This window comes from Melopsittacus undulatus, chromosome 6 (assembly GCF_012275295.1).
Source record: "Melopsittacus undulatus isolate bMelUnd1 chromosome 6, bMelUnd1.mat.Z, whole genome shotgun sequence".
Taxonomy (NCBI): Eukaryota; Metazoa; Chordata; class Aves; order Psittaciformes; family Psittaculidae; genus Melopsittacus; species Melopsittacus undulatus.
In genome coordinates, this window is record NC_047532.1 from 66,923,777 (window position 1) to 67,045,672 (window position 121,896).

The following is a 121,896-nucleotide window of genomic DNA, read 5'->3' on the forward strand; positions in this document are numbered from 1 at the left end:
TTGCCATTGTCATATTCCAAAGTGAGTGTAAATTGTTTTATTATAAACTCCCTGTTGGTCCCTGTTTAACTGAGAAATCATTCAATCTAAATTTATCCTTTCTCTCCATGGCATTGCTGTGTTGGCATCACTAAACTCTGCCTCAGTAACAAAACCCCTATTCCCTTAAAAGACAGACTGCACTCCTGATCTTCAGAAACCTTGCCATACATTAAGTCTTGGTTTGCCCCCATTTACTTTGAGTAGTAATCCAAGGCTCTCAGTTTCACAAAGTCAAGGCTTCATTGTTACTGATTCACAAGAGAATCCCTACAAATTTCCACTCGGCTTCACAATTAGATATGAAACACATTTACATAACTTCCTGTAGCTTCAATAGAGAAAACCCTAGTCCAGATGAGCAATGATAGCTATTCCTATTCCTGCCATCCTCCATTCAAATCCCTATTGCATTTGATTTCTGAGTAAGCTGACCTGTTCAAATAATCACACAAAATAACAAAATCAAAATTATGTACACAAAACAAGTACACGACCTTTGCATTTTTCACCTTCTCTCACATTTTTAGCATCTGATGGGAACAGGGTAAGTGATAAAGACCCAAAGAGAACCACAAAACAACCACTCAGCCATCACAGAGGCTCTAGTTAGCTTGAGAAGGTCTTACTGTTTCCAAGAGCTCCACCAAGGAAAGCTTTGTTGAAGATGTAATCTTTCACACGTAATGACACGAACTGTCAACCTGAACAAAATCAAACCCACCATACATAGTGTCACAAACACCTCTATTATATCAACAAAAGCACAGCTGGGGAAGTGAACGAATTTGGGTCTGCTGTAAATATTTATCTGTTAAAGATTAAAAGTGTGATACTTGCATTTATTTGTATTGGCAATATTATAGGTTTGATTTTCATATGTAAACACTTGGCCACAATCATAAGGGGACAGAGCTGTTGAAAACAAAACAGGAGGATTTCTTTCCTTTTCCTTAGCTGGTCATTACAAAGGAGAAAGGCATCACACAATACTTCCTCATTTAACCTCTGGGGAATAGGAATATACTTTGTAACTTACCACACTTCACTGGAAATGTGGGGCAATTTGTATACTTTCTTTAAGAAAGGAGATTGAAAGGCAGGATGTTACTAGGATATAAGGTGATCCAGTTTTTCCTGAATCCAGCTTGTCCACGTTCTCACCACCCAAAGTGTGATGTGCAAAGGCAGGCCAAGACAGGTGATAGGTGCTGTCTCAGAAGAAAGCAGGAAGGCTTCTCTAATGATGCTAATCAGTGAATCCTTACAGCATATCATTCATTCCTCTTTGATATGGTTTTCAAGAAGAGGGAAACTAAGGAAGGGCACAGCAGAAGAGCAACTCCTTTTGTTCCCTTTTTTTATAAGTAAAAAAAAAAAAACAATCCATGATTTACTGGGTGTGAAAAACAGCATTCCTGACAAATCTCTTTAGAGTGGGACTCTTCCAGTTCTTCTGCACCAGGATTTTTATCAGGAGAAAGTAGAAGACACAAGTGGTGAAAAACAACAGATTACTTCCAGATGACTATGGGATCTTCTTCCAAACTAAAAAGAGTTTGCCCATTATTATATGTAAAAATGTAGGTGTTTCTTTGCAAAGTGAGTGTTACACCATAGCTTTCATTCAGCTGAAAATGAGTAAGGGTTACTTTCCTGGGAGAGGAAAGAGAACCTGAGTTTGCCACCGCTCTTCTCTTGCCTGAGTGCTGGTTTCCAGTTCAGCAGCATGTGATGGAGGAGCTGTGACTGTTCCTGATGCAGCCTGCTGCTTTCCACCGGCAGCCAGTAGGTCCCAGATAGCCCAGCTGGGGCTAATTTAAGAAGTCTCAGGTGCAGCAATAATCTAGCAGCAGGAACTGTCATTGTGGATGTTCTGGATGCAGAACTGCAGCTACGGGCTGAGACCTGTCTTGAGGATGAACTTCCATCAGATCCTGGAAGAGAGTGAAAGTAAATCTTCAGCAGGAATCTCAGAAGTTAAGAGAGGGACAGGTGATTTAGTTGTACCCTGAATTTTGGGTGTGTGCTGTATACTGTTTTATCCTGAAGTTCCCCTAACCTAAAGTGATATAAAAATTAAGACAATTTGTAATGAAAAGCAGTGAGAAGTATTCCTCCTGCTACTAGCTTGTCTTTCCTATTGGGAAAAGCAGTATGTGAAATATTACCAGATAGTTTGCTGTAGCTGCATGATATCTGTTTATTAGAACCCACTGATGTAACTAGGGAGCATAAACACTTCATTTGCCAATAAAACTATTGCTACAGAAAGGCACACATCATCACAGTTATAGCCTTCACGTGGGTATGTTCCAGAGAGATTCACACTGGACTAATCAATAATTTGTGGGTTTTCTGTCAAAAAAATCAGAGTCTCATAATATTCAAATATAACTTTAATCTTCCTTTGGACAAGCATCTAAAAATGAAAGAAGAAATGATGCATTTGAATCTAAGAGCCTTACAGGAAAAAATGATTTTCTATTAATCCAAGGCAAGAGCACACCAGAAATGCATCCAAAATGCATTATGCTTGGTGGTAGGATCTCACTCATTCCAAAGCTACCAAAATCAGAAATCTCTTCGTGAAATATAACTGCATAATTCAGATGCAGAAAGGAAGAAGGTGTTCATCTTGTGAGAAAAGCAGCATAGACACCCCATTAAAGGAAAGATTAGAGCTGGAAGATGTGAGTTAGGACACCAATACAGGTCAAATAGGAATAAAAAAGAAACAGCACATGTTTTATTTCTGCAAACTTTGGGAAAAGTACTACTTGTGAAAAACAAAGGGGAAGAAATCAAAACAAACCTTGTTTTCTAAGATTTCACTGCCAGGACCAAAAACACGCACACAGAATAAAGAAAAGCAATATCTGAGGATGATGTAAATCCACTAACTGGCAGGCTGCAGAGTGAGCAACTAAAGCAACTTAAAGGTGAAGAACATTCCGAGTGCCAGGACAAATTACTTGTATATTAATCATTTACAATCTGGAAAAGAATTAAAATGCCACCCACTCTGCAGTGAGCAGCATTTCTGGGGCTTACTGTGGTGGAATTATTACTTAAATGGCAAAACATGCAGAAGTTTAAAGAAATATATTCTGCTTCACCATATATTTCAGTGTGATCATAGATCAAGTCCTAACAAGAAAAAGTCTTTTTGTACCTGAATCTCTTGCTCATTTCAAAATTTAGCCAGGCAATGTATTCATTTCTAGCTGCGCATTTTAAAACACATGTTTTGAATTAAAACTATCCATAAAGGTAAGTTTAATGCCACGTTTTCCAAGGCATCTCTCCTATCTCCAGTTCTGTCAATTCTAGCTGTTTGTTACTGCATCAGCTGTTGTGCACTATGAACACTGTGGGTGTGAAGGGGTTTGGAAAGGGCATCTGGTTCAAGGTTAGGCTGAGATAAAGCCATAAGTTGCTTTAGACATATCTATGTCTCATCTCAACTGTGTGATATGCCAGTATCTTCTTGCTGAACTGAATTATCTGATTCTGATACTGGGTATCAGCTGACAGACTTCTTGTTGAGCTTTACTCTTGCCACTGTGGTTTCATAATGAAGTATGGAGAAATGCCTATCAAATCTAAGGAAATTTGGGAAGAATTTCACTAGACAGTTGTAAACTATTTGATAATAATCACTATTTTTCAAACACAAGACTCAGCTAAATATGTTTTTTGTAATAAAATAAGTACAATTATTCTCAGTGAAATTCGTGTTTCATTAATTTCCTGTTCATTCTTAATAGTGGCTTGCTATTTTTATGTTAATCCAGGCTACCTATATAGATTCTACTGTTTGATGTGTCCTATGCAACATTTGCAAAAGTAACCAACTGGAGAAACAATAGGAACACAAGTTTACACAGGAAAAATCAGTAAGAGAATAAAAGGCTTTAGGGCTTCTATTTAAGAGAGCAAAACACCGGTTTTGAGATGGCTGGGTTTTGAGAAGGTTTCAGCTGAAGTCTGGAACTAATAGGTAGGAATAGGAACTAATGTCATCCAAGCCACCCAACTCCAAGAGGCTTTCCTATGTTTCAGCTCTGACCCACTTCAGAGCAAAAGCAATTATGTTGACTGAAGAATAGTTTTGACTTCCTGCATTACCAAAACAGCTAACAGTGCTCTACCATTAAAGACTGATCGGAGCTCCATGCTTCAGCTGCAACAGGTCCAGAGATGCTTACATCTGTTTATACACTTCAGTGACCACTGAGTCACAGTAAAGGAAGGAAACTGGCTGGATTTTGATCATGTTCTACTCTCATGCCATAATTGTTAAAGAGAAATCCATGTCTTCGGTCTCCGACCAACCATCCTAAAATGTCTTCTCCTAAGCCCATGTGTTTATTTATGAGAGCAGCTTCAAAGGGTTTAAATGCTGCGTTCAGAACAAAGGACACTGTATTTACCAGTAGACATCATTTATGTTGTTTCTCCAGCTCCCATACATGACAGGCTTTGTCAGACCTTCTGATTTATAGAACTTGAAGTTATATCAGAGGACAGCCAACGGCCCAGAAATACCCTGCAAATACCTCCTTCTGACTGATTTGGTTTATTCAGTTTCTTCGATTAAACCTTATTAAAGGATAGTTAGGCCTTCATTATAAATGTTACACACCATGCAAAACCTGTAGGTTTTGTTATTCCACCACTGTTATGAGGGCAAAAAGAAACTTCCCTAAAACAAGACTAAAAATTCTTGGTGGCCTATCCTCTGCTCTGTTTTTCATTCACCATTGAAATATTTAAGGTAATCCAAAGCTTAACCCCACACATTATGAAAACTAACATTTAAAATTAATTTATGCTTTAAATGACCTATAAACCCTTTCTTCTGAACCTGGGTTGAGATATCAGTTGCTTCAATATATTAAACACATTTAGCAGAATCCTATCACCTTATTTAATTAAGAATTACCTTTGCCAGCCACAGGAGAAACAGAAGAGCTTTCTTTTGAGTTATTCACGCAGTAGTAAAATAACACATGCAGATAGAGCAGCTGACAACATTAGCAGGGTCAGTATTAGGACAAACTGGCCAAAAAGAGCAGCTTTTGGCATAATTTTAATCAGTCCTTGGGTGCATGAAATGTCATGGAGTTTCATATGAAATGAAATGATCCCTTTCTCTTAGCTTATTTCTGTTCCAACTAATCCTCTAACTCTTTATTAAACATTATCTTCACCATCTGCTCTGGATGAATGTTCAACACCTTGCAGAAAAACTCTGGGCTGATTGGTTTTTATGGGCAACATGATCAGAGTTTTATGCACATACTTAGGATTATGTCAAGGACAAAAAGGATGAATAATCCATTAACCGTAATAAGCAAGAACCCATATCAGTGCAGCTAGAACATGTGTTACATTTCAAAAACAAAAGATTAATTAGAGATATGTGGATCATAAAATACCCATAACCTAGGACCCTCTCTATACTAGGGCATCATTTCATACATATACACTCCACTAAACAGCATTTCTGGAAGTGATGTTTCAGTTGTGATGAATCAGACTTTTTAATGCTGAAATGGCATTTCCAAACCTACAACATGCAAAGAAATAATTCCACTGACTTGGACATTTCCTTTAACACAGAACAGATGGTAGCAAAATATCTGCCCCCCTACACAGGACTTTCAACCACATCTATATGGCCAATAACAGTACATTCCTCTATCTTCATACTTTTTGTAAGCCTCTAAAATACATCAAGGAACTGCTACTGTTTAAAGTCACAGTCTAAAAATTTACATTTCAAAAAGTAATTGTCAAAGGTTAGGCAAATGTTGCTATCAATTAGATCCACTTATTGCTTCCACTAGTTGATAACCACAAACATTAAAATAGCATTACTATTAATCATAATATTTAGTGTATGTGCATCATCCTACCAAGACCTCACTTGCCACAAAACACATAATTGTAAGGGTTTGGTTCCTTGCTCACAACGCTGCATGCAGTTTCTCACCTCTCACCTTTATGCATCTGTTGCAGTAATCTGTCTTCCTTTGGCTAACATTTCAGACCAAGTATTTACCCTCCCTTCCACTATAAAGGTTTATGATCCCATAATGAACAACAGTTATGATGGTATTTGATCACTTGGTGTATACTAATGGCAGAAAGTATCTGGACAGTATGTCTTCACTTGTATCCTCACAGGTCTGCACTAGATGTCCTCACAGTATGCTCTAGGCTGTAACAACAGACTGCCCTTGTAAACCTTTTCAGCAATTTGCAGATAATTATTTGACCCAGAGTGAGTAGTATACTTCACTGCTATATCATTCTATAAATACAGGGAAAGATCAAGGTTTTTTATTGCTGTAAATCATACGGACTTTCTTGATTTCAGAAGAACTATCCTAACTTAAGGCAACAGTGTGATCTGTACTGAAAGACCCAAAATAGCATTATATAAATTGACAAATGATCATCTAGTATCTTCACTTCCAAGTCCTTTAGCCACAGGCAGCATTCAGTGGTAGTAATAGGTAGGCAAAGAAAGTTATGAATGCTCCATCCCTGGCAGTGTTCAAGGCCAGGCTGGACAGAGCCTTGGGTGATACGGTTTAGTGTGAGGTGTCCCTGCACATGGCAGGGGGCTTGGAACTCGATGGTCCTTTCCAACCCTAATTATTCAATGATTCTCTGTCTTACAATCCTTCCATTTCATGGGAATATGTATGTAACAGTGGAATAAATATGACATAATATGGCAGATATTCTGAATGTTGTCTACATTTCTGTAGTTAAATATGCTTATGTCACAGAATTTCTCATGTAAATAACTGACTCCTTAACACACGCACGCACACACACACAGAGTTCCTAAACTACTAGTTTTTGTGAATCCCTCAATTCAGCATACAAACACCATTACTAAATCAAAGTCTTCCAAATAAAGGTACACTTAATATTCAGAGTAAATCCCATTTAAGACAGGATACTTCTGTTCCTGAATAGACAGAAAAATGGATTATAAACACTTAAGTCTGTTCAGAGGCCTAGGCCACTCACCAGAAGGCACTCCTATCAGCTCCCATCCTAACTGCTGAACTTCAAAGACTCTTCAAAAGTAAGGAATAGAATTAATTTTTTCCTACTAATACTTCCACTGAACTCCCTCATATGAAAGAAAATCAATTTACTTTTCAGACTGCCAATGGTCAAGCCAATAGGAATTTTAAAACAAAAGATAAACTTAGTACTCATTCTTATCTAGCAAATGTCTCTCCCCTCCTCAAATCTTGTTTATGGACATACATACATGTATGATTTATCTAAGGTAGGACAGTGGGAGATGGAGAAGAACCCTCTCCAAAATAAAAATCTTTAAAGTATAACAACAGGAAAGCAGAGTTATGTAAAGCATTAAAGGGAAATAAAGATTTTATACATCTCTTGACTGTTAGCATGAGTAATACACAAAATGGATTTGGTTTAGGTTACCAGCTTTTATCCAGATTATCCAGACTATCAGCATCTGGTTTAAGTCTCCTATGTAACCATCTGTAGTAATGTCATATGAAGGATTAGCTTTATCTGACATTTGTAATGAATATATGGATGGAAGAAGAGGAATGAGTGTGAAATGGAGTACAATTGTTAAAACTTAAAATCAGTTGAAACCATATCTGTATTTGCTGATTCTGATAATAACTATGGGGGTGGGTTGACTTTTCAAATATTAGCATATGTATTACAAACACAACATACTCTCATTGATTTTTTTAATAGTAAAGCAGGCAAATTGAGAAAAAATGATCTAATATATTTTTATATCTGACCTTTTAAATATAAGTAGAATATTAAATAAAAATAAAGCCTATTTCCCCATGTTCAGTTATGACAGATGGGTGTGATCACAAAAACATCAAAGGCAGGCTTATCCTAATCCTCTAAAGTGGTAAGTGCCTCCTGAAAGGTCCTGAGTGCCTTCTAATCCTACTGAGGATAGGCTTCAAGTGCATCAAGAGGTAAGGGGAGTTGGAACAAGGGTAATAGCAGGCCTTCCTGTCCATGGGAGGCACAATATGCATCAAAAAGATCTGCTATGTTAGGAAACAACCTGATTTATCAAAACATAAAGATCAGAAAGTAGATGTACGTTTGTTTCCCACCCTCCATGAGCTTATATTTTATGTATAGCATGGCCTCAGGCACAAAGCATGCAGCTCTTAACTCAGGAAATCTGGCTTCTCTTCCAGGCTCTGTTATTTGCACAATATTGTACAGTGCTCCAGGCCAGTATCTTTACCTCTTGGCATCAACGTCTTCTTTCCACAAATAGTGAAACTGAAATGACCTTGACAGTTCACAAAGTTGTGCAAAAGTGACAAGACATAAGAATCTATGGCTGTAAATAGTTCTAATGCATCAGAATGTATGATGAAAGCTGAATTTCTGAAGCAGAAAGAGAAATTCAAATTAAATCCCAAGAAATATTTTGATTTTGGGGGTTTCTCTTTGGTGCAATCAAATATTCAGGATAGAGAAAATGAGAATAAAGGATCCTATAGACAGGTAGCCCTGCATCTGGAAGAACAACTGAATTGGAATGACTATCAGTCAGGTCAAATTCACCAAGAACAATCTTTTCATTGTAAGATAGTCAGGTGAGAAGTCTAAACAAAGACTAGCCTGAGCGTTTTGAGGATAGGTGGTATGAGAACACAGTAAATAGTGCTGCAGTAGAAGTAGCAGCTAATCAAACAACGTATATTGTGACAATGTCAACCACTCCTCCCCAGCTTAAAACAAGTCTGCTAAGTCATGAAGCAAAAATTCCTTGTGCAGAGTCACAGACGGTATCTAAGGCAGCTTAAGAACTAAGCCTCAGACAGTTTTCTCTCTTCTCAATGAAACTCTGGGATGATTCCTAACGGCCATATAACACATGGGTATCTCATTTCCTTTGGTGAAATGGCCACAATTAATAGCCAATATTAAACAAAGGCTTCTTCATATACGTATTATTAGATGTCATATGTCCATGAGGTAGGTTGGGTTGGGATTTTTTTTGCTGTTACCAGGCAGAATGTCACTAATGACTACCTTTACTAAGTCCGTGTGAGACATTTTTATAGCACATGCTGTACTGGCACCATTGCCCATACTGCATGCAATTACTTTGTGGTTGCTGCTCTTGCTGAGGGCCAGGCTCTAACAAATTAAATTTAGAGAAGGGAAATAGGCTTATATGCAAATGGAATTAAATGCTGACACAAGGATAAAACAGCACTGGATTTAGACCGGGCTCTCCCCCCAACTTTTTAGCCAATCATTAGATTTAAATTGAGCAGACAGATTCATCTTTGATTTAACTCCACTGTAATCAATGGAACTGAAGCAGGGATGAAGCCAGAGCAATATGGTTATGACAGGTTTTATGCAATGGCTATCCAGAATGAAGCAGATGAAACAGATTTTTTTTGCTTATAATTTATGAAAGTATTTCCCCATCCCCAAATCCCTACATCAAGGAAATTAGTGCAGAAAAATGGATAAAGTAGGCAGCTGCATCCCAAATACCAACTGCTGACCACAGGCTCCATACCCGTAAGCCCAAAGTCAAAGTATTTATCTGACTTACCTGTGATCCAGAAAGAATTCCCTGATGTTATCTGGGTAATTGCACGATTTCTCTTCAGTATCACTTGCACTGTGTAAAAACAACAAAGTACATTTTGTGTTTCTATAACATTAGTGTCACATATAAATAATATTCTTTGGTGATCTATAGAAGACCTAGGAAGAATGACTGTTGGTCTGATCATTGCATTAGACAACATCTGTATTGCAGTAAACTTTTAGAACCCCTACTTGCCTTTTGTGCCTTTCTTACATGACTGCTCCTATACGTGGCTTCCTCCTTTATCTGTCTTCACCGGCACTTCTTGTGGAAAGAATAAACTGTTTATCACAGTACTTTGTAAATTAATGTAGGACCAAAGGACTCTGGCAACATTCACTGTATATGGAACTAACGAACTAGGGATCATTGCTCATTCCAATCTGTCAGAACCTGATTTTTTTTTTGGCACTTTATTCTTTGGCACCTAAACCTCTTAATTTTTCTCTCTCTTTCTAGTTTTTCACTGCTTCTTTTCAGCTGACAGTTCATTGCTTATTCAGTTATTCATAGGTCTTAGTTTTTTGGGGGGTGGGGTGATGATTCTTTATTCAGTGGTGAGTTCAGAGGAATTACGGTTTGTTATTCCACACAGCCACTTCTCTGTATTAAAGCCATCAAGTGATAGAGAACTTCTGTACAGTCATGAAGTTTTACCCTTACTGTGTCACAGTTTTCACTCTTACATTACTTTCCCCCACACAGATTTCTAGCTTCTTCTTCACTGGAGACTATAATGCTATTTCAGGCAACTACTAATGGTTAACTACTCATATGTGAGGGAAGAATAACTTGGAAAGACTTCCTAAGGCTCTTATGACATGATCACCATCAGCCAGAGTTTCCAGATGATCTGGATGAAGTACGAGAATAGTACAGTGCTTTTTACCTTGATGACCATGGAGCCCTGGTCCACAATAGGAAATCAAGAGAGGTCTACTGTCAAGAAATAAGTCCATGCATTGAAAACATTTGTTAACTGGTACAGTAGAGTTATCCTTAGCTGGTAGAATAACCCTGGGACTATAGGTTCTCTAGGCAGACAGCAAGGCAGACACATTGCAAAAAGGAAACTAATTTCAAAGCAAGCCTCACTTCAGATCAAATAGCCTTAACAAAGCATGTTTACTTTCCACACCTTGGCTCTCATACATATAAACAAGAGGTAAGAATCAAATAAGACAAATACCTAGCATTACACTTCAATTGGTGGGATTACAGGTCTTTGTTTACATTTGCTGTTCTGTAGCACATCACTGAGAACATAGCATAAGAGTGCTTATCCCTACTATTATACTAAACAAAGGTGCTAGAATCAGGTCTGAAGAACATTCTAACTCTTCTCCATTGCCTCTAAGCATAGGTATTTCCTTCTTCCCCACCCATCAAAACAAAACTCAAATAGATATTTGCTACCAATGCATTTTGCTTACTGGAGATTTCTGGAAGCATAATCAGAATTACTTTGGCAACATGCAGCCCTATCAAACTATGAATAACCAAGAGAATTACTGGGGTACCATGTATTTTAATGAAAAGCCATTTTCAAAAAAGCCCACTTTAACTAAGTTATGAAGACATAAGCCAATAAAAAGTGAGGAAACCAACTGCTTTTATAATACACATCCAGCTTTACAGAGAAACAGAAAATACTTTTGCAAGTACTTAACTGTATTGCTTACAGGAAAATTTAAGATTTTGTGGTTCCTATTTATTACTACCTTCCCATCATTTATATTTCATTGATTTCAAACACAGAAAGTGGTCCATCAAAATAAAACCTTTTAGATGTTACAAACTGTATTACAATCCTTCTGAATTTTCACCATAGAAACTACAGTAATTTTCAAACAATACAACTTTATGCTTACTTTCTGGAGTTCTAGTTCTAAACATTTTTTTCCATTCAATGATTCAGTGTGATCTGGTAGTAGCATACTCTAGGAGTATTAATTCTTTAGAGAATTCATTCTTACGAGAAGAAAGCAGAGTTATGGATTGTAACTAAGATTAGCATGAATTCAAGGTTCTAAGCAAAACTAAGATACAGGACATCTGTTACTGAAGAAGTCAAAACTACATTAAGCTGTCCCTTTGAATATTACTAATATCAGTAAGTTTTGAACTCAAGCATTACAAGCATTTCCTTTTCTTTTTCTAGTCTTTCAACAGATGAAGAAGAAAGAGCATTTTAAGGAGAGAAACTTGCACTGGGTCTTATATCCGGGAAAAAAACAATTGCTGGATTAGTGTCAGCTTTATAGAGTAACATTAAGAGCTTGAAACTCCACTAATTTTTAGATCTTTCTTCTACTGAAGCTTTGAACTTCTCTTTTGTCTACCAAATACCCAAATTGATTTGTAGTTGCAAGAATGTTATTCTCCATGTGCTTCTTAAGTTTGCAAAGAATCAGTTTCAAAACCAGTTAGGGCATTCAAACTCGAAAGAGTTAATCAATTAATGAGTTAAATAAATAAATAATGAGTTAATCAATTCACACACATATTATAGGGTTTTACACTGAAATAATAGGTGAAATGAATCCGTATAGTACTCTAAGATGCCTTTCAGCTCTGTGGGGTGACTGGCTGCTGCTCAGCAGAAGCTCTCCGCTGCTCTGGAGCCCCCTGCCGTAACGGGAACACAAACCTTGCCGGTGCCAAGGCGACAAGGGCGGCTGCCATCGCCTGGCCCCTTCATCTGGAAGAGCTACCTAATTAAATCCACAGCTGCCAATGGTGCACAGCTCCCAGTCATGGCAATAACATCTTGTACTCTGAATATTCCCTCTTCATTTTATCCCAGTTCTAGAATCTTATCTCATTCTCTCACCCAAACTAAATGATATTCCTAAAGAAAGTTTTATATTGCTTTGGGAATAAAGTAGTAAGTAAAGAAAAAGAAAAAAAGATTCAAAATATTCAAGAGTTCAATAATTGTAAGAATCAAATAAATATCCAAAATAGAATCCAAAAATGGGTTCACGGTGAGAAACCACCCCATTAACAGATGAGCAGCCACAACATAGATAGGAAAAACAAATACAAGTCAAAGAAATCATCCAGACACAGAATCTGAATATTCAGTGAAAGGCTTTTACCACCTCTAATACAATGAAACATCCAGCTTATAAATACACAGTCGGAACAGCAGAGGATGGGAAAAGTTACATTTTCAACTCAAGTTAAAAAGAACCATTGGATGGCACTGAACTGTGAAACCTGAGAATCTGGATCCTGTTTGCAGTCTTGTTATGAAACCTAACGGGGTCACCTCCTGATTCACTGCCTCGATATCCTTCATTTCCATTCTCAGAGCTACAGAACGTATGGACCAGTTCTCACCAGTTCTCTGGCACATCTATGCCAAATCCAAAGAGGGGTATGAGTGCAAACACTCCCTGACTTACTTTGCTGGCCCATTCTATCATCCTAGTAAGATTTTAGTTGCCCAAGTAAGCACTCAGGATATCTGGCAGGATTCTGCATCCTGTGCTGTAGTCCATGCTTCCGGTTCAAGTCCCTTGCTAAAGTTTCTTTCAGCTGTGCTTACCAGTCCTTCGCTACTACCATTTAATTACAGCATGCAATAGTCACTTAGTATAGGTGGCACCAATCAACTGGAAGTACCACTTTACAATGCATAAAATTGGGTGCTCCTGAAATATAAGCAACTTTGTTGCACTGGTGGTTTGTTGTTGATAAACTAACCCACCTTTCCTTCAAATTTGGTATTTAGAAGCATTCCCTGCAATTCTGAGCAATTCACCCCCAGCTGCCCAGTGTGCAGATCCTGCAGTCAATGTATTGAGCAGCCAAAGAGCCAGTCCATGCCCTCCACACCAGTCCCTGCAGAACAGAACAGACGCATACCCACACCCTGCCAGGTAGCAGATGTACTGCCTCCTTGTGCAAGCACTGCAACCGCCACTGCACAGGTGGTTGGTTAATGCCAACAATATGATGCATATTTCCTGTGCTGAGGAGAACTACATCTTTCAGGAATTGTATCAGGCTCTGGCAAAAAAAAAAATAATACAGCTAGGGAGAACATATTTCAATATGAGTGAGCTAATTATAATTTTGGCTCCTAAAGCTTTCTAACAGCCAAAATATAAAGTCCAGCTGGCATGTCCTTCCGCCTGCCTGAAGGAAATAACCCCAATTTATAGCATAATCAAAAATCATGTTTCCATATTTTGGGGGGTTTATAAGTTACTGCCAATACATCAGCCTATGGAAAAGCCTCAGCTTGCTTTCTAAGTGATCAAGTGCCAGGAAGAAAAAGTTTCAATGTATACACATTTTACTGCCTCTGCAGTGGTATAAAAAGCACATGGGATTGCCTGGCTGGAAGTGAGGGGAAGAGAAATACCAGTCAAGTCAGGACTCTGTGAATCACACAGTCCTGTGCAATTAAGGGGCCATTGTTAATTTTCAGATTGTTATAAATCCATTGGAGAATTTGAGATAATCCAAAACCCAATTACAATAGAATGAAGACGAGATTGGGCAATCAGCTGAAATGAAATCCATCCCACAGAAATAAAATGCTGCAAGAAACCAGCCCTGAAATATGCTGAAGAATAAAAAGCATATGGAACTGTGCAACTATGCACATATAGTCCCTAAAAGATCATGGTTATCTGATGTGAAGGCAGAGGGTGTTGCTGAACCCTGTTTTGCTCAGGTCTTGTTTCAGTCAGTTATATGCTAAGAATATTGAAAGTACCACAGATGTAGAAAGAAGCAGCTGTATTGTTTTCACTCACTATACCTGTAGTAAGAAATAAAAGAAATCTCTCTCAGAAATACACTACAGCACTACTTGCCCTGAAACAGCATTCTAAGTACATACCTGCATGGGCAGACACATTTTTCTACGTCTCATAACCAAACCAGTGTACCACAAATAGCAGTTTGCAATGATCAAAACAGCATTCATATGCCTATTTTTAAGTGATGTTTCTTTAGAGATATGATTTTGATTACTTGTGCATCGGTGTAAACTAAATGAAACATATTCTAGGGTTTACTGAAAAACAATGTAAGGCACCAATCCTCCAAACTTTACTAAAATGAGCAAATCAAAGCGTAGATTTCAGCATGGCTCTTTTACGTTCGTGGAAAGTGTGTGTAGTAACCCTAAATGACTTAAAGCCCAAACATGCAATCTTGATTATTAACCTTGCAAACTAAGGATAGGAAACCACATTTACTCTTCATCTGATAGTCTTCTTGTGGGATCTGTAGCACCTCAAGTGTTGTAAAGCTTCAGGTTAGCTCAGGTTCCGAGACTGGAAGTGGAATAGGGTACGCCTCCTGCCTTCTGTGGTGCATTGTAATTTGAATACAGTTTTCTTTGCTACATTCATCATTTGTATGCTCAGGTATTCAAATCCTTCCCATTTTAAGCCAATGCTTATCCAAGCTATCCTGTCTACTATCAGAATCTAGATGGAGAGGGCCTTGCTAGCTGAGTGCCTGAAGAAACTGCTAGCTTCAGCAAAATTCCATGACATTGTTGCAGTAGTTCTAAAACATACCAACTTAAAGCATGCTTTGGATGGCAGTGAAGACAGAATAGAAACCTGCCTCTGCACGTTGCCTGCTGCTTCAGCCTTTGGCCTTTCTAACACCAAACCCTTTGATTGTTCCCTGTGCCTTTACACTATACAGGCTGTACTTTGAAGTACCAGTATTTTTTGACCTCCTTGTTCAACCTACCGCTACATTATCACAACATATGTATCTGTTTAAGCAGTGAAGTATCAGTCTCCCAGTAGTAATACCTAGTTACTTACTAGCAACTACAGCCAGAACCTTGAATTTTTCTCAGGATCCCTGAGGATTTTCTCTCTTATCAGTTAAATACAAAACTCTATACATCTTTATACCTTGACTGTCTGGGTATCTTAACTACGTGTCCTTTTGAGATAACATTTCCTTGGTAAGGATCAAGTCTGTATCCAACCAAAGCTGAGGAATAGCAAGTATTCAGGGACAGCAAATACAGCAAATTTACTGGTAACAGCATACAAGTGAAGGCTGTGTAGCGTTGAAAACAGCCTCCTGCATGCAGAGACAGAAAATACAAGGTCACTGACCCACTTGTTTGGGGGTAGTGATGAGGACAGGGGAAGACAGAATATTCAGAAAGCCATCATTGTCACATAGTGGGAAGGAATGAGCTGGCTTCAACATGGACAACAGCATCAATTGGAGCAACCACCCCTAGTGTATCAAAGGTCTTTACTCAGAGAGGCTCCTGAGGGTGGATGCAGCTCTCCAGGTCTGGGGTTGCAGGGATTGCCATGGTCCTCTCCTTGGGGCTGAGGCAGGCGGAGGCAGTGTGCCTGCCTGCAGAAGTGAGCTAGCAGTGTCTGGCACTGAAGAAAGCCCACATCATCCTGGACTGGATTAACAGCATAATCAGCAGGCTGAGAGAAGGGAGTAGAGACTCATCACTTGTTAGACCACATCCATGGTTTGGGATCTCTACCACTAGAAAGACACTGACAAGCTGGTGAGACACCAATATCAACAGGGATAGAAATATATATGCATATATATATGCACACACACATAGATTTTTATATATATATTCCATGGAGGGCAACTAACTGCATAGACACCACCATAAACATTTCTTGACTCACAAGTGGCTGTAGGCTAGAGAAATATATAGGTGATATATTTGATGTATATTTTCAGCTTTTTCTATAGGTGGGGTTTTGTTAATGGGGTTTATTGATACTGTTAGAAACAGGATACTGGGCTAGACAGACCTTAAATGTGATACGAAAGGCTTTATCATATTATTCTCAACCGTGTCAGTAACATGCTAAGTTTACTATGACAAATATCCACATATCATAATCAAAAAGCATCCCAATAATCTAAAAGGTTTGGATTACCTCCTGTTTTCCATAAGGAAAGCACGAGGCTCAAGAGACTGGACGACAAGATGTGCCATAAGAGAATCAGTCTGCAGACGTAGTCCATGAAAGTCTGAGAACTACCAAATCACTCAGTACTCAAAATTGTGTGCAAAATATGAATAAAATATTGATTTCATTAAAAATGTTAAGGACTACTTAATTCAACAACATTTTATATGTTTGCATATTTATTTCCAAATTTGCATATCTGTTTGCATATATCTTGTAAAGCCGAATGTTAATTATACTTTAAAATCATGTATAAATTGTAACCAAGGCTGTTGTATGAATTTTTGAAAGAAGAGACACCCTCAAGTACCATTAATTATAAGCTGCCATTTAAAGCACACTGAAGCAGACCTCGTATTGAAAAAATATTGAGCCCTTGACAAATAAAAAAAAGGCAGCAAGAGTTATTAACTGGTCTGGCTGATTAAATGGTGCCTCCTACAAGCACAGCATAGATTTGTTTCCCCTTCTCCCTCCAGAGCATGGCTTAGTTTCACTCAGAAGAGACACATGGCAATTTGCTGGCCAAGATAAATCCCGCTCCATCTTGCAAGTGTAGTACACTGGTTGATAACTTCTGGTTAGGGCCATTCTCTTTTGGAAGTTTTCTTCTTATAGGAATGACAGTAATAGGTAACAACAGACAAAACTTCATGCATTACTTGACTGGACTAATGTTAAATGAGGTGAGTTGAAGTGATTTTAGCACAATTAAATTAGATTTGTGAAATTCTTATGAGTAATTTAAAAAGTATTTGCACAAGGTTAAATCTCAAGCAGCTTCCAAAAACCTAGAGTTGCTAAATATACAAGATATGATTATCTGACTATCACTTCAAGTGGCAATGACAGACAGCCAAATTTAAAACAGTTTAAGATATAAATCCAAGGCCAGGTCAGGTATTCCTGTAATCATTAAGAGCCAGGAGTTCCTAAAAAACTATTCCTTAAGAATATCGCAAAAGTATTATTTGCTTTTCTCAATTTTGAGAAGATGTGTAGAAGATCCATTAAGAGTGAAAGAGCAAAATACAAACCTACAGCTTGAATAGAGGAGACTCGACAAATCAATATTGCTGCCTTTAATACTTTAGCTACCTCTGCAAAAGTTTATCCCCTTAAGCAGGGACAGCACAAAGGTAAAAAACAACAACTCTCTCTCCTCACTCCAAACCTGACATCTTAATCTAAATGAACAATGAAGCCAAGTTTGCATTAATCCATCAGGTTGGAAAGTATATGAGTAGAGATACAAACTCATGGATCTTTTTCTGTCAGCTTTGCCTCAGGGGTGGTAACTTACGTGAAAGGAGCAGAATGGCAGCCTGGAGCAGCTGAGTTTCAGACTTCTGCAAGTGAAAAGGACAGCATCCATCAGCTTTAGTGATGTTGCACACAGAGATTCAATGTGGCCTGCATAGGTCTGGCCTAACACTGGCATGTTATCAGCCATTCACAGACACAATCAAGCAAAGGAACTTTCTTCACAACAACAGAAACTTCTTTGTGTGATTTGTATTTCCCATCAGAAGTAACAGATCACTACAGCAAGAAGGAGAGCCAAGAGATGCACCACGAAAACACAATTCTGTGGTGACCACTGTGCCTCGTTACAGGAAAATTGCCAGACATCAACCATCTTACACACACAGACCTCTCACTTAACTCTGTATTCTGTAAGGCACCAGTTCTCTCTGCACATCCTTTCTTCTTCAGCCTACACTTGAGATTAAGCAAGTGGTTCCCTTAGAGGCCAGACATTCTCTAGTACAGAGGACTATGGTTAACATTTAACCTTGCTTCTACCACCACACAACTGCTGTTCACATTTGCAGAGTTGAGTTAGATTTGCACTGCATTTTAGTAGCTCTGGATTTATGGTCTAATACATCAGTGGTTAAAAACCAGGGCCAATTTTCTCTGCAGGAACACAACATGAAAACCCCATGGGTTTGGACTTCCAGTTTTTCAAGATTTTCTCATTTTATTGACTTTTCTTTCCCTTTTCCCTTCTGCAGAAGGAAATACCTTAACTCCTGTGCCCTTTCATAAAATCACATGCCCACACTTCTAACAGTAACCAATCTTGGCTGTGATTCTTTCTCCTGTATCAGCCACATAAGTATTTAAAACAAAAAAGGCACAAATGAACAAAGTGTACTTTTATCAACACAGTTCTGAGTTGTTAGTGAACATTAATTAACCTGTTTAGATCCTGAGGTCAAGTATATTCGTATGTTAAATGCGTGTGCAAAGTGAAGCAAGATAGTAAAGTATAGAGCTTAGAAAACATAGTCCTTAAAATCAGCAACCAACACAGCATTAAGCATGCCTGTATAGAGCAAAAACCTTCCACCATGGTTGAAAATGCAATGAGTAAGTTACCTGCCATGGGATGAATGCTTTTCTGCCAATGCCATGCCCTTCACCTATAACCATGGAACATCTATTTTGAAAACAGAAAAAAGGAAAAGGGTGATTCTGCTTCTTGAAACTAAAGTCATTCCTGTAGGATAAGATAGGAGAGAAGAACCTGACAGGATCCTGTAAATTTCCCAGCTGTAATTTTCCATTCTAATGAGGATTTATAGAGGATGAATAACTACAGTGCTGGACAGGCAACAAATAGTTCTTCCTGATAGATTACACTCTAACAGCAACAAAATGTCATGGCTGAGGCACTAATGAGTATCAAATAACCCATCTGTTTGCAATAGCAGCATCCTCTAGCTCCTGTAATAGAAGGACATCATATTGATATTTTGTTACAGCAAGGTCTAGAACCAGACTGCTTGAAGAACTGGGATCCAAATGCAGGTCTCTGTTGTAAGAGTGCCAATTGCAGGGATAAGCCAAAAACCTGATTCAGTGCTGATTCAGAGCTCAAGCTCTGGTACAACTTTCAATATCTAAGTATAGAATCCATTTCTTTCATTGAGCTTTCATGATTATAATTATCTATTTAGGTAAACAGGAAAGTAATATGGCAGAATGATTTTAAAAGATTGCAACACATGGTAAACTAACACAGCTCAAACTTTAATTTCCTCTGTTCTTTTATCATGGTTTGCTACTCTGACTCAAAAAGAGCAATTGTATCAAATTTTTGACTCAATAACTAAGGAGTAGGTGTTAGTGATATTAGTTAATAATTGTTCAGAAACGTTACTCTAGTAATTCACAGTTCGTGTTATCTTTGATTAATTTTCATGTAGTTAGGTAATTCTTTATGGTCTGATAATAATAGCTGTAGTTTGGCATATCCAAGACTTACGAGACTAACAGGGGTAAGAGAATGGCTAACTAAAATCTTTCTTGATTTTTCAAGACAATTATCTTCTCCAGTGTTTTAGCTGAAAATACTTTACCTGCAGCCATCACTTCTTCGTTTATGCAAATAGTACAAAAACTAGTGTAGCTGTTGGGGATTTTCATTTGCAGCATGCTTTAGATGACTGCTTTGAAGTATGAAGCAAAAAGTGAGAGACCTGATAAGTGTACTAACTCATTACTGCTCAGCAGTCTAATTTTCAGTTTGATTCCAAATCATTGAAAGTAGTGGATGGAGAGAAGAGAGAAATGGCATCTTCTCCTTTTTCAAACTAGAATAAAGAATAATTAATTCAGAGAGATTCCTCTGAGAAAGTAGAGAAAAATTTTAGGATGACTGTTGTACCTTGTCATTGTAGTCTTAGCAACAGACCATATTCTGAACCCATTTCATGAAGAACTGTGCAAAAGTAATGAAGTACTATCCTGCACTTTCAGATACTCTACAATGTGTATCCTCTGTCTTGGTTCCTCTTGGCCTTAAAACATAGCCTACCAACCTCTGGACTAGCCTGCTGACTGCAGTTGTTGCCATGATTAAAAGAGATCTCAGGCAGAGTTTTCTCCATTGCTTTCATTTTACAGAAAGCAATCTGATCATAACAGTGACCCACAAAGGAAAACACAGGGCTCCTGCTCATTTTTTACTGTTTTACAGAATGCCAAGATAATGTTGTACTACAGGATGCTTAAAAACTTATTTTTCCTTTTTGAAATACAAGGGAAACCAGGCTTTATTCAACAATAACTGGAAGGGGATGGAAGTGCTGAATGTTTGTCGTTTTCTTTCACAACTGTTGTTGCTCAGTGTTTGAGGCATACTGAATATACTTTTGTTATGCTTGTTAGAAACTTGAAGACAGCATTTTATGTAGTGTATCATCAATTGCTCAGCAATGAGAATTCTGACTGGGAAAATACAAGGCTATAATATATGGACAGTTTGTGGTGGCATTCCACCTTTTCATGTACTCTCACATGCACAGAAGGCACTAAACCAACAAAAACTCAATTGATAATGTCAGGAAAGAGAGTTTCTAGTCTTAAATAGCTTGAGTTCTGCAACTGCTAAGCTAAGTGCAATAATACTACTTCATCTCTGAACAGCCTGCTCTGTAATATGTAAGCAGTGATGTCAGCATTGCCAAAGGAAGGTCTGTATCACAGACTCACAGAATCCCAAGGGTTGGAAGGAAACTCGAAAGATCATCTAGTCCAACCCCCCGTATGTCCCTTTCAATGATCCTTTGACCTGTTTTCTAAGTATCACTTTTTCAACAGTAGTAGAAATTCTCACAGCAGAGCCTGTCGAACACTCAGTAGCCATCACTTCATATATTTACCTTTGTGTAGCCTTGGGGTTTTTAAACTAACCATATATTTCACTCTAACATGAAATTAAAATGAGGCTTATGGACAGAGAAAGAATATGGGCCTGAGGAACCATTCACAAGGTGTGCGCTCGCAGCCCAGAAAGCCAACCGTATCCTGGGCTGCATCAAAAGAAACACAACCACCAGGTCAAAGGAGGTGATCCTGCCCCTCTACTCTGATCTCATGCGACCTCACTTGGAGTATTGTGTGCAGTTCTGGTGTCCTCAACATAAAAAGGACATGGTACTGTTAGAACAAGTCCAGAGGAGGGCCATGAGGATGATCAGGGGACTGGATCACCTCCCGTATGAAGACAGGCTGAGAAAGTTGGGGCTGTTCAGCCTGGAGAAGAGAAGGCTACATGGAGACCTCATAAGCCGCCTTTAGATACTGGAAGGTTGCTATAGGGATACTGGGGAGGGACTCTTCATTAGGGTCTGTAGTGACAGGACAAGGGGTAATGGCTTAAAACCTATAAGGAAGTTCTTCACTGTAAGGGTGGTGAGGCACTGGAATGGGTTGCCCAAGGAAGTTGTGAATGCTCCATCCCTGGCAGTGTTCACGGCCAGGCTGGACAGAGCCTTGGGTGATATGGTTTAGTGTGAGGTGTCCCTGCCCATGGCAGGGGGGTTGGAACTGGACGACCTTAAGGTCCTTTCCAACCTTAACTATTCTATGATTCTATGAATACAGTGATATTTTTTCTGGATGCATACAGGGTTGGCAGACTCCAAGAAATTCCTGTGCACAGATCTACACTGAGCCATCTGATCAAGAAAGGGGAGGATCAATGCCACTGTGTGTATAACAAACTTTCAACTACACAGAAAGAGATTTTCCTTCTTTTCTTTCCCAGTAGTGAAATGGCCAGTTTGATGAAGATAAAACCTATGCTGCTGGCTTATTTGAAGGTCAGTCTGTTCTACTTATGGAAAAGGCAGTTCTCTAGCTTTGAGAAGTGCCTGTGCAATGCATGATGCCAGAGACAGCACAGAGCAAAATGATACTTGCACTTGTAGGACCACTTAATTTGTCTCTGAAAGCATTTATGACTTGTAATCTAGTCTTCAGATGAGTTTTGCAAGCTTATACATATAGCCTCACACTTTCAAATGTTGTACCAACCTAATTAAAAGGAACAGAAAATTGAGACTGCTTCCTTAATGCAAGGTACTTTTCTAAAACTATCAGTATATGACCATATATCCATAGACATACATATACCCAAAGGTATCCAGCCTTAGAGTGACTGCCTAGCTGAGTTGAAACCATCAAACAGGGAATCCTGGAAGTGAGATTCCCCTCAGCTGTATACTGGAATCCCCTGGAAACTTTTGTCTTAGTCATGCTTTGCAAATCGTTTCAGCTAGGGGGCGTCCAGACAACAGTTTCACATTGCTGCACATGAACCTGACAGCAGCAAACGTGAAAGCAGCCTCCTAATGAGACCTGTAAGAGAAAAAACCCTCAGATTCTGTGCTGATTTTAAAACTTCCCCATTACTCTGCATCCAAGGACCCAAATATTCACTATGAAGTTGTAACAACACAGGTAAATACGTATTAGTATCTCATACAGAAATGTGCTTCCCATTTGTTGTTTCAATAGCCATACCGTCAGAACTCCCATACCAGGCTATCCCCGAGAGTTTTCTAATTGTGAACGCGACAGTGACGTGCATTATAACAATACAATGAAGCCAAAATCCACAGAACACGTTACAGCAGCAACAATTCTGCCAGTGTAACTTCACATACATACTGGCACACACAGGACAGAGAACATGATGTTACCCCAGCTTTCCTACTTGTTACAAGTGACAGCAGGAGCATAACTTTAACCTTAAATATTACCAATGCAACTATTTTTTATTTGGGGTATTACATTTGAGTTATTTACTGGGGCAAAAGCTTCATATAGTTAAAGCTTGGCTTCCCTGACCATGTGGCTTCTGGGCACCAACATCTCCAACTTCCTGCTCACGTTTCTTTGGTGGACAAAGTCAGAAGCAGTTTCAACACCATGTCCAGAAACTGGGTTCTGCAGGAACAAAACGTTTATTCCTGCCTCTTCAATGAAGGCAAGATGAGTGCATCTGCATCTTTTAACTGGCTGAAGTAAGGGACCCAGAGTTCAAAGAGTTGGATACTTCCTAAGCATGTAGAACCTGGATGATCAACAAAACCCACAACTATAGGTGGGCCTGTAAGCATGGGTTAGATAAAGGTAGGTAAGGCTGAGGTAAGGCTAGTTAATCACTAAAACCTGCCTACAGAATCTGTAAACTCATCAATAGTGGTAATTCTCTGCCTTAGTTGACCACATTGGGGAACAGGGTCTGGTTCGGACACTGCCACAATACCTCTTCAATCCATTTTGTAGATTTCTTTTGCTGCCACCTCCCCTTCTGCGAATGAAAACCACAGGAAAATACACATTGCAGCAGGTGACTCATTATATCAGTAGATGCCCTGTATTAAATTTTATATATGAGAAATCACATCATTTCATGGATGCCACTTTAAGAAACAAAATACACTGAACTTTCATTGTGCTGTGGGAAGCAAAGCCGAACAGCCCATCAGCAGTTATGGTATTACATACAGACTTCTGCTTCCTCCTGGGAGTTGTTTTCCTTAGAAACAAAGCTGATTTCTGTTTTCCACTCTGCTGATAGCTCTGTTCCTGCATAGTCTGTGCTGTGGTAGGAGCTATTGTGCACCCTTCCCTCTCCCTCCCACCCCTGCATACCCACACACTTCCTCCTTTCCAGAACAAAAGCCATTTCCAATTATTTAAGGAACTTGGAAAAAAAATATCCCTATCCTTATATAGTGATAAAAATTATGAAATAATTAGTTCTAGAACACATGTTCAATAGGAAAGGTGTAACTGGTACCCAAAAGCTATGTCCCTACCAATCTTAGAACAGTCTTGACAGAAAAGCTTTTCGGAAAGATGGGCTCCTATATCCGCTTCTAGTTGCAACTACCTGGCATGAAAACAATCGATATCAGAGGATTACATATGCAAGGATTCCATGATCAAAACTTACTATAAATTACTGTTATCTTCAGATATTCCCAGTTACTGTCTTATGGAACTACCATTTGGGATTTGGTTCACAGCCTGCAAGCTGTGAACAACAAAAAAAAAATGACAAAAAAAAATCAAGATAGGGCAGGTTAGTAGAGCTTAGCTATCAGACTCCTTGAAAATGCACCCTATAACCTTTAAAAAACAAGCTTCCAATAAACACAAAAAGCAGTTTCCAGTCTATGATCAGGAATTCTCTTATCTCTTAACCCTGGTTCACAGGCTAATGAGTCTGCTTTGAGAAAACTGTCTGTCAGTGTCTCCCCTTTCTGCTTTCCAGAATTCTGCAGGCTGTACGGCTCATCACAAGTTTCTCATAACACTGACTAGCCCCTGCCATAACCTGTCTCCTTGCTGCCCAAGTGCAGAAACTCCTCACATCACATTAAAGGGTCAGAAGCACAGGACATTTCAAGGACAAGGAGGTGGCAAAGACTGGTGACTCTACAGGGAGCAACTGTTATATATTAAGGGAAGTATTTCATCTACTCAGGAAGCCTGGAAGACGTACTTTAGATGTGCTTCACATTAGGAATTCTTTTCTATTACCTTGTTTAAAACAGCCAGCCACAAACAGAGAACAGGAGAGGACTACTTTAGATAAGGCAGCTGTGGGGCACAGTACTACAGAAAACACAGAGCCACAAACTGATATGTAACTAGCACAAAGCAGTGGAATAGCTCTTGATAATCAAGCCTCAGGACGGGATAGTCTAAGAGCACAGCTCTTCTTGCCTTATTAGAAAAAGCACCACCATTCCCATATTTCTAAATGAATAAATAAATGTTTTATTTGATTATGCATTTCTTTTTGAAAGTAAGTTTTCAAGCAGCATGGTGGAGCTCCAACAGTTCTCACTGTAAGCCTAGTTCAGCTGCCAGTGAATTCAGCAAAAGGATTTTCTTTTACATTACTGGAGATATAGTAGGCTTCACTGGCTCAGGTTTATAGAGTCCTTCCCTGTAAATGTAGTCAAGTTGAAAACAGTGACACTGCTCATTCAAGTAATGATAATTACGTGCTAGAAATGCTCATAGAAAGGAAGGTGCTCAAGATACTGCTTGACTGATAGCTTTTGTGGCACAAAAATCATCCAACAAAAAAGAATAAGACTGCATATACTGAAGTTTAAAAACAGAGGAAAATTTACTTTGCTATATAACAGACAAAACTGGAGTGTCTTTGGATACTTCCTTATCACACAAACCCCAAAATATCACAGAAAAACTAAGTGAGCAGTTTCAATCATCCATCCAGCAAGAACCTAAATGTTTTCTAACAATTTTATAACAATCTGTGATGGCTCTGAAACAATAAAGAAAACATGTCAATTACACCAATACAATAAAGACATGATTATGCAACTACTTTGCCCATTTCACTGCAGCAATAAGCAAGCAAATAAGAGACTGAATGGAACAGAATTTAGCAATCTTATACTGCAAAAGAATATTCAGTTGTGGTACTGGTCCAGCTACTCAAAATAAGTAATTTTAGTAAATCATTACCATCAGGGGACCTTATTTAATGACTTCTCAAAAGCTACATCACTATAATCCTGAGAAATGTTTCACTGTGTTTGAGTTCCACTCCAAGATTTTCGAGAGCGATGGTTTGCTTTCAAAAGATGGCACCATACTTTTTATATAACTTTTAGGTGCCCAGCGTTCCATTTTTCAGAATTAATAAACTCATTTATTTCTTTTTTCCTACTTTGGCAAGAAAAGACAATAATAATGTTGTTTATGTGAGTGATAGGAGGAAAATGGTACCTTCTATTCACCTACATGACATCTACATTTAAGAGAAGGCTTCTCTTCCCTGGTTGCTTCTCCTCAGAGCCATGGACCTTCCCACATCACTGTGGGAGAGATTCAACATTTAAAATGTGATTAATTAATGCTGCTTGAAGCATCATCAGGTCAGCCTTCATGACCTATAAGCTGTGAGAGAAGGGGTCACAGAGTATTAGTGCTGGCCAGCAGCCAGTGACAGCATGGCGAGCAGCCAGCCATTCTACTAGGGACTGGAGGGGGTTCTGTAGACAATTTTACTGTTCTTCCCTATTTCCAACTCTACTACAGCCCAAGATCTCCTGCAGAGCTTCATGTACAGCCTAGAGATACACAAGGCTATGCTCCTCTTGTTGGATTTTTCTGCTGTTGGCTAGCAGTTATTTGTTCACTGAATGCTTTCATAAGGGAGCCAAATCAGCAGTAAGTTTTTTATGCAGTTTCATGCAGCTTAAGTGTATTTTTTTGACCAAATCATATCCACGAGTCCACAGATTTGGTAACTTAAGTTTACCAAAGGTTAAGTTCGGTAACTTAAGGGTTCAGTAACTTAAGGCTGTTTTCCTTGCAAGCTGAGGAAAAATAAATATTGGAATTAATGATACTATCTTGTCCGAGTTTCCTTTTTAGGAGGAAAATAATCTTCTTTGTTACAGTTTCCTGTACTTTAACCTTCTTACCAATGAATCACCGGATTTGATCCTGAAGCACTCTGTGGCAAGATTTGGAAAATCTGTAAGTACATTATGGAATGAAACCAAGTTATACACGGCCTCCAAGAAAATAAATTCATCAGAGCTTGTATACAAGGGAAACAGGCAGTATGGGTCATGGGGTGGAGGGAGGGGGGGAAATGCATTTTGGCGTGGTATGACAGATGCAAGCAGTATCATCAATACATCATTCTCTCCTGCATATTTATAAAGATCCATATGTAAAAGCTTCCCCCCACAAGTGCACAACACACAAAAATGCATAGTTCTTTGGGAAATGGGCTTTGTATAATCTGATAGAAAAACTTTACTGCAGCATACTTGAAAAGAGATTGAAAATTATTGCCCCACTTTGACCATTTCCTGAAATGCACCATAATATCAGTACAGAGCTGACAGCATCAATCAGGAATCTTCAGAGATGCTTCTTTTGATTTTTCAGAGAGATGAGAAAGCAACAAAGCGACTGGACCAAGCAATTCCAGATACTTAGAGGACATTAATCAATTTGAAATGAACTCCTTTTGTCTGCAGCTGTAATGGTTTAGAAGACATTTCCTAATCAGATAATATTTTCTCTTCTATTACAACTGATCAAACTCTGAGACTTCTATGAGAATTGGGTTTTTTTAAAACCACCAAACAATAGCAGTGCTTTTTTTATTAAAGAGCATGCTTACAAATATGAAATCATGGTAACAGAAGTTCAAATAAAGCTTATTTTTTACATTCTATCTGACCTTGTAGCTGACAAAACGTTATATGGGTCAAGATTATGAAAGAGCTTCCATTACGTGAAGTTATCTAAGTATTGTTCAGACTGGTTTTCATGATGAAATACTAGCTGAAGTTTGTATTTACTTCATGCACAATCACTTTAACCTTGCTATTTGCACAGCAGATGTCTTCTTCACAAGACTACAGAAGCTATTGACTATAAATCTTGATAAGCTGTTCATTCCTTGCTTGTCAGAGCGCTCTAAAAAGTCGCATAAAAGAAAACAATTACTGAACTGAGGGAAATACTAAATGCTGATCCTAGAGTTCTTATGGGGACTTCTATAGGTCTCTGTCCAAGTATAACCAGCAGAATTAGAACCATTGCAAGAAAGTCATTATACAGAATTCAATTCACTTGTGAAATTTAATTCATATGAATGCCAAAACTGCAGTTACAATTTATTCTAACTGGCACCATTTCTGAAACCTCGATAGTTAACAGGAAGATTAAATGAGCTGAATTACTATGCTACCTCCTTTATCCTTCCATCTACCCAGTCAGCCATCAGTGATACAGTATGTGGCTAAAGCAGGAGTGAAAAAGTTTGTATTTCACATCCCATGGGGAAAAAAGAGTGGCCAAAACTGCTAACTCAATAGTTTAAATTAACAAAAGCCTCAACTGAGGGCTTTCCACTATCTCTGGAAATAGTTTTGAAAAGCAGGTTCCATCCAGCTTTCTGCTTTACTTAGTTGATTACGGAAGTTTGTTCCACTTATAAAAATTACACCGAATCAACACAGGAAGAAGGACTGAGGGCTCAGATCTCCTGTTAACAAGAGAAAGGTTCAAAAAATACACAGCAGGTGGTATTTTGGGCATGCATGTCTTTCCAACAATGGCTGAAAAAACCGTAGATGAGGTGGAGTACCCTGCAGAGATGGGAAGAGTGTTCCTTCATCTGGAGAGTTATTAGCGCGCTCAGGGCAGTTTCTAACAGAGCCAAAAAAAGCTTGGCATTTTTGAATCTAAATTAGTTGCTTTCAAAGAACTCACTGTAAGGGGAAAAGTTTCATCTTCTTAATCCCTGTCCACAAGGCAGAACAGAAAACCACCGTTCCTGTTATTTCAGTTGTCTTCTACAAATGAACTTTCCAGAAATACAAACCTGATTCTGCTTTTATTTATGTGATGCTAATGAGCTGCTCCTGAGCTTTCTGAAGTAGATAACCAGTCGGGCTTTTTTCTAGTGCAAAATTGACTTTCTGTGGGATAGCAATTCACTAATGCTAAGATGCATCAAAAGATGCATTGTGATTGAAGTTTTTTTTTATAGGATACCATATACAATACTCTACAGACTTAGACACCTGGGAATCTTAGAACAAACAGAAATGTTATCTACAGCCCTACCTGAAGACTTAATGGATGAAATAACCAAATAATTGGCCAATCACTCAAAAATGCCATATTACAGTACCACCTTTAAAGCATATGTACATAGGGACAGGCCTCAGGAAACAATATTGGAATTACTGTGTGCATGCTGTTCAGATAATCTGTGTATACTCAGTTCAATCAAGTGGATTTTTTCAATTCATACAGGGGATTCAGCACTAGCAAGACTGCAGTCAACATTTGTATGCTGCAGTTCAGTCTCCTTTGCTTGCATGCTGCTCTCAAAGCCTTCTGAAAAGCAGAGATTACATATTGTATTTTCTGAATGTTAAGAAACAGAAATTATAGAAGTATGCAATCTCTACTACATCCCCTTTAATACTTTATTAGCTATCCAGTCAAAGAGTGAAACCAAGCCAGATAATATCTGACTGAACTGACCCATTTGGATTATTTATCACACTGTTCTTCTCCAAGTGACCACAGAGACTTAACACAAGTCATGAAGGGAACCATTCTTCAGTTTCTTAGAATCAAAGTGTAACAGATTTGCTGGTAATTTTCCTAGCTCCCCTTCTCAGCCTTCCCAAATTTCTTTTCAGCAAACTAATGCCACTGATTTTTGCCAATTCTTCAAGTTTTTACTAAATTTAAAAAGCATGATATATCTGTTATATATATATATATATATATATATATACATACATATACACACAGTTCTGTTTTCAGGTATATCTGTCCATAATTTTCAAATCTTCATATGAGTGGTAGGCCCTACTATCTGAGTACCATGACTCAAGTGTTCTTTCATTCCTGCTGCACACAGCAAAGCCATTGTTTTGAGGCCATTTCCAAGTTATCTCTTCAGTGGAAAAGAAGAAAATAGTCATAAGATCAGATATGTAACCTTCTGAGGGCAGGAAGTTACATGGTGACAATGATGTGGGTGAGCCTTTGAGTGAGGTTTGTAACTGAGAGCATTCCTAACAGGCCTAAACCCAGCAGACTGAGTAAATGTGATGGTGCACATGAAATTCATTATGCAGACCTATTTGCAGGAGAAAATGTGCAGAAGTGATTATTGTCTTAGAGCAAATAAATATGACATAACGTTATCCTTAAAGGAGACAAACTTCAAAGTAAGTTAAACATGATCTATCGCCCTTTGTGGCAAAGTGCCTTAGGTAACAAATAATCTCATAGCTAGAAAGCCACAGGCATTGTTTTTATTTCTCAGTAAGTTAGGTGCACTTCCTTTAGCCATGCTGGACTGCTATACTGCCTCCTTGTACATTTTCGTGATGTTTCTGCTACCTGTTAACAAGTACAAGATTATATAATCCAGAAGCATCAGCCTCCCAGACTCCCACATTGTTGAACTACAATAGTTAACAACTTTTAACTTAGGTTTGCACAAGACATATTGATACATATACAGCTGTATCTGCATGTATTTCTCTGCCTTGGTTCCCACAAGGGCTTTTGGGGGCCTTTAATCAGAGGTTAAATCCCATCTTTTGCATGTTGTAGGCCCCAAATACGGACTTTTTCCAGAAAACTGTTACTAAATAGATCTGTGCACTTCAGAAGCAAATCCTTTCCTTATGTGGGAGCTTCACTTGATAAGGTTGGTGACAAACCTTTCTAAGTACCATCTTCTCCCCCTCTAGCGCATACTTGTTACAACATAAACAGTCAATGATTTTCATGCAAGCTGATACCTTTTTTCCAGATTTGGCTACTTTTTCCAGCATGTGGAGTTCACTGACTTAATTCAAATGTTTATGCTTCCAGACAGCACTTCTCCAAACCAGATACACTTCCACGATCTTCATGCTTAGTGCATACTCAGCTCACAGATTTGCTCTTTGAAAGAGCTTCCAAGTAAATTCAGACTTCAGGCTAATAAGCAGAAGAAGTTTCAAAGGAAAAACTAAACAAACACCAACATTGCTACATTTCCTATGAAACTGAATTTCCCCAGATACACTAGGATCCGAACACACCTCTACAGCCCACAAGAAACCACCCACAAAGTCCAGTTCTAACTCACAAATCTAATGCTAAACCTGGAAAGAAGACCAAAATACGCTACTGCTAGCAGATGTTTGTCTCTATTTCAATCCCCTCCTCTCTTCTACTCCAAAACAGCTTGCATAGTATAAACCACCTCCTACTCACAAGAAAGGAGGGAAAACTTAAAGCCCACATTTCTACTTTGAGAGAATAACAGGACAAAATTCAGTTCCAAGAAAAAAGAAAAGGGAAGCAATTGAAAAAAGAAAGAGTCCTGAAAGAGTCCTTAACCACCTCGGTTTTCTCCTACTATGCCTGGTTCGTATCTCCAGCCGCCAGTCTGTCAAGTCTGACAATAACTGCTGTGACAGAAATCTGCTAAAGAAAATAGGATGCCACAAAAAGCCTGGTTAATGAAACAGTGGAAAGCTCACATTAGCAATAAACACAGAAGTGTGAAAAGTCTTAATCAACAGACAAGTAAAAAGATGCTTTTTTGCTCTGTACTTGAGCAGTCCTTTTCGTTGGTTATCTTTACAATGGAGTGGAGAAATTCAGGACTTTACACATGGATTCATAGGTATGTTAATACAATACTATATATAATACTACTCCTCCTGTCCAGAATAAGAATGTTTTATTCGGATCCAGATGCTCTGCTTCTAAAGTTTCAATTCATGGGAACATGAATGTGGACATGGAGAGCTTGCTGGACTGGAAATATACCTTTTAATATGGACTTTTGATTTGGTAGCAGTAAATCTGGAAAGGAGCAACAAAATAGCTCATGATCTGTTCTACAGTCACAGGAGAGATAAAATGAAAATCATTTCAGATGATCTACAATATTGGGACTGAAATTATTCCTGAAGACCACAAGATATCAGAGGTTAAAAAGCCAAAACAAACAAAATTATTAGAACTATTGAGTTGAATGCTTTTTATCTGTCAGTATGAAAATGTGTGTAAGACCAAGTCACGTGCTTGTTTTCTTTGTTCCCAGTAGACATCAGTGAAAAGGCCATTGTTTGTGTATGATTAGAGGTGGATCTGAAAGCCAGTCATTCCCAGTTAGCTTAGAGAAGGCCAACTATAGAGACACCACAGCAGCTGGAATATTATACTCAGTAAGGAATGTATGAAGGAAGGTTTGGGAGGGGGTTAAACCTGACTGAACCATAAAAATGCATCTATGGTAAGAATACACTGGAACCAAACAAACAAATCCCCAAAATATTTACATTTGTTTCTTTGGGAGACGAAGCACCGACCTGATGAAAAAGGATTGAATGATCAGAAGGATTAGATTTTACTACAGTCCAAAAGGACAGCCTTTCGAGGTTAGCCATGCTGGGATCTAGAATCACTTTCTGATGAAATAGTTAGATATTTGCCGAGTTGATTCATACAATCCAGCATTAAGCTTGTGAAATAAGCAACCTGATAGCGTAAACAAGTTAAAACGTAAAATGCCAGAGGACAGACTGACAACATCAAAACTTCATAGCCTCAGTCTCATTAAGATAGTGCATGAGACCAAAGCCCTTAGAAATTTGGGAGAAAAGCAAACTCTTCAAGTCCAGAATAAAGCTGAAATGACCCAACCACGCTGCAAGTCATGAACTGTCCTGTGGCAGCTGTTGAGAGAACAGGTTCAGATGTCTATGCAAAAGCAGAAGAATATACATTAAATATGCTCTCCCTTAATGCACAGTTTGAGATACTACTTACCGAGACTGCTGTTGTTTGGTTCAGGCTTGAAACAAGTATCTCTCATCAGAAAAATAACACATTTTGGATAGGACAAGAAGTACAAGGGTTTATGTGTTTTTCAAGATCAAAATAAGTAGAAAACCACAAGGCAACTCTAGACAAGAGCAGAACTGCACCAGTACAAGCCATCCTAAGGCATACTCTGACAATGTATCTGTCTCAGGAAACAAGAAAGTGTGCAAAGACTCTGTATGCATATTTTGAATTAATTCAAAGGAAGTTACTAATGTTTTAAGATAAAACAACCCCCAAACCTTGGAGTGTTTAGTACCACAGTAAACACTTCAAAACTTGGAAATCTAACTAACTGAAAAACATCCCCCACAGCTGAGGACCTCACTGACAGAAAAAAGCCATGTTGTCCTTGGCTACCTCCGAGAAGATAACTCAGCATGCAACAAATTCAACCAATCCCAGATATTCAGAGTTCTTTCCTAGCAAGAAATGTGTGCCAAGCTGAGAAAACTGGCATCAATTAGCTGAACCATTAGGCACTTCCTACAACTGCCTAACATTGCCTAACGATTCCCACCAGGGAATACTGATCTAGGTTTCTAGCACAGAGAGACAAAAACTTGCCAATTGAATCTTGATAACAGATTAAAGATGGGTACTTCTTAAAATGAGATGCAGATAAAATGAAGTCATCTATGGCTTGAAAATATTATGAAAACCCCTTCTTTCAAAACAAATACAGTCCAATTACCAAAGCAATCAGGTTAAGAACCTACCCTTCTCAAAATTAAAATAGCCATTAACTTGTTTCCAACTAGAAAAGATTAGGCTCAGTTCTCAATGAAAAGTTTGTTCAGAAATACTAAAAGCATATCAATTGTGTACATCACATGATTTTTCAACAGGATACATATCTGAATTAGCAACATTTATCAAATTTGTGTCATGTTAGTGTAATAACTTCAAGTGACAAACTGGATGAAAGACACTACTTCAGGCTGAAGTGTCCTTGTGATATGTATTCCAAAGTATAACCAGGGAACTATTCAAGCAGCAGTCTTTCTTTCCTCACTTTTGCAAACCCTTTAATAGCCACTCACCTGGCTTGAACCTTGAAAGTCACCAGTTAAAAAAAGAGAGTTACTGACACCTCTCAGCTTCCAACAGAAGGAGGTGCAAAGGCCAAGGCTTTTTGTTCAGTTTTCTGGCAGTACTGTGGAGACCTCCGAGCAGCCTTCCAGTATCTGAAGGGGGCCTACAGGGATGCTGGGGGAGGGACTATTCATTAGGGACTGTAGTGATAGGACAAAGGGTAACGGGCTGAAACTTAAACAGCAGAGGTTTAGACTGGATATAAGGAAGATATTCTTTACTGTTAGGGTGGTGAGGCACTGGAATGGGTTGCCCAGGGAGGTTGTGAATGCTCCATCCCAGGCAGTGTTCAAGGCCAGGTTGGATGAAGCCTTGGGTGATATGGTTTAGTGTGAGGTGTCCCTGCCCATGGCAGGGGGGTTGGAAATAGATGATCTTGAGGTCCTTTCCAATCCTAACTATTCTATGATTCTACTGCTGTAGGTGCCAGTACCAGGGAAGGAACTCAGCCACAGCAACAGTGATGAAGATTATCTGCAGGAACTACACTTTCAGAAAGAAGAGCCCAAAATCCACCAGGCCTTAGAAAAAGAAAGAGGTGGAATACACCTAAATGGCTTTATTGCCTGAGAAAGCCTCAGCTATGTAAGATGAAAAGCACCATTCCAATTCACAGCAATGTTAATAATTTGCTCATGCACTGTTTTCAGGATGTGTTACCTTGTATTTCAAAGACTGTAAGTTCAGCCAAAAGTGGAACAACTGAGGTTAAAATGCATGCTGCAAGGAAACTTTAGTTAGCATGTAGGGAAGTTATACAATTGTGATATTTAATGGGTTCATTTGCCTGGGAAAGGAAGATAGGAACAGTGATCTGCAATTTTAAGTGACCAGCCTAATTGGGGAGAGGAAGTCTGGAAAAGTGCACTACCAGGTTTATGTTGTTATTATTCACTTGAATAATGGAACAGTCTTGGAATAAATTGCAACTTTTCTAGTCTTACAGAGCAGTTTCTTAATACAAAAGTATTCAGACATGGTCTGAGAAGTGAGAACTAATCTACCAGGAAATTAAATGTGCACAATTTTTATGTAGCAGATTAACCAAAAGTGAAAAATGAATTCCAGAAGTAAAAGACAAGGAGTCAGCAAGCTCAACGCATCCATCACATTCTCAAGAACAGCCATCTTTTTAATTTAATACTTAAATTTTATTTTTAAACCATTTTAGTACTTTTTCTTGCTTTTCACTTTCAAATATTCTTGGTTTTCTGCAGGACTTCAGCTGGTGGCAGCACAGTCTGGAGATCCATTCAGAAAGAAGACATCAATAGCGCTCAACCACTCTGAAATCAATTCACTATTCTATGATCTTTCATTCTTAAATTCATTCCCTGCACAAGGGATCACAACAGTGGGCAGAGGAAAATGTGCAAGCTCAGGAGCTCCCTTCTTTTCATCTTTTCAAGGTGTGCAAAGGAAAAAAGTAACAGATGTCTGAATTAAACCTTTCCAGAACTCTGTCCTTTTTACTTTTCTCCCTGTTTTCATATGACTGAGAAACATGGTTGGTTTTGCCTTGATTGGCATAAGAACTCCAACTGCTTTTAAAGTATGCTGACAGTAACAAATTATTCAATTAATCCAATCTTATTATGAAAAGTACAATATCAATGCCAGTTAAGGTTTGAATGAACCTGCAACAGAAATTTACCTCATGTCAGAACATGAGATGCATCTCAGTATGCTGTACTCAGTACATGATTCACTGCGTATCTTAACTCTTTGCCAAAGACACTCAGACTTCACCTTTATTGTATTAATCATTTATGCAATCCATCTTCTTCATATTACCTCTCAGCCCCAAAGAGAACTTGAACCAAAGATATCGTGGCACTAAGAACAAGTTCTCAAAAGCAGTTCAGACACATGGACACAGGAGGCTTGCTTCCACTAAAGTAAACAGTTACAATCCTCAGAACTAACCGGAAGGAAAATCAAGGTTTGTAACTGGTCACATATGGAGTCCCCTTGCAGATAATTTACCACAGAAAAGAATAATTCAGTCTTAAATTCTTAAAAGTAATAATCATTACTAAAAGATAATAATCACTAAAAGAAAAAAAATATTCATTTTAGCAGTTTGCCACTAGATGGAGCAATTTAATATTAAAATTTCCATTTATACAGACAATGCTCTTGACGTTTTAGATCTTTCACTAATACACCTTTCCCATTACCCAGTTTGTGGCGTTTTTAGGAATACTGTGTTCTTGCAGATTTTCCATGTCAAAAGTTGCATATGAGTAAACACAAATGTTCTCTATTTTATCTGTTTTAAAGCAGAGACTGGAAACAGTGTGAGGTAAACTACCATTCTAATGCACTTCAGCTAAACTATTAATTTCATTTAACCATCAATCTACACCACAAAATCTTCAGAAAACTTAAGAAATATTAAGCTGTTGTCCACAGTATTATGCTTTCTAATCGTCACAGACACGAGAAAGACTTTCTGCCAGTTTATTCCAGACTAGAAGCCTTAAATCTACCCTGAACTTCAGCCTAACTATTAGATATTTAGAATTCTTCTATATTTTAAAATCAAACCTGAGAATTAAAGATTTTGTACTGGTGCATGAGAAAAAGAGACTCAAAATTTACACCAGTTTAACCTAAGGTCTCTGTAGAACTATGGGGTCTGTGTTAGTACAAGACCAAACGTTGAACCTATGGCTGGCTAAATTTCAAATGTTAACTTCAATCAACAATTTACAGTTGTTGCTATCCAAAATATTTCCTGGTAACATCCCTCTGTACCTTCTAAAAGGGACATGTATGTTTAAAAAACAAATAAAACAACAGTGTTGTTGCTGAACGCAGTTCTGAGGCATCAAGGGAAGTAAATCCTCAATGATTACATGGGTTTTACAATCCTTCTTAAACACTGGATTTGCTGGGAAAAAGGGAAGCAATAAGCAGAGCTAAGGATGCTGTGTGAATTGCAACCCTGGACTGACCTCAGCTTCATTTTTTTCTTTTAAATTACTTCTCTTACGTTGTACTTACGAAATATTAATGGTTTTAAAGTATTATTTGATAATCTGAATATTATGAAAACAAGTTATAATATACTGTCTACTGTATCTGAAGTCTGGATGCCTCATAAGACAGTACAGAATTTTATTATCCTGCCTACTATTGCACTTTTCTTATGTTAAATTAACTTCTACTTGCATAGCAGGTATTTATAACAACTGGATTACTCTTATATTTAGCTTCATGGTGAGAATACATGCTTTTAATGTCTAGATATGGTGCTTTCTTCTAAGAATTGTTACTATTATCTATCATGATTAATAAAAAAACCATTAGGCTGCTTATGCAACTCTTGAGGTAACTGTGCATCTCTGTCCTAAAAATTCAGCCATCATTCCAAAGATACTGAGGATATATAATTGATATGTCCCATTCACCTCCACAATAATTATGACCACAGTCAGTTCAGGTCCAGTTCTCTCCTACCTCAATCAAATAGTCTTTAAGGACCATGACAAGTACAAGGTCCTACATCTGGGTCGGAGCAATCCCAGGCACAGCTACAAGTTGGGCAAAGAAGAGATTCAGTGCAGCCCTGCGGAGAAGGACTTGGGGGTGTTAGTCAATGAGAAAATGAATATGAGCCGGCAGTGTGCGCTTGCAGCCCAGAAAGCCAACCATATTCTGGGCTGCATCAAAAGAAACACAACCAGCAGGTCGAAGGAGGTGATCCTGCCCCTCTACTCTGCTCTCCTGAGACCTCACCTGCAGTACTGTGTGCAGTTCTGGTGTCCTCAACATAAAAAGGACATGGAACTGTTAGAACAAGTCCAGAGGAGGCCACGAGGATGATCAGGGGACTGGATCACCTCCCGTATGAAGACAGGCTGAGAAAGTTGGGGCTGTTCAGCCTGGAGAAGAGAAGGCTGCATGGAGACCTCATAGCAGTCTTCCAGTGTCTGAAATGGGCCTACAGAGATGCTGAGGAGGGACTATTCATTAGGGACTGTAGTGACAGGACAAGGGGTAACGGGCTGAAACTTAAACAGCAGAGGTTTAGACTGGATATAAGGAAGATATTCTTTACTGTGAGGGTGGTGAGGCACTGGAATGGGTTGCCCAGGGAGGTTGTGAATGCTCCATCCCAGGCAGTGTTCAAGGCCAGGTTGGATGAAGCCTTGGGTGATATGGTTTAGTGTGAGGTGTCCCTGCCCATGGCAGGGGGGTTGGAACTAGACGATCTTAAGGTCCTTTCCAACCCTAACTGTTCTATGATTCTATGACACTGCAGTTCAAGACTGGCCTACTAGATGGACCTCAGTATGGAGAGGAAGAATATAGGACAGGAGGAGGAAAAACATTATTATTATTATTGTTATTATATTATTTATATATTATTATTTTTATATTATTACATTTGGTTTTCATGCTTTGCTCCATCACTGCACTAATTCCAGTAAGGGGGTCTGTATGAAATGTGTGGTTTGTGTAGGGAACAGACAGAAGAAAGCAAAGAACAAGTCAAGAGGGAAAAAATGAGAACACACTGAATAAGACCTTCCATTAGCTTGAGACATTTCTAACACTTATGTAAAAACTGCCTTCATTAAAGCTAACTTGTCAACACTGCAGCAAGCAAAGAGGTAAATGAATGTAAAGAAAATCCAGGTTATCACATTTCAAATACCAACCCAGTACACTTCAGCCTTCTCCTCCATTAACTCCACCTCTGCATTTGCCTCTGGCTGACTGCTCCTTGACAGAGTAGATAAGAAAACAGATTAAGGCTTCAAAACATTTTTCCACATGTTCTTCAGTAGCTTCTAGCCTCATTTTTCTTACTAAGAAGAAACAAGTTTACTAGCTGCAAACTACATACTATGCAGCAAACCAACCTGAAAGTGTTTTATATTTCTAATACAACATTTCATTATGTGATTATAATAAATGGTTCTGATCAGAGGCCATACTGACAGCATGGGATTTCAGTGAATGCATTTCAAGATAATTTGAAGCTACTTAACCCAAACTGATTCAGCTTAGTCCTTTAGACATCAGGGGTTTGCCCTAAAATATAAAATCTGGCTGAACCACAACATTGTTTACAATAAAACATATTACACTTAAAAAAATCACTGGCATCTATGTATCTAAGCAAATTAGAGAAGCACAAGAATTTAATTGCTGTAGCTCTTTCAGATACATCATCATTTCACTTCTCAGCCAAAAGAGCCACTCCACGATTAACTTCCCAACTCATGTCCAGTACAGGAATCCCACTTAAGCCTTTCTAAGTTGTGTGTACTTTCAGGCAACATGAGAAGGATGCAGATTTACTCATGCAAGAGAGATACTATTCTTACTTCCTCACTTGTGCTTAAATAACAGTTTATTAAGTGGAATATATACTGTAACAAGGCATGTCTGAACCACGGGGTTCAACAGCAGTAGGACATGAATCAAAGCACTCTGAAGCTGCACTATATTACATAAGAGCAAGTTTCTTTGCTACAGCATGAGAATAAAAGAATTGGGAGTGTGAGAAGACAAGGAGTGAAGATAAGGAAGAGAGAAGGGAAAGCAGTAATGTATTTGGTATCAGCACTAACATTCTTTGAATGTGTATTTCTCTTGGTGCAGTTTGATTGTCAACTGTCATTTTCTCTGAAAATTGTTAAGCTCTCTTCTCTCCTGGGGATGTCAGTCTCAGCAGAGCAAGGAAAATGCAATTAGAGCTAGCTATAAACCTGCCTGGTAACTCTCTTCTTCTAAGTGCTCATTAGACGAAGATAGATCTGCCCTTTTAATTCAGAGACATTGCATACTAAGTACAAGTTAATAACTACTTAGGACTTCAACCCCTGACAGGGATACATATGTAGGCTACTGTCTCTGAGAGAAGATAAAGACATACAGAGAAAAAACAGACATCAAGGTAATCATGACCAGAAATCATTATCATCTAAGACTGAGTGTCTGATTTAGTCTGTTTCAGGATCATTTAGCATGTCTTTTTATAATGTCCACCAACATACTAGAGTTAAAGAAAACTTTAATGTAGGGACACTACAGTACCAGACATTGCATTGCAGCTGTACATGTTTTAATGCAAAGGACTTCCTATTCCTGTCTGTCTTTGCTGTAGATTTCAAAACATCAAATTAAAATGGGTTGAGGACAACCAAAAGTTCATGAGTCACACACACCAACTTCCACAACACAGGGTGAAATTAGTCTGTCAGTACCAGGATGCAGAGGAAAATGGATGCAACCTCATACCTTTTGCACACCCTGCTGGGAGCTGCTAGCAAATCTGAAGTCTGGTGTCACTGGCAGTAACAGACTTTCCAAAGGCAGGTCAAATCCCACCTGAGGAGCATGCAAGAGACATTTCTGCAGCAGCCTTTCAAGCACACATCTCCTATTTAGCAAAGATTTCTCTGGGGATATCCATATCTGACTCATTCTTTGCAATGCATTTTCCATTCCTCCAAATGCACACTAGCATTTCAGCTATGCCGTGACTCCCAAACTATTTGTTTTATATTTGCAAAGCCTTTTGTAGGAATTTTTCCTAGAATCACAGAAAATTGCATACCTTAAATCTGCACGTGAAAATTCTTGCATTATCTCCAGAGCTCCAATTTGTTAGTGTCTATTCATAGCAACTTTAGGTCACAGCCACCTGTATTTCTTCAAAAAAGTCAGTCTTCCTCATAATAGGATAACACATTTTGAACCATTCCTTGAACACATCTTGCCTTGTTTTTGTAATGAACTAAGGTTCTTTAGATTAGTCACCATCTGAATTCCTGTGCTAGCAATTGACAAAGATAAAGCAATGAGACCAGGAACAATACGAAGTTATAGTTACTTTGCTTGTACTCATCTACATTCTTAGAAAATAAGGCCCTGATGTTACCAATGCTGCACTAGCCCCTATTCACTTCACTACATTCAATGAAAGCACAAGAATCCATCTGTGCAGAGGACATTACAGAAACACCACAAAGTATGTTAAGCTTGATCCTATAATCAAGTTTAATTAGAATCACTGGGACTTAGCATAGGTGTAAAGATCCATCATGCTGATCCACTTGTAGGATCACAGCCTTACTGTAAAGCCATAAAGCATTTTGTTATTACTTCAAATAATCCAAGTTGATCTCCTTTAGAGAAATGAGGTCTGATCTTACAGCTGGTTCTGCACAGGTAGTGCACTTCCTCTCCACAGAATTCCACTGACATTAACTGGCATAAAGTAGATTTTCCTCTGTAAGAGGAGGGAAAAGAAAAGGAAGCAGCAATAAGAATGAACCTCCTTCCCCTGGAACACTTTTCACACTGACAGCAAGTCTTCCAAAGGTCCAGAATTAATAAAAGAGATGGTAAGGTATGGCTTGTTGCACTCCACTAATAGCATCTCCCTACCAGGCTAGGTTATGATAGAGCCATATGTAACCCTGGGTAGTAATATGTAAATACAGAAGAGAAATTCTAACTAGAAAGTGCATGGCAAACTTGCAAGGTTATGATTACATCACAGTAATCCACTCACAGTTGTAAGATAGCTGTGTAATTGAAACAGTAATAAAGGAATAGCTTAAGAATATGCAAAATTTGCACGCATCACAAGAGCTAAATAAACTTCCATATTCATTTTAGTTTTTTGTTGCCATATCATCTCCTCTTCGCTAGCAGTGGTACGTCAGTAAGAATCTCGGACAGTTCTCATATTCTTTCTCAGGAGCCTTTTCTTACATGGAATTCTCTTTAAGAAATCTGAGTGAAAGGTGGGGCATTAACTTCTAACAAATACTACAGAAGAAGTGAGTTTTCAAGAAAGGAACCAACACCGTCAAGCTAAACACTAAAATTTGAATTTTGGTCCTCCTGTTCAGCATTTTCTTTATTTATTAAACAGCAGCAAGTTGCTGCTCTAAGAAAATACTAACTTCTTTCTTATCTGAAAGTTTAACCTGATCTAGACACGTTTCTTCCTAAATCTATTGCAAGACTTATTATTGGCAGCTTTTGAAAGCAAAGCCTTCTCTTATTCCCACAATGATTTGACAAACAAATCATACAATTCTTCATTAATATGCTATTTTTTAACAACTCCAAGCTGAAGTAAACAAAGACATATGCATTCTCTCATCTCCTTTTTCCTGTGCCTCATAGCTCCAAGGACTTGATTGGGTTTTCAGGGGATCCAACCTAGAAGGACAACTGTGGGAATACAAGAGTAATGATACGTCCGGAAGTCAGGGAGAACAAATGGGTACATTATTAAAAATCTGCTTGTGTTCTTTCCTAAAGAACATTCCTCTGACTTTGTCTAAAGACTATTTTGCCTTTATTCCTAAGCAAAAGGACTTGAAGAAAATGCTATCCTAAAGTAGATTTGAACAGTGAATATTAGCATTCCCACGCTGGTGTGTGGTGTGTCTGTCATTTAACGGGTATCAAGATTACTGGTAAAATTAGACCTTTATCCCACCCCATCAAAATGGTCACTACCTCCTAGAGCTTGATCTGTGCCTAGAAAGGCAGTGGGGTGGCCTAGTACTGCTCTGCCCACACTCACCTACTAGCACTGTGCATGTAGAATGCTAGCTGACTTCTTCCTTCCCAAGAGTGTCACTCACCCCCTCCCCAGGCATGTCTCTACAGTGTTGTCCTTCCAGAATACATCACTAATTTAAACATGTGAGATTAACCAGAAGCTTAAACTAAAACTTAATTTTCCCTAGTAGTGTCTTGCTGGTAAGTATAATAATTAACACCTTCTTCACATGTCCTTAATCCTCATTTCTATGTGCATCACCATGTGAAAGCAAGCTCTTCCATAGATGGCATATAGGATTAGCTAGAACTATTCTAAAGTATACCCTAGATTTTGCTTACAGGATATTTTTCTAAGAGGTTCTGTATCATGCTCAAGAGTTCACAAGGGATGCTTTGCACCACCTGGAACACTGGAATTCTCAGCTTTTCCAGGTCTTTAGGACAAAGACCTTAATAACGCAACTAGAAGAAAAGAACTAATTAAATAAATTAAAATTAGCAAATGGTAGTGATGTCCTTTCCATTCAGTTTAATTTTCAAGTTAATTGAGTGTTGGGAATGTGTAACAGAATAACTGCTGAAGAAATAGCATCCAGATATTTTAAGTCACGGGCTGAACTCAGGATTCCATATAATGCTAAATTCTCGGACTTACGTACTTAACTGCCTTCTATTTTGGAACTCACTCAGAATGTTCTTTCTTGCTTAGTAATTCACTGTCACAATACTTAGATGTGGAGCTACAGCAATCCAGCACCATCTTGTGCTGAAGGAACAATGATTAAGGAATAATTCCTCTTGAGGAAGAATGGTTAGGTATCAGAGATTTAACTAAGCTAATGTTTTTTCAAACCAGTTCCTCTTTTGATTCCTGTACTGCTACACTTCTATCAAACAATCTAGGACTTTGTCCTTCCAAGTTGTGGGAACAGGAAAAGATTACAGGCTCTGTCTTGACAGGGATAACAATATATTTTAGGCTATGCTCAATAGGGAGGCTAGGTTAAGCATGCACTGAAATCAGCTGCCTGTTTCAGAGAAGAATCACAAAGCTTCATTAACTTTGTTCAAGCATCCACTCATGTAACTATCATTTTGGAGAGGGGGCACAATCTGTGTTTCTTTCTGACCACATCTTGTAAAATATAGATGCACGCTGACTTCTCCTTCTTTGCAATGGGAGCAGGAGAGCAGATGAGCTGCAGGACCAGTCCACATACACACTAACGAGTATACGATGTCATCAAGTCACAATAATCCAGTCATTTCTGATTACACATACATATATACATATATATATATATCCTTAAAAATCTGTTCTCGAAAGCAGTTCAAATGAATTTTAAGTACAGTTTAGCATCATTCTGTCATGGTCAAAACAGGAAAATATTGTATCAATGTCTTTCTTTGCTACTCCCCTTGTTCCACAATGTGCCCAAACCATACCATGCTCCACAAGTAAAGCCAATTCATAACTTTTGATATGTGACTGCTAAACTAAGAGTACTTCATATATGTAACAGTAAGTCTGTGCTAGCCCAAATTTTACTGGATAATGTGAAACTTTGGCTACTGGAAAAATTGAGGCAGGAAATCTGGTGAAGAATAACCAGGATTTTCTCCCACAGCCTTCTTCACAACTGAGTCACATTAATTACTTCTGAAATTCTTCTTTATAACAAAGATATGAGTTATGCATATTTTGGCTCCTGATCCCACAAAGATGATGCCCAGACTCGGAAAAGTGACCTGCATGACCTCCCAAGTTAACGTTATTCAGGTAGCTTAAAATCACACTGCCACTCAAAAACACAAATGGCCTTTGAGGAATTTGCATTCACCATAGAAGGTGAATGCACTTCAAATCTTTTATCCAACTGCTAAGCCAGTTTCAGTGCAATTTAACACAACTGACAATTTAGCCTCAGATGTTTTATCTTCCTTTATGACAGCTACGATATGGTTCCTGGCATATACTAAGGCAGCAATGAACAGTAACGAAGATCTTACATTAGAAATGTTAACCCCAGATTTATGAACTTTCAATATTCTCTAGAAAAGAGTGGCTGTTGGATAACTGGCAGGTAAAGTCTTCCTCTTCTTGACTTTATCCTTGTCCTCCCAGCCTGCAATTGTCTGGCCAGAGAGACCAGAAACAGAGCCATTGGCTTCAACTGGACTAAGTCTACATGTAGATTTGTGTATGTGCAGGACTACTAACTACACCAACACAGCTACTCAGGCGTAAATCACTGGAAAAGCCCAATTTCTGTTAAGATGTGCATTGTTGCTGTAATACTACCTTAGTATTTCTCTTATGTGAAGTCAACTGTGTGCATATGTTCATAAGCTTCTTTTATACCACATGATAGCACTTCAGACTGTCTGGCTTGTTTGGTGCTCAACAGTGGAAGTATAAGGCAACTTAAATACTTCGGTTTTACTAGGAATAGTAGTAGTAAATTAATATCTACTTCTCCTACTCCCTTTTTATCAATAAATAAGTAACACCCAACCTTCAAAACTAAAAGCGCAGTTCTAGAACATTCTACTACAGGCCTGTAGCCATACAGAGAGACACAAGCATAAACAGAACGAATGCTATCTGCATGAAAATTGATCTGTCAAAAATGCCTCATCTTCCATAACTTTGATATGAACTGCACAAATTAAAAACAGGAGTTGTAATTGCTTCCAGACAGCACTTCGCATTAGTTCAATTAGCCTAATGCAACACGCAGTATTAAGGTGGAATGAGAAGGCACACGGGTACAGATGAACCAACAGACACTTGTCTTACGGGCAAGTGACAATGAAAAAAGGGGACACAGGCAGGAAAGAGAATAAATGCCAATGTCACATGCTGCCAAGAGGGAAGAGAAACCACTTCCTCCCAGACACTCAGACCAAAGCTCTCAGAAGCTTATTACTTTTTGAACTAACTGAACAGTGTGACCCACCCCAAATCCCCTCACCAGTCACCCCAAGGACACCCTTTTAACTCATAAGAATGGCATTAACAGTACCCACTCACCACAACCTCCCAGGCCACGGCTCCTGGTCCCCGGGCGCTTGGGGTAAGCATGACCTCTCTTTGCTTCCTGAGTTAGCTGCTTTGGCTACAAACCGGCCACGAGATTCTCACCGTAGACCTGGCAGAGCCGAGCCCCGGCGACCCTTCAACACCGGGGAAGCGGCAGAAGCCTCCTTCCCCCGCCACCACCAGAGGGAAGGACGGCAGCGAGGGGCCGAAGGATCTGAGGAGCCTAAGGGAGCCGAGTGGGCTCTGAAGGCGAAGAGGGAACCGAAGATGCTCTGCAGGGACTGAGTGACCTGAAGGGGCTGAGAGGGCACGAGAAGGCTCTGAGAGGGCTGAAGGGGTTCTGAGGGGCCGAGGGAGTTCTGAGGATACTGATTCGGGCCTGAGGAAAAGATGGGGGCCGAGGGAGCTCTGAGGAGACCGAGCCGGGGCCGAGGGGCTCTGAGGGGTGCCAAGAAGGTTTTGAGGGAGCCGAGCACGGACCTGAAGGGACCGAGAGGGGGCTGAGAGGGGCTGGGAGGCCCGAGGGGGCACCGAGGGAGGACCGAGGGGGCGCCGAGACAGCTCGCGCCATCGCAGCTTTCCCACCCTAAGGCGCCTCGCGCCGCTGATGCCCGCGGGAGGGCGCGGGCCACCGCCCCACACACATACGCCCAGCATCACGTGCTCCGGGAGCCGCAAAGCAGCAACGCTTTTTTTGCGACAGGGTGACAGCCAAATGGTGCGACATCCGCGGCGGCCTGAGGAGGAGCAGCAGCAGCGCCCGCCGCTAAGCGCTGCCGGGTAGCCGAGCGCCGCGCCTGGGCGGGGGAGCGCACCGCGGCCCGGCGGGCACCGCACTGCGCCCGGAGCGACCCCCATGAGAGCAGGGGGAGCTGCCCCCTGCCTGCCCGATCACGGAGCGCTCCCCCCGCCCCTCATGCGCCCTTAGTCCCGGCCGCGGGCCCGCCTCCCTCGCTCCCCTCCCCGCCGGCGGCGGCGGCAGCGGTAGCGTCCAGGTGCGGACTTCAAACCCCAGCGCGATGGCGTCTAACGCGGCCGAGAGGGAGATCCTGTTCACCGAGCTACAGGTAAGCGGCAGCGGCCTCGTCCCTCCGGGCGCCGCCCCGTTCCTCGCGGGGAAGGATGGAGCCGCCGCCGCGCCCCGCCGCCCCCTGCCCGCCGCTCGGCGCCCACCCCAGCCCCGCGGCCGGGCAGGGGAGGAGACGGCGGCCAAAGCCCGTGCCCACCGCAGGCCTCTTCTCGCTGCTCTCCCCTTGGGAGCGGAGGCGCCGCCGCCCGGTCACGGCCCCACCCCGCTGCCGGCCGCGACCCGCTTTTGTCTGCTGTCGGCTCCCTCCTTCCCCTGCCGAGCCGCCGCGTCCCTCCGGCGGGGCCTGCCCCGGACCGCCCCCCCCGCGGCTGCCCTCTCCCCCGGCGCGGCGAGGTCGCTGAGGTGGCCGGGGTTCTCCCCGCTGCCCCGGGCACGGCGCTCGGCGGGGTCATGCAGAGAGCTTCCCCCGGGTGCAATGCACCGCGCAAGACCGGGGCCAGTTTCCTTTATGTAGGCCGTGAACCGGGAGCCCGTGCAGGGAGAAAATGGTGCGGGCAGCGTTATTTGTACCCGGCGAGTGTTTTTGTCTCCTTAAAACCCACCCCAAACAGCCCCCAACGCTGTAAAAGGTGCTGAAAACTCGGGGTCTGTTGTTTCCATCTCTGTAGTTTGAGTAGTTCGTGTTGCCTGTGGAACTGTTACTTTACTGTTTGTCAGCTGCAGGGTTAGATGCAATTCGGGAGCTTCGCTTTTGTGCTCTTATCTGTAAATGTCAGCTCAACCTGCTGGCTCTTCCGTTTCCTTGTCCAGAAGAAAGCGTGCCTTTTTCCCTTCTCTTTATAAATATACCCCACTAAATCTATGCGTGTTGTTATGGTTAACCAGGCAAAGAATGCGTCCCTGAATTTATTAGTCGGACAATTAGCCAAAGTAAGGAATCCATAAATGGAAAGCCTCGAGTTTAATGCTCGAATTCAAATTAGAAAGGCATGCATTAAAAAGCAGAAATTCTCTTTCCTAAATTCTTCTGTCATGTTAAACATTAGCAACGCGCTCACTTGAGTAACAAAGAAGAAGGCACCACAGAGGTGTAGCAGTCTGCTTACTGTTGTAGCACATGAGATGGCTGAAGGCTAGGAATCCATCTAAAATTATGAACTTTAATCAGTGGCTCATAAGTGTCTAGGAAGAATCGCTATGTTAATACAAACTTGATACGATGATATATAAGCTGGTAAACCTGTTTGAAGTGGTGAACTGTGTGAATAAGTAACTGTGGTAGTGTCACAGGTGAGCTAAATAGAAGCAGAATTTCTGTACAAGTACTAAGAGTGGGGTTTGGATCAATTTAAACAGAAATGAATGGGTGTTTTATTTAAACAGAAACACATGGGGGTTTATTGCTTGGGAGGGCTGTTTTGTTGTTGGGAGTGGGGAGGGTTGTTTGGTTTGTATTATTTCCTGTATCAATACGTAGACTTCTTTGTGCAAGACAGAAAGGTGGCAAGGTTAAGATGGAAATCACATTGGGGTTTAAGCTTTGTGAATTGCTAACTTTTGGATATATTCAAGAGGAACTTCCCCACCAGGAAGAAATACTGTGAAGTTGGTGTTCTGTTTGCGGTGGCACATATTAGCAGTGGAGTGTGAAGGCATCAGTATTATTTCTCTTGTGACTTCTTCAAAGCAAATTGTTCTCCATATACTTGTGCATAAAAGCTAGTTCAGTGGCGTGTTCCCAAGGAAAGGGGGCTACAGTGAAGCGTGAGATATGCCGTTTCACTCGTGTTGCTTCAGGAGGAAACTTCCTCAATCTAAAGAACTCTAACCTAAAAAGTGCTTATATGTAAAATGGGCTTTTACTTGCTTAGTGCAGTCTTGCGCAGGAAGATGAGGAAGTTGTTGAATGCATGGCTACAGCAAAGAGCGCAAGTGTCACGTCCTTGGGTTGCTCTAGATCATGAAGGATGTGTGGTTTGGGTGGTTTGTTCGTTCTCAGGAAAGCCTGTTGAAAACAAGCTAAACCCAGTGTTTATCCCAAGCTTGATCCTGATGTGGAATCTGAAGTGAGTATCAGTGGGTGATCAATGCAACACTTTGTTTATTGATATGTTCTCCTTATGATAGCCCTGTGTACTCCAGCATGCTGTTAAGTAGGTAACTGTTAACTTTGGAGGAAGTAAGTAAAAGTGGGTCAGTTATCACGTATCCATTGAACATTCCTGATATAACAACTACAACAGGGTGTAAAAGAGCAAAATAACCAACTGCTAAGAAGAAACCAGTAGATGTGACGTGGTGTTAGTCCTTGTCTGAAGTGTACTGGGTTTAATTAAACAGGCCTTAAGTAGGCCTTAGGTACCACTTCTCACAGACGGAGTTCTATATGTGTAAAGAAGTGACATAGAAGTTCCTTAAAATTCTCTGCTAACAAATACCCACTGAGCATTTCTGTTCTGCTTCTTCTACATAATATTTCATCAATTCTTCTGTATCTTGAACCATTTCATAGGCAGTTAATAGGACGTGGAAAGTGTATCTTGCTCCTAAGCAAGTTCTCATGTATGTTCGTTCCTTCAAAGTGAAAACTGCAGCACTTCCTCTTCAGTAGTCAGCAAATGCACAGTATGAAATAAACCTGACAGTAATCAAATCCTCTTGTTAATTTGTTCTATTTAGCAGCTTCACCAGAAACTTCCCTTGTTACCAATGACTGAAAGATTACTTTACCTTTTCACCTCCTTTTATCTCTAGTACAGGTCCTTTTGTTGGAGGAGGAAGGAGCTTGGGTAAGAACCAGTATTGCTGATGAAAACTCCCAAAACTGTTATCCTTCTCTGGGCTTGCATCCTTTTAGAACTCGGTCTAGCAGGTAAACCAGTGCTTGCTTTAGGTTAGCTGCACAGCTTTTAACTCGTTGCTTCCTGGTGGAAGGGGCAATTGTTTCCTCATGAAATTAAACTGTAACTTGGGACGCTTTAGGCTGTTAAAACAAGGCATCCACGGACTAAAATATTTTAAGTTCTACATTATAAAGGCCTTTTTTTTAATCATTATTTAAAAATAAATGTTTTATGAGCTCATGTGTATTTCCAAAGACGTGTGCTTTCTTGGCAGTGATCAGAGATGTCAGCATAATAAGCTGGTATGGCTCGGGTAACAGAGTTATTACTTAGAGGATTTAAATGCAGCTATTGTGTATGCAAAGTGATTGCACTTTCGAACTTCTAGGTGTCCTCAACCACTTCTTCTCTAGGCAATAATGGCAATGTTTTAAACTTCAGACTTTCCGTGTTAACGTTATGGGATTTAAGAAAATTAGGTTCATTCAAAACTGTGCTTCAGGACCAATAGCTGTTTAATGGCAGCAAAACCCAACATATTACTTGGTTCTATTTATTCAAATGAAATTGTTTGGTCAAGGTAGAGAACTTGGGCTGTGCCCTAAAGTAAACAAGAAGGTAACAGACCCTCATTTGCTTCAAGTAGAAGTGTTAAAGGTCTACTTGGAATGAGTTTTTCTAACTTGGCCATAATCCATATTTCTAAAACTACAAAACATTGGCAAAAATGTCTTTATTTCTGTATTAGTTGGAATAAAGGGGTTATTTTAGTGGCTGTTCTGTTTTAATGCAGGTATTATGTTGCATAATGCATGCCTATTTGTGTAATTTGCTAAAATGCTGTATTTGGGAGCCTGAAGTATGAATTTCAAGACAATTGTGTTGAAAGGCCATTGGTGACTTTGTTTCCTTTAAAAGTAGCAATGAAACAGTACCACGACTGAAATGCATGTAAATTATGCTTACACAGTGGCACATCCGGTACAGTTCTTGGTTTGTGTTTTTTCCGTTCCATTAAATGAGTCTGATTGAGAAATACTCAATGTTTTGTTAGTTTGCATGGTATAAATCAGAAAAGTTGAGTTTTAGGCTACACAACTATGTTTTGTATAGAAAATTAAGCACTTGTACCTGGGTTAAACTACTAGGTGGGACTCTGAAGACCTGCATTTCATTCCTGGCAGCTCTGCTCTCAGTAGGTGACATTAGGCAAGATGACTTTGCTTACTCATGTCTCAGTTTCCTCATCTTTAGAATAGAGATAATGATGCTTGCTTTTTTAGAGATAAAAAGTACTGGATATTTATTATTAGCTGTCACCAGGTGCCTAAGGACACCTTAAAAAGGTTCAGGTAACCCAATTAATCTGTTTTGAACCGACACTGTAATTAGGCTGAACATTCCAAAGTAAGACTGCCTTCCAATACCGTTCAGCTAGGACAGATTAGCCTCAAATCTTTTGGAGTTCCTCTTGTTTCTTCAGAACAAGAAAATGTCCCATTCAAGTAAATATATCCTGAGCTGGTTTACTGCTTGTGGTGTGTTTGGGACTTGTCAGGTCCCTACAAATGCTTCCAGAAGTGGTGGATTTAAGGAAGCACTTCAGGTTTTTCTTTGTTTTGTGGATATATATTCCTCTTTAAACACTGCTCTGTTCAAAACTTGTGTTAGTAAAATATACATCCTGTTCTCAGTGGAACATCAGCAGCCCTTAAAATACTTTTAGGTAGGTGCATGGGTGGGGGTTTTGGTTTTGGCTCGTTTTGGGGGTTTTTCCATCTTCTTAATTTGGTCAGTCTGCCTGTTAACATAGGAACTTAGGTACGATAGATGCTTGGATACATTGGACTTCATCAGAGCAGATGCCTTTCTAAGACCCAGATCTGTTATTTTAACTTGAGATAAATTATTAGTGCTGGCAAGTAGAAAAGTGTATTTAGTTACAGCATAGCATGCATAATAGTTCTGCTGGAACAGTTTTATATGTTGTGGATGCTCATTCATTACAGTGTAACCTAAAATCTGTGGTAGAGTAGCTAGATAAACATGTCCTTTACATTGGGAAATGATGGTTTAAGGGCTTAATGATGGGATTAAGACTTTCTTTGTCAATGTCTCATTGCTTTGCTGAGCTCCAGACATTATGTGGCCTCTACCTGGATTTAGAGTAACAAAGCCTTATGGTGTGTTAGATGCAGCACGAGGGGTTCATGCTGCTCTCTGATTTTGCTTTCTGTAGGAATCACTGGTACAAATTGGTTTATGGTAGGCTGTTTAGTTGGGTTTGTTTCCCCTACATGGATCCTGTAAGTGAGTGAGCTCAGGAACAGACTGAGCTAAAGCATCTCTCATGAGGTACTGCTCTGTAGCAAGGCATTTGTATAATACTTTGATACTTTAATTATTAATGCTTAGTCTGCAGTTCCTGGCACAAGCAAAATAGCTTCTTTGATAGTGTTGGGGTGGTGAAATGAGATTTATGTTGTAGAATTGTAGCATCCAATCCATAACTTGTGTTCCTTAGAGGTATAATTCAGGAGTACTGTATTGAAACAAGCTGGTAGTGCTCTTAATTTTCAAAATGCTCTGGGCTTGTCCTTACAGTAACGTTATGTCTGATCAGTGTGGTTATTTGAACTGCAGCAGGATAATTAGGTCCCAGTGGCAAGTCTGAACCGTTTCTGTTACTGCCATTTTACTGTTACTGGTTACTTACCGTTTGACAGCTCACCAGTGAATTGAACTACCAGCATGACAGTCTGGGCATGCATCCTGTGGAGCAAAGTTCTGCTCCGTGGGTTTTCTCATGGTGCTTTGTGGGGTGCTTTCTGGAATCCAGGAATTCAGTGACTGTGTGTCAAACTAACGCAGTTTTTGTGGCATCCATCAGCTTTGCCAATGCAACTTCTGGCAGCCAGTGAGGAGAATATGGTTGAGTTCTTTGATGAACTCATATGAACAGGGTAGTCGTGTGCAGTTGCAAGCTTATGTTGAGCTAAATGGACCAGCTCTGCTGGGAATTCTGCTGTTGTACTCTGGGCAATAGAAGAGGCTGAAATCGAGCTATTCAGGCTGATGCATTTAACTTCACTAATAGGGTGAGCTGGAAGAATTCACGTGATCAGTTACTATGGCTCTGTTGTGAGGCCACCAACTGTGGGTAGTGGTGATCTGATTGTTCTTTAAGGGTTCGCCACACCTGCTAGTTTGCTTGATGCTTGTTGTAAGTGCAGTTTCCTATACTGTGTATTGGCATTATGCTCACTTTGGTTATAGGTCCGTTTGCTGGAATGTGATACACAGAGCACTAGATGTGCTCTCATCAGTGTAGTTTGTCACTCCTACAGGGCAACCAGGGAAGAAACAGGAATACTGCACAAGTGTATTTTGTTAGGACAACTGCATCTATACTGAAGGCCTGTGTTATTTTATTACAGGTATACAGATAGCTGTTAGGTACCAAATAAGAAGTGATTGACTGGGAAGGGCTGGGCTGGGCTCTCCAGGGTTAATGTATGTGGATTTTTCCTGTTCCTTTTCTGTGCTATAAAGGAAGGTTGACATGTGGCAGGACCCAGGGAGGATTTGCTCTGACCCATTATGCAGATCAGGAAAACTGGGCTATGTTGGTAAAAACCTCAGCATGGACTGGACTAAATTGGTTAGCTTTTGCTGCCTTTAATTCCAGTGGATTTCTGTAAGCCTTATTTTTTTCTGGAGATCTAATGTGTTTTAAATGACAGAGAATTTATGACTTGTTCTTTAAATAAGTACAGATCAGAGAGCTTGAATCAAAAGCCTGTATCTGTTTCATGGCTGTAGTGTTGTGTGTGGTTGTGCAGTGCTGAAGCAAGCTGTTTTTTCTATTGAGCTTTTCCCAACATTTGCTATCTTGCAACACGGTAGCAGGGAGCAGGGAAGAACAACGTTAATGTGAAACTGAAAGTGGCAGAACTGGTGCTATTACTTCTGTGAAAAGCCAGGGGGATAGTTTTCCACTAACATTCCACAGTTGTTATTAGTGTCACAGAATACAATAGGCAGCAGATCTATCGTCAGGAGAAGGCGTAATTAAGTCTGCAGTACCAAGGTGCTAATAGATTGCTTCAAAGTCCTGAGATAAATCACAAGAATAATGCAAGCCTCTGTTAGCGTGGTAGAAGCACTTGCAAGCAGATCAGTGCAGAAAGGAATCATGTGGGTTACTACAACAGTAGTAGTTGTGAATTAGTGCTAGGCCTTAAACACAGAAGATATTGCTCAAGTCTTGGAATAGAGTAGGTGGTATACCTCTTGTTAGCTTGTAAAAGTCAGTACTCCAAGCACTGAAAGCTCACTGTCACATACGATTTCTTTATGAAATCGAAAATCAGATACATGTCCATGAATTTTAGAAATGCACATGTAACACTGCTAACACCTTTGTTAACTATTCAAAGGTTATAGAGGAGGACTAAGAGCTAATAGCATAATTATTATTGAAGGGATTTAGAAATAATGCTTGCAAGTAATTGTGCCCAGCTGTTCTGGAATTGGTTTTCTACCTATGTATATAATTTTTTATTTTTTCCTATAAAAACTTCATGTAACTTTTGAGGAGAAATTGGGAGTTGTAGATTAAAAAAGGCACCCAAAAAGCGTAGTGTTTTTTCTGTTTGAAGTCCCAAACACAAACTGTCTAATTCAACAGGAAATAATGATACGGTTTAGTATGTCACTGATGCAATAGCTTGCTTATGACCTTAGGAACTGTAACATCCATGTGTTTGAAAACTGTAGAAAAGTACATTCAGTTTGGGGGTTCGACGCATATCAGTAAGACGCAAGGCAGGTCTGTGACAGAAGTGTTAGGATGGAAGAGTTCTCGTTGGCTCATTGACCACACTGTGTTCTGGAACTGGAAGCTTTGCCCTACTGACTTGAGGCTGCTGTTCAAAGGAAGTGTCAGACTTTGTCAGCTGGTACTACTGTTGAAAACAAGCATGTGCCGTGTTGTGCTGCTTTACATTTGCACAGCCAGCTCTACAGTGAACAGATTTTGTTGTTAGTTTTGTTTTGGTGCTGTTTTCCCCCACCATAAATTAGCCTTCAGCCAGATCAGGCTCACATCTAGTTCACTGTGTGGCTGTATAAAGGTGTGTGCTGGCCTATATCGGTGAATGGCCTAGCGCAGGAACAAGCTGTTAGGGGAGAACAGGACTGCTGGTTCTTTAGGTGCTTTTTTTCCCCTGCAATGCATTTATACAGTAAAATGTTCATCCGATTACAGGCTGAGATTTACTCTCATCTATGTGGCTTTGAGCTAGGGGCTATGAAAAGAGTCCAGTTCTGCTGCAGATGAACATACAGGTAGTGAACAGACTGAACTGCCTATGGTAATTCTTCAAGCAAAGGTCTCTCAATATGCATGTGACACTACAAATCTGTTTGACTGGAAAAGCATAGAAAATAGGATTGTTTTAGACAAGCATGGATGGAAGATGTAACTTCATTTAGCTTGGTGTTGAAGGCCGAGAGTAGTGTGGAGGCTTTGTAGCAACATGCTAGGTGAATGTAGGGATGCATCACAGCTTTATTTGCTAGCTTTCTGAGGCTGCTGCTGAAACTTTAACACACTTGAGGCAAGGAGGAGTTCTGAAAAATCTCAAGTCTTTTATTTGAAAAGGCTTTGAAACAGATGGGATCGAATTTTGGAGCGAAGACAACTTACTGTGCAAATAATACTGTCCATAAAGGTAATGAAGAGTGTGAGGCATTACTTTGGTATGAATACACCTTCAGTTATTGAACAGTTTGGTAACTGTGAGCAATTTGAACACCTGTTAGGAAAAACCCCAAGCAATGACCAGTTGAATGTCTGCAGTAATGAATGCCTTTGAATGTTCACACGAGCATCAGTTTGAGCATCACTTAGAGGACTTTGAACTACTGTGTACAAGATTGATTCTGTGCTCCAGAGGTCCAGCAAAACTGGGACTAGATGCTGAAAATAGGGTGCAGAAATAACAAATTTGAGGTAAAGAAGTGTTTAAATGTTTTCAAAGTTATCAATTCTTCCTCCTTGTGCACACTGACAAACTGTGTGTGTTCTCTTCATAGCTTGCCTATGCCATTAGAATCTGTGACTTTGTATTTTGTGCTGTAGAGGTGAAGGGTTATTTTTAGAAGAAACATTGAGAGTGTTCTTGATGATTCTGGATGTTCCAAAGCGCTCTACTAACAACTGGCTTATTTGTGTAATGTGGGCAAGGAACTTTATGCCAGTCCTTAGATAAATGGAAAATACTTGCTTAGCTCTGTCCTTCTGCCTACCTTTCTTACTTCTCTACTGCAGGAAGAGAAACATAACCCATTTTATGACTTACTCTGTTTTACATCACTTAGGTTATAGATATGAGATTGAAATTGCTCTTTCATCACTGTGATGCATATTATCATTTGGATTTTTAAGTAACGTAAGCCTCCAAAGCTGGTGTTGAGAATTCAGGAGGAATGCAAATGGACTGCATGCCTTGTTGCTTTTTACAAGCCTAATATGTAAAATCATTCACTGCTTTTCTACTTCATGTGTTTATTTATATGAGAAGATTTTGCAAAACAATGGGGTGGAATGTGCTTTAAGAGGATGTTTCCTTTCTAGACAGGCCTGCATATGGCATGACAAGATTGTTTCTTCCCTAAGTCTCAATTCACATAGGCTAAAATTATAAGCCAAATGATGACAAAGGAGTGACAGCTTTTCTTCAAACCGCAAGACAAAAAGGATGCTAGGTACCTCTGAAGTTGTAAGGAGGCGTGCTGCTGACAATCTCTCTGGAGCACATGGAGAACAACGCAGGCATAATAGGGAGACAGAATATGGGAAACGAGACCCTAACAAAAGATTATGGAGAACAGAATCAAAGACTTGTATTGAAAAGTACCCAGAAAAGCATACTACAGATCTCCAGAGCTTTCTGAACCCAGCAAGGCCTTTTTGTAGGGCATGTTCTAAACTTAGTGGCAGCAGTAGAAAAGTAAAAGTACTGTAAATCGTACATGCCTGACTACTAGTGTAGCATTCTTGAACTGCTGCCCATTTAGGACTCGGCAATCTCCTTTAATGGAAGCATGTTTTCTTCAATATTTGAGTTTGTTTGTTGCTTATTTATAAGCTCATATAAAGCTGATGTTTTAGGCAGAGAATGGCTAAATGTTGGATTCTGTCTTTTGTACCTTATAATATCTGCATAATCGGAGATCCTCAAGAGACTGTTCAAATCTTGTTCTTGAAACTTAACCCATTATTGAATGCTGTTTTCTTCAAGCTGCTGAGATCTGTGGGCTTTGTCTCTTCTCTCCTGAAGAGATGCTGTTAAAATTTAAACCAGAAGGACTTTAACATTACAACAAACTGATTTATTTCAGAGTGGTTTTTTTTAGTTGTTATTCTCTACGTCTTTATTCGTGCCAGTTAGCCTGAGTCAAATTAACTGTTCATTTGTTGGGAGAAAACTAACCACTTTTAACTCTTCATCTTTATCAGGTCAGCTCAAACATGATTCCTCATCACATAATCCACTTCACAAATAATACCTAAATCTGACTCCCTTTTCATTTCGCGTATGCTCTTTTTAAATGAAGTTAGTATCTATGGGAAAGTACATGGTGTTCAGCAGCAGCTCATTATTGTTTGGGGGGATCAAACTCCTCATTTGAATTCTGCCTTTTGTTGTAACGTACTGCAAAATGCAGAAGCAGTGTATTGATTGCTAATGTAAATTCTTTCAGAACTGGTCTTCACCTGTAGTAGGAATCTGCATAAGAGTGTATTAGAAAGTTTTAATTGAAGTAATTTTAACAGATTAGAAACAAAGAAATCCTTATAAGTTTTAGGTGCAGGAGGAAGAAGAGCATTGGTTTGCTGCGAAGATCCAGTGTCATCTTCTGTTCTTCAGGCTAGCAGCCAGCCAGCATCAATATTGAAGCATTCTTTCCTGGAGTATTTCCTTTTGATGGGAGTAACTTGGTGGCACTGTCAGAGCAGCGGCTGCCCTCTGTGTGGGAAATTAGGTTTTTTTGACACCAGTTTGATTATTGCAGCAGGTGACCTTGGGTATGAAAGCAAGCCAAGGTAGACACAAGTTCTGCAAGTGTTCCTCCATATTTGTAACTCTTTCCTTTCCATAATAGGCAACACTTTGTTTTTTATGGACTCAAAAGTAACATCTCCTTTCTTTAGCATTTGTCTGCCTTCCCATCTGTTGCATGTACTTAATTTGCCGTTAGTTGAAGGTTTATACACTACTTCAAGTAAACAGATACTCAAAACTTCAACTACAGGCATCCATGTTCTGAATTTATTCACATGCACTTTCTAAGCTATGCAGTTGAATTCTTCTCAATTTCCATCTAGCATGCAGTACTTTCTGCAGATTTCCTTCACTGATTTTGGTCTTGCACTTTCTATGTTGTCAGATGGCTCTAATTACTTTTATGACTTTTTCCACTGCTGTAATGTCTGCTGTCCTGAAGTCTTTAAGTGATTCTTTATCGCAGTGAATATATGTGAAGCTTAGTTACCTAGTCAAGTACATCCACTGGGAATTCCTGCAAATCTGAACTACAGCAGCAGTGAGCATTTTGGTGGCATGTACTGGCTGGGAATGATCAGAGGTGCCACTTCCTCAGGGTTAACAAAAGGCAAAGGGAAGGGCTGGCCGTGGTTCTGGCATCTTCACCAAATGGGGAGAACCTGTGCCTAAGCAAAAGCATTGGCCTTACCCCTGCATGTTCATAACGATGCCAGTTCATTGCATTCTGGCTAGGTAAAACAGCAGGAAGGATGTGAAATAGAAATCAGTAAAGGTCAGTAATCGTACAGTTGAGGGGATGCTGGCCTGAGCTAAATACAGGATCTTATTTTGGAAGATGGTGTGGACAGATTGGACACTCCGCTTTATTCTTGTGTAGTTTAATTTCTTTTTGTATTATAGAGGCTGCTTTTTCTCTCCTGTGATTCTGTGATGCTTGAGAGAACCTCAAGATACACATGCACACCCTTTCAAATGCAGCTAGGAAGTAGTCTTGACCTCCTAAAATTTAAGTATCCATAAGAATATGCTGGTCTCTTTGATGAAATACAAGCAGAATTTTTCAGTCAAAATTTAGTTTGTAGATTTTCATCTCCTAAAGATGACATGCTTTAGATTAGATAGCTCATTATAGAGGAATACATAGTAGATACTCTTGGGAATGCAACAGGTTAAACTTCAGCCATAAATAGCTCCTGACTGCAGTAATTTCTTTCTTTAGCTTGAAGGACTTCTTCATGAAGGTTTTGCTGAATGTCAAATCTAGAGTGTTTTGTAGCTCTTGGGTATTAATAAAGCAGAATATTGTACTTGGGTTTAAGCATAATTTTGACACTGTGCTTTCAATAACCAACTAAAGGTGTTTCTCAGGCTGCTAGGTAACTAAAATGCTTCTGAAGTGGAATGAAGGGGAAAACTTTTAGCCTTGAAGAAGAGTTATGTGCATATCAGAATTCATTACACTGGAATATCTGCAACAAATATTCCTAGAATGGTGGAGTTTTTTAATTGTAAGTGTGTGTGAAAACTACTGTGTTTACCCTGTAAAACAGGTGAGGCTTTTGATGTTAAGAAACTGATCAATATACAACAAACAGAGGTTAAATAGGACCTTCAAGATTCCATTCTCATGATTGGTGCTGGAAAACACATAGAATGCATGTGTAATCTTACCCACTCCGAAAAAGGAAAGGCATTGAAATCACTAACAAATATGCTTCATTGTGGGATTTCTGAACACTCAGTAGTACAAAATGCACCCTATCATTCCTCTAGCTTAATGCAATTATAAGGTGAGAACTTTCTGTCATTATTATGTAAACTTGGGTTTATAGAATATCCATTAAGATTTACTTTTATAGGCACATCTATACATAATGCATAGAAAAGCTGCTGGTTTGTGCTGTTTTATTTCTGTTTCAGGTCTTACTGATGTATTGGTTATTGGAACACTGGTGCTTCCTATTTTCAGTTTAGCTGAAACTGAGCTGGTAACACGAGATAAATGGAGGAGAGTCCTCTACAAGTATATATGCAGAACAGGAGGCAGCTACTTGGGAGATGTTGCTGAGCCTGAGCATAAAGGGTAAAATTTGTTAAATGACCAATAAGAAATCCTTCAGCTAAAATCCTAGACTTTTGTTCGATACTTCTCACTGTCAGCGTCATCTAAATGTCAGAGGTTTGGTTTAGATCATAAGGTAGATTTGGATTGCTGTACTGCAGGTCTGTGGGGGATCAGGGCTCCTACAAGCGAAGACAATATAGATAGTTTTTAAAACCCAAACTTTAAGCAGATTTGTATTTTGAAATGTCAGTGTTTAAAGAATTTGTGGTCCATGTAATCAGTGAAATCACTTGCCTCTTTTTCACTGCTGTTGCATGTGAAGCAGTCAAGTCAGGGCATCTTCTTTTTGCTTGTGTTGTAGGTTACAATGGGCTTCTGTTTCTTGGTGACTTCTCAAATACCCAGAGAATTGATTAAATAGAAAATGGACATTAAGAGCCAGTGAAAATTATCCTACCGTATTTCAAGGGTCAGAGAAAGAATGGTTGCAAAAACCCTCTTCAGATGTACCACAGCGTACATCATTGATGCTCTATACAAGTCTCAGACAAATGGGGTGTGAAGTAATGCTTCTATAAATAAAAGTGTGTTCATCCATAAACTTTTACTGGAAAGGCGTGGAATGAGATGCCTGCATCTCTGTAAGTGGAATTTTGGGTGTGGCAGGATTTATCCCTATAGTGAAAGGTCATCTTTTCTGCTGGCCACCTGTAAAGGTGAGAAGAGGGTTTAAGGAAGACTTTCCATCCTCCTTTTACTGCTGGAGGCAGAAACAGGAGCAGCATTTCCAGCTGGTTGAAGTATAGGGTGTGAACTTAAGTAACTTCAGATGTGATAGCCAGAACTACAGTGTTCTCCATCCTGGAGTATAAAGACAAAGGTCTTTGATATAAATACAAACATACATCCCTTTTCTGTACTAGCAGATTCAGCTACCCACAAGCTGAGGTGAAGCACTATAGCACAGTCCTAGAAAGCAAAAAAATCTAGTTCCTTCACCAGGATCTAGTGTTTAGCCACTTGGCCTGTTGCCTCATAAAACAGATGTTGGTATTATCTCTGATACGACTTGCTGCCTTTCTAATGTACAAAATAGTTGGCTGCTAAAGAAGATGGCTTAATTAGAGTGGAATGTAGACTCTCAGCTCTTCCATTAGTTTTGCAAGGGCTAAGAATAGCTCCTGTAAAATACAGTAAAATTAAAGGGACTGCGTATCAGTTGTCTGTGCTGAAAGCTGGAATAGTCAGAAACAAGAGATTTTTGGATTTTTCCAATTCACAGTTGCCCAGAAATCCAATTACAGTCTCCCAGAAATGGAGATTCTCATACATGGATGCGTTTTTTTGTGCTTTCCAGATTAAAGAAAACAGTGTATTGTAACACTTTAAGTGCCACCACTTACAGAGGTGGCAATAGCTGATACTGTAATTTATGGATGAGCAGAATGGTCAATGTGTTACATTATCTGATATAGGTAATAATACATTTTAATTGGATAACAGTGGCTATTAGCTAACTAATTTTTATCATAATAGAAGAAAAACCCCTTACAAATGGGAGTGGATCTGTTAGTAAGTATTAATAACTGGGGCTTGTGTTCCTTGGGTTTTATATTCTTGGGTAGTGACTGAAACCTCTTCACAAACAAAAATTTACCCACACGTGTTTGTCTTAATGTTAATGTTGCAGCCACTGAAAACTTAGAGTTGCAATGTTAACTTCACATGAAGGTATTTACTGGGCATGCATCCAGAAAACAATCACCTTTGTACAGTGTGCATTGTAGTTGAGAAGGAGTTATCAAAGTCATAAGGCATGATTGTGACTCATGTCTGTTGACTGACCTTTTTACCTTCGAAATTCCCTTCTACCAAATTACACATCATATCCTGTAGCTTGGATAATATAGTAATTACTACTTCTTTACAAAATCTTGAGCTGTATATGTAATATTATTCTGCTCAATGTTAGGCAAAATTAGGCAAGCATCTTAAATGAAAAATCCCAAACAAACAATAAAGGTATTTATATTGGGATTACATAAACCAAATTATAGTAACTTTGTGTAGCAGCAGAAATGCTTGATTTTAAGTGTTTGCTTTAACACACTTGAACAGATGCCTTGCTAGGTATGTTTTATTTGGGGGACAGTGATTATCTGTCATGAACAGATTACTAGTTGCTATATTACTGTTACTTAAAGGCAAATTTTCCACACATTTGAGTGACCTTAATTGTATCTTAAGTAGTTCTATTTCTTCAGTAAGTGACGTTGGACTTCAAGCATTTTTGACCAGTAAAACAACTTGAGCTTAATGTAACTGCAGAGAGATCAGTCAAGTCAAACTGAGACAAGAATTTCCCTCAAAAGAACCTTGCTTTAGTCTGAAACAGACATTCAAAATGAGTGTATTAATTCCTAAAAGAAATGGATACAGCATATCCATAGCATTGTAGCATTTGGCATGAATATTAAAATGTACACTTGAAAAGTATGTACTCCTTATATTCAAGGCATAATTTTAGGCCATTAGGATGACGCTGTTTTATATATTTACATGGTACAGAAAATGACACTGTTTCCATGATGAAAACAGTAACTCCAGGTTAATTTGAAGGTGTTTAAAGTAACAAACAAATTAAATCCCTTTCACTGCTTATTTTTACTATCAATTCTAAACTGTAAGGGTTGGTTTGGTTGGTTTTTTTTCAAAGCAGCCTCAACTTGTCAAACACACAAAAATAGTGATTTCTCTGAATTTCCCAACTCAAATTTGGGAAATGCAGAACAAGTCTGTGCCTGGAATTCCTGTGTTGGCAGTAGGATATAGGACATACATAGAATCATAGAATAGTTAGGATTGGAAAGGACCTCAAGATGCATGCTAATTTTCACTGCCCAGTCCAACATGTTAAATGTACAGCTGCAAATCAGAATCTGTGACTAAGGGGCTTCTTTTCTCTAAGTTCTTCTCTAAACTTGCTTCTCTTTGATTTATTGAACTGTTATTTAATCCACTCTTCTTTTCCTCATCTTTTAAATGGGAGTATGTGTGTTTATCACCTTCTGAATACATGCTGTGATAACATTACAGGAATTAGACCAGAAATTATCGTTTCAGTATGATAATATTACAAGAATTAAATGAGACATTATCAGTCCAGTGCTTCTACTGCATGCATCTAGGTGAGGCTGCATTTCAGTGGGAATCCAGTCGTGTTGGCACAGTTCTATGATACATCGTTATTGGAGATACTTCCAGCACACAGTATGGTATTAACACTTCATAAAACCATTTTCCCTGTATCTTGAAAGAGCTTGTTTATATCTTTGGCATTAATAGAGCTTCTACTACTGTGTGTGGTCTGCTTGAGACCATATTAATTATGTAAGATGCAGTTTTCTTCTGAGTATGTGTTCTGCTTCTTTATCTTATACTAACTCAGTTACTGTAGCACCACTGATAAACATTGGTACTTCAAATGAACTTAAAAATGAGAAGCTGCATTAAAACTAAGACAGCAGGGTTTCATTGAGAATGGAGGAGTGGTTTTGTTATGGGCATTATTTCATATGCTGACCTCGCTCCTGGGCACACACAAGTCTAAGCTGTGACAGCAGTCCCCATTCATCACAGTGCAGATTTGACCTGTTTCTTCAGCACATCTGGAACAAGGAGGGGTAAGGGCTGTTTCCACTGTGCTGGGGTCTGTTGGAATTTCTTGGCTGGGAATAGGAACTCCCAAGTTACAGATAAAAGTTTGGACACTACGGAAGTGTCTGTACCATGCGTGTTGCCAGAATATCTAGTCACGCTTCTTGGATATTCAGCCTCTGCTGATCTCAGATTCAGGTGCTCTTTGCTTGTGCTGTAGCCTCTGTCAAGGCCTCTCATCACAGGAAATGTGACTTGGGATTTAATTTAATGTTGTATTTCTTTGGAAGCCTCCTTGCAGGTTCTTCTCCTCGCATAGAATCATCAGGAGCTGCTAAAATGAGAAGCAGCTGAAGGCAGCAGTTGTTTAAGTGGTTTCCCTCTCTTCCATGGTGAGGAAATCCCTATCTCTTATGCCCCTTTCTATAATCACTTTTGGCACTGCACTGACACAACTTCCAGTGCTGTAAACAAGGCTGCTGCTGTTGGAGCACCTTCTGGAGGGGGGGAGTGTGTTCTTTGTGTTGCTAAACGCTGGCCTAATCAGGCATTGTTTGTGGCTGGATGTCTAGATCTGAGCAAGGAATCCCCAGGGAATTTCATTACTATTTTAGGTGCCATGTCCTGGCTGAGGCAGGGCACAGAGCTTCTCACTCAGGTGTTGTGGGATAGAGTGCTGCAGCCCAGCAGCTATGGAGTGATTCAAAACAAGCATTCCTCCTGAAGCATTCATATGATGCCCTTCAGAGTAACGGCTGACACTGGGAGAGAGAATACCACTGACTGAGGACTGTGAGTTGGACATCCCTAGTTTAAGGAACGCTGTCCTGCTTGAATCCATCCACGTATAATGCAGTGCACTATGGATATTTGTGCCTTAAACAGCTCTTGTTACAAAGCAGAGAGCTGTGACTTAGATTAAGTTTAAATCCTGATTTGTGACATGTTAGCACAGCAAACTAATGCCAAAATCTATTAAGCTTCCAAGGTTTTTCTTGTTCTTGACACTGGGTGAGTGCTGAGATCTTGACCACAATCACATTTGCTTCTGGGCAGGAGGAAATAGTCCATGTAGTTCCAGTAATCCAGACAAGGCGTCACATCTGGTTTTATGAATGACTTCGGGGGGGAAGGGAAGTTTGCAATTGATTAACATTGTTTTTAAAATCAAAGCCTACTCTGGTTTCAGGGAATTACTGTGGAGAGCTTCAGGGACCTTGGCGGTAGCTGAGGAAAACAACTTTTTTTTTTTTCCTCAATTCTTCTATTTTGCTTTTTTATTCCTAAAAGAATATTGAGAAAATGATACTGAAAGACAGAACAGTTCCAAATCTCTGCTTCCAGTTCTTCAAACTACAATGAAAAACTAATAAACATTTAGTCTGTCTGGGTTTGTATTTTAAATTGGTATGCTTATATCCAATAACAGAGCATTTTTACAGTACTTGTCAAACAGATTTTACTTCTTTGCCTATTATCACCTATTGGAATGGTTGCTAAAATCCAAGAGCATAAAGAAATGAATGCTAATAGCTTTAAGAAAAAAATCTACACCCTTTTACTGTGAGTTTTGATGTTGTTTTGGTGTTTTCCCTAAAGGCAGGTTGAGTGTGCGCTCATAACACATCAGTGTGAAGTGTAAATAACATTGTGTGTGAGTGCCATCAGCTGTGAAACATGCTGGAGTTCAGGGCTCCACTTCTCATCCTATAATAATTAGCACCAGAATTCAGCAATTTGAATTCTTACCTTATCCAAGATTCTCTGTGGTAAATACATGGTATAACACAGTGTAGCTGTACTGTGCTCTTTAGGAGTTATTGATGCCCAGGATTTTAGCATTATCTTTTTCTTCTAAGAGGTGGCAATTCAGGAATCTCATTTTGAATTGGAAGTCATTTAGTTTACACAGCTTAAGCTCTGATATGTTCAGCTTCATGGTACTCTCTTTTATTCAGCAGGACCTGTTTACCATTTTAGGTGTTCTAACCTTAAATGAGAGCTTGGGTGGTAGATGCAGTTTGGGAAGGCACCTGCCTTATAGATGATTCAGTCAGGATTGACCTGAGGAGAAAGTATGAGGCCCCCCTGGGTTTCCATAAACAACATTCATGGCTCTGTACCACTGCATCAGCCAGAACAGACTGTGTGTTATTAAAAAGACATGCTCAGACCACTACCCATTATTTTCAGCAATTATACTTAAACCATTTCCCAGGAGTACAGAAATTGAAGGCTGGCATCTTGAATTCATCTGTGTAAATAGATAGTCTTGGAGCCAGCAATCAAAGTGAGGTTGAGTCATTAGGCCACTGCAAGAGGAAAGCTATATATGTGGGTTCCTCTTTCTTTTTTTCTCTAAGCAGCAATATCTAATTTGTGGTCCTTGTTAGTTTATTGTAGTAAACATAGCCTCAGTTTCATTACATGCTGAAATGTTTCCGAATTCTCCAGCCTGGCTCATAAACATGTATTTTCCCATTGCTAAGAAGCATGCACCACTGCCTCTAATCTCTTTCCATAGAGCCCAGAAGCAGGTTGTTAGGAGCAGCACTGGGTGCTGGCTGCCTTCTTCTGCTGTTGGGTCAAAGAACTGGGTCAGCAGCAGTAGTGTGAGGGATGCTGTGGGGCCACCCAACAAAGATGGGCTCCCCTCTATTAACCAGCAGTCAAAACACCACCAGAATTGTAAAAGACACTGAGAATCAGTAACTGACTGCCCATTCTGTTGTCTTGGATTGTAAAGCAGTGAGGCTTGCTCTCTGTTTTGCCAGCAGGAGTGGTTTAGTCGTCTGCTGCAGAGCATTTCCACTCTTAAGCTATTTGATGTTAAATGATTCTGGAAGGGAGAGTAGAGGAAGTGGCTGTGCAAAATCCATTGATGGTTTCTTGGCATAGAGGATGTGAGTGATTTCTTGTCTTTGCAACCTGTCTGCTTGAGCAGTGCAAAGGAAAGTGCCTGGCCCCTGCCTCTAACTGTTGTTTCTTTTGACATACTTAATTTACAGGTTGAGGGGACAGAACACCTATGTTGTAATGGATGTGGGGCTCAACCTGGGACAGAACTTATCTAAATGGGGAAAATAGTTTTTTTTGGAGAATATTCAATTCTAACAAGAGACTTGCAATAGGCTGTCATCAAATCAAGCTGGAATATCCTGTGGTTTAAGTCACTTCTCAGTTTAAAAGTGGAATTTGAGTTTAGCATTTTGGAAGGTGCTTTCCTTAAAGGCAAAATCTTTTCTTACTTTTTCTCACTCAGCTATCTGATGCTATGTCCAGTTGTGTCCATCAGTTCTAAAATGGAGCATTGCTGAGGCTGCTCATCTCTCCAGCGTGAGGATCTGTCTCAAACCTGTGTTACATCCCAGCAGCAGAACATGTCACCACAGGAGCAGAGCAACTTTGCTTGCAGAGCGTGCTCTGGCTTGGCATTCCTGGTGGCCTTCAGGGTCACTGAGTGCACAGTGTCCTCCTTGGAAGGCTGCTTATTTCACCTTTGTGCCAGGTGACACATCTCAGTAAGTACGTGACAGAACAGTTCTAGTTTGAGTGTAATTAGAGAGACTGGAGGATCACCCATGGCTTTGGAGACAGTTAAAGATGAATGCTGAAACATTGCACAGGCAATGTCTCAAGCAGATTGACTCTGTATCCTGAAACCCTAAGTCCAAAGATGCTTCAGACTGCTCAAGCTGAGGTGAACTTCAACCAGACTACTGGAAATTTGGAATGCAAATCACTAATGACTATGGAGATCTAATTTGATTGAAGACTTGTTAGACACTGTGTCTGGAACCAGGGCTCCAAAAAGCTGTTTATGGAAGAACAGAACATCCCTTTAACAGGTGGGGTGGAGGGCTTGGAGATAGATAAAACCCTCCCCCATTGAACATACGGCTTTGTTCAATATAAACAATTAACTGAAGTGTCTTTAGGTAACCCTAGTCCAGAATAATTCTGAATTATTTATATTTTAATTACACTGTTCTGTTTGAGAAGTTTATGTTCCTGGCATAATTTTAGCACACTACAAGTGCTATTGGAATACAGGATAAAAATTTTCTGTTGGATTTGAGGCTTGTCCTTTTTTGATGTTTTTTTGTTTATGAAGGGCTTTTTGTTGGAGTGGTGGTGGTTTGGTTCGGGGTTTGTCTTTTGGGGTTTTTTTCCTACATTCACCGCTAGTCTTTCTCCTGTGAACTTTGGGACATATAATATGCTTAGAAAGAGGTAGATGATGAGTTTATTTCTAGGAAGCTTGCAGAACAAGTGCAAAGTATTATGGTTTAAAAATACACGCTTGGTTTTTGCAACCACTGTTTTGATCTCTGGTTTTGAAGGCTAAATAGCAGTATACTAATCTTGAAGCTCTTTTTTTGCATCCTACATTTTTGTCTTTGACAACCAGGGAAAGTAAAAATCTGAATCTAATTTGTATATACTTGGTTTGCTGTATAGTTGTTGTATTAATTTATTCTCACTTTCAGTTGTTTCTCAAAAGAAACCACTCAACACATAGCAGTTGGATTCCCTCCCTGTGGATATGAACCCTTGGTACTAGTTGCTTATCACTATTGATTATTCTATAAGAAAAAAAAAAGGTTGATTCTTTTTATAGGCCTATATATGGAAGCAGTGTTATGTATTTCCCAGTACAGCTATTAATAGGCTTTCTACATCTTCATAATAAATCATTTATTTTAGTGTGTACTGACAGAAATGTACTTGCAGGGATCACAAGTGCACTTTAGGTATCGATTTGCATTACTTCCCACCCTCCCCCCCCCACTTTTTGTTTCTTACTCAGTTTGTCATTTCTGAATTGCTTGTTCATAGTCTCTGACAGACAAATTCTATGGCAGGATAGAGAGTTGGACTGCTTTTAGTATCTCAGAGTGTTTGGGTTTCTAACTTGTTCTACAGGTAGCAGCTATGGATAGAAACGTTTTAATAAGAGGGGTTTGAAGATGGTTTACTCAACTTGTAGAATTTACAGTTGAGGACTTGAGGACTTGTAGATTGGATCTTGCTTCTGGAAGGCAGCATCAGTGGAATGCGCACAGATTGAAAGAGTCTGACCAGCGTTATCTGTTGACATGTACAGCACAGGCACAACTGTCATGATCCCCGTTGCCCCAGATTCTTTGGAAAGCAAACAAGTCACTGTGGGCTGTATCTAGAGATGATGGGTTCTGGGATGGTCTTACAGTTTATTAGTCTGATGGTGTGTTTCTTTAACTCCTTCCTAAATGTTTCCTTCTACAGTTTTCTCTGCTGTATTGCTGGTGCTTCCAACAGGAAATAGTGCTATCTAACTTTACATACACAACTTGAAAATTTTTATCTTCCTTTCCAATACCTTCATGTTCACCCAAATATTTCAGATATCTGAGCAATTTCTTAATTGTGTTCAAGAAAAATTACTAGAATTTTGGTCTTTTGGGTAGATCCATGCAGATCAGGCCCCACGTTTACTAAATACATCCTGAACTATGAGTGGATCAAAGTCTTAAGTTCTGGAGAGCCTGACTCTGACCTTCACTCACTTAGCTCTAGCTAAGACTGCTTGAATAAGACCTAGTATCCATGTGTAAGACATATAGGAAGTGTTATTATGCATGTAATGATTTGTACTTTATTGGTGTAGGTTCTGTAACATGCCCTTTGAACTTTTATTTCTCAATGATACACAACCATACAGTAGGCACAAGTAAAATCCCATATGTGCTGGTGGTCTGAAGACTTCTTTTTTTTTTACAGTCTTTAAAAGGAATCTGTTCTAATGAATGTATAAGAATTCATCATAGGTAATAACTATTAGAAGTTGTTCTTATTTCCTGTAACCATTTGGTCTATTAAGACATATAGTTAGATCTAGAAAATCACAAACGTGAGTCATGAGCTCTGAGGCACAGAACTGCCAGGCAAGCAGCCATGACCAATTCAGAAGTATTTAAATCTCCGGGTGTTAAAAATAGGCATAGTAAAGACGTCACTAACTTTAAAATAAATCTGTTGCAAAAGGTAACTCCAGTTAACATGTCATGTCTTGTGACATTATTGCTTTAGGGCAACATGAGCATAGACCCATGGCTAGTAAATGGCCTTACAAAGGGAATGTTTAATACACAGAGGCCTAAAGCATGGTCATTTTAGGAGTGCAGTGTACGTTGTAGAGAAACAGTGTTTGCTGGTACTTACCTTGCTGTTTTTCTTTCTAGGGGGATGCCAAAAGTCTCCTTGCCTCTGAGAATGTGAGCACTGGCCAAAAGTTGGACTTTGCAGATACAATGGTACAGCAGAAGCTGGATGAAGTAAAGGACCAAATCAAGCGGGAAATAAGGAAAGAACTTAAAATCAAGGAGGGAGCAGAGAACCTCAGGAAGGTCACAACGGATAAAAAGAACTTGGCATACGTGGACAACATCTTGAAAAAGTCAAACAAGAAGTTGGAAGACTTGCATCATAAGTTACAGGAGCTCAATGCACACGTTGTAACAGACCCAGAAGATGTTGCAGGTACCATGTGAAATGAGTTTTTGCTCTTAGCTTAGATAAGCCCTATCCCATTGCACTTGAGAGAATTGCTCTGGGAATGAGCAAATCTGTAGCCAGTGAGCTTGTTACTTACGTATGCGTGTGATTCACAAAGAAGTCTCCAGTTGCTTTGAGTTTTGGTTTCTGTACTTCCTGACTGCTTGATGATGCTCTAAAGATTAACATGTACCAGTTCCTCACTTTCAGTTACTACTATATTGGAATACTGTCTCAATCACTGACTTTCTCTCACTTACACTGTAGGCATCAACATTAACACACTTTTTATTCTAGGGTGGGGGGGGGAGTGTAACAATTGTACTTAGAAGTTGTTGGCTTCTTTTTAAACTGAAATCTAACTTTCATAAACTCTGTCATTTGTCAGACTGAGTGAACAAGCATTTCTTGCTGTGGCAGCTCTTTGTTAAGTCTTCAGGCTCTTCTATAATGAAGCCATCGTTTTAAAGATAACTTGAAATTGTTATCACAGAACATTTGTAATCAATACTTGTAACTGGCAATTTTGTGGCCTGACAGTGAGTCCATACTCATTTTGAATGTAGTTTCTTAAAGTACCAGGCTTCGTATTTAAAGATGGAATGTTGTGAAAGTAAACAGTCATTTCTCAGCTTTGTGGAATGAGCTATTGCCAGCCTGGTGATTTCACATTACACAGACTTGCCTTGGCAAAAAGCTGGTACATGTGCACAAGCCATGGAAGGTGTGAAGTGAATGCTTTCAGAAGCTTGGGCAGTAGAGTAAGACTGTAACATCCTTGTGGAGAAAGGTTGGTTACAATGAGAATTTAGGGAAGTAGTGGTAGATACTTTCATACTATCTGGCCTGATGACTTACTGCAAGAGTATGGAAGTGTCCATAGTGCCCTGCACAGTGTTTGCTATATTCTTTGCTTTTTTGCTTTTGATCTTCACAAGATACAAAGGGCACAGAGTGGCACAGCTGGAAGTAGTGAGGCAAAGTACTTGCTGCATCATGAAATGGGAATGTGTACAGTAATGTGTGCTTCGTAAGATAACCACTGGGCTTTTAGAAGCACTGTTCCATGTTGGTTAAGGTTTATGAAAGTGCTTCAGCATTGATAGCAGTGTGCCTTCTTTTAAAGGAACACGAAGAGTGGAACAGAAGGAAAAGTGTACACAGAGTGTGCATAGACTGAATGTAAAATTATGTGTGGACGTAAATCTGTGAAATGCATCTAGTAATAGAGCTTGAAAAATGGATGAGTACAGAATGCTCTTGTTGGAATGTCCTGTTCCAGTATAGCATTTAAAAGCTCTATCATGGTGTGTTAAGGAGCAATATTGCCCTTGCTCATGACTCAGGAAATGCACTAAACCCTGAGAGAGCATTTATGACTTGTAAAGAGATGGTTTGTGTACAAAGACCTAAATGATGATGCTGAGAGTTGGAACTAGCTGATCTTAAGGTCCTTTCCAACCCTAACCATTCTATGAGTCTGTGTTCGAATCCTCAGTACGCTTCTGAAAAGGCCAGCAGTGCCAATTGCTTTTGTGAGTAACTGTTAGCAACCAGGCTCATCTTGCCCTGTGTTCAAATACCAGAGACTTCATGGAAGGGATAAAAGATTAAGGCTGATAAACTAATGTGCTTCTACCTGCTTTTGATGCATGCTAAACTTCTTAGTATTGTTTTTTTTAGCTTTCATTCTGTTCAAAGTGTTATTGGTAGATAGCTTTTACAGTCTTGCTTATTGAAATATTCAAGAAAAAATGACAAATCCTGTTGATCTTCATATTCCCTGTGAAGTACCACATCAGGCATTCCTGTGTGAGACCCACTTTAACAGAACATGCTGCATAACTTTCTGAAAAGTACCCCAAACTTCAGTTCTTTTAATATCTCGCTTTAGATCAAAAAGCTACAAGCACCCACCTCCAAAACTGAAACGCTTGAGGGTTTTATATTGTTTGCCTTGTGATTTAATTGCCTGTCTCCTCCCTCAGTCATGTCATAAACTTGTGGAGGGGAAAGCACTCTCGGCAAACATTCTATCTGTCTTTAGGCTAATGGGTGGGTGCAGGTCATCCAGGCAGTGCTGTGATTTCTGTGACTGCAGTCTCAGGTTTGAGCTTAGGTATTGGTGAAGTTGATCTTCACAAAATAAGGTTGGTAATAAAAAACTAATGCTATGCCAAATGTGTGGGTGTTTGTGTGTATACATATAATATTCAGCTAATACATAGACACATGGCCCTAAAGATCACTGCCATCTGACAGAAGATACCTTTGTGCAGAGGTCACAGGTATCTGCTTGGGAATTCTTGCTTTTTTCTTGGGATCAGCAGTGAATTTGGTAACGACTTACTGCTGATTATGTGCACTCCCCAAATAAGTGCAATGTTTCCAGAGGTTAGTTTTATCCTAAGCTACAGCTTTTCACTTCAAGTTGAGTTTGACCTTCTTCTGCTCAGTCAGAGGAAGCAGATTTTAAAAAGGGAAGGAAATACATGGGAAATCTTTAGATTGTGCAGAGCACAAATGCTGAAATAAGGTAAAGAGGGTTCAACAGCCGCAGGAGTCAAGGTCTTTGTCTTCTATGTACTTCAGTATTTTGGAGGATGGTCCTACATTTTTCCCTGTGTGTTGTGTATGTTTTTGCAGGGTCTAAGTAGCCAAGTCAGGCATTGAGAAGTAACACTAAGAGAATTGTTGCTTATAAGATGATGATCTCTTTGACCTGTCAGGCCTGAACTCTGCAGACTTTCGGACTGCTCTGTTGACTGGTTGAAAGGTCATTGTGGTAACTTGCAACAGTTATTTAATCTTTCCTGGTTCCTGTATCTGAAAAGTGGGTGTGAACATACGTTTGTAAAGCACTCCAGATGTAGAGCTGACAAGTGCTGTGCAAGCTGCTGTGACTCTTACTGTTGCTTATGGGTATCAAGCAGTAACAGACATTAGTTTTTAACACACTACTAATTTGTGTTGTAACTCTGTAATCAGCACAGTGTGACCAATACACATGAAAACCATTAAATGTAGTGTTAATGAATCTACTGTAGGAAAATATGTTTTAATAACATTCCATTTTAAGCAAGTTAAGATGTTTTGGTGCCTAGAGCTGAAAGCTTTCCATGTCCTAATGCCGTAGGAAATTACTTTCACAACTATTTGAAGAACTGGTACTAAACCTTAACCAAAACACACAGTTTGCCAAAAAGCTACATTTCTGAATGCAAGGGTAGATTTGGCAGCAGATGTATGACGTAGAAACAGCATTTAACATAACATCCGTTTACTTTACAGTATGGGGTTGCTGGTGAGTCTGCATTTAGTTTAGAAGTGAGACTTTGTACCCAGGTCTGACCTTATTGTGCAGTGTATTAGTCATAGTAGGATATGGAGGCTTCAAGTTAGTAAGTCAGCACTTAGAGAAGCAGGATGCAGCAATACAGAGTGAGTAGAGCAAGCCTAGTGACAGCTACTGATGAGAATCTAACAGATGTACTTGAACGTGAAATACAATATGGGACAATTCGGCCTTGGATATGAAATCTTGTATCTTGAAAACATACTTCTGTAGAGTAGCTCAGATTAAATTGATCTTCTTTTCATGTGTCTAAAAAGTAACAAGAGATGGAGGGGTTTAATATGACTCAGTGAGGTATAAGATTGAAACGGCTCACCTACAGCAAGTCACTGATTTAATTACGCATGTAGTTGATAAGTAGAATATCTATAAAGTGGGAAATTAATCAGATCCATAGAGCTGATGTAAAGGTAGATAGATGAGATGACAGAAAACCCTTTGAGGTAATTGAAACTGGGTGAAACATGGAGAACATTAAATCAAAGGGACAAGTTCATGTCTCTTCCATTCTCGTAACTAAGTTCTAAGCTATCCATTTTATGTCAAGTTTTGCTGCAGGGGTTACATAGTAAATAACTTACTTTGCTTAAGAATACTTGTTGACAGGGGAGAGAGACTTGTGTGTGGGTCTACAAATCATGAGGTTAATCTGTCAGACACCAGAGTGGCCATAGAAGACCAATTATTGGAAACTGGGAGAGGCAGCAACCAAGCTGGTAGAGGTAGTGAATTTAGACAGCAGACTCCACCTCCAGGGCTCATATGCATAGGAACATCATGGTAAGTTGTTGAAACCTTACTGTGGAATAACATAACTGAAGCTATTTGAAACAATCTCCTGACACTTGTTTAGTAGTTACTAAATTGCAATGGAATTGAACTTCATGAGTTTTCAGGAGGTCAGTGCTAGATGCTCTGAGTGCAGGATGTCCACTGCTGCCTTTGACTTACTGATGGCTTAGTCCAAGTGCTGATGCAGCCATCTGGCTCCCTGAGAAAAGCCTCTTTCCTTCCCCCTTCCAGAAGTGCCCAAACAAGCATCATAGGTATCTCGGTTGGGTATGACACTGAGGCTAACTGCAATTAAATATCCTCAAAGAAGATTAAAATTAACTGTTTACCAAAGTGCACTTGCTGCTAATGGAGTAGCTTAGCAGCATGCTGCAATACCATCTGGGAAGCCAAATTCAGCGAGTTACACAGGGACCTGGATCTTAAACAGGACAAATAGCATCTAGGGAAAAGTCCCCAAAGGAATGAGCAGCAGGCTCAGAGAAGCATAGTTGTGTCAGTGCTCCAATAAATATCATTTAGATGGGAGCACTGGTAAAAGGCAATTGAGAAGGAAGATTTTGCTCATGAGTACTGTGCAAAGACTCAAACTGAAAAGCTTTGCAGAAGAGCAAAGATCAGGGTTAAGGTAAACAATTCTGACTGAAAACTGCCATTGTCCTGATGCAATCCAGGTATTTTATAAGTTAAAACTCAGTTAAACCATCACTATTAACTTATTTTAAGCCTTATGAGTATATGCTCATGAAAACAGGCTATTGCAGGTACTGGGAAGCAGTGCTGCAGCTTTTCCAGCAGCCTGGATGTGTGCTGCACAAGACCCATTGGTGTTAAGCAACAACATTCATAGTTGTTCAGCAAAAATAACACTGAATACATCTGTTACTTCACTTGATATTCACCTAATAGGGAAAGCTATTGGTAAACCCTTATTTTCTTTTAAAAAAAAATAAAAAGGGAATCTTTGTTAAGCTAGATTGTTCCTTCCATGTTTGGGAGTTCAGCAAGTCACTATTAATGCCTGAAGGCAAAAATGGATTTCTTCCTAGCAATCAGTCCATACTTCAGAGAAGTTTCCTTTGCTGCTGGTTACTAATAAAGGATATAGCAGAACCATTTAAACTAAATGGTAGAGGGTAGTTGAGGTCCACAAGTACAGACCAGCTCTTGAGATGACCCAGGTAAATGATGTGGTTACACCTTCCCAGTGGAGACACGCTGAGGGAGATAATAACAGCTGCCTGGGCAACCTGAGCCCTGGTATCTCTAATTAGTCCTTGACTTGCAACTTGAGTGTTGTTTTAATGCAAAGGGAGACTGCCTGTGTGCATCCTTAGAAGCTGTGAAAACAGACTACAGGAGCCCCACAGCCTTCCCAGGGATCATCAGAGGGCTGGGATCTTTCAGTGGAAGAAGCCTACATCTTAAATCTGAAGTTGGTAAATATTCATTTGTGCCATTAAGCTGCTTGACAAGGAGACCTAACACTGGGACTTTCAAGTTTCGCGTTTGTTCTACTTTTGAATAGATTATTAGGTGAGGATTAGTTGAATGTGAAGACATAAGTGAGAGGAGAGCATGCTGTTAATCTTTCTTTTATTAAGAACAGATCTGAGGTAAAGCTGCTCAAATGCAGTTCCACAGAGAAACCCAGCCAAAACACTGGAGGGAGGTTGAATGACAAAACAGATGAGCAATAACCCAGAATTATTTTATATATTTCTTTTAAATATGGTATTTTCTGTGCTACTTTTCAGTAGTGAGTATGCAGTAAGAGTCTTGAACTGGCTTAAAGTGAATTAGCAGCAGAGGAAGTAAAAACTTCTCCTCTGGTGAAATCTGAATGTAGGCTCAGCAAAGTCTGCTCTTTAGGAGGAAATTACACAGCAAACTTGAAAGTAAAATGTATTAAATCTCAGAGAATTAGTTGCCAGAAGCTTCTAGAGAACCAGTGTGGAATGGTAGGCACCTCCCCATTGCAAGTTACTAGTGCAATGCCTGTGTTTTCTAAGAATTGAGGATTTCAGGAACTTGATTCATCATCATAGTGTTAAGTCAAGGAAGATTAACTACAATCAGAAAAAATACTATACTGTTGGTATCAGGTAAATATTATCTTCCAGGAGACAACTGATGTCATTTGTCCATAAAGAAGGTTTCCTCACATTTCGAGTAGAATAAATCAACAGCAAAAAAAAATAAGTGTTACAGTGGATGTAAATTATCATTTTTTTACAAAAATTTTGGAAGAGAAGACATTGAGACTGTTACTGTTAGGGAAGATAGCTAAAAGCACAATTGTACTTGGGAAATAGTGAAGTCCTGGGAAATAGTGAAGTCCTAGGAAATAGTCCAGTGGCCATTTACTTTCAGTTCACTGACAGTTCATGTTGCAGAAATTAAAATGTGACCCAGTGATGAACAGACTTTTCTGGAGGAGGTTAGAAAAGAGGAGGAGTTTGACTGTATAACTTGATTGATAAAACTAACTTGCATTCCATTAAATTAATGCAGCAAGATTGAGATCTAAGCACAGTAATGTTGTCAAAAGCAAAATCCTTATCCTTCCTGCAAATCACAGTGGTTCAATAACCTGTCTGCCTATATATCCAACTATGCCAGGATTCTGTTATGATTGCAAAGTATCCTTCAGCTTTATGACTAAGAAAAAGGCTCATTTTATCTAGTCCTAATTTTGACATGAACAGTGTGGTGTTCACAGATCTACTCAGTATCTATCTGTATTTAGAGCGTGCTCATTAGCATTGAATATCATAGTCCAAGTTTGGGTTTAAAACACTTGGATTTGAAATCGGAGCATAAGAAAGCTCAGTGGGAAACCGCACTTCTAATTGACTCAAGACATTCCAGAGGAAAGAAATCTCCTTTGAAACGAAAGTAGACCTTGCTGCAAACCTGCCTACTGTAGCACTCCCGGAAGTGATTCATGTGAATTAGGACATGTGTAGGAGTCACCAGGCTTTCAGGAGGCTTTTCATGTTAAGGCGCATTTGCAGTGCTGCTGCAAAGTAGCTCTGGACAAGAGGGTCAGTGTTAATACTTAAGTATGATGTTCCAGCTTTGATTAATCTGTAACTTCATAGAATAGAACTTAGGGTGGGATTTGGGGTGGGTTGGTTTTATTATTCTTTTTCCTTTCCTTTTTCCTGCACACATTACATCTTACCTTTCATTCCCAGATTGTCCCAGGACTCCTGATACTCCAAATAGCGATCCTCGTTTTTCTACTAACAACAGATTGATGGCCTTAAAGAAGCAATTGGATATAGAACTGAAGGTAAAACAGGGAGCAGAAAATATGATACAGATGTACTCAAATGGCTCTTCAAAGGTAAGGCTTTGGAATTTAAAGACCATAAAATGCCTGTGGATTTTCATATTGCTGTGGTGTGAATGTGCAATATATGAACAGTATGCAATTTCAGTACTTTGGGGTATATTTGTTGTTAAATGGCTGTGTCAAACCTGCTGCAAATTCCTATCCCTTTTTTTGTTGTTGTTGTTGTTGTGGTTTGATACCCACTCAAGTGATTGATCAATTTGTCCACATGCAGTTCAACCTAAATAACAAATCCGACTTACTAAATTTAGTACACCTAGTAATCTTTCATTGGGTGCGATTCACTGAGCAGCAAAGCTTGCCATGCCAGTGACTGGTACCTCATGCTTTTTCCTAGCTCCACTAAACAAAAACCCCTAACAAACAAAACCCCTATTAGTTTAAAGTTGTAACATGTATGATAGTTACACAGATTTATTATACAGAATTGCTAGTGTGCTTCTGAGATGGTCATAGAGTTGTATCCTGATAAAGTTGTTGTAATCTGCATTACTATGCATGCACATAAGATACGCTTACGTGTGTATATATATAGTATACTACTTTTTACAGAAGTGTGATATTCTAGAGGTAGCATCTGGTAGCGTCAAGAGGTTAAAAATAAAAGCACTCTTATTTCTAGATCTGAATTTTAAACACATGCTCGCTTGCTTTCTTTCTCAGTAGTACCAGAAGCTCTCCAAGGAGTCAGGGAGAAGTGTTTGTTAACCCCTAAATGGGTTTTACTCATTGCATAGTCCAAACTATGTGGTAACATTCAGCATAGTCTGAGTCCCTTAACTCAACTGAAAGACAAGCCCAACCTTTCATATGGGGGGGAAAAACTACATGCTAATAACCCCCCAAAACAACAAACAGAACCAAACGAACCCAGAAACACATCACCCCATCACCTCCCCAACATATATTTTATGAGTGTAAGGGAGTCATGATTCTCAAATAGAAAAAAGGGGATCCTCAACTGCTCCTTCATCCTTCATTAGTTACACATTACCTGTGCTTTCCACTTACTTTTACTAAATCATTAAGGAGATGAATTTCCAAGCTAATGGGAAACAGGCTGAGATCTAACACTGTGTAGTAGCTTGGTTAGTTGTTCCTGTGTCCAGAGAGTAGTGAGTAAAACTGAAATGCTTTAAGTTCTTGACTGAGGGAGCCAACACCTAGCTAGGTCAGTGAGAAGAAGTGTTTGCCTTGAAGAGTAGAAATCTATGAATTTAACCAGTAAGTGTTGGAGAAACCTTGTGTATTTGAGTCAATTTCTGATAGGGAGTGGTGGAGAAGCAGATCACTGTGTATCTACCTGTTGTATGACTTAGACTTGGGAAAAATGACAGTGGATGTTGCTCACTCCCAGAAAAATGAGGTTAGACTATGAGAAAATGAGGTTAGGTGGGACTGTAGGTGTCATCAAGCTCATTCTGTCCCTGCAGCACCTCTGTGGAACCAGCTGGTACGATGGCAGTCTTATCTGAAAGTGACCTGTGCCCTACTAGCCTGGGGCAGATAGAAACAGTATCTGGAGTGCACCTTATGACTAAGGGCCTGGGAATGCTGTCCATGCACTGTAGTCCCTTAGCTCTTGGAAAGCCTGGAGTCTACAACCTCTGGGGCCATGTACTTAACATCAGGTACACTTAAAAATAATAACCAGCTGACCCAACTGGATCAAAAGACATACATGAGTTATGTTCCTAATAAACCCTCAGTAAGTAAGCTTATAGCAGCCTGAAAAAACTTAACTAAACACTCAGGCTGTAATAGTAGACATTGGAGGCAGGCTTTGATCAGACTAAGTAAAAAGGGTAAATTCTGGTTTGCTCTAAGATTGAGACATGTAATTAAAACTGATGATTGAATCTTGTATTTGCAATTGGTAAGTGCTTAAATCGGCCTACCAGCCTGGGTGTATATAGTAACTGGGCTGGGAAGAGCAAGCTGGAAAACACAAAAAGCATTGCCAGCTGCTTCAACAAACAGGGTGGAAATGGTGCGTATTCATTCTCTCATGTTCTTAATACTCAGCAGTGAGTTAATTTGGCAGGTTTAACCTGTAGGCTTGAGCATGGTGATTATGTTTTAAAATAAGAGCTTAAAGCAACTCAAGTGTCTGGATGAGGTGGGCAAAAGGGGCAGGAAATTCCCAGTGTGAATCCAACCCTGGTAATCCAGAGTTCTTTAAAAAGTAGTCACAGGACCTTTTAAACATGTTAAACTCTGTCATGACCTTTATTCAAGTGTACTGTATGATCTGCTTTCAAATTTGGTTGTATTATTTTCAGGCCTAAATTTGATGGAGGGAGGTCATCATTTGTTTCCTAAAAATGAGAAAGCAGTCTGTTAATAGTAATAAACCCATCATCTCATGGGAAGGTTTTCCCTCTGTACTTGCTTCAGTAACATTCAGCTCAATCTGTTTGGACTGAAGCATTTCAGATACTGATCATCTTTGATTGGACTTGTGTGGATTCTCTAAGATCCCACGACAGCTTTGCACATCAGTTTCTCGGGCAGTGTCAGTCCTTCTATGCTCAGGAGATACCTTGAAGTGCTTTGTATTCAGCCTTCAGTGCTAAAAGACCTGCTGAGTATAGCACATCCATTTGGTTCTCAGGATGGGATTTTCTGTCTCTTGAAAACATAAGGCTATCTCTATAATCCTGAATTGTCTTCATTCTACACATTGAAGGGCTGATACTGCCCCTGCGCAAGCAAATCCATTGCAGTAAGAGGATATGAGGGACAATCAAGAGGAGCAAGATCAAAAATGAGATAAAAGTGAAGATACAGACCAAGAAACACAGCACTGGAATGATGCATGGATAAGGTTTAATACAGGATTCTAAAGTTGCTTGTAACCTACATTAGATGCAAGGTCATAGAGGAGCTCTGAAGGTAGATTTTTCTTCCCAGCATACTGGGGTTTTTTTTCCTCGCAGTTTCTTGGTAGTGTTAGTATTTCTAGCTCTGGGTATTTGTGTTACACTGCAGTTCTTTGTCATGGTTGCAGAAAGGAGAAGAATTGAATTTAGCTTCTTAAATAAATCATAACTTTGTTATAGAATTTAAAAATCTAAGTGAAACCATGTCCGTGGGAAAGTACCTTATTCATGAGGTTATAGAGTGCCCTACAGAATGTAACTCATAACCAATATAGCCTTTGGGCTATAACAAGTGCGATGCCCATCTTCACTGACTACTGTTAATTACTGTGATTGATTAGTACTGCACAGACAGGACAGATAGACTGCCTTACATTTTCTTATACCCCTATTTTTGTTCTTACTGCAAGTCAGATCACCTTTAAGTTACCTGGTAATTCCCAGAACACAGGGAGAGCACCATGCAGCAACCATAGAAGCAGTTCTACAGCCAGGAACGATTTGACAAGCCATTGTAAATCAGTTCCCCAGTAGCTGGAAGATAGAAAATGGTATTATCAGCTAGTTTGAAAGTTCATCTTCAGAAAGGTTCTCTTCTAAATTAGTTAGCCTCATTTAGATGAAAAGTACTGCACTCTTACGTTGCTGATGAGATAGCTAAGTAACCCTCATGTATTATGTATTTATTAATGCAAAACAATCTTCAGCTTTGATTTGTTCAGGAAAACATATAGCAGACTTATTTAGAATGTGCTATGTAAGCTAACTTCCTATTTCTAATTTCAAAATTGAGTATCAGCTCAACTGAATTAGTACAGTAATTTTTGTATGTATTTAGTTGAGCAATTTTGTCTGTTAGAAGAGCTCTCATCATACAGTAAATTTGAGTCCTTCAGAAGGTGAAGGTATTTTGCACATAATATCCTTTCTTTAGTATCAGCTCACAAAGTATTAATCTGCACATGTAATGTTGCTAGATCATGCATCCTATATTCAGCTTTAAAGAGATAGTTTCCATGGAAGTAGCTTATAGTCTTTAATTGACCATAACTAACTCTATCCTAACTTAATTTCCACTAATACCCTAATGTGGTTAGTTGTATCAGTCTGCTATACCAAATGAACTGCATACATTTAGTTCATGTTCTTAGAGTGTGTTGGTTTTGAAGCTTTCAACGTGTTTTGTTCCATGAAGAGTTTATAATTTTAATTTATTTGTTCATTTTAATAGGATCGAAAACTTCTTGCCACAGCTCAGCAGATGCTCCAGGACAGCAAGACAAAAATAGAAGTTATAAGGATGCAGATTCTTCAGGCAGTGCAGACCAATGAATTGGCTTTTGATAATGGTGAGTGAGTAGAAATGAAATATGGAATCATTAACTTCAGGATGTCACATAGATGTGTACCCATATGCAAGCAGTGTTACCATAAATTTCTAGCAGTACTTTTGGACAGAGTCTACATGAGCCAAAAATAACTGGAGACCAGGCAAACAATTGTGTGTGCTAGGATGCCAGATACATCTCACTTGAAGCAAATTACCTCAAGCTTAATGAAGAGACATACAATCTCTCTTCATCGTCCTTTTCATGCCTTATGCAGTCCATTTTTGCTTTATGGTCCTGCTTTCTCCCTTCATGTGTGCTTTATCTTAACAAGAACTAGTAATTTCCTGTAAGGCATATAATCTTTTCACTATCCTAAAAGCCAAAATCTGACACAGGTTCAAAGCCTGCTTGTTATACTTAAAGAGATTGACCTTACTAGTAATGAGAGCACAGATGGAGGTGAATTTTGGCTGTCTTTATGGGTATTTAGGCTAGACTAAGTAGTAAACAACTTGAAAGAAAAAAAACTGATGTCAAAATGTCTTGAAATATTCATGGTGCATTTCAGAAATAGTTTTAAACTTGCATTTCTTTGGAAGTCTTTAAATAAAATTAAGAAATAAAAATTACCCCTGCACTATAGTGTGCGTGGAATATAAAATTGTGGGCATATAAGCACATCTCCAACCTTGAACTTTATTTGTATGCATTTCTTAGTATTGAAGTTGTACGATGAACCTTGTAATCAGGCCGTGGATATATCCTAGATAGTGAAAAGCTTGTGTGTGTGTGCAAGTGTGAGACAGGGGTTAATTTTTGCTGATTTTACACTTTTAGGACACTTCTGGCATTTTTTTTAGTACCCCATCTTAGCCCATGTATTACATACATTGTAAGTTCAAAAGAAGTAGAAGAAATGTATTCTAGCTAGAAGGGACTTTCAGATGTCTTTTTGCATTGCTACTGCTCTTAAAGCTTTAAACAGAAATTAATGTATCCAGGAAACTTTCTAGTTCTGTTCTAGACAGCGTAAGGAGTGTACGTTACAATGGTTAACCCAAACCAACGGGGGAAGGCAGCATATGAAACCTCTTACATTCTCTGTGCTGGCAGAAGCCAGATTCCCTGGGATTTCGTGTGAAGCAGAAGGATTATCAGAAAGCAATCAGGGATCTACTTAGCTGCAGAGTAGCTTGAAAGATTAATCCTCGGAGCATGGTTCAGAAACGTGGAAGTCTCAAAACCTCCTTCTTGCCAGCTGAGTGATGGCTTTTGTCCCTTTACTCAAGCTATCTTCTTCTCTCACATCCATTAGCAATCACAGCTCTTCAAGGAGTAGCACCTAGTTATTGGATTGATGCCCTGATCAGTTATTTCTTCCTTCAAATGCAAATGCTTAAAAGCTCACTGTTGCTTTTATGTCAAACTTTAAGCTTTTTTTTTTTTTAATATCAAATCAGCATCTTGCTTCTTTTTCCCCTTTTTTCTTGTTTTCTGCCCTCTGATTATATGGGGGAAGAGTTACTATTAAAGAAATTAAACTTGGGCATGGTCTTCATTGAAGATTGCTTGTATCTCTTTACAGCAAAACCTGTGATAAGCCCTCTTGAGCTCCGAATGGAAGAATTACGGCATCACTTTAGGATAGAGTATGCCGTAGCAGAAGGTGCAAAGAATGTGATGAAGTTACTTGGATCTGGGAAGGTCACTGACAGAAAGGCACTCTCAGAAGTAATTTACGTCATTACAATTTCTGATACTTTATTTTAAATGCTTTCAAGGCAAAAAAGATATGAAATATTTCATTATTTTTTCTTGTTCTAAGAAGGCTCAAGCAAGATTTAATGAATCAAGCCAGAAGTTGGACCTCTTGAAGTATTCACTGGAACAGAGATTGAATGAACTTCCTAAAAACCATCCCAAAAGCAGTATTATTATAGAGGAGCTTTCATTGGTCTCTTCGCCTACGTTAAGTCCTCGTCAAAGTGTAATATCTACTCAGAACCAGTATAGTACGCTGTCCAAACCAGCAGCTTTAACAGGTAAGATTTATGGAACCTTTTTTTTTCTGACTTTATTTAGTGGTTTAGGACAGGGCTTTAATGCCAGCTTTATTTCTTTCTGGACATATTTCACTGTTCTTTTCCTAGACAAAGGCATTTAGAATTTCCAAGTGTCTGTGTACTAAAACAATGCAGATAAGTTTCTTTGATTGATTTGTTGGCCTTTTTATAATCCTATTGAAAAAATGAAGTTAGGTCACTATGGAATGGTACTACTAGCATTTACCTAATGCCTTTCATCTTTTATTATCAAGAATGTTAAACGGTGGGTAAAATTATCCCCATTTTACAAAAGGGGCAGCTGAGTTGCAGAAAGGTTAAGTGACTTGCCCTGATCATATAATAAGTCAGTGGCAGAGCTGGAGATAGGCACCCAGCTTTTTGCCCAGTCCTTATTTACCCACTGGACCACGCTGGCTTTCTAGAAGGTGATATTTGTGATACCAAAGCATGTCTTCTCTTCCTAAACCAAAGAGGAAGATCCTAAGAAGCACACATGGAACTACTGAAGCCTCTATTCACTGGTGTGAATTGTTTGCCTTGCAATTAAATGTGGATTATTTTGAGGTTTGAAACTTAGCTTAATGTGCGGGAACAGTACATTATAGATGAGACTTAAGAACTTCTCATAGTTTGTGTTCACCTGGAATTGCTCTTCGGAGGAAGTAAACTGTTACAAGAGATGAACCGTGCTTTCACAAAGTTCTTAAACATTTGCTTCCCAGTGTTCTTGAAGAAAAAACAAATACTTTTGACTACTTGGGAATATGTGACTTTGCTAAATTTATGGAATAAGTGGTTATATAAGAATTCCTAGTGCAGATAGGTTTGGTGTTTTGTTTCCTAAAACATTTTAGATGTAACTGTTAATGGAGTAAGTTTATTACAGAAACAATCAGTAATTCAAATGTGACTCTCCTTATACATGTATAACTGAAACCAGAATCTATTTGGGAAGTACTGTGGGGTTTTGGTTTAAAACAAGAGGAACTCTTCTGCAATAACAAAAAATGGAGCAAGTCTTCTTGTCCTCCATTTTGGTTCAATGAGACATGTAGTAAAGAGTAAAAAGCATAATAATAATCATGAGTCAGATGCATTGTAGTGACAGATAATTCCTCTTTAAATGTAATTTACTGATGCACATGAACAGTTTAATGGAGTTATCAGAACAGAGTTACAAGCTTGTGAAGTGTTCTTCATAGTTTCACTTTCATAATGGCTGCACAAAGAGCTTTTGTATTGAACTGGATTTAAGTGAACAGTGTCTTTGTGTTTTGTCTCTAACTCTTTGTGAAAAGTAGATCAGTGTATGTCATTTTAAAGTGCATCAACAGATCTTTTTGTCCTTATATAAGATTATAGCCTTTCTTCTTTTTATTTATGTATTTATTTATTTCACCCCCTAAACAGAGGTTGGGAATAAAGTATTCTTTTATCCTGTTTTGGGAGCCAATAGCATTTCTTTATCTTCATAACCTAATACTTAAAGGTCACTTACAGCTGTTAGTTCCCTGTAGGATGGGATTTCTTCTCTGTTTGGTTTCTTGATGTCTGTTCTGTGGGCTGTAATGTGGCCAGATCATTTTTAGGTCAAGTCTGACTTAAGTTTCTGTTAAAAGAGAGTACTTAACTGTGAAACTTTAAAAGTACATGTGCTGTAAGAACACTGTATTTGGGAGCTGCATTTCTGGTGACAGCATGATTATGAACTGGCTGATTTCACCACTTTAATAGTTAATTTTGTTGGTGGCAGTGGTGTCACAGTTTTAGAGATGCTATCTTGTACAGGATGAGGTAAGCCTACCGTTCGTATGTGCTGTTGAAGGAAACTCTCTTAAATTAGAACAGCAGCTTCTAAAGCTCATTTGGGTAAAGATGCAGAAAACTGAAGAGTGGTGTCTTGTCTCAGCTTTTATAAATCCAAATTCAGTGAAGTTGGAACAATTCAGTGATTTTTAGATTATGCAGTAACTCGAAATTGACTTTAGCATGCAGCACACAAATGTGATTTCTGAATGCCTCGGAAACAAATACATAGTCAATGTGTTTCAGTAGTGAATGTTAATTTTAATTACTGCAGCAATGTATCCAATATTACTTAGTTATATAAAGCTCAAGGAAACTTGTTATTGTCCCATCCACAAGATCCATCATTCCAATAAGAAACAAGATTTATCTTCTTAAGAAGTGACACTGCCTATAGCTTGAACCCAGGGCAGATCTGAGGTGAAGGAAACAAAGATACTTTGGAGACACAACAAAAACTTACTTGGTGTCATTTGGGTGACCTGCTGCTTCTTCTAGGAGGTTGAGTCCCAAATATTTGCCTTCTAGTGCTTATTTTCAGTATATTTGTTTCAGATCTGTCTTTTAATTTCATCTGATACTTCTGTTGTAGCCTGTGGGGATCAGAATGAGCTGTTGCCATAAATCAACATTACTCATTCACTTAGTTTACTCAGTAACAGAACTCTCTGATAGATCCCTGTCTGTCTTGTTCTAGGTACCCTGGAAGTGAGGCTGATGGGCTGCCAGGATATCTTGGAAAATGTCCCTGGCCGATCCAAAGCCACCTCGATTACGCTACCTGGTTGGAGTCCAAATGAAGCCAGAACGTCTTTCATTGGCAGAACCAGTAAAATTAAAAGTGGGAGTAGCAGAAACCTTCTGAAAAATGACGACTTGTCCAGTTCAGTATACTCTGCCTTCTCTTATTTTCATGCATTTATATTTCAATGTGCATGCCCTGTTCTGTAATGTAAAATGCTACATTGATTTGAAGCTTTAAACTTAGCTGTTTCTTCAACTGTTTAAGAAGAAAAGGAGCAAAAGCACAACTACACTATTATGTCCACAAGAACCAGTTAAATATGAGATTACATTTTTTTTTAAAGGGAACTTTACTGAAGATTTTTTGTTTGTGGAAAAATCTTCTTAAAGATTTAAGCTGAGTTTGTGTGCTTTACTTTCTTACAGATGAAGTCTGTGCTGTACTGAAGCTGGATAACACTGTGGTTGGTCAAACTAGCTGGAAGCCTATTTCCAATCAGTCCTGGGATCAGAAATTTACACTGGAACTAGACAGGGTAAAAATGTGTTCTTAATTCACTGACAGCCATGGTCAATTCTTAGATTAATTTCAATATGTTGCCTGTTTCCTTTTCTGTTGCTGCACATGTGAGTGAGTATTCCCATCCTTAACAGAATGAGCTCCCAGAAGTTAAGCTGTTACGCTGGGCTGGCACTCCAGAAATGTTATGTTTTCTGCCTCTAAATTGTCATAATATGTTTTTAGCCTGTGATGGATAAGCTTAAATTCTTATAAGGATCATCAGTTTCTCATTATTTGTCAGTACATTCCAATATCAGGTAGTTTGGATGTTTTAGTAAAGCCATGTCACAGAATTTTTATGGTACTTCTCCAAAAGTAGCACTCCTTTGAAGTAACAGCTCTGCATCTCAGTCCTTGAGTTGCTTGATCTTACAGTAGCACAGAGGTACCTCTTGCAGAACAATCACCAGTAAGTAATTTCCTGCGTGTATGTTTCCTGTTGTAGTCACGTGAATTGGAAATCTCTGTTTATTGGCGTGACTGGAGATCTTTGTGTGCAGTCAAGTTCCTGAGGTTGGAAGATTTCCTGGATAACCAACGGCATGGCATGTGTCTCTATCTTGAACCCCAGGGTACTCTGTTTGCAGAGGTAAGGATGTTTCTTTTGAGCATGTGAGCATACTTATTATAGAACAATATATTATATAATATATTATACAGTGTAAGTATTACATTGCAGAATAGTTTAAGAAGTTGTTCTTAAACTTTAAAGAATGTATTTTGTCCTGAAACTTGAATTCTAACACCCATTATTTGACTGCAGGTTACGTTTTTTAATCCTGTTATTGAAAGAAGACCAAAACTCCAGAGGCAGAAGAAAATCTTTTCAAAACAGCAAGGTGATTGTTTAATATAAACATGTAAAGCTTAAAAAAATATATGGATTTGTGATCTCTTTTATGCAGAGATCTAATATTTAGCTGTGAAGAAAGCTGTTGATAATCAAGGATACGGCATTGCATTTAGAAATGTTTTTGGTTTAGAATTCCTTATTATGCATTAACAGTTAATAATGAATAATTAGTAACTTATAAGGAATGTGACAAATTCAGTTTGTTCTTCATAAACTGATTAATATGAATTAATGTTTTTAATTAGAGCTTTTTTTTGGTAATAAGTAAGGAAATGACTTGCACTCTGTTTTCTTTTTTTCACAATATCCATAGGCAAAACATTTCTCAGAGCTCCTCAAATGAATATTAACATTGCCACTTGGGGAAGGCTGGTGAGAAGAGCTATTCCTACAGTAAATCACTCTGGCACCTTCAGCCCTCAAGCACCAGTGCCTGCTACTGGGCCAGTGGTTGATGCAAACATTCCTGAGCTCACACTGCCAGCCAGGTAGGGAATATCTACTGGTTTTAAGTACTTTATAAGAATAACAGTGAGATGCTTATGTGCTAATGGATGTCAAATCTGTTTATCCTGCAAGACTACAGACCTTTCAGTGGTTAATTTTGCTCATCCATTTTATAGACAGATCTACATGCAGACTTGTTTTAGGAGGAATCTACGTAACATGCAGGTTTAAATTGGTTTTCATATCAGTAAAATGATCACTGCTGTACACTGAGGAGTTATTTATTCCCTTGCCAGTGACTCTGCTGTAGCCAAGTTGGACTTTGAACTTGAGCCTGAGCCTCCACCTGCTCCACCGCGTGCATCTTCCCTTGGGGAAATATGTGAGTCTTCCTCTGAGATAAAGGCTCCTACTGTGCCATCTCAGGCAAGTAACTAAGTATTTTGGCCTCTACAGTTTAACAAGGTTGCAGTATTGGCATCTTTATGATGGATTTCTCCTTTTATGTTTCAGCATATGCCCCCCCTAACTTACTGTACAGAATTGTCTCTACAAAAAGCTCCAATTACTCTTGGTGGCAAACTGTTTCTGTAGTTGGTGTGTTTAACTCTCCATGGCATTGGTTCCTACACAAATAACAAAAGCCCCAAGTCATTAACAGTATTCAGAGAAAAAATGGTTTTATAAAAAGCAGAATGGCTGAAACAATAGGTTTCATCACTCAGACCTTGTTTCTCTGTATCATCTTGAAGTCTGCTATTTTAGCTTGGATAAATTTGTGTTACAAATTTCACAGGCCTCCAGTAAAATTTCTGCATTCATTTGCCTTCACAATCAGTTTTAAATCTTTAGCCTTGTTTTTCTTCACAGGATGAAGTAACAACTTTTGATTTTGAAAATGACAGAAATAGTATTGTCCCAAAACTCCAGCCTGAAATAATCTGTGAGTCTGGTGCTCCCCATTCAGACATAAAATACACCAACACCCGAGAGCCTGAAGACAGAAGGTAATAATGAACTGGTTTTGTTGTTGATTCAGATACTCTTCCTTAAAAGTTAAACTAGATTTTTGACTGTTGTTTCATTTACATAGATCACAACAACGATTTCAATTCAGTCTGAAGGATTTCAGATGTTGTGCTGTACTGGGCAGAGGACATTTTGGAAAGGTAAATGTCAAAAGGTGATAACATGTCATGGCTTTATCAAAAACTGGGTATAGCTCATAAATGAATCCCTTATCTTCTGTTTTAGGTGCTGCTGGCAGAGTACAAAAACACAAATGAGATGTTTGCTATTAAAGCCTTAAAGAAAGGAGATATTGTCGCTCGTGATGAAGTGGACAGGTCAGTTTGTAACATGGATTCCATAAATCAACTGTTTCTTTCTGCATGCAGCACAATTGTGAGCCTAACCAACCAGCAGTTAAATTCAGGGAAAGGGCAGAACAAGGTGTCATTTCCCTGTTTGGCTACTGCAGACATGCAGTCCTCCTGAGGCAAGGAAGGAGTAGTGTAGCCCAGCAATACTGATTAGTCTTAGTGCCTCTCCTACCATGCCTGTGACTTGAAGCTGATCCTGTTTCTCAGTGAGGGTCTGTTGCAATTTTTATTCTAATTAGTTATCCTATAGAATTCTGTCACGTTTCATGAGGACCATGACTGTTTTCTTTAGTGGCAGAAACCCCTATAATGGTTTTTCTCAGCCTGTAACATACTGTCATACTTTGTCTATCATATTTTCCCTTAAATCCTGTTTATGCTCTACTTTCTGCTCAAAACTCAGATTTTGCTTTGCTTGGAAGTGAGGAGGCAGTTCAAAGCTATCTAGTTTTAGTGTAAGAAAGTGCTTTTACAACTGTTTAATAGTGATGACTATATTCATTTGACTTGCAGGAAGAAAGGTAACTGCACTAAGAATAAGGTACAAATCAACCAATTGGCTTAAGGAGAAATAATCTAGAATTAGATGTCTCTAGTATCGATACTGTTTTCCACTTAATGTATTTGGAAGGAGAATTGGCAGGATACAATTCTCATGGACTGCTAGATTTCCTTGTTCGCTGGTGAAAGCCAAATGTGACTGGAAATCTTGGCATCAACTTGTGTGAGCAAGTATTAAAATCTGTATTGAAACAAAAAACATTCTTGCCTTATCCAGAAGAATATTAGAGAAAAAAATGTAAGGTATCATTTGCCAATAGTTTCCGAGTTGAAAAACTGTTATTTAAAGCTTTAAATTTGTGCTGACTTTCTGTTTGCAGCTTGATGTGTGAAAAGCGAATATTTGAAACTGTGAATAGTGTAAGACATCCCTTCTTGGTGAACCTTTTTGCTTGTTTCCAAACCAAAGATCACGTTTGCTTTGTAATGGAATATGCTGCTGGTGGGGATCTGATGATGCACATTCATACTGATGTCTTCTCTGAGCCCAGAGCAGTGTGAGTATCCATCCCTTTTTGTGGCATTAAGTGAAGGGTATTTTGTTCAGCAGATAAGAGCTTGATCCCCGCATGCCTCTACATCACGTCATTTCAGTAAATACTGCTTAAGTTTTAAGAAGGGTCAGAGATTCTAACTCTTTGTCTTAGAAGAAGACACATTCAGGTTTAATGTGCCTGAGTCTCCACTGAATTCAGAAATGACAAATATTTAATTTCTGTAATACTTTCTAAAAAAAGAGATTTACATAAAAAGCAAAATGACAAGTTAAAATGGCAGACAAGGCTAAAAAAACACAAAAAGAAATAATAAGCCAAACTGGAAATTCTTCAATGCCCTGGCAATAGATACTACAGAAAATTCATCCTCCAGGCCAAGTGAACATACTACAGCTTGAAAGCTGCAAGTTTAAGCATCTTTGCCATCTGGCTTTAAAAACTCTTGACCTTGTAATCTGTATTTGAAAAACCAATCAGTAATCTTCAGAGGATGGTTAATAAAAAAAGATTGATAATAATGGACTTTGCACTCTGAAAAGGAAGACTAAAATCCCTTGCCATTTCCACGTCAACTTTTTCAACAGATTCTATGCTGCATGTGTGGTTCTTGGACTTCAGTATTTACATGAACACAAGATCGTGTATAGGTAAGTAGTCACTAACCCGTTCCCAACAGAGGGAGTTCAGCTATCCTGAATCGTGCTGAAGGAACATCAGTGATGCAATTCTGTTTGCAAATATTCATTTAGGGATTTGAAGTTGGATAACTTATTGCTGGACACAGAAGGCTTTGTGAAAATTGCTGACTTTGGTCTTTGCAAAGAAGGTACTGGCCCTTACATTTTCTTTCTAGGGGAATTCTGCAGTCTGTCTTACTCTTGGCTGTTCCTTGAGACTTTTGGTCTGCCAAATGTGCAGCGTGTGTCCTTATGTTCTATCATTTGAAGGAAAAAATGGACTCTATGAATGTGGAGATAAGGGGAAGTTCCTTAGTAGGGACATAGTGGGAGCCTCTGAGCATAGCACTGTTTTTTTTACTGACTTTTTCAGTTGTGTGCATCTCCTGTTCTGATTCCTACTTCATCGTATCTGCTTACTCAGAATGCGCACTGCTGTGTTTTGCAAGTTAGCAGAAAAAGCAGTGGTTTTCCTCATTCTAGACATGTTAAGACTGTATAATCCATACCTTGCTCTTGCTTTTTACAAATTCATTATCTGATTAACTCTGAAATAGTTGCAACTCTAAGCATGTGGAAATGACATGCAAACTATAGTAACAGCTAGAAGGGCAGCATTTATCCCAAAAAGGAAGTCTAGATGATAGAATGGTAGTTTCAAGCATTCCATTACTGGCAACTACCTTTCAATTAAGACATAAAATAGAGGTAGCAACTGAAATTACAGTGTCTCAAACCTGATTGCAGGGGGAAGATATGGAAAAGTCCATTTCCTTCTTCAGTTTGTGTGGCCTCTCCTCCTTGTTTAGTTTTTAGATAGCCTAAGGGGGAATGTAGTAAGTGTTGAAACATTTACTGTGACTTCAGCTATAACCAAGTTCCATAAGTTCTTGCTTTTCATTCACTAACTTTTCAGGAATGGGATTTGGAGACAGAACAAGCACATTCTGTGGCACACCAGAATTTCTTGCTCCAGAGGTGCTGACAGAAACTTCCTATACAAGAGCTGTGGACTGGTGGGGTCTTGGTGTACTCATCTATGAGATGCTAGTGGGTGAGGTAAGTTCTAGTAAGATACAGTGGAGTCATTAATATATGTTTAAAAAGGTAACAAAACTCAAGATACTGGCCTGCCAACATTCATTGTGTCCTGTGTGTCACAGTTGCATCAATACTTGCATACCCAGTATGTATAGGCATACCTGGTTTTACAGTGAGTGTCTTAATGTGTTTAAGAAGTATTAAACACTGAGCAGCCACTTACCTGATACTAGCTGCTGTAATGCTACAGAAGTTGATCATGCCATGAGCTTGAATTATCAATAGTTGTAGAAGTGAATGAATTGTAGCTGGTCCAAGACAATGCTGTTTACCATCTGAATTACACCTGCACGAAAACAGAATGCCCCAGTTCCATGTAAATGAGCTAGTATAAATAAATTACTACTGAGTAATTATTTACCTTGTGTATGCTTTACCTTCCAGACCATTCTGTTCAAGTATCTCCCACATAGTACATAGATGGCCTATGTGCTAAAAGACAAAAAGCTTCTAGGGTGTCACCTACATCTGTCAGGCCACTTTAGAACAGTTTGAAAACCCTGGAGCTGTCACATGCTAAAGATATGACAAAAACAAATTAGTCTGGACCGTGTTACTTGTGGATGGCAGCTGTCCTGAAGAAAAACTGATCTGTACTTCCCACATTCCCTGTGTATCTTGTGTCAATAGTTTAAAGATATCCCTGTTTTAGGTGTTTCTACTTCTAAAAACATTTGTAAAGCTGAATCCTGCAGTAGAAGTTAAGGGACAACACCAGTTTGCCTTTTCTTTCATGGAAAACTACCATATTTGGTTTCTGGGAACAAGATGACATCATTTCATGGTATATTCAGCTGCCAGTTTGGAATTAGACACATCTTTTCAATTTTAAGTGATGTTTAAGCCTGTTGATAGTATTTCATTACTTGCCTTATAGTCTCCTTTCCCTGGAGATGATGAAGAAGAGGTGTTTGACAGTATTGTAAATGATGAAGTAAGATATCCACGGTTCCTGTCTACAGAGGCCATCTCTATAATGAGACGGGTAAGAACATCATAGTCATAATAATAATACATTCTCCTCTTATCCCAATTAAGGAAATTAATTGCTTTCATGAGGAACAAAACACTTGAAGAACCTATGCCTGGTGGTTTCTTTCTACAAGTAAATTTCAGCTGCTCCATTTAGGCTGTGCTGTGCTGCCCATCGGCTTAAATGAAACCTGTCAGTGCCATTTCACTTCATTCAGGATCAAGTTTTTCACTTTAAAAAGCAAAACACTACAAGCTCCATCTTCTTCCTGAACTCAGTTTCCTGGTCATATCTGACTAGAGAAGTTCAGCTCTCTTTTCCTAGCAGAACACTGTTGCATTGACCTGTTTGGTAGATTAACATTGTCACATGAGTATTTTAATTCAAAGACTTCTAAATCTCTTTGGATCCCTTCCAACTGGGGCAGGGAACACTGCATGTGGCATCTGCCGTCCCCTTGGCAAAGAACAGCTGATGTTGATTATGATCATTACTAGTGCTGTTCCTTAGTGCAGTGCCTCTGCTTATCTGAAGATACTTGAACCTGTCTTAAAGCAGAAGCTTACCACAGTTGGTAGCATTTACTGGAGGTGATTCAATGTCTGAAAGCAGCCTCTCCACATAAATGTCTGACACAGAGTGGCAGTATCTAGCACCCAATTCAGCAGCCTGCTGCAGTGTGTTAAGTTAAAGCACCAGAGAACAACAGAGCAGGCTTTTAAAAGCATAAAAGCAAGCTTGGCTTTTATGAGCCAAGCAAGAAATCCTAGTTCATTTAAATCGTGTATCCTCTCCAGCACAATTCTGACTCTCTCTGCCTAACACCAGATCCACCACTCACTTCAGGCACCAGGTCTCAGTCCCAGAGACCTGCAGTCTGTGTCTCCTCTTTCTCTGGCTGCTCCTAGCTGGACTGCTGGTGGAGATGTGCTAGAAAAGCACTGCTGCCACTTGACCTGTGTAAAGCTAAAGTGCCATCTTCCACTTCGAGGACCAAGACTTTCCTTGGGGTCACTGTCCATCTAACCTTGGTGCTGGCTTACACAGTAGCTCTCAGCCTCCCTCGTTCCTCCCCTTTCCCTGAATTTCTGCACTGAAATCATGCATGTTTTCTCAGCTGCTACGAAGAAATCCAGAGCGGCGTCTTGGTGCTGGAGAGAAAGATGCTGAGGATGTGAAAAAGCATCACTTCTTCAGGGTGAGTACACAACTCATATTTCTAAGGACACAAAGAAGTAAAGAGAGGAAACTAAACTGGGGTTCGATTCTCTTACAGCTAATAGATTGGAATGCTTTACTGGCCAAGAAAGTGAAGCCTCCTTTTGTACCCACCATTAGAGGACGAGAAGACGTTAGTAATTTCGATGATGAATTTACCTCTGAAGCACCTATCCTCACTCCACCTCGAGAACCCAGGATACTTTCAGAAGAAGAGCAGGAAATGTTCAGAGATTTTGATTACATTGCTGATTGGTGTTAACTTCCAGACACTGTGAAATCCCAGCTGACTGGCTCACAAGAATGCCTCTCTCAGAAGAATACCCACCTTTCTATTGCTCTCGGTGCCACCTGTAGCTTGGTTTGTCTTTTTAAATCACATGAAGATCCTTTCAAGTACTGTTTTAACACTCTTGTGAAGAGTGGCGTCTTTGTATACTGTTTTTTATCTGAGCACTGGAAAGCAGGTCTGTGGAGTTCTTGAGTTGGTGAACCCAGCTGTATTAAGCTTCCCACACGTGGGGTCTGCATTGTTTCTCTCACAGCAGATCACATCACTTAAAGTGTCTGCCTTACATGGGGAAAGCAGACTCTGAGCTAGGTGATCACTGATCTCTGCTCAGCCACACGGAGATAGAAGTTTGGGATCCTGATGACACTTGCACAGAACATGGCTCTGGCTGGAGAAGGCAAATGATTTCAGTTAACACATGATTGTGTGCAGTCTATAAAACTACACATTTCTATGTACACCTTCATCTTGTGTTCTTAAAAAATGGTATGGAGAACAGATATGCCTTGTTTTGTAAATTTTCTATGGTATTTATTAGGAAAACTGTTAAACGCCTTGCCTTTGAGATAACAACAGTGTAAGTGCTTCCATTACAACAAAGAAATCCAGAAAAATCCGTAAAGTTTACCAAAGCCACTTGCCAAACAGTTTTGCCTTTAAGCATGGTTTAAACCCCTGGTTGATCTGAAGAATGTGAGGAGGGTGTTGCTCAGTCTAACCCCACAGAGCAAAATGTATGCATTTCCCAAGCCCATCCAGCCGTTTCTGTACTCAAACCCATGCCTTTCCCACTTGCCGAGTGGACAGCTAAGTTAACCAGTCTGTATCTAACCACCTAGATCATCCTCTATCTGCTGTACAATATCATATCACTTTTAGAAAACATAAGGATTTTCAATGTATACATGCTGTGAACATGTATATTTGGAAGTTGTAATGTATTCTTATGTCCAGGCAAGTAATTTAATTATACCACTTCATTAATGTTAGCAGTGGCCAAGTGAACATCATGCAACTCAGTGAAAAAATATTTGTTAACATATAGGCCACTGATCTCCAGAACATAGATTGGGTAAAAGCAATATGTTGTAACGGAATGTATAAATATTTTTGATAAAAAACAGTGTATATTTTCTAATCCCCCCCAGCACTAAACACTGTACCTCAAAAGTTGACAAATAACTTAGACCAGACACTGTGCATACTTGTATAACCCAAGACCTGGTTTTGGCATCTGGTGTTCTGTAACTTCCATACGTGGTCCCTTGGCTCCAGCATCACTTGGAGCTGATTGCAGATGTCCTCACCCAGGTTCATCCCAGCCAGGAGTTTGCTGTTCAAGGGCTAAGACAGTGAGACTCAGCACTCAACTGGATGCAAAACTAAGAATGAATAAAATTACAAGAAGAAATGTGAACCACTGGAGTGTGCAGCACTGAGGTGGTGGTTTAGAATCATGATGCTGGACAGACCTGCAGGGGAGAGGCTTTGGGAAGAAAAGAAATCACTGGTTACTAGGTGTAAGTAACTGCTGTGCCCCTGGGAACAAAGCAAGTGGCTTCCCCAAGCTCCACACGAGGTCTGGCAGCAAGGCCACTTCTCGGCATCACTTGTTTCCAGACTGTGATCAGTAAGCAAACAAATCATGTTCCTGTATCCAGCTGAAACCAAGACTTTTGAGGTACAGTCAGCTCACCCTTCTTGGTTCCCAAATACATATATGAGCATCTGACAAGGTGCTTAATACTTATGAAAGTATCCTCAAAAAAAAACATTTTTGTAACTACATCTTGTACAGAAATCTTTTTTTAATCTAAGTAAATCACAAAAAAAAATCCAACAAAAAAATTAGAGGGCAGGGTCTGTTCACCCAGGTAAGCTGAAAGAAAGCACTAATTTTATCTCTGTAGTTTTTAAAGTATTTTTAGGCAGATTAAGATTTTAAACCCTAGATTGTAAATATATTTTGCTATACTTTATCTGTATGTGGCTGCTCAAGCACTTTGTAAGGAAATTAGGATTATTTTAGAATGGTACACTATGCATTAAAATGAAATGTGCCTTTAACAAACATCATTCTAAGTGTTTTGCAGTCATTAATATCACAAATTAAAGTTTTAAATAGAGGAATTTGTAAAATGTGTCCCAAACATGAGTTTGCTGTTTCTTGAAGTGACTTGCCATGTTTTTTCCACAGGTAACTTCAGAAAAGAACTTGCCATCAGGAGGGGACTTAAGAGAATCCCATTTTCCTCCCAAAGGCAAGCAGCCTCCTCCTGCCTGGGAGAGGAGTCCTGAAAGGAGCAGCAGACCATGGCTACTGTGGTCAGGCCAGTGTGAGCCAGCATTTTCCCTTCAGGGGCTTCGCTGGATGGCAGGGGGAGGCAATGCTTGCTCCCCTTCCTGGGTATTTATGCATTCTAATCTCTCTCTTTTCCCCATTACATAGGAAAGCTCTGCACACAACCCAAAGCCCAATGCCCAGGGAGCTTGTTCTTTAAGCAGAGAATGAAGCTTTCTTTTCTGAATGCATTTAGAGAAGAAACCTTTACTCCTAGAGAGCAAACTAACATTGCACATGAGACCACTGCACATGAGACCATTGCCTACAGCTGCTCAGCTTCAGTACACAACTACACCATCACTTCAGAAAGGGCTGGCTCCATAGAACATAGAAGCAGTTCTAAAAGTTAATGTAGGAAGTACCTCGAGGATGCTATACAAGGCAAAATAAAAGCCTGTAGTGTTCCAGTGCTGTTTCCTGGCTCACTACTGCAACAACACAGGTGCATTAGGAGGGAACCCCAAACCTATGGAACAGCAGTTTCCTCACTTGCACTTAAGGCTCTACTTGTCTGCCAGCTCTTGCTACCACTCAATTGCAGTAACACAAGGTAATTAGCTAAGGGTGCAGAGCTGTAAAAACCTCCAGCTCCCCAAACCTACCCCTGTAAGCCCAAGACCTGGTGGGGTACCATGCACACAAGTACATCCCACATACCAGGAAAGCTCATTTCTGAAGAAGCTTCTGTAAGAGAAGCCACATTCCTTAGCTTCAAAGCAGCTTAGTAAAGGGGCTGTAAATGCCTAAAAGTTAATTCAGTTACATTTTTCTTCCTGCGTTAACTATGGTTAATGCTTCACATTAGCCATAGTCCACTGGGACCAGCACTAACTGGTTTTCAGACTATAAGGCCCCTTGAAGCACAGGGCTAGTACTGACTCTGGGCTGCACTGTTCCTATTATCACCATATTATGGATGGCAGGAAGAGGCAGGCCCAGGTCAGGATACTATGACCCTGCTTTCACCGGCTGCACTCCTTAGCTCTGCACAGAGGTATTTACATTTTTGTCCAGGCAGCTTGTGCTGTATAATTTCAACTGCAGCTGCTCACCACTCACATGTCAAGTGCTCATGCATAATGCCTGAAAGCATTTCAAGAGCATTATTGTAAATGTAAGTAAGTTTCAGCCATTTCTAACCCATATGTAGTAGATTTAACACTCACTGTAAAATAACTTTCATGTTTGCATTTCAAACTGTAACAGTACATTAAAGGTCAGGCCCTGCTGATACAAAGCATCTCACACCTTCTCCCATGGATGAGGTCAAGCAGCTCAGAGAAGGCCCAGGTAACAGAAAGTGTTGCAGCAAAGTTTAAGGAAATACATTAGCCATTAGAATACAATCCCTCCAACCTACCAGGATCACCACCTTCAACATCTGCAGCAGCAGTTTTCAGGACTGCAACCAACAGCCTCAGCAGTGTAACACAAGTGCTGCCTCTCCTGCTCACAGGGAAAAAAATGCTGAGCTGCCATATTGCCATAGCCTCAACTGGCCAAAGAGGATTAAACTAAACCAGCACTAGAACAGTGGGGGCAGTTGACAATGGGTGCTATTAACACTGCCCTCTGGCTGGCTGAGGAGCTGATGTAGAGCAAGCTCACCCCTCAGCTGTTCATTTTGGTAATTCAAATTAATTTGCACCTGTGATACAAAATTAACTTGGGCACCAGAAGACTCCCAGTTCAGTGCATTTGTTGCTTTGCACACAAAGGGACACTGTCCAGAGACAGCTAGTTTCCAAAGCTGTTAGTCAGGGGGGAGGGGGAAGAGGGACAGAGTAACTTCTGGCCTTTGCTCCTCAGCACCTGGCCCATCATTTCAAACAAGCGAGTGCTCACACTTGGAATATAACAGCACAAAAAGCTTGACCACTGGCCAGCCAGGCTGCAGGGTGAGATGTTCAACAAAAACTTACTAGAAATACTTGTTACCTTCCTTTGTGCACTACCTTGCATCACAAAGTCAGGAATTCAACTAAAGTGAGTGTCCTTACATTTCTCTTCAGCTACTTGGTTCTGTCAAATTCACAGGAGTGAAGCAGAGAGACACTAGTGAGAATCAGGGAAACAGTGCCAAGGATGGCACTCATCATTTCACAACAACCCATAAACCCAGCAGCACTTATGCAAATATTCGAGCCACTTCTCAGCTACTGCTTGCCCTCTGGATTAAGTCACCCACTCAGCTGTGCAGCTTACCACCAACACTAAAGCCACACTAGAGAGCCAAGAGCACTGAAGCAGCCCCTATTCACATGTCAAGTTGCAGTCATGTTCACAAAGTGGTGTTTTTGGAAAATGGTTTATTTGGGAATTACATCATATTTTCAATTTTCCGAAATACATCTTACTAGATGCCTACAAAAGAAATCTAAATCAGTACAACAATAGGAAATTAAGTTTGTTGTGACAGTCATTAAATATTTAATTCCGCTAATATATACATACAAAATGCCACACAACGAGTTTGTTTACCCTTGGAATGTGTGCTGCATCCCAGCAGTTGTGCTCCATCTCCATATCCTCCAGTTCCACAACATGAAGACTCAATATTAACACTTTGTACATCCTTTATTATAGGAAAAAAAAATCAGAAGTTTCTTGGTTTTGGGGGGATAGGGGGTTGTTTAATGAAATTGAAAGTAACTACAATTTCACAGCTGTGGTAGTTTGTCTACTGGGGTATCAAACTTGAAGTCTGCTGGGAAGAGATCTGGAGCTCGAGGATAGATCAGCCTGTAGGATTGTCTGATCGTAACATCAGCCACACCAGCAATATCACCAATTTCTAAGACAAAAAACAGAGGAGTGATTAGTTTCCACTTCTGCCATTTGTGTAGAAGAAACCAGCAAGCATGATTTATCAACAAGTGCTACACACTTTGCTTAATTCCCAATTCTCCCAGCAGCCTGGTAAAAATGGTTTTAACCACAGTGACTAATACTTTGGTACATTTAACTGTCTTCTCACAGGCCACAATCCAACTTATACTATCAACCTTGAAATAATACTAGTTTCAAATTGGAGGATGGCCAAGAGAAATGTGTCAGAGGCATGGAGCACTGGCATGCTGAGGAAACACCTGGTTGAGATGCACAGACACTTAAAATTTATTCCATATTTAACCAAGTTTGGAATTAAAACCCTGAACTGCACAAAAGCATTGTCTGAGGACACTGAAGGCGTGTGAAGCCATGTCTGGAGCTGTATTTTGTTTTAACAATCACTCTTAGGAGATAATCCAATAGCTCGATGTGAGCAAGGATGAAGGCACCATGCTGTATGGGCTCTAGATCACTCACATGCCCAAGACCCTGTCACCATGACAAAAGCTCCAGTGACAGAATAAGCAGTGATTAATGCAGAACAAGGCACCACAACCTTACAGATACTCTCTACCTAAAAGCAGCTCTCCACTAAGAAACAGCTAGATTTTAAATGCTTCTTATCTGAACTAGACTAGACACATCAACAGAGCTCCCACAGCCAGCTACCATCACTTGGATCCCTTTGTTACACCAAGTTTAACGACTGCAGCCTTAGCTCCTTTCCTTCCCCATGCCCTGCTCCCACATAGGCACAATTCTCTTCAGCTCCAGAAGCTGATCCACACTGTTCTGGAGCTCAAGAGCAACCCTGAACTCTTTCCTGGCTTCCTAAGGGCTACCCTACCAGAAGAGAGTAACACCAAAGGTGATCTGTTATCCAAGCCTGCTGTCCCACCACTTCCAATCTTCATCAAGGCTTGTAGGAGTTCAGGAGCACATACTACTTTAGGCAATTCCCTGGCTGCTAGACTGATTCAAGACTCTGTAACCTAAAGCCATAACACTACATGTGACTGTCCCTGGTTTGCATATGGAGTGTTTTATCGCAGAAGGTACACATACCAATAGCACAGGTAAAGCTAAAATTAGGCTAATTTGAATGCACTGGTCCACTGCATTCAAGAATCCAACTCCTAGGGCCAGAAGAAAGTGAACTTGGTTTATACTGAGCATAGCAAATTACTCATTTTTCAATTTGGGAAGTGGGAGATCCTGGTTTGGTCCTTGCTGTGCAATCAGAATAACAGCTTATCACTCCTTGCACAGACCTCATCCAAATTTTAAAGTAACATCCCATTCCCTTTCAAGCAGCAAGACATAGGGAAGGAAGATAAAAAGGAAGGAGGTTTTACCTTTTTGTGTCCTTTTCTCTGCAGAAGCTTGTGATGCCATGTAAATAGCTGCAGCTGCTACAGAGATAGGGCTTCTCCCAGGAACCAAATCTAATTCCACAGCTTTACGGGCAATATGCGTTGCTGCCATTTGTACTTGTTTGGGGAGACCCAGATTGGAACAAAATCTTGACATGAAGTCTCCAGTTGTAATGAGATCAACACTGGTTTCAAGAGCCTTCAAAATCAGTTTAAAGCACCGGCCTATTTCCTTCTTTGAAATCCTGGACACTGCACAGATTTCTAAATGAAGAGTAAAAATTAAACTTCAGGCTTCTGTTCCCCCAAAACAGTCAGATTTGATTCTCAATATATTAAGACCTCAAAGAAGGCCAATGTCACAAGGATCACCATCATTAAATAAGTTCTGTATATTGTGTATTTGTATATTTTTTGTATATTGTCACTTCAGTCAGTGAATGTTTTTTGTAAGGAGCTAACACAGTTTGCTTGGTTATGGGAATTTGACCCTCAATGCCAGAAGAAGCTGTATCCCTGTCCAGGACCAGTTGCACATATTTACTGCAGAACTGTTGGTTTAAGTTCATGAGTCCCCATCATTGTTTCAAAGCAAACCATTTTAAGTTTCACCCACATTCAGCATGACTTTCAGCTGCCTATTTTAATACATTATGACCCATGCCTGAGAGCCTACCCTTCCCTCCCTCCCTCCCCAGAAAGTGACCTATAGCTGAGAAAAGCCAATTCAACCAAGCCCAGGAATGAGAAAACCAACCTCCTATAGTGACAGTAACTAGACCTTTACTCATAGGAAAATTCAATCTGTATCACCAAAAACTTACCTTTAAATGTTCTTGGAACACCTTCTTGCCTACAGGCTATGTAGAGACAAGCAGAAGCAATAGCATCATTACTCCTTCCCTTCAGGCTCTTTTGCTCATACACTTGTTTGAATAAATTATTTGTTCGATCCTTCAATGCAAGAAGATTAAGTTTAATTAACTCAAGGCCATTTAATTAACAGTATCAAAAACTCATGTGCTCATTAGATTATGCTAAGTCAATGCCAGAACAATTTAAGGACAGGAGACAAACTTACAACTATATTTCGAGGGAGGTTGATTCTGTCTGCCATGTTGGTGATCTCTTTAAAAGCATTCATCATTGCACGATCAGAGCTGCTCATAGTTCTGCGATTCTGGTACTTGGAATTCCCGAATTCATCAAAACTTGCTGCACCTGTGCCCTGAGAAAAGAACATTTTACTGTCAATAAAACATAAGCAACTTCTTCCTCATTTCAAGAGCAAACATCTTCCAGCTTTATACATCTTAATTCAAGGCATTCAGTTCCAACAGTTGGGCAAATGAACATCACTGAAGTAAATCATACAATTGAGCAGTGTTCCAAACATCAGGTCTATACTTGGCACAAGTCTGAAATGATGAACCGATTTCTGAGTACAATGGAGTGCACAGGGATTTTTCTCTCCTCATGTGACATAGTTTGAAGAATAAAATGAATACTCTGTAGCCAGTGTGTGCATTTCAAGACTCCTGCCACCCACACTGAGGTCCATGTGTTGTTTGGGCTGCATCTGCACTGCAGTGGATAGGCGAGTCATGAAAGCTGAATTCTATAGCCAAATGGAAAACAGTTGTTACAATGACAACTCAATTATGAAAATGAAGGCATAGGCAAAGAGAACATCCAAACCAATGACCTATTCAAAACCAATATGATACTGTGGCTGCTAGCAGTTGCAAGCCTTAATTGTGGCAAAATGTAAATATCCATAAATTCTGCCTTTCCACAAAAACCTAAAAAAAAAATAAAAAAAAAAAGAAAGCTTTAGGTCCTGGGAGAAGCAAGAGCCATGAACTCAAATTGGCAACTTCAAAACAAGCTTAAAACATGCATTTTTTCTTTGTACCTTACAACCAACAGTGAAAACAGCATACTTCTCTTAAATATGCAGTCAGTTTTGCCCAACTACAGGTCTAAGACATTTGTCTTCAATAAGCCAATCTTAAACATGTCTGTAAATACTGTCATGTCTCTGAGCTGCCCAGATGGAATCAGAGCTCATTTCCTCTCTCTTGATCCATGTTCTTGGGAATTGCCCTTCTATTTTGAAACAGCTTCTAATTCTATAATCTCTGGTATACATCTGCACTTAATACATGTTCTTTGGCTGACGCTCAAAATGCTCACTCTTGACCATTCACTTACACTGTTCCACTTCCCCACACCCAAGGACTCCAGTTACACTGCCCTTCTGACAAGCTCACTGCAGACCTCTACTGCAAGACCCGTATCTGTGGTGCACACACATCTTGCAGTAGAGACAGGACTCCAGCACAGGACCCTCCCTCACAGGTTTCTCTATGACATGCTGGATTCAAAGATCATTCTTGGGTTTCTCCTACTCCTTCAAACATTCTTTCAGATGAAAAAAAAACACCCAGAAATGATACTGGCAACAACATAGAAAAGAGCTGCTCTAAAGGCAATGCCATTTCCTTGACTGGATGAGCACCTTCAACTATCCAAAGGTTCCTAGTAAGGTTTAAAGGTAAACAAAGGGCAAGAATCAAGCTCAAACTTGAGGCCACAAAGAGCATTAAAAACATATCTGCAACACTAGGCCTTTCTTTTAGCAATTATGCCAGAATGACTTCTCTTGGCCCAAATATACGCAATTCCCAAATCAAAGGCTCCTTCCTGGCCACCACTCATAGGCCTGCAATGCATTACCAGGGCCATCAGGTATTTCTCTTCACCACAGGGATTCTGCCTGGTCCACTATACAGCACCTAGAACATGAGCAGTAATAGTAGTAATGGTTCTCCTTTACCCCTCATGCTTGCCTTTCTTGCTTATGGTCACCTTTTCTTCTGAACATTTGCTTATGTATACAGAAGCTACCAATGCAGCTATAGGCAAGTATTCTTACATACCCTTGTTGGTATGAGCACTTTCCAAGAGTCATACCCAGCATACAGCTCACAACTATAAAAAGTTTAGAAAATACTCTTCCATCACAGCCACTTAGGTAAACCACAACAACTCTCCCTGCATTTACTATTGAAATACATCATCAACTTTCCTTCTGCACCTTTCAATCAAGGGATAATCCTTTTGGCTTCAGCCCCTGACAATCATGTTAGGAGTCCATTTCCCTTCATGGAAAAAAACAGAAGCCAAACAGTTTTAACTGAAATCAAACTGACTTTAGGAATTCTGTTTTACTGTTGTGGCCTTCACAAGACATCTATTCATACCTTTCCCGTCTCAGAAAAAAAGGTACCTGTCAAAGTTCTACCTGTTTGGCTTCCAAACAAAACGGAAACCTCACAGATACAATCCTGAAAACAGCCTCAAAGATAGGAAGAGTGAGAAAACACAGTCCAGTGTGTTTTCCAGTGGCGGTCTCTGAAGGGGCACAGTGGAGGCTGGTTCACAGTGCTGGCAACCAACAGCTTTGTACGCCCTTAAAAGCGGAGAGCAGAAGTATCATCCATATCATTGACCTGATGTTATCCACAGCACCAAGGAATGCCCCCGTATCTGGCAGTCTTCTTGCCCAGTACAAACCAGCTCACACAGCTTGATGGAACCTTTCTTCTTTTTCAACCATCAGCCCTTGAACTCTTGCCACTGCTTCTCAATATAGCACTTCTAGATCCAGGCCACGCAGTCTGACAACAGCCAGCGTTCTTACAGAGGTATCTATCAAAGGGTAGGAATTCTGTACCAAGAGATTGCACTAGTTTCTTACTTGACCAACCTAAATTCTCTTGTAATTGCAGTTACTACAAAAACTAATGGATTGATTACAAAGGGTGACAAAAGACAACTTTTTCCACAAGATAGGTGGCAAATCTTAGAGTTTTCTCTTAGAAAAGAGTTCTTCACATCACAGCAGTTCTAGAAGCTGCTTGCTTGTTTTGCTGAGGATTTTACAAAGAACTGAAATCTTCAGGCAGTCAAGTCACAACTAAAGCCAGACTTCACCATACCTCCAACTGATCTGCATTTGCCACCAGATCAAGCACAGTACACAGTACCTTCAGAGATCCAAGTCTGTGCCAATATCCTAAAGATCTGCCTGACAAATGCAAACTACTCCTACCACAGCCAACTATGCTATTCATCCTCTTCTTCAGAGACACATTAATCTGTCTTCCTAAACAGGCTGTTGCTGCCTCAAACAGATGGGTCCCTCGAGTACTAAAACCAATTAGTAACTAATCCCTTTGCACGGGCAAAGCAGCCTCTTTTGCTGCTAGTAGGTAAAAACCACATACTCCCAACAGAGAGGAGTCCTGAAGCAGCACAGAGAAGAGAGTACAAACCATTCTGTGAGGCAGAACTGTCCCCTTCCCTTACTACTTCAAGGGAATAGCCAGGCATCAGAACTTGACTGTTGTAACTGGCAAGTGGTTCAGATTCCATTTCCACCTACATTCCCAGGAGTTTACAACAGATCTCTGATAATTCTCATTGCACATTGTATTAATGTCCCTCTTGTTTGGATTTTCCACAGCACAGGTTGTGTTTGGGTTTTGAAGTAGGGGCTTTTTGGTGGTGGGAGCGGTTTATTTGATTTAAGGAATCTATTATCTCTGATTAGCTCTACCTCAAGAAGAAAGGAATACCTCTGATCCCTGTCCTGTGCAAAAGGAATCTCTAGCACACAAATCTGGGGTCCGTTCCAGGCAACTCTAAGAATTGCTGTTAACTGAGAAAATACAATCTTGCCCTGCTTCATTCTCTGGAATTCATGAAGGCTGCTCTGTACTCTGTCAGATACTACTTCTCCTCCTACTGACTACACCAATTTCACCCTTATTCAACCACTGTGCATATCTAGGTCAATCCTCATCCCAGCCCACTGCTGACAGGGACTTCAGACAACTGCTTCAGAAATCTACTACTTCCTTTAGTTTTGCTGCAAAATTCACGTTCTTTCTGCACTGATAGGAAACCTCTTCAGCATTTGCTGATATAAGCCATTCTCTTCTAAAGAACTGGGGGAAAAAAAGGCAGCTCCTGATACACAGTCCACAACAATGAACTGACAATCCCAGAGTCCCAGCTCAGTTGCAAACCAAACACAGGAACTCTTGCACAGAACACATCCTGATTTGTCAAACAGATTCCCTACTTCCTGTCTCTCTTCTGCAATTCTTCCCTGTGCAAACAAAACACCCAAGTAGGACAGACAGCCCCCTCTCCAATCTGATCCTGGTAGTTCCAGTACTTGGATGTTTTTATTCACAGTTCTCATAGGTTCATGCCACATAGACATTCCTACATACTATCTTCACTGAATGGCACTCCTTGCTATGGCAAGTTTGGTCATACTTATTTTGGATGTTCTGGGTAACAGCAAAATTGTTTAATTACATGAATGTTCATCTCCAGTTCTCTCTCTAGGGCTGCTATCCCTCTTATTTTATACAAGGATCTCAGCCTCCAGAGAGAAGAAGGTTAACAGCACAACTAACTGTTCACCTGGATACAAATTCTGTACCTTTATCTGAAATACCTTTTTGAACACAGGGGTTCTTAAAAGAGCTCAGAAAGTCATTCCACCTACTGAATCAAACTTAGCCCCCAGAAACAAACCCTGTATTTACACAGGCCCCAAACAAGACAATAGGGTGAATCTGGAGCAAACAGTCCATTTCTCCACCTGTCTCTAAAGATGCATTTCTGATCTTTATCACAGCTGACAAATCAACAGAAATCCAAGCCCTGAGATCTACAATCTTTCTGGACCTACAGAGGTCACATTAAAACTCCAGTGACTCTACAACAGTACTTCACAGAGCTACTTAGCAATGCCAACCTTTTTAATGAAACAGTGCAGAAATTTGTTTGCCTGAATGGATTCTAAAAGCCACCATAAGGCATCCTAAAATCTGACGGGCAGCAATGCTTGGAGTTGTCCAAAACATAAGCATCTACTTGGGAAATTCTTTGAACAGGTTTCCTTTTTAGCAGTGGTGAAAAATTAGCTGTCTGTATCTGTACTCACTAGGTGACTTCATCTCTGTGAAGAACTCTTGGTCAAGAAGTATACATACACATATCCATACATGTGTTAAGTACATCTACTTCTTCATCCTAGCAACATCACTGGAACAAAAGCTTCTAAGAAACCGTAGTGTGCACGTACCACCACACAAAAAACAGCAATGCATTATTTAACAGTTATTTATCAGCAGAGAGCTGAGGACCAGCTCTCACGAAACAGGCAAGAAATCCACAACAAAAAAAAAATTTGGATCTTGCAGGAAAAAACCCAAAACAAAAAACAGAACCCAAAGGGCAACAGTGAAAATTTACCTGAGTCACTACTTCAATCATTAAAGGCAGTGCATTTGTGCAATTAACCTTGCTTGTTTTCTCAGGTGAAACTGCAGGGGAAATGGCTGTACCACTAATTTTCAACTCAAATGTACATTGTATACTTTCTTCTGGAGCACTCACACTATGAAAGAATTCTACATCTAGTGCTTGCACATTAACTGGAAGAACATGTACAATGTGCATGTAGATCTCCAGGTCTCTAATATTAATTTGATACAGATTTTATTAACAAAATATGACAGTTCAAGTTGAGCAGTATCAGCTATTGAGACCTCAAAACTAATTACCTGTTATTTCAGAATCATCCCAAATACACAGGCTAAGTCAAAGGGTTTCTTTAAAGATTGCAACATCAGCTTTTCTATTTATAGCAGCGTATCAAGGAGTGACAAGTAACCACAGAGCACTGCAAAGCTTTCTTCTGCTGAAGAGGTCAGGTCTTTCCTGCCACCCCCAGGAAAGGGCCACATTTTACAGACAAAATCTCTTCGTAAATACATTCTCTGAATACTTTCCCTGCAGATATACAAATGTACTTGACATAAAAACACTGAAATTTGGTAAAATTTAATATTTTAAGTGTTACCTTGCCAATCATTGTACTCAAGTCGCCATCACTCAACAAAGGATTCTGGGTATCCCCAACTCGAGATGGATCTTTTGTGGCTTTGTCATTGCTGAAAGTTCTCCACTCCGATCCTACATCTATGACCCGATCACCTGAGTTCACAGAAAGCAACAGTCTCCATTGAGTTTGAAATATTTTATTAAAATATCATACCTCACATATCCAAGTTCTCCATTAGAAGAGGGCAGCCTGTTGGCATTCCCAAACAGAGCAGTAACTTGCAGGACAATGTACCAAAATGTTTGGGGTTTACAAGTTAAGCTGAAGGCAATGGTAAAAAAAAGCAAAATGCAACTAGAGCTGCAGAGAAAACAGAAAAACACATTCAGAACTTAGAAAGTTATAGTTATCCTTAAAGAGTATTGTGAAGTCCTCAATACCGAAAAGAACCAAGACCCTGATATCAAGTTGGAGGCTGTGGTTGCCTACAACATTTGCAGCATTTAGGCAAGTAGGTTACCATAACTTAACAAGTTCTCTTGCATTTGCCATGTGTTCAAAGTTGTGCATGATAGCTAATTCATATGTACAATCTTCTTAAGCTGTAGTAAATCACTTCTGAGCATAAACTCCAGGTGTTTGGTACTCCAAGAGATACCACCTTCTAACCCACCATAAAGACATTTTGCAGTTCAATTCTTGCTCATGACAGGAGGTCTGACCCAGCCCAACTCTGTTTATGATGCTTGACAGTATCAACTATCAATATACATATACAAAACTATTTCTTCTTAAACTCAATCTACCCTGTTAAACCTATAAGAGTCTAACTAAAGGTTCAGAGTAAGCAGAAAAAAAACACACTAAACATGTTCTGTGAATGAACCTACACAGGCCTGGTAAAAGCTGCATCTCAAAGGAGTTGCCTAGAGAGCAATACTACAGAAAGTTTTAAGAATACACATACAGAAAAGCACAAAAGGAACACTTTTTTTAGTGTTCTGCAGTAAAGCAGATTACAACTGTGTAGGATAAGAAGAAACTACATTATAATTACACATAATTGTCACCATGTTTAGCTAAGCGTGAATAAAAATTCACTACCTTTAACAGTGTTTAAGTCTGTTATAAAAGAAAGATCTGCCAAAAAACAAGTAGATTTGACTGCAAGAAAAATGTTCAGTGTGGAAGTCTTAGGACGAAACCACAGAGTCTGACTTGAGCTGGTGAAAATATAAGCTGACAGACAAAAGCGCTCTTCAAACAATGGAAATACAAGATACAAAACCAGAGAAGAAAAAATAGAAGCAATGGACAGTGGTGTAACTGCACAATTACCAGAGGGCATATCTATTCCAAATGAGGAATATTATTCTTACCATAAAGGAATACACTTGAAATACAAAGTTGTGAATGAATCATAAGAAATCACCACAACCAAAAAGAATATATTTAGGTTAGAGTTAGTTTGGAGGTGTTCTCAACCAAGATTTGCCAGACATGCAAACAGCTATGCTCCACCTTATTTTACTGCTCTAATGAAAACCAACACAGGGAGAAACATACATAAATAAAAACAAACTAGAAGGATAAGAATATAGCTGAGTTAAAAATGGCACAGATCTATTATTTCTGCAAGCTTAAATTAGCAGACAGCATGTTCTCTAGCTCCTGGACTCTGTAAATATTTGATTCAGTAATGCTCCTTCTATGGCCTAGCAGTAACTTTACTTTAAGACAACCCCCTAATACTGTTTACAGCATCTAAAAAAAGCAAAATGTACTTAAAATTCTGGCATGGTATAAATAGAACACTGAGTACAGGGCAATGATGTAATATTTTTCCACACAAGTGGGAATGACCTAAATGACTCACGCAGGGATCTGCCTTCTTGTGAGTTGTGAACCATTCCTGCTCTAACAAAAAAAGCATTATATCACTGCCTGATTTGGCAAACATATTACAAACAGAGGACTGAGACTACTAGTTCAGAGTGAGAAAAGATTAAGTAGAACAAATCACTGAATATAAAGCATTTGTGTAATTAAGATGCAGTATGCAAATACCTTTAGTTTGCCAAGAAATCTGCTTTTGCAGAAAAGAAGTTTTTCCTGTATGCACTCAGTCTTATTTAAAGCATACAGAGGTCCTATGAAGAGCATTCCACCTTTCAAAAGGCTTCATTAAAAGTGACACAAGCTAGAAACTTGAACAAAAATGGAACAAATGAGCCAAAAAGGTTTCTATAGGTGGAAAACATACTCAACTACAAGCAGGTGATCATCCCATTCAACACACGGTCACACAAAAACCTGGTGGCATTTATCATTTGTAACTCTTCAAAACATAAGAGCCAGTCTGGAACTGTGATGTTGGTACAGATGAAATCAAACCCCACCCTAAGCGATCAAAAAGTCTTGCAATACTAAAGTCAGTCTTACAAAAAGCAGTGTAAGGAACCAGCCTTAAAGACTGGCTCTGAAGTAACATTTTAAGTCCTAAACTGAATTGGCTGGGTCACACACCACTGATAGGCTTTCCTGAAGCACCTGGAAAATGGGCCTGACAGTCAAACATTAGAGTAAAAAATATGCCTCCAATAAGTACCTTATAAAATCATCTCTGCTTTCTCACATCATCATTATATTGGTTTTGGTAATGGTAACCAGCTGTGATAAGTATGGGAGTGGCTGCTTATCCCCTTCACTACTTCCTTTTGATGCAGTTCTTTAGAACAAAAACAAGCTTCACTAGATGTGGTTACATGAGACACTCCTTTATTTATGCTTTCATCAAACCAATGAGTTGGTCTCAGCTTCCTCCTCCAAAGTACATACAAAAACAAGCAGTTTACAGGACCAAATCTTTGTGGAACCATCTCCAGAATGATGCCTTGAAGCTTCTTTCTGACCATGAGTGTTCTTCCATTGCTCCACTTCATTTTGTCAACTACACTTCCAGTATTCACTTACTCTTTAAAATACAGTCTAATAACCTGTCACACAGGCTCTAGTGAAAACACACAGTGCAGCCTTCACTGACTCAGGCTACCCACCATATGAAAAGCTCATTTAGTGAAATGCAGAACTGTTATTCAGAACGGAAAACCCCAGACCAAGGTTGCTTTTCTTCACAGCTGCCAAATGCAAAGAGCATGCGCTACAGAAACACAAGACGAAACTCAGGTCAGTATCAGAAAGTAAAATATCATTTCTAACTACTCCTAAAATTTAGCTTAAAATGTCTACACATCAAATTATATCTGTTTACTCCCCCTTTTAAAAGAGAATGCAGTTTCTCAAGGGAAAATATTTTCCTTCAATAAGCCCTGAATTTTATAGAGAAATAATTCCAGCTGTTTTAACATTGCAGTTACACATAATACACATGTATTTTATTCTCTTTTCCCATTTTGTATTACCTGTTATATGAAGACAATACAGCTGCAAATTGAAGATGTTTAAATAAAACAAGAAATAGGATGAAATTCAAGCCTAAAGTAATGTTATCTTCTATATCTACTCCTGAAACAGTTCAGAAGGTATATTCTTAAAGTCTCTTTCAGGGAAGCTTCAGTGTTAGCTGAAGTTAGTCCATTGACTGTTTCAAGCTGCATATATTATGAACTAACATTTTAATCTTAACAAATATAGTATTAAAGTTCCTTTGCATTTTAAATACCTACTGTAGCTAATGTTTCATTCTTACAGTTAGTTAAGGAATCTGCTGCCATCTAGTGAGCACATACATTACACTTCTAATTAAAAGCATTTTACAGTGCCAAATTTACAAAAAATAAGATATAGAATTACAATTCATTTCAGTCAACTCAACTCCTTATTAACCAGAGTAATGAGGTGCTGAGACAAACTGCAATGAAAATCCTTGGTAGCAGGCTACAAGCTGGGAAGAATTGTGAAGACATGTAACTGCACAGAGACAAGCTGAATTGAGCCTTCTGTTTTCCAGGCTAACAGTCCCAGCTATAGCTCATACAGAAGATGCTCCAATCCCTAAATCACTTTTGAAACTCCTGATGGACTTGCTCCAGCAAGTCTCTACCTTTCTACTACCAAGGAGCACAGAATTAGACGCAGCATTCCAGATACCTACTCTTCCATGTTCTTATTTAATAGCTTACACACTGCCCCATGCAGTAGTACCAAACTTTAGAGCTTCTAAAACTACAAAGTTATCTTGTTTTCAATAAATCAGTAACACCACAAACACATTATCACCAACAGCCTATTTACAAGGTTGAAATAACAAACAGAACCAATACAGGCTTTGAGATGTTAAACAAAACCAATCAAACAAAAACCCACCAAAAGAAGAAACAAACATAAAAAGAAACCAACAGGAAACCTCAACTAGTTTCCAGTCATCAACAGCTTCACAGGTATGGATTGAAACAAGAGTAGGACACTGCAGGCAAACAAGTGACAGAAGATTGAGCAGCTCCTGTTTACCAAAATAATGACAAATTTCAAAGGACTTACAGCTTCCTAAACCATTAACTTGTAATAATTCTGAAGGAAGGAAATAGAGTAAAAATGTTAAACAGTCTGGTGGACAAGTCTGGTCAGTTGAAGTTAAACCCCTTCAGGACTTGTGACCTTTAGAAGACAAACACCTCTAGTACTTGCAAAGGATGTTCCAACATGCCAAATCTCAGTGAAAACCTTGCACCTGATATACACCACACCCCAGAAATAAGAGGCTTTGGACTCTCCTTTCATCAGAGTTCAAGTCATTTGTAGCCCTGTTTACCCTAAATCACTTTGTCAACCTGATAATGAAGTAAGTAAAAAACATTCCCTAAATAGGATTATTCCAATTGTTACTGTTACTCAACTAGATAAATCTAGCACTTCAACTAATGGAAACATTCTGCATAGCGGCTCTCAAACACCTTGGGTTCCCATCCTAGAACCCACTAACTACAAAGTCTCCTCCACTCTCCAGGAAACTTCATACCAAGAGTGGAGTTCATCGCAAAGCCTGACAAAACATGCCACCTTTTGACATCTAAAGTTCCCACTGTTGCAAACATACTTGCTGAAACAGCTAGAACCACCACCCATCTTTAAAGTTGAAATGGGCTTGACTTATAACCCAGGCTATTTAATATGCTGACAAAAAAAGCTAGCAAATTACTTCATATTATTAATTGCCTGTGTAAATCAAGCATCCATGCATGCTCATGCAAAAGTCATACTCAGAATTTAAGTATTAACATCCTTTATAATGAGCTTTCCTGTGGATGCAAAGGTTTTTTGCCAAGGACTAACTTCTGTCAGACATTTAGTCCTCTGAATACCAATTGCAGAAGCAGTAACCAGATATAAAGGTGCATCTCTAAAGATTTATGCCTTTTTATTTAAATAATACTTCAAATTGAGATCTCACACTTAAGTTTTAAATGTTGGTAATACTCACAGAAAGAAATAACCATGAACATATACCAAAATATGAAGAGACTTCAGCACTTGGAGGTACAAAGATACTAGAATAGGTGTAACTGGCCTCTACTGGAACCAAGGCAGAAATACTTAAGCACCTTCTCCACTTAGAAGATACTACCAATAACTGATAAAAAAAAGATTTCTTTGGTTTTCAGAAAACAAGCAACTATGTATATAGATGTAATCAATCCTAGCCCTAATGACAGACAACCTGGTAATGGACTGGCCAGCAGAGAAGCAATCACAAAACCCCTTCCCACTTATTCATTATACTGCAGAGACAAAAACCCAACATCTGCAGCACAGTTAAGTCTGTCTGCTCTTCACAGACCATACCTAAATTTAAGATGCACCATTTAAATCTCAAACTTTTCAGAAGCATCAGCCATACCAAATATTCTGACAGCATTTCCTAACAGCCTCGCTGCTGACTACAAGTTATTGAACATTCCCCTCCCCCCCCCCCCCCCCCCCCCCCCCCGCATTTTCTAACTGAACACTCAGGTATACACAGAATCTGGAATAAACATCTGAATCCCAGAATCCCAAGGGTTGGAAGGGACCTCAAAAGATCATCTAGTCCAACCCCCCTGCAAGAGCAGGGTAACCTAGAGTACATCACACAGGAACTTGTCCAGGTGGGCCTTGAATATCTCCAATGTAGGAGACTCCACAACAGGGCAACCTGTTCCAGTGCTCTGTCACTCTCACAGTAAAGGAGTTCTTCCTGATGTTCACACGGAACCTCCTATGCTCCAGTTTACACCCATTGCCCCTTGTCCTGTCACTGGATATCACTGAAGAAACCTAGCTCCATCATCCTGACACCCACCCTTTACATATCTGTAAACATAGATCCTCATGAGCAGCTGTATTCTCTTCCCTTGTTATTTCCGTTATCATTATTATTATTGGTGGTAGCAGCAGTGGTTTGTGTTATACCTTAGTTACTGGACTGTTCTTATCTCAGCCCCTGGGAGTTACACTCTTTCCATTTTCCTTCCCATCCCTCCAGGATCAGGGGGAAGAAGGGGGGGGGGGGTGGAGAGGAGGGCAGTAGGTGAGCAACTGCATAGTTCCGAGTTACCAGCTGGGCTTAAACCACAACATGGCACATTGATGGTTTGTATTTTAGCTTGTAATCAATATCATCAACAGAAGTTTGTAATACTTCATAATAATGTATTCTGCATTAACCAACCTACTACCCAGCCTGCTGAGCTTTCTCCTGTTCAATTTACAGTTAACTACTATGTACCTACTAATAGGTATGATACTGTATTAGAAAGGAAAAACAAAGTGTCCATAATAAATGGGTTTACTAGTACTTCAATTGAGGATGTAGACTTTTCTGCCTGTAAGATTGTTTTAATGAGAAGTTCAGTTGGAAGAAAAAACACCTCAAACAGCCCATATGCCATGACCAGAAATATCTAAAGAGGTCAGAATCTGATCCAAAGCTTCTCATCAGGTGAAAACAGACTTCTGTTTCCATATTAACTTCTCCTCCAAACTCCCCACTGCTTCAACTCCTGCAAACTAAGGCAACATATAAGGAAACTACACAGAAGGGATGTCTTAGATCAGGAAGGTGTTCCTTCCTAGCCAAGATGCTACACAGCTGTACATGCCCCTAGAATCACTCTTACTCTGCTCTGAAATTCAGCTCATCACTCTGCTATATTGAGAAAATTCGGTTACTTGTATTCCGCTATGATACTGCTTTCAGCTCTTTCTGGTTTATCAGCTGACTTATCTTTTAGGTAGTAAAAAAGGCTGCAAGTAAAATATGTACTTGTCAAGAAAGAGATACTAGCCTTGTGTTCCTGAACAACCCAATTCTCCCCCCATCAAGTCTGTCTGAAGAATGAGACACAGTCAACATTTTAAATGAACACAGAACTAACCACTTCTCCAAATCTAAAGAATCCTGCTGGTGAATTCTTAAGTCAGCACAAACACTCACTCCACCATACATCCTAGAATGATTTGAGAGAATTATGGATAATAAAACAGACTTATGACAGCAGATAAACCTGGACATAGATTTGCAAAATTCCAGATGCATGCCATTCCAGGCTAACATCAAAAATCCATGGATAACTGCCAAAGTCTCCAACAGCTTTTCATGTAAAAGAAAATAAGCAGGAAGAAAACCTAACAAGCTGGAAACAGTTACTATGAAATGATGGAACATATACGTTAATCCAGGAAAGATAACAATGAAAAGGCAGATTAGAGTTTTTAGTAGACTGAAGCTATATTTAGAAGCAATAATAAACCAGCCACCAGCTTCAATCATACTGACATGACAAGATTCAATTGTTTCAACACTGCACAGCAAAACAGCAGTTTATTCCAAACAAGCGAAAAAATGCGAAGAAAAAACAGCATACTGGATTTAACTTAAAATTTCTATCTCGTTGAAACACTAAGAACAATATCTATGAATAAAAAGCAACTTTGAATAAAGAACTTTCTCAAAAAATACCTTTAAAAAGTAATATTTTCAATAAACAGCTCTGCCTAAGACATGGAATTCAATCGCTACAGAGATGAGCTTCTCCTTTTCCTAGCTTCCTGCTCTCCCAAACTTAACCATTTCTTTCCCTCCCAGCTACAGACCTAATACAATCTCAGTCATGACACTAATTCCATCTCATATTCCCAGAAGATTGATTACAATCCTGAAAATTATCTACACACCAGCTATTTTATCCTTTGACACAGTTGTACATTTAACTCACTTCGTAGTACTTTGCCATAGCAAGCTAGAATAACCTCAAGCGGAAAATACACTTAGTCAAAGACTCTTCATCTGATTTCAGCTACATTGTGCTAAAAAACAAATTCAATGAAGTCACATTACTAAACACAACAGTAAGATAAATGCACAAAGTCAGCCTTTACCATTGAGCCCCACATACACCAGCAGTGCTCTGGAAAATATCACAGTATTTTCAAGTAAACCTCTAACACTTTGGCTACTAAGTATATCAAGTCTTTAGGATTTTTAACTGTTCTAACTGATCCCCCTCAGTGATAATGATCCCACTAACTTTCAGCCCACCTCCAGACATATTCTCACAGGGGTCCCTATTCCCATCAGCTACAGAGGATGACCCAGGAAGGCACTGGAACTCAATTTCACAACTTATCTATGCAAGAACAGGAAATTAAATCACTACTCTCTTAAGGGGAACTTGTATAAAGGAATGTGAAACAAAAAAACAGAAGTTCTTATTCAGAAACAGAATTTTGCCTTTACTCCTTTGAAACATCCCTATTTCACACCCATCACTCACAGGCATCAAGAACTGGAGCTGGTTTCCTCCTTCTCTTAATTTCTTACTAGAACAGAAAACACTGACTTTTATAAACACTTCTGCCTGCTCATGCACTTTTCAATTACTTATCTTCATCTGATTTAATTGGGTTTTTTTTTCCAAACTAGCTGTTAGATACCCTAGGTAATGAATTGAACACATGCAGGTAAACTACATTGCTGAAGAAAGGCAAAACAGAATAAGAGCAATTAGCATCACAAAAGTAAATTAAAACCTTTTAGTGATAAATCTATAGAAAGGCCTACTTAAAGCATACAGCATGCTTAAAGAAAAACACACTACATTTTTTTACCCTAATGTTAGCTGTAAAGAAGACCAAGACCATTTTAAACACATTGTGAAAATTAAACTTGGCAAAAGTTTGTGTAAAGGTATTAATGATTCTACTCATCAACAATGTTGACAACTTGAATTTAAGAAGTCTCCAATGCTACTGATTCAGAACAGAGAGTAAAACTCTGAAGCAAGAATACCTTGTGACTAGAAAACACAAGGTACAAGAATTGAGATTTCCAAGAAGTTTCCAAGTTCCTAACAATGAAAAGGATCAAGCAAAATTTCTCCCTTTTCTTCTAAAGCCAGAATTACCTTTAAGTTGCTAATTGATAAAGATGGGCTTTTCTACGTTTTGGTTCAACTCATACAGCAGCCACACAGAGAGCTGTAACTTAATGCCTATTACCACATCTCAATAGGAGATACTGCTCTGGCCATTTAAATTTCTAACCAGCATATTTATTGTATTTATCAGAATTGATGGAATTTAAATCAGCCCTTCTTTTAACAAAGCCAGTGATAATCCTCCCCCTTGATTTTAAATGGTTTCATAATTTTAAAGGAAACTGGTAATCCAGGTTCAATGTTTTAACATTTACTTTAATAAATTATGTGGAGGCTTGCTTTTGGCATAAAAAAGAACATATTTTAATTACCTAGCTAAATGAGTACTACTTTTGCCACAACTTATTCAACATTTAGCTTTATGCTAACACCTGGACGAAAAACTTGAATTCAGTACCAAAGCAAGAGCCAACAAAATCACCACAGTCTAGGACAGAGAGAAATATAAACCCATCTGAAATATTTAGCATCACTGAACAAATCACCCGAATACGCACCCTCAAAACAGAGGAGTTTTTTTCTGGTCATAGCATGTATAAAAAAAAATTAATAGAAACAAATGAGGTTTAGAGAATGAACATAACACAAGCATGAAAAGTTTCCCATGCAAAAGGAACAAAGACAAGAAGATGCACAGTAAGTTACTCATCCTAGGAAAGATACATGAAAATGAACACACAGCATTTTCTATAACACCATGGTTTTCTCCACCTCTTATTCAAAATTACTTTCATTTTATATATTCCCTTATACTTCAAAATACAGCTTAGACTGTGGAAGTCACTGCCACATGAACTGAATAAGAGAGCTTAGCAGAATTCCAGAGGAAAAACTGGATACTTTGGATAGTCATGCAAGCCTTAGGAGAAGCAATTAACAAAAACAGGTGCTGGCAAGGATATAAAAGAGAATTCCTCCAAGGCAGAAGATAACCTCTAACCAAGGGAAAACACTTTTTTTTTTTCTTTAAGCAAGTTACTTGACAAAGAGCTTTTACTACATTTCTTACACTTTCCAACAGTCATTACAAAAGGCAGAATACTGGACTAGACAGCACAATGCCCTAATTCAATATTACAACATATTTTCAAGCTTTAAAAAGAGCTTTGTTCTTTTCATAATGCAAGAAGTTACCAAAAGGCAGACTATTCAAAACAGGAAGCTTTCAGCCAACAGAACATCATAAAACATTTAGGCATGAAGAAAAAGCCTTTTAATACTTAAAGTACTATATACCAGTTTTGTGGGAAAACAAATCTACACACACAGGTTATATGGTAATTCATAACAATATTAATAGCTACTTACCTACTACTAGCCCACACTCGGAACAGATCATATCACCTGCTCTGTAATCCTCTACTAAAATGGAATCTGGATGATTTGGGCAAGTCACTCTTGGAAGTACATCCAAGCTAAGAATATAAAAAATAGAAGCATTCATTACTTTTAATCAAGCAGGCTGCATATCCAAAAGGGTAAGAGTTCCCTGCTGAAAAGAACACGTTAGCAATACAAAATTCACGGCCACTTAAATAATAGAATATTAACCTTAACATCTGAACTTTACCTTTTAAATGCTGTAACACTATATTTAACAATCAAGACTTCAGGTCATCTTAATCTCCTAATTTTTTGTGATGCATCCTTGTACCAAAACCACTTCAAATTAAAACATCAAAAATCTAATTAACAGACTTGATTAAGTGCAATGTGACTCACAGTCTATCACTACATGAAGCTCCCCAAGAAGCTAGTGGTGATTACTTCATTGCAAATTCACTCAGTATTACTTATCAGGTCCTTAATTCAGGAAGTAGTGCAAACACAACATACATGTTTAGAAAATACATGGTTTTATCACTGGTTTAATATTTTCAGTATTTGAAAAAAAAAGACACGTTTTAAATTAAATAACTCATTAATTGTTGTATCTTAACAAAAGCCACCAGCTCATGAAGGGGACTATGAGACAACTGCTCTGTTAACAGGGATCTCTCACACTCATGCATCTTTAAGAATTACAGCAGATATACAAAAAACTTTCTATAAAGCATTAGCACTATTTAACACAACAGCTTTTAGTTACTCAGTAGGATAATAACCAAGTGTTTTAAAAGTAAATAACTCATTCAAGCTACTAGTGACTATTCAGTAACTATGTTAAAAATCAATAATTTCAAAACTGAATATTTACAATTGGTGTCCATATATTCATCAAAACCATTTTGCTCGAGCTAAAAAGCAGAAGGCACAGAAGGTGATCACAAAGAACCTCAACCTGATTATGCTAAAATATAACTTCTAGTCCTTTCAATTGCAGAAAATATCCTGTCAAAACTTAAATTTATCTGAGTTCTCCCTTCTCCACTAGTCCACTATTTCAGTCTAATCTACAAATTTCATCTAAATTTTTACTCTTTAGGTATTTCTGGTGAATCAAAAGTACAAAATCATCCCAATTTAATCCAGTAACTGTTCAGAAAGACTTGAAAGTTGAAAATCTACATCACTATTAATAATAAAGCCTCCGGAAAGAACACGTACATACTAGATCTTCAGATGTAAATTACATCCAAATACTACACAGAAGCTCTTTAAAATACTTTTCTTCTCACTATTCCCAGCCAGTAGTTTCATGACAAGAAAACAGTCAACAAAGCATGCACCATCATCTGACATCTGGCTTTAACCCAAAGGTTAGGGATACACTAAGCAAAAGAAAACAAATCCAGAAGCCTGGAAAAAATACTAATGGTGTTTGGGTTTAGGCATTACCTTCACAAAGCATTCTGAAAATTAGTCTTCCTATCCCAATTTCAACTCATTTATTTATCTATTTATATATACACACAATACTTCTTATAACACACAGGTTCGAAACACTAAAGTAAAATGAAGCAATATACTTAAGTATACTATACTAGGCTCCGTATTGAAGGAAAATGCATGGCACGTGTGTAAATGTCCGTCTCAGCAAATAGCTCCCGCGTTGTAGTAAGACTACCAGGAAGCACTCCCTAGATGCCAGGACGGGTTCAGCAGGAGTCGCAGACGTACTCCAGTCCCGCTCCATGGACCTCCCTTCATTCCTGACTTGACAGAAAACCTTAGTGCATCTCCAGGGAAAAAGCCCAGTGCTCAACAGGTCTGGCCACCGTCTAGTACCGGTACGGATTTAGGGTGGGAGCCTAAAAGCTGTTTTCAGCACCCGATAACGTGGAGTCAAACCAGGGAGCACACGCCTGGACTCAGAGGCTGCGCCGAGTGTGAGCGACACCGGGGGCTCCGCGCCCAGGCAATGCCCACCCGGCCTGCGCAGAAAGGCACTCGCTCTCCGGCCTTATAGCATATCTCCAGCCCAGCCAAGCTAGGAGCAACCCGCGCTCTGCTTGGCCCTACAGGATAAAGGGCTGGATCACCAGCACCGGTAATACAGAGGCGGCCCGAACTCGCCAAGGCTCACCACGACACACACCAGCCCACACAAACACAAAACGCTCAATTTCCTTCAGAGCGCTGCCGATTACTAACGCCATGAAGCCGCAAATAGGCGGGCTCAGCCCCGGAGCTCCGCAACTCCGGCCGCGCTCAGCCCAGCCCACACGGGAGGCCTAGCTCTCCGCGGCCCTGCAGCCACCCCGCCAACAGCGCACAGGGCGGCCCGACACACGGGAACCGAGAGCACCGAGCTACAGACACCAGTCCCTCCCCAGGCAGCAGCAGGAGCAACGCGGCCATTTCCTCTCCTGTGCCCTCGGTACGGAGAGATGGCGGCGCCCTCCCCCCCAGCGGGCGGCGGAGCCGGCCTGCCGTACCGGCTTGTAGACGCCATCTTGCCTCCGTTCTGTCACAGAACCGAACGAAGTCTGACAGCACCGCAAGGGGCCCACTTATATAAGAACCGCCAGGGGCGGGGCCTGCCTCGCTCGCTACGGGTGCTGTGAAGGGTCGCTTCCCGACGGCAAAGCACGCGGAGTGGTGGCTGCTGATTAGGGATCGCACTCTGGATCTAATCGGTCAAACGAGGCCGGCTCAAACGCCCATATGCAAGCTCAAAGGCTCCAGTTTACACCGTTACGCCCCAAGGGACTAGCTGTATGCAAAATCAGTCTGTATGTCTAGCAACAACATGAGATTTTCAAGCCCAAGCTGTAAAACAGCAGGCGAAAACATTATCCCTTTGGTATGAGCCCCTCCTCACTGATAAAAAGAGGAATGACTAGGGCAGGAAATGTAAACTGACGTTACTTCAATGCTTTAAAGTGATCAGGATTGAAGTCTGAACAGTTGCAAACTGGCTATCT

General features: G+C 39.5%; 2 protein-coding genes across 4 annotated transcripts; one reads left to right on the forward strand and one right to left on the reverse strand.

Moving 5' to 3' along the window:
- The first annotated feature begins 46,359 nt into the window (after positions 1-46,359).
- Positions 46,360-96,814, forward strand: PKN2 (protein kinase N2). 3 transcript variants are annotated; one of them, XM_031046709.2, is made up of 22 exons: positions 46,360-46,635; positions 69,463-69,760; positions 77,123-77,274; positions 81,397-81,514; positions 83,082-83,227; positions 83,322-83,538; positions 86,066-86,251; positions 86,539-86,648; positions 87,120-87,263; positions 87,438-87,513; positions 87,841-88,015; positions 88,271-88,400; positions 88,845-88,981; positions 89,068-89,143; positions 89,229-89,320; positions 90,238-90,414; positions 90,999-91,061; positions 91,164-91,240; positions 92,008-92,150; positions 93,070-93,177; positions 94,283-94,363; positions 94,442-96,814. In XM_031046709.2, the coding sequence occupies exons 1-22, from the start codon at positions 46,588-46,590 to the stop codon at positions 94,643-94,645; spliced, it is 2,958 nt and encodes a 985-aa protein (XP_030902569.1). In that variant the 5' UTR covers positions 46,360-46,587; the 3' UTR covers positions 94,646-96,814. The 3 variants fall into 3 exon arrangements, with proteins under 3 accessions (XP_030902569.1, XP_005146586.2, XP_030902570.1); XM_005146529.3 differs by having other exon boundaries at positions 46,361-46,635; positions 83,325-83,538; XM_031046710.2 differs by lacking the exons at positions 46,360-46,635; positions 69,463-69,760 and adding an exon at positions 76,902-76,969.
- A 2,763-nt stretch (positions 96,815-99,577) lies between these two features.
- Positions 99,578-121,498, reverse strand: GTF2B (general transcription factor IIB). The gene is made up of 7 exons (XM_005146528.2): positions 121,408-121,498; positions 118,898-119,004; positions 108,174-108,307; positions 102,306-102,452; positions 102,049-102,178; positions 101,207-101,488; positions 99,578-99,813 (listed from the first exon to the last, which is right to left on the reverse strand). Exons 1-7 carry the CDS (start codon positions 121,422-121,424, stop codon positions 99,680-99,682), a joined length of 951 nt encoding a protein of 316 aa, XP_005146585.1. The 5' UTR covers positions 121,425-121,498; the 3' UTR covers positions 99,578-99,679.
- Positions 121,499-121,896: the final 398 nt, after the last annotated feature.

Coding starts and splice junctions, on each gene's coding strand:
- PKN2 (XM_031046709.2), top strand. CDS start 46,588: ATGGCGTCTAACGCGGCCGAGAGGGAGATCCTGTTCACCGAGCTACAG. Junction 88,016..88,270: donor GAGCTCACACTGCCAGCCAG/GTAGGGAATATC, acceptor TTCCCTTGCCAG/TGACTCTGCTGTAGCCAAGT. Junction 88,401..88,844: donor CTCCTACTGTGCCATCTCAG/GCAAGTAACTAA, acceptor TTTTCTTCACAG/GATGAAGTAACAACTTTTGA.
- GTF2B (XM_005146528.2), bottom strand. Junction 102,453..108,173: donor TGAGTACAATGATTGGCAAG/GTAACACTTAAA, acceptor TTCTTTTCTCAG/GGCACAGGTGCAGCAAGTTT. Junction 99,814..101,206: donor AGAGAAAAGGACACAAAAAG/GTAAAACCTCCT, acceptor TTTTTGTCTTAG/AAATTGGTGATATTGCTGGT.